A 144,179-nucleotide genomic window follows, 5' to 3' on the forward strand; every position below is an offset into this window, starting at 1 on the left:
TAATTCCCAATCTCTCTCAGTATCTATCACAGTGATTGTATATCTCCATGATTCCCATTCCCACTCAGTAGCTGTCACAGTGATATTATCTCTCAGTCATTCCCAAACGCTCTCCCTATTTGTTACAGTGATTATATTAAACTAAGTGATTCTCCAATTCTCTCCGTATGTCTCACAGTGATTGTATATCCCAGTGTTTCCCAATCTCTCTCAATATCTGTCACAGTTATTGTATATCTCTCTGTGGTTCCCAATCTCCCTCAGCATCTGTTACAGTTATGGTACATGTCTCGGTGACTCTCAATCTCTCTCATTATCTTTCACGGTGATTATATTTGTCTCAGTGATTCCCAATCTCTCTCAGTATCTGTCACAGAGATGGTATAATTCTCAGTGATTCCCAATCTCTGGCAGTATCAGTCACGGTGATTGTATATTTTTCAGTGATTCCCAATCTCTCTCAGTATCTATCACAGTGATTGTATATCCCTCATTGATTCCCAATCTCTCTCAGTATCTGTCAGAGTGATTTTATATATATCAGTGATTCCCAATCACTCTCATTATCTGTCACAGTGATTGTATATATCTCAGTGATTCACAATCTCTCTCGGCATCTGTCACAGTGATTGTATATATATATCAGTGATTCCCAATCACTCTCATTATCTGTCACAGTGATTGTATATATCTCAGTGATTCCCAATCTCTCTCAGTATCAGTCACAGTGATTGTATATTTTTCAGTGATTCCCAATCTCTCTCAGTATCTATCACAGTGATTGTATATCCCTCATTGATTCCCAATCTCTCTCAGTATATGTCACAGTGATTGTACATATATCAGTGATTCCCAATCACTCTCAATATCTGTCACAGTGATTGCATATATAACAGTGATTCCCAATCTCTCTCGGTATCTGTCACAGTCATTCGATACCCCTCAGTGATTCCCAATCTCTCTCATTATCGGTCATGGTGATTTCATATCTCTCAGTGAGTCCCAATCTTTCTCAGTACCTGTAACAATGATTGTATATCTCTCTGTGATTCCCACTCTCTCTCAGTATCTGTCACAGTGTTTATGTATCTCTCAGTAATTCCCACTCTCTCAGTATCTGTCGCAGTGATTGTATATCACTCAATGATTCCCTATCTCTCTCAGTATCTGTCACACTGATTGTATATATCTCAGTGATTCCCAATCACTCTCATTATCTGTCACAGTGATTGTATATATCTCAGTGATTCACAATCTCTCTCGGCATCTGTCACAGTGATTGTATATATATATCAGTGATTCCCAATCACTCTCATTATCTGTCACAGTGATTGTATATATCTCAGTGATTCCCAATCTCTCTCGGTATCAGTCACAGTGATTGTATATTTTTCAGTGATTCCCAATCTCTCTCAGTATCTATCACAGTGATTGTATATCCCTCATTGATTCCCAATCTCTCTCAGTATATGTCAAAGTGATTGTATATATATCAGTGATTCCCAATCACTCTCAATATCTGTCACAGTGATTGTATATATCTCAGTGATTCCCAATCTCTCTCGGTATCTGTCACAGTCATTCGATACCCCTCAGTGATTCCCAATCTCTCTCATTATCGGTCATGGTGATTTCATATCTCTCAGTGAGTCCCAATCTTTCTCAGTACCTGTAACAATGATTGTATATCTCTCTGTGATTCCCACTCTCTCTCAGTATCTGTCACAGTGTTTATGTATCTCTCAGTAATTCCCACTCTCTCAGTATCTGTCGCAGTGATTGTATATCACTCAATGATTCCCTATCTCTCTCAGTATCTGTCACACTGATTGTATATATCTCAGTGATTCCCAATCACTCTCATTATCTGTCAAAGTGATTTTATATATCTCAGTGATTCCAATCTCACTCGGTATCTGTCACAATGATTGAATATATACCAGTGATTCCCAATCACTCTCATTATCTTTCACAGTGATTGTATATATCTCAGTGATTCCCAATCTCTCTCAGTATCAGTCACAGTGATTGTATATTTTTCAGTGATTCCCAATCTCTCTCAGTATCTATCACAGTGATTGTATATCCCTCATTGTTCCCATTCTCTCTCAGTATCTGTCACAGTGATTGTATATATCTCAGTGATTCCCAAACTCTCTCATTATCTGTCATACCTATTGTATTTAATGAAGTGCTTCGCATTCTTTCTCAGTATCTGTCACTGTGATTTTATATCTCTCAGAGATTCCCAATCCCCCTCCGTTACTGTCAGTGTTTGTGTATCTCTCAGTAATTCCCAATCTCTCTCAGCATCCATTGCATTGGTTTTATATCGGTCATTGATTCCCAATCTCTCTCAGTATCAGTCACAGTGATTGTATATTTTTCAGTGATTCCCAATCTCTCTCAGTATCTATCACAGTGATTGTATATCCCTCATTGATTCCCAATCTCTCTCAGTATCAGTCACAGTGATTGTATATATCTCAGTGATTCCCAATCTCTCTCTGTATCTGTCACAGTGATTGTATATATCTCAGTCCTTCCCAAACTCTGTAAGTATCTGTCACAGTGTTTGTATATCTCTCAGTCATTCCCAATTTCTCTCAGTATCTGTCATAGTGATTGTACATCTCACAATAATTCCCAATCTCTCTCAGTATCTATCACAGTGATTGTATATCTCCATGATTCCCATTCCCACTCAGTAGCTGTCACAGTGATATTATCTCTCAGTCATTCCCAAACGCTCTCCCTATTTGTTACAGTGATTATATTAAACTAAGTGATTCTCCAATTCTCTCCGTATGTCTCACAGTGATTGTATATCCCAGTGTTTCCCAATCTCTCTCAATATCTGTCACAGTTATTGTATATCTCTCAGTGGTTCCCAATCTCCCTCAGCATCTGTTACAGTTATTGTACATGTCTCGGTGACTCTCAATCTCTCTCATTATCTTTCACGGTGATTATATTTGTCTCAGTGATTCCCAATCTCTCTCAGTATCTGTCACAGAGATGGTATATTTCTCAGTGATTCCTAATCTCTGCCAGTATCAGTCATGGTGATTGTGTATCTCTCAGTGATTACCAATTTCTCTCAGTATATCTAAAAATGGTTGTTTATCTGTCATTGATTCCCAAACTCTCTCAGTATCTGTAACAGTAATTGTATATCTCTCAGTGATTCCCAATCACTCTCAGTATCTGTCACAGTGATTGTATATCTCTCAATGATTCCCAATTTCTGTCAATATCTTTCACAGTGATTGTATGTCCCACCGTGATTCCCAATCTCCCTCAGTATCTGTCACAGTGATTGTATATATCTCAGTGATTCCCAATCTCTCTCAGTATCTGTCACAGAGATGGTATATTTCTCAGTGATTCCTAATCTCTGGCAGTATCAGTCATGGTGATTGTATATCTCTCAGTGATTACCAATTTCTCTCAATATATCTAAAAATGGTTGTTTATCTGTCATTGATTCCCAAACTCTCTCAGTATCTGTAACAGTAATTGTATATCTCTCAGTGATTCCCAATCACTCTCAGTATCTGTCACAGTGATTGTATGTCCCACTGTGATTCCCAATCTCTCTCAGTATCTGTCACAGTGATTGTATATATCTCAGTGATTCCCAATCTCTCTCAGTATCTGTCAATGTGATTTTATATCTCTCAGAGATTCCCAATCCCCCTCCATTACTGTCACAGTGTTTGTGTATCTCTCAGTATTTCCCAAAATCTCCCAGCATCCGTTGCATTGATTGTTTATCGGTCATTGATTCCCAATCTCTCTCAGTATCAGTCACAGTGATTGTATATTTTTCAGTGATACCCAATCTCTCTCAGTATCTATCACAGTGATTGTATATCCCTCATTGATTCCCAATCTCTCTCAGTATCTGTCACAGTGATTGTATATATCTCAGTGATGCCCAATCACTCTCATTATATGTCACAGTGATTGTATATATCTCAGTGATTCCCAATCTCTCTCAGTATCAGTCACAGTGATTGTATATTTTTCAGTGATTCCCAATCTCTCTCAGTATCTATCACAGTGATTGTATATCCCTCATTGATTCCCAATCTCTCTCAATATATGTCACAGTGATTGTACATATATCAGTGATTCCCAATCACTCTCAATATCTGTCACAGTGATTGTATATATATCAGTGATTCCCAATCTCTCTCGGTATCTGTCACAGTCATTCGATACCCCTCAGTGATTCCCAATCTCTCTCATTATCGGTCATGGTGATTTCATATCTCTCAGTGAGTCCCAATCTTTCTCAGTACCTGTAACAATGATTGTATATCTCTCTGTGATTCCCACTCTCTCTCAGTATCTGTCACAGTGTTTATGTATCTCTCAGTAATTCCCACTCTCTCAGTATCTTTCGCAGTGATTGTATATCACTCAATGATTCCCTATCTCTCTCAGTATCTGTCACACTGATTGTATATATCTCAGTGATTCCCAATCACTCTCATTATCTGTCACAGTGATTGTATATATCTCAGTGATTCACAATCTCTCTCGGCATCTGTCACAGTGATTGTATATATATATCAGTGATTCCCAATCACTCTCATTATCTGTCACAGTGATTGTATATATCTCAGTGATTCCCAATCTCTCTCGGTATCAGTCACAGTGATTGTATATTTTTCAGTGATTCCCAATCTCTCTCAGTATCTATCACAGTGATTGTATATCCCTCATTGATTCCCAATCTCTCTCAGTATATGTCAAAGTGATTGTATATATATCAGTGATTCCCAATCACTCTCAATATCTGTCACAGTGATTGTATATATCTCAGTGATTCCCAATCTCTCTCGGTATCTGTCACAGTCATTCGATACCCCTCAGTGATTCCCAATCTCTCTCATTATCGGTCATGGTGATTTCATATCTCTCAGTGAGTCCCAATCTTTCTCAGTACCTGTAACAATGATTGTATATCTCTCTGTGATTCCCACTCTCTCTCAGTATCTGTCACAGTGTTTATGTATCTCTCAGTAATTCCCACTCTCTCAGTATCTGTCGCAGTGATTGTATATCACTCAATGATTCCCTATCTCTCTCAGTATCTGTCACACTGATTGTATATATCTCAGTGATTCCCAATCACTCTCATTATCTGTCAAAGTGATTTTATATATCTCAGTGATTCCAATCTCACTCGGTATCTGTCACAATGATTGAATATATACCAGTGATTCCCAATCACTCTCATTATCTTTCACAGTGATTGTATATATCTCAGTGATTCCCAATCTCTCTCAGTATCAGTCACAGTGATTGTATATTTTTCAGTGATTCCCAATCTCTCTCAGTATCTATCACAGTGATTGTATATCCCTCATTGTTCCCATTCTCTCTCAGTATCTGTCACAGTGATTGTATATATCTCAGTGATTCCCAAACTCTCTCATTATCTGTCATACCTATTGTATTTAAGGAAGTGCTTCGCATTCTTTCTCAGTATCTGTCACTGTGATTTTATATCTCTCAGAGATTCCCAATCCCCCTCCGTTACTGTCAGTGTTTGTGTATCTCTCAGTAATTCCCAATCTCTCTCAGCATCCATTGCATTGGTTTTATATCGGTCATTGATTCCCAATCTCTCTCAGTATCAGTCACAGTGATTGTATATTTTTCAGTGATTCCCAATCTCTCTCAGTATCTATCACAGTGATTGTATATCCCTCATTGATTCCCAATCACTCTCAGTATCTGTCACAGTGATTGTATATATCTCAGTGATTCCCAATCTCCCTCTGTATCTGTCACAGTGATTGTATATATCTCAGTCCTTCCCAAACTCTGTAAGTATCTGTCACAGTGTTTGTATATCTCTCAGTCATTCCCAATTTCTCTCAGTATCTGTCATAGTGATTGTACATCTCACAATAATTCCCAATCTCTCTCAGTATCTATCACAGTGATTGTATATCTCCATGATTCCCATTCCCACTCAGTAGCTGTCACAGTGATATTATCTCTCAGTCATTCCCAAACGCTCTCCCTATTTGTTACAGTGATTATATTAAACTAAGTGATTCTCCAATTCTCTCCGTATGTCTCACAGTGATTGTATATCCCAGTGTTTCCCAATCTCTCTCAATATCTGTCACAGTTATTGTATATCTCTCAGTGGTTCCCAATCTCCCTCAGCATCTGTTACAGTTATTGTACATGTCTCGGTGACTCTCAATCTCTCTCATTATCTTTCACGGTGATTATATTTGTCTCAGTGATTCCCAATCTCTCTCAGTATCTGTCACAGAGATGGTATATTTCTCAGTGATTCCTAATCTCTGCCAGTATCAGTCATGGTGATTGTATATCTCTCAGTGATTACCAATTTCTCTCAGTATATCTAAAAATGGTTGTTTATCTGTCATTGATTCCCAAACTCTCTCAGTATCTGTAACAGTAATTGTATATCTCTCAGTGATTCCCAATCACTCTCAGTATCTGTCACAGTGATTGTATATCTCTCAATGATTCCCAATTTCTGTCAATATCTTTCACAGTGATTGTATGTCCCACTGTGATTCCCAATCTCTCTCAGTATCTGTCACAGTGATTGTATATATCTCAGTGATTCCCAATCTCTCTCAGTATCTGTCACAGAGATGGTATATTTCTCAGTGATTCCTAATCTCTGGCAGTATCAGTCATGGTGATTGTATATCTCTCAGTGATTACCAATTTCTCTCAGTATATCTCAAAATGGTTGTATATCTGTCATTGATTCCCAAACTCTCTCAGTATCTGTAACAGTAATTGTATATCTCTCAGTGATTCCCAATCACTCTCAGTATCTGTCACAGTGATTGTATATCTCTCAATGATTCCCAATTTCTGTCAATATCTTTCACAGTGATTGTATGTCCCACTGTGATTCCCAATCTCTCTCAGTATCTGTCACAGTGATTGTATATATCTCAGTGATTCCCAATCTCTCTCAGTATCTGTCAATGTGATTTTATATCTCTCAGAGATTCCCAATCCCCCTCCATTACTGTCACAGTGTTTGTGTATCTCTCAGTATTTCCCAAAATCTCCCAGCATCCGTTGCATTGATTGTTTATCGGTCATTGATTCCCAATCTCTCTCAGTATCAGTCACAGTGATTGTATATTTTTCAGTGATACCCAATCTCTCTCAGTATCTATCACAGTGATTGTATATCCCTCATTGATTCCCAATCTCTCTCAGTATCTGTCACAGTGATTGTATATATCTCAGTGATGCCCAATCACTCTCATTATATGTCACAGTGATTGTATATATCTCAGTGATTCCCAATCTCTCTCGGCATCTGTCACAGTGATTGTATATATATATCAGTGATTCCCAATCACTCTCATTATCTGTCACAGTGATTGTATATATCTCAGTGATTCCCAATCTCTCTCAGTATCAGTCACAGTGATTGTATATTTTTCAGTGATTCCTAATCTCTCTCAGTATCTATCACAGTGATTGTATATCCCTCATTGATTCCCAATCTCTCTCAGTATATGTCACAGTGATTGTATATATATCAGTGATTCCCAATCACTCTCAATATCTGTCACAGTGATTGTATATATCTCAGTGATTCCCAATCTCTCTCGGTATCTATCACAGTGATTGTATATCCCTCATTGATTCCCAATCACTCTCAGTATCTGTCACAGTGATTGTATATATCTCAGTGATTCCCAATCTCCCTCTGTATCTGTCACAGTGATTGTATATATCTCAGTCATTCCCAAACTCTGTAAGTATCTGTCACAGTGTTTGTATATCTCTCAGTCATTCCCAATTTCTCTCAGTATCTGTCATAGTGATTGTACATCTCACAATAATTCCCAATCTCTCTCAGTATCTATCACAGTGATTGTATATCTCCATGATTCCCATTCCCACTCAGTAGCTGTCACAGTGATATTATCTCTCAGTCATTCCCAAACGCTCTCCCTATTTGTTACAGTGATTATATTAAACTAAGTGATTCTCCAATTCTCTCCGTATGTCTCACAGTGATTGTATATCCCAGTGTTTCCCAATCTCTCTCAATATCTGTCACAGTTATTGTATATCTCTCAGTGGTTCCCAATCTCCCTCAGCATCTGTTACAGTTATTGTACATGTCTCGGTGACTCTCAATCTCTCTCATTATCTTTCACGGTGATTATATTTGTCTCAGTGATTCCCAATCTCTCTCAGTATCTGTCACAGAGATGGTATATTTCTCAGTGATTCCTAATCTCTGCCAGTATCAGTCATGGTGATTGTATATCTCTCAGTGATTACCAATTTCTCTCAGTATATCTAAAAATGGTTGTTTATCTGTCATTGATTCCCAAACTCTCTCAGTATCTGTAACAGTAATTGTATATCTCTCAGTGATTCCCAATCACTCTCAGTATCTGTCACAGTGATTGTATATCTCTCAATGATTCCCAATTTCTGTCAATATCTTTCACAGTGATTGTATGTCCCACTGTGATTCCCAATCTCTCTCAGTATCTGTCACAGTGATTGTATATATCTCAGTGATTCCCAATCTCTCTCAGTATCTGTCACAGAGATGGTATATTTCTCAGTGATTCCTAATCTCTGGCAGTATCAGTCATGGTGATTGTATATCTCTCAGTGATTACCAATTTCTCTTAGTATATCTCAAAATGGTTGTATATCTGTCATTGATTCCCAAACTCTCTCAGTATCTGTAACAGTAATTGTATATCTCTCAGTGATTCCCAATCACTCTCAGTATCTGTCACAGTGATTGTATATCTCTCAATGATTCCCAATTTCTGTCAATATCTTTCACAGTGATTGTATGTCCCACTGTGATTCCCAAATCTCTCTCAGTATCTGTCACAGTGATTGTATATATCTCAGTGATTCCCAATCTCTCTCAGTATCTGTCAATGTGATTTTATATCTCTCAGAGATTCCCAATCCCCCTCCATTACTGTCACAGTGTTTGTGTATCTCTCAGTATTTCCCAAAATCTCCCAGCATCCGTTGCATTGATTGTTTATCGGTCATTGATTCCCAATCTCTCTCAGTATCAGTCACAGTGATTGTATATTTTTCAGTGATACCCAATCTCTCTCAGTATCTATCACAGTGATTGTATATCCCTCATTGATTCCCAATCTCTCTCAGTATCTGTCACAGTGATTGTATATATCTCAGTGATGCCCAATCACTCTCATTATATGTCACAGTGATTGTATATATCTCAGTGATTCCCAATCTCTCTCGGCATCTGTCACAGTGATTGTATATATATATCAGTGATTCCCAATCACTCTCATTATCTGTCACAGTGATTGTATATATCTCAGTGATTCCCAATCTCTCTCAGTATCAGTCACAGTGATTGTATATTTTTCAGTGATTCCTAATCTCTCTCAGTATCTATCACAGTGATTGTATATCCCTCATTGATTCCCAATCTCTCTCAGTATATGTCAAAGTGATTGTATATATATCAGTGATTCCCAATCACTCTCAATATCTGTCACAGTGATTGTATATATCTCAGTGATTCCCAATCTCTCTCGGTATCTGTCACAGTCATTCGATACCCCACAGTGATTCCCAATCTCTCTCATTATCGGTCATGGTGATTTCATATCTCTCAGTGAGTCCCAATCTTTCTCAGTACCTGTAACAATGATTGTATATCTCTCTGTGATTCCCACTCTCTCTCAGTATCTGTCACAGTGTTTATGTATCTCTCAGTAATTCCCACTCTCTCAGTATCTGTCGCAGTGATTGTATATCACTCAATGATTCCCTATCTCTCTCAGTATCTGTCACACTGATTGTATATATCTCAGTGATTCCCAATCACTCTCATTATCTGTCAAAGTGATTTTATATATCTCAGTGATTCCAATCTCGCTCGGTATCTGTCACAGTGATGGTATATATACCAGTGATTCCCAATCACTCTCATTATCTTTCACAGTGATTGTATATATCTCAGTGATTCCCAATCTCTCTCAGTATCAGTCACAGTGATTGTATATTTTTCAGTGATTCCCAATCTCTCTCAGTATCTATCACAGTGATTGTATATCCCTCATTGTTCCCAATCTCTCTCAGTATCTGTCACAGTGATTGTATATATCTCAGTGATTCCCAAACTCTCTCATTATCTGTCATACCTATTGTATTTAATTAAGTGCTTCGCATTCTCACTCAGTATCTGTCACTGTGATTTTATATCTCTCAGAGATTCCCAATCCCCCTCCGTTACTGTCAGTGTTTGTGTATCTCTCAGTAATTCCCAATCTCTCTCAGCATCCGTTGCATTGGTTTTATAACGGTCATTGATTCCCAATCTCTCTCAGTATCAGTCACAGTGATTGTATATTTTTCAGTGATTCCCAATCTCTCTCAGTATCTATCACAGTGATTGTATATCCCTCATTGATTCCCAATCTCTGTCAGTATCTGTCACAGTGATTGTATATATATCAGTGATTCCCAATCACTCTCATTATTTGTCACAGTGATTTTATATATCTCAGTGATTCCCAATCTCTCTCGGTATCTGTCACAGAGATAGTATATTTCTCAGTGATTCCCAATCTCTCTCAGTATCTGTCATGGTGATTGCATATCTCTCAGTAATTCCCAATCTTTCTCAGTATCTGTAACAATGATGGTATATATCTCAGTGGTTCCCAATCGCTCTCCTTATCTGTCACAGTGTTTGTATATCTCTCAGGGATTCCCAATCTCTCTCAGTATCTGTCACAGCGATTGTATATCTCTCGGTCATTCCCAATTTCTCTCAGTATCTGTCATAGTGATTGTAGATCTCTCAGTATTTCCCCATCTCTCTCAGTATCTGTCACAGTGATTATATTTATCTCACTGATTCCCAATCTCCCTCAGTAGCTGTCACACTAATAGTATCTCTCTCAGTCATTCCCAAACACTCTCCCTATTTGTCACAGTCATTATATTTCACTAAGTGTTTCCAAAATTCTCTCAGTGTGTCTCACTGTGATTGTATATGCCATTGTGTTTTCCAATCTCTCTCAATATCTATCACAGTGATTGTAAATGTCTCAGTGGTTCCCAATCTCTCTCTGCATCTGTCACAGTTATAGTACATGTCTCAGTGACACCCTATCTCTCTCATTATCTGTCACAGTGATTATATAAGTCTCAGTGATTCCCAATCTCTCTCAGTATCAGTCACACAGATAATATATTTTTCAGTGATTACCAATCTCTGGCAGTATCAGTCACGGTGATTGCATATTTCTCAGAGATACCCAATCTCTCTCAGTAACTCTCACAATGATTGTATATCTCTCACTGATTCCCCATCTCTCTCAGTACCTGTCACAGAGATTGTATATCTCTCAGTGATTCCCATTTTCTCTCAGTAAATCTCAAAGTGGTTGTATATCTCTCATTGATTCCCAATCTCTCTCTGTATCTGTCAAAGTAATTGTATATCTCTCAATGATTCCCAATTTCTGTCAATATCTTTCACAGTGATTGTATGTCCCACTGTGATTCCCAATCTCTCTCAATATCTGTCACAGTGATTGTATATATCTCAGTGATTCCCAAACTCTCTCATTATCTGTCATACTTATTGTATTTAATTAAGTGCTTCGCATTCTCTCTCAGTATCTGTCACTGTGATTTTATATCTCTCAGAGATTCCCAATCCCCCTCCGTTACTGTCACAGTGTTTGTGTACCTCTCAGTATTTCCCAAAATCTCCCAGCATCCGTTGCATTGATTGTATATCAGTCATTGATTCCCAATCTCTCTCTGTATCTATCACAGTGATTGTATATCCCTCACTGATTCCCAATCTCTCTCAGTATCTGTCACAGAAATTGTATATATATCAGTGATTCCCAATCACTCTCATTATCTGTCACAGTGATTGTATATATCTCAGTGATTCCCAATCTCTCTCGGCATCTGTCACAGTGATTGTATATCTATATCAGTGATTCCCAATCACTCTCATTATCTGTCACAGTGATTGTATATATCTCAGTGATTCCCAATCTCTCTCGGTATCTGTCACAGTCATTCGATACCCCTCAGTGATTCCCAATCTCTCTCATTATCGGTCATGGTGAGTTCATATCTCTCAGTGAGTCCCAATCTTTCTCAGTACCTGTAACAATGATTGTATATCTCTCTGTGATTCCCACTCTCTCTCAGTATCTGTCACAGTGTTTATGTATCTCTCAGTAATTCCCACTCTCTCAGTATCTGTCGCAGTGATTGTATATCACTCAATGATTCCCTATCTCTCTCAGTATCTGTCACACTGATTGTATATATCTCAGTGATTCCCAATCACTCTCATTATCTGTCAAAGTGATTTTATATATCTCAGTGATTCCAATCTCGCTCGGTATCTGTCACAGTGATTGAATATATACCAGTGATTCCCAATCACTCTCATTATCTTTCACAGTGATTGTATATATCTCAGTGAATCCCAATCTCTCTCAGTATCAGTCACAGTGATTGTATATTTTTCAGTGATTCCCAATCTCTCTCAGTATCTATCACAGTGATTGTATATCCCTCATTGATTCCCAATCTCTCTCAGTATCTGTCACAGTGATTGTATATATATCAGTGATTCCCAATCACTCTCATTATCTGTCACAGTGATTGTATATATCTCAGTGATTCCCAAACTCTCTCATTATCTGTCATACCCCTATTGTATTTAATTAAGTGCTTCGCATTCTCTCTCAGTATCTGTCACTGTGATTTTATATCTCTCAGAGATTCCCAATCCCCCTCCGTTATTGTCAGTGTTTGTGTATCTCTCAGTAATTCCCAATCTCTCTCAGCATCCGTTGCATTGGTTTTATATCGGTCATTGATTCCCAATCTCTCTCAGTATCAGTCACAGTGATTGTATATTTTTCAGTGATTCCCAATCTCTCTCAGTATCTATCACAGTGATTGTATATCCCTCATTGATTCCCAATCTCTGTCAGTATCTGTCACAGTGATTGTATATATATCAGTGATTTTCAATCACTCTCATTATTTGTCACAGTGATTTTATATATCTCAGTGATTCCCAATCTCTCTCGGTATCTGTCACAGAGATAGTATATTTCTCAGTGATTCCCAATCTCTCTCAGTATCTGTCATGGTGATTGCATATCTCTCAGTAATTCCCAATCTTTCTCAGTATCTGTAACAATGATGGTATATATCTCAGTGGTTCCCAATCGCTCTCCTTATCTGTCACAGTGTTTGTATATCTCTCAGGGATTCCCAATCTCTCTCAGTATCTGTCACAGCGATTGTATATCTCTCGGTCATTCCCAATTTCTCTCAGTATCTGTCATAGTGATTGTAGATCTCTCTGTATTTCCCCATCTCTCTCAGTATCTGTCACAGTGATTACATTTATCTCACTGATTCCCAATCTCCCTCAGTAGCAGTCACATTAATAGTATCTCTCTCAGTCATTCCCAAACACTCTCCCTATTTGTCACAGTCATTATATTTCACTAAGTGATTCCAAAATTCTCTCAGTGTGTCTCACTGTGATTGTATATGCCATTGTGTTTCCCAATCTCTCTCAATATCTATCACAGTGATTGTAAATGTCTCAGTGGTTCCCAATCTCTCTCTGCATCTGTCACAGTTATAGTACATGTCTCAGTGACTCCCTATCTCTCTCATTATCTGTCACAGTGATTATATAAGTCTCAGTGATTCCCAATCTCTCTCAGTATCAGTCACACAGATAGTATATTTTTCAGTGATTCCCAATCTCTGGCAGTATCAGTCACGGTGATTGCATATTTCTCAGAGATACCCAATCTCTCTCAGTAACTGTCACAATGATTGTATATCTCTCACTGATTCCCCATCTCTCTCAGTACCTGTCACAGAGATTGTATATCTCTCAGTGATTCCCATTTTCTCTCAGTAAATCTCAAAGTGGTTGTATATCTCTCATTGATTCCCAATCACTCTCAGTATCTGTCAAAGTAATTGTATATCTCTCAATGATTCCCAATTTCTGTCAATATCTTTCACAGTGATTGTATGTCCCACTGTGATTCCCAATCTCTCTCAGTATCTGTCACAGTGATTGTATATATCTCAGTGATTCCCAAACTCTCTCAATATCTGTCTTACTTATTGTATTTAATTAAGTGCTTCGCATTCTCTGTCACTGTGATTTTATATCTCTCAGAGATTCCCAATCCCCCTCCGTTACGGTCACAGTGTTTGTGTATCTCTCAGTATTTCCCAATATCTCCCAGCATCCGTTGCATTGATTGTATATTGGTCATTGATTCCCAATCTCTCTCAGTATCACTCACAGTGATTGTATATTTTTCAGTGATTCCCAATCTCTCTCAGTATCTATCACAGTGATTGTATATCCCTCAGTGATTCCCAATCTCTCTCAGTATCTGTCACAGTGATTGTATATATCTCAGTGATTCCCAATCTCTCTCAGTTCAGTCACAGTGATTGTATATATCTCAGTGATTCCCAATCTCTCTCAGTATCTGTCACAGTAATTGTATATATCTCAGTGATTCCCAATCTCTCTCAGTATCTGTCACAGTGAATCTGCATCCCTCAGTGATCCCCAATCTCTCTCAATATCTGTCACAGTGTTTGTATATCACTAAGTGCTTCCCAGTCTCTCTCAGTATCTGTCACAGTGATTGTATATCTCTCAGTGATTCCTAATCTCTCTCACTATCTGTCACAGTGATTATATATATCTCAGTGTTTCCCAATCTCTCTATGTATCTGTCACAATGATTGTATATATCTCTCTATCTCTCAATAATTCTGAATTTCTCTCAGTATCTGTCACTGTGATTGTATATCCCAGGATGATTCCCTATCTCTCTCAGTATCTGTCGCACCCATTGTACACCTCTCAATGATTCCCTATCTCTGTCTGCCTGCAGTGATTGTTTCTCTCTCAGTGATTCCCAATCTCTCTCAGTATCTGTCAGAGTAATTGTATATCTCCCAGTGATTCCTAATCGCTCTCAGTATCTGTCACAGTAATTGTACATGTCTCCGTAATTCCCCATCTCTCTCAGTATCAGTAACAGAGATAGAATATTTCTCAGTGATTCCCAATCTCTCTCAGTATCGGTCATGGTGATTGCATATCTCTCAGTGATTCCCAATCTTTCTCAGTATCTGTTACAGTGATTGTATGTCCCACTGTGATTATCAATCTCTCTCAGTATCTGTCGCATCAATTGTATATCTCTCAGTGATTCCCAATCTCTCTCAGTATCTGTCACAGTGATTGCATATCTCTCCGTGGTTCCCAATCTCTCTCAGTATCTGCCACAGTGATTTTACATGTCTCAATAATTATCCATCTCTCTCAGTATCTGTCACAGTGATTGTATATATCTCAGTGATTCCCAATCTGTCTCTATATCTGTCACAGTGATTGTATATATCTCAGTCATTCCCAAACTCTCTAAGCATCTGTCACAGTGTTTGTATATCTCTCAGTCATTCCCAATTTCTCTCAGTATCTGTCATAGTGATTGTACATCTCACAGTAATTCAGCATCTCTCTCAGTATCTGTCATAGTGATTATATATATCTCAATGATTCCCAATCTCTCTCAGTATCTATCACAGTGATTGTATATCTCCATGATTCCCATTCCCACTCAGTAGCTGTCACAGTGATAGTATCTCTCAGTCATTCCCAAACGCTCTCCCTATTTGTTACAGTGATTATATTAAACTAAGTGATTCTCCAATTCTCTCCATATGTCTCACAGTGATTGTATATCCCAGTGGTTCCCAATCTCTCTCAATATCTGTCACAGTTATTGTATATCTCTCAGTGGTTCCCAATCTCCCTCAGCATCTGTCACAGTTATTGTACATGTCTCGGTGACTCTCAATCTCTCTCATTATCTTTCACGGTGATTATATTTGTCTCAGTGATTCCCAGTCTCTCTCAGTATCTGTCACAGAGATGGTATATTTCTCAGTGATTCCTAATCTCTGGCAGTATCAGTCATGGTGATTGTATATCTCTCAGTGATTACCAATTTCTCTCAGTATATCTCAAAATGGTTGTATATCTGTCATTGATTCCCAAACTCTCTCAGTATCTGTAACAGTAATTGTATATCTCTCAGTGATTCCCAATCACTCTCAGTATCTGTCACAGTGATTGTATATCTCTGAATGATTCCCAATTTCTGTCAATATCTTTCACAGTAATTGTATGTCCCACTGTGATTCCCAATCTCTCTCAGTATCTGTCACAGTGATTGTATATATCTCAGTGATTCCCAAACTCTCTCATTATCTGTCATACTTATTGTATTTAATTAAGTGCTTCGCATTCTCTCTCAGTATCTGTCACTGTGATTTTATATCTCTCAGAGATTCCCAATCCCCCTCCGTTACTGTCACAGTGTTTGTGTATCTCTCAGTATTTCCCAAAATCTCCCAGCATCCGTTGCATTGATTGTATATCGGTCAAAAATTCCCAATCTCTCTCAGTATCAGTCACAGTGATTGTATATTTTTCAGTGATTCCCAATCTCTCTCAGTATCTATCACAGTGATTGTATAACCCTCATTGATTCCCAATCTCTCTCAGTATCTGTCACAGTGATTGTATATATATCAGTGATTCCCAATCAATCTCATTATCTGTCACAGTGATTGTATATATCTCAGTGATTCCCAATCTCTCTCGGTATCTGTCACAGTCATTCGATACCCCTCAGTGATTCCCAATCTCTCTCATTATCGGTCATGGTGATTTCATATCTCTCAGTGAGTCCCAATCTTTCTCAGTACCTGTAACAATGATTGTATATCTCTCTATGATTCCCACTCTCTCTCAGTATCTGTCACAGTGTTTATGTATCTCTCAGTAATTCCCACTCTCTCAGTATCTGTCACAGTGATTGTATATCTCTCAATGATTCCCTATCTCTCTCAGTATCTGTCACAGTGATTGTATATATCTCATTGATTCCCAATCTCTCTCAGTATCTGTCACAGTGATTGTATATATCTCAGTAATTCCCAATCTCTCTCAGTATCTGTCACAGTGATTGTATATCTCTCAGTCATTCCCAATTTCTCTCAGTATCTGTCATAGTGAATGTACATCTCACAGTAATTTACCATCTCTCTTAGTATCTGTCACAGTGATTATATATATCTCACTGATTCCCAATCTCTCTCAGTATCTATCACAGTGATTTTATATCTCCGTGATTCCCAATCCCTCTAAGTAGCTGTCACAGTGATAGTATCTCTCTCAGTATTTCCCAAACTTTCTCCCTATTTGTCACAGTGATTATATAAAACTAAGTGATTCCAAAATTCTCTCAGTATGTCTCACAGTGATTGTATATCCCACAATGTTTCCCAATCTCTCTCAATATCTGTCACAGTGATTGTATATCTCTCAGTGGTTCCCAATCTCTCTCAGCATCTGTCACAGTTATTGTACATGTCTCGGTGACTCCCAATCTCACTCATTATCTGTCACAGTGATTATATTTGTCTCAGTGATTCCCAATCTCTCTGAGTATCTGTCACAGTGATTGTATATCCCTCATTGATTCCTAATCTCTCTCAGTATCTGTCGCATTGCTTGTATCACTCTCAGTCATTCCCAATCTCTCTCCCAATTTGTCAGAGTGATTGTATTTCACTAAGTAATTCCCAATTTCTCTCAGCATGTCTCACAGTGATTGTGTATCATTCTGTGTTTCCCACTCTCTCTCAGATTTGTCACAGTGATTGCATATCTCTCCGTGGTTCTCAATCTCTCTGAGTATCTGTCACAGTGATTTTACATGTCTCAGTAATTATCCATCCCTCTCAGTATCTGTCACAGAGATAGTATATTTCTCAGTTATTCCCAATCTCTCTCAGTATCTGTCATGGTGATTGCATATCTCTCAGAGATTCCGAATCTTTCTCAGTATCTGTAACAATGATTGCATAACTCTCTGTGGTTCCCAATCTCTCTCAGTATCTGTTACATTGAATGTCTATCTCTCACTGATTCCCAATCTCTCTCAATATCTGTCACAGTGATTGTATATCTCTTAGTGATTCCCAATCTCTCTAAGTAACGGTCACAGAGATAGCATATTTCTCATTGATTCCCAATCTCTTTCAGTATATGTCACAGTGATTGCATATCTCTCAGTGATTCCCAAACTTTCTCAGTATCTGTAACTATGATGGTATATCTCTCAGTGGTTCCCAATCTCTCTCCTTATCTGTCACAGTGTTTGTATATCACTCAGGGATTCCCAATCTCTCTCAGTATCTGTCACAGCGATTGTATATCTCTCGTTCCTTCCCAATTTCTCTCAGTATCTGTCATAGTGACTGTAGATCTCTCAGTATTTCCCCATCTCTCTCAGTATCTGTCACAGTGATTATATTTATCTCACTGATTCCCAATCTCTCTCAGTAGCTGTCACACTGATAGTATCTCTCTCAGTCATTCCCAAACACTCTCCCTATTTGTCACAGTCATTATATTTCACTAAGTGATTCCAAAATTCTCTGTGTGTCTCACTGTGATTGTATATGCCATTGTGTTTCCCAACCTCTCTCAATATCTATCACAGTGATTGTAAATGTCTCAGTGGTTCCCAATCTCTCTCTGCATCTGTCACAGTTATTGTACATGTCTCAGTGACTCCCTATCTCTCTCATTATCTGTCACAGTGATGATATATGTCTCAGTGATTCCCATCTCTCTCAGTATCTGTCACACAGATAGTATATTTCTCAATGATTCCCAATCTCTGGCAGTATCAGTCACGGTGATTGCATATTTCTCAGGGATACCCAATCTCTCTCAGTATCTGTCACAATGATTGTATATCTCTCACTGATTCCCAATCTCTCTCAGTATCTGTCACAGTGATTGTATATCTCTCAGTGATACCCAATTTCTCTCAGTATATCTCACAGTGATTGTATATCTCTCATTGATTCCCAATCTCTCTCAGTATCTTTCACAATAATTGTATATATCTCAGTGATTCCCAATCTCTCGCAGTATCTGTCACAGTGATTCTACATCCCTCAGTGATTCCCAGTCTCTCTCAGTATCTGTCACAGTGTTTGTATATCACTAAGTGCTTCCCAATCTCTCTCAGTATCTGTCACAGTGATTGTATATATCTCTCTATCTCTCAATGATTCCGCATTTCTCTCAGTATCTGTCACAGTGATTGTATATCCCAGTGTGATTCCCAATCTCTCTCAGTATCTGTCGCAGCCATTGAACATTTCTCAATGATTCCCAATTTCTGTCTGTATCTGCCTTCAGTGATTGTATATCTCTCAGTGATTCCCAATCTCTGTCAGTATCTGTCAGAGTAATTGTATATCTCTCAGTGATTCCTAATCTCTCTCATTATCTGTCACAGTGATTCTACATCCCTCAGTGATTCCCAGTCTCTCTCAGTATCTGTCACAGTGTTTGTATATCACTAAGTGCTTCCCAATCTCTCTCAGTATCTGTCACAGTGATTGTATATATCTCAGTGATTCCCAATCTCTCTATGTATCTGTCACAATGATTGTATATATCTCTCTATCTCTCAATGATTCCGCATTTCTCTCAGTATCTGTCACAGTGATTGTATATCCCAGTGTGATTCCCAATCTCTCTCAATATCTGTCGCAGCCATTGAACATTTCTCAATGATTCCCAATTTCTGTCTGTATCTGCCTTCAGTGATTGTATATCTCTCAGTGATTCCCAATCTCTGTCAGTATCTGTCAGAGTAATTGTATATCTCTCAGTGATTCCTAATCTCTCTCATTATCTGTCACAGGGATTGTACATCTCTCAGTGGTTCCCAATCTCTCTCAGTATCTGTCACAGTAATTGTACATGTCTCCGTAATTCCCCATTTCTCTCAGTATCAGTCACAGAGATAGAATATTACTCAGTGATTCCGAATCTCTCTCAGTATCTGTCATGGTGATTGCATATCTCTCAGTGATTCCCAATCTTTCTCAGTATCTGTAACAATGATTGTATAACTCTCTGTGATTCCCAATCTATCTCAGTATCTGTCACTCTGTCTATGTATCTCTCAATAATTCCCACTCTCTCACTATCTGTCGCAGTGATTGTACATCTCTGTGATTCCCAATCTCTCTCAGTATCTGTCACAGTGATTGTATCTCCCTCATTGATTCCCAATCTTTCGCAGTATCAGTCATAGTGATTTTATATCTCTCAGTGATTCCCAATCTCTCTCAGTATCCGTCACAGTGATTGTATCGCTCTCAGTCATTCCCAATCTCCCTCCCTATTTGTCACAGTGATTGTATTTCACTAAGTAATTCCCAATTTCTCTCAGTATGTCTCACAGTGATTGTGTTTCACACTGTGTTTCCCAATCTCTCTCAATATCTGTCACAGTGATTGTATATCTCTCACTGATCCCCAGTCTCTCTCAATATCTGTCACAGTGATTGTATATCTCTTAGTGATTCCCAATCTCTCTCAGTATATGTCACAGTGATTGTATATCTTTCTGTATCTCTCAGTGATTCACAGTCTCCGCCTCCCACTGTGTTGCCGTAAATTAAATTGTGGCCGCTCCGAGTTTATTGGCGATCTCAGAATTCGGGCTTCTTCGTCTTTTCAGCTGTGAATGAAAGTTTGGCGGGTGAGTCTGAGCTGCACAGAAAAACCGATATCCAGCCGTGAGTCCGGGGCCGGGGCCTGGGCCTGGCGCCTGGAGCTGAGGTGAGTGCGGGGCCCTGCCGCTTGGAGCTTGTTTGAGAGCGGGGGCCTGGAGCTGGAGTGAGATCGGGAGCCTGGCGCCTGGAGCTTGGGTGTGAGCGGGGGCCTGACGCCTGGAGCTGGGGTGAGAGCGGGGGGCCTGGCGCCTGGAGCTGGGGTGAGAGCGGGGGCCCTGGCGCCTGGAGCTGGGGTGAGAGCGGGGGCCTGGCGCCTGGAGCTGCGGTGAGAGCGGGGGCCTGGCGCCTGGAGCTGGGGTGAGAGCGGGGGCCTGGCGCCTGGAGCTGGGGTGAGAGCGGGGGGCCTGGCGCCTGGAGCTGGGGTGAGAGTGGGGGCCTGGCGCCTGGAGCTGGGGTGAGAGCGGGGGCCTGGCGCCTGGAGCTGGATTGAGAGCGGGGGCCTGGCGCCTGGAGCTGGAGTGAGAGCGGGGCCCTGCCGCTTGGAGCTTGGGTGAGAGCGGGGGCCTGGCGCCTGGAGCTGGGGTGAGAGCGGGAGCCTGGCGCCTGGAGCTGGGGTGAGAGTGGGGGCCTGGAGCTGGGGTGAGAGCGGGAGCCTGGCGCCTGGAGCTGGATTGAGAGCGGGGGCCTGGCGCCTGGAGCTGGAGTGAGAGCGGGAGCCTGGCGCCTGGAGCTGGGGTGAGAGCGGGGGCCTGGCGCCTGGAGCTGGGGTGAGAGCGGGGGCCTGGCGCCTGGAGCTGGGGTGAGAGCGGGGGCCTGGCGCCTGGAGCTGGATTGAGAGCGGGGGCCTGGCGCCTGGAGCTGGAGTGAGAGCGGGAGCCTGGCGCCTGGAGCTGGAGTGAGAGCGGGAGCCTGGCGCCTGGAGCTGGGGTGAGAGCGGGGGCCTGGCGCCTGGAGCTGGGGTGAGAGCGGGAGCCTGGCGCCTGGAGCTGGGCTGAGAGCGGGGGCATGGCACCTGGAGCTGGGGTCAGAGCGGGGGCCTGGCGCCTGGAGCTGGGCTGAGAGTGGGGGCCTGGAGCTGGGGTGAGGACCCAGTCCGGGTTAGAGTCGGTCAGAGACGGTCCGAAGGATGGACGGGCTGGAGGGATATTAAAAGGTGTTGTTGACTCTACTCCCAAATCTTCCTGTTTTCCCCCAGTTATAGAGACTTTGTAAACATTTCTCATATTGAGCCATTACTTGTCAGAGCGTCGGGGCTAGTTTATTAGCACGCATTTGTAGATTTAATTTGGAGGACATTTTTTATTAACACATTAAGATATGTTTGGTTTTAACTCCCCCAAAAAGTCTATTAGTGTCTGTTAAACCATTAGTGAATCACTTTCAGAACTTCAACAGAACAGGAATTGGGGAAGAGTAGAGGGCATTTGAAAAGCAATTCTCCCACAAGCTGCAATACATCCAGCTTGAAGCTGGAAAGTTGTGTCGTGGGCAGCATTGGAAGTATCTTTAATGATGGGATTGGTTTGGACACAGTATTTCATGGTTGAAGTGTACAAAATGAAAGAAGACATGCCAGAAAGATCAGTAAACAGTTACGTTGCATTTGCCATTGTGCCACCAAATGTCTTGGCACACCTACCTGCCAATAATTAATGGCCTTCACACACTCCCTGACAGCAGCGGTCAGTTTCTGAGTGATGTCATTTGCTGCAAGGGCACCTACAGGAATGGTACCAACTATAGCTGTGACGAGCTTGCATCTTGGGTTTGTTGACGATAGGTGACACTTCTGTTCTATTGACAGAGTGCCAAAAAAGGCACCTCTTCTTGTACCCATCTTTTACAGCATAAGGGCTAGATACTGAGCCATTTGCCTTCAAACTATGGTTGCCAGCTGTGATTGAATGTATTCCTGGAAGTTTCAGCACATAATTTTCCCACATGCTGCACCCATTAGTTGGCCAACACATCCATTTTTGTGATGTACTAACTTCCTACACCAATTGGAAAGCAAAAAGACTCATTGCCCAATTGGATGATGCTTTACTGTCAGCCCAACAGCCTCCTTTTTCCCATTTTCAATATCTTTATGTCCAATAAAGAGAAATGTTCAAAGAAATTAACAAACAATTGTTTTTAATATCCTAATGATTTTTCTCCGGGGTTGCACACAGCAGTGACCTGGAAATTGATCTTAAGTTCCTGGAGACTCCAGGCCAATCCTGGAAGGTTGGTTATCCTACTTCAGACTCCATAACATATTGAGTTTCCTTTAATTTCATTTTTGCCAAGCACATGTTTTCTGCCTGTTTCCTTTTACTCTTGGCAAAGTTTGGCAGTTGATTGAAATGTCATTTAAGCCTTTCCAAAGGTTGTTTGATTTTTTTTGACCCCTCCAAGCAGCCACTTTAATTTTCCCCTCCAGAATGATTTGTTGATTTGTTCATTGGGTTAGCTCCTTGCACAAGGCCAAAGTTGCATTGGAAACTGTGAATAATTATGGAAATGAGATAACCCAGGAAAATTGTGTGCAATCAGTATACTATCTTTCAGTCTAGGATTTATCTATTTTTGATCAAGCAGCCATAAAACATATCTGATTTGTATATATCTTAACTTGCCAAACTAAGACCTTGGTGTTCTGATTTAGGACTTATCCATTAAAGAGCCAATGGTATTGATAAGGGATTATTCTAACTTGTAGGCTCGTGAAATTCAAACAGTACAAATCAGTGAGTAAGAAATTAAAGTACATCAGAAATTGGGTTGCTGAATTTTTGTGTTGGATTTCACACAGCCCATAGTTTAGACACCTCAAGGTTGAACAGATATTCTGAAATGTTGCTTCATTTACTTGCTGAGATACTTAAAAGCTTCTCACTGCAGATAAAGGAAGTGGGTAAAGTGTGTTATAGTGGGTATTGTATGTGGTCTATAGAAGCAATAGGTTTGTTACTGCTATTATACAGTGGGTGGAGCCAACTGAATTGAGCCCCCAATGTGTCAGATTGATATAAATATATTTTAGTTTGCAAAATGTAAACTTTTGTGCAAATACAAGTAGCTACACTTGTGATGGTGTCCAGCAAATTCATCAAGAAAAACCAATAGAGCAAACACCCTAACCTACTAAATGTCAATACAAAAGTAATTCACAGTACTTCATTGGTCTTGCAATGGTTCACCATGGATTCTTCAGAAAAGCGAATCTAAGTGCCTAGTGCAATTAAAGTAATTTCCAGGAAAGTCATACTTCAAGCAGTAAATTGCCATATTTCTCTATTATTGATGGGTTTGATTTCAGTCCTTTTGTACAGTGAAGCAATTTGTTGACCCTATGGTATGAATAAAAGTATGAAACCATTCATGGTAACATAGTTTTACTGTTCAACTGAGCTTTTTTATTTTAAAAAAATATTATTGTATTTTTTCCTTATTACATCTCTGTGAAATGCCGTAAGATGTTTTTCTATGTTAAATGCATTATATACCATAGATTGTGGGGTATAAGTTGGCCCAATGTATAAGACTACCCCATTTTTCCAGCTCCAAATATCGTGTTTATGCACATACTTGCCAAATGAGCTGATCCCCAAACCCCACCCCGGTGTCCCACATCAGCCATACTCACATTAGTAGTCAGCCTCAATTTTTCACCCCACAAATACTTACCTTATCACTGGGCACAAAGGATCGAGTGGGTGACATGGGCTATGTTGCAAAGATTCACAGAGCAGACCTTACATGGCAAACAAAGAAGAGAAATGAGTCTTCCAACAAAACAACAAGTATAAAGCTGTTTTCGAGCTAAAAATCATAACGTTTGCTAACTCATCAGATAACTGCTGCAGCAAGAGAATTCGGTGTTAGTGAAACACTGGGGTGAGAATGGAATCTGCCATGAAGGAGATGCCCAAAATCAAATGCGCTATGAGAACAGGGATGGGGCAGGAAAGCTATGGCATAGTGGTATTGTCGCTGGACTAGTAACCCAGCCACCAGGGTAGTGCTCTGGGGACTCGGGTTTGAAGCCAGCCAGGGCAAATGGTGGAATCTGAATTCAATAAAAATCTGGACTTACATATCTAATGATAATAAAACACTAGTGCCCTTTAGAGAAGGGAATCTGTCATCCTTATCTGGTCTAGCCTACATGTGACTCCAGACCCACAGCAATGTGGTCTTAAATAGCAAGCCACTCAATCACAAAAACGGAATGAACCGCTTGGCATCGAACTAGGCACCGGAGAGGCAATCTCAGCCATGTTGACCCTGCAAAGCCCTCCTTACTAACATCTGGGCTAGTGCCAAAATTGGGAGAGTCAAGCAACAGCTCGACGCATAATGCCTCAGACACCACCATCACCCACTAGCAGGACAGGCCCAGCAGAGAAGTGGCAGTACAGTGGTATACAGTCGGGAGTAAGTTGCCCTGGGACTCCTCAACATTGACTGCAGACCCCATGAAGTCTTATGGCATCAGACCAAACATGGGCAATGAAACCGCCTGCTGATTACCACGTACATCACTTGGAGGAAGGACTGAGGGTAGCAAGGGCTCAATGTACTCTGGGTGGGGGGACTTCGATGTCCACTACGCCATTACCAAGAGTGGCTCAGTAGTACCACTGCTGACCAAGCTGGTTGAGTTCTAAATGACATAGCTGCTAGACTGGTGGTGAGGGAACCAACAAGGGGGAAAAAGATTCTTGACCTCATCCTCACCAAGCTGCCTGCCGCAGATGCATCTGTCAATGACAGTATCGATAGGAGTGGCTATCGCACAGTCATTGTGGAGACAAAGTCCCGACTTCACGTTGAGGAGACCCTCCATTGTGTTGTGTGCTAAATGGGATAGATTTTGGACAGATGTAGCAACTCAAGACTGGGCATCCATGAGGTGCTGTGGGCCATCATCAGCAGCAGAATTGTAGCTCTTGAGGCAACTCAGGTTGGGGGGCACCAGCTCCCATAAGAGGGTTCAGGGCTTGGGGCCAATGTGGAATTCCATCTGAACAGGGGTACACTCAGACGGAAGACCACTGCGCACCTGCGCCACCTTGAGACCCAGTATGACGGCAGGGCCGAGCACGACTGTCCTAAGGTCTTGAATGGTATTGGCCGCAAGCCAGATGTCCATGGATGCACAATGCGCCAACTCCTGTGGTAGCATGCAGTTCACTCCGCTGCCACCCAGCACGTCCTCGATCCTGGTCACCCCGGCAGCCACAGCCTTCCTCTCCGCCAGCCACTGAAAAGGGCGGAGGGGTGGATTCCTGAGTTCTCTGACAATAGCTGCTATTCCTGACGGTGAAGAGTTGCATCGCAAGGTGACCATGTTTCAGATTTTGATTTGGTCCTGGTAAAAGACGGGCAACGCCTGCAAGGAGCCACGAAGACCCCTACAAACAGGAGCTGCATGTCATAATTCAGGCTGTGCACCTGGCGGAAGAAATACGTTGCCAGGGCACACCATCTTGGAGCGGGCTCAATGTAAAGGTATCGTGCAGGGCCTGAAGATGGAAGGTTGCCACCTGAGTGCGTAGGCACACCAGCGTCTGACCGCCTTCCCTAAGTGGGAGACTCAGAATCTCAGCAGCGACCCAGTGCAATCTTTTGTCCCAGAAGAAGTCGATGAGCATTCTCTGGATTTTTGTGACAAAGTCCGGGGGAGGGTCAAAGTGACCAGCCGGTACCACAACATGGCGGCAATCAGCTGGTTTATGACTGGTAAGACAGCACTCTGAGCAGTCCTGTCTAGTGCCGCAGACGAGTGTTGACATTGGTCTCCAGCTCCTGCCAGTTCACTGGCCAGGATTCCTCAGCAGGGCAGAGGTGGACCCCCAGGTAGAGGAGGCTGGTCCTGCTGCAGGTGAAAGGTCTGAGCTTCTCGGGTGGGTGGTCCACCTGCCACTAACTGACCAGGAGTCCAAAACACTTGTCCCAGTTGATCCTGGTAGACGACACGGCAGAGTAGTCCTAGGACTCACGTATCCCCACGTTGGTGAACATGAGCGCGTCATCAGCGTAAGCTGAGAGGACCACCCTGATGCCTGGCCCACGCAGAACCAATCCCAACAACCTCCTCCACAAGAGGCGCAGGAAAGGCTCCACACAGATAGAATACAATTGGCCAGGCAGGGGGCAGCCCTGACACGTTCCTCTCCCAAAACGAAGGGGCGCCATCAGGGACCTGTTAACCTTAACCAGACACTCTGTGACAGCGAACACAAGTTGGATCCGGCCGACGAAGTGTGTCCCGAACCCGAATGCTTGCAGAGTCCCAAATAAATATTTGTGATCCACCCAGTCAAATACCTTCTCCTGGTCAAGAGACAGGAAGGTGCTTGACAGGGGAAAGTGGATAATGCCCCGGACCAGATGGATGTTGTCAAAGATGGTGTGGCCTGGGACCATGTAGGACTGGTCCGGGTGGACCATGTGATCCAGCACGGTGCCAAGGCGAGAAAACTTTGTCCTAGCAAAGATCTTATCCGTGCTGAGGAGGGAAACCGTGTGCCAGCTCCTGAGGTGGCGGAAATCCCCCTTGTGGCACTGGGCTGTGATTGCCCTGCTGCCAAAGAGGGACATCTCATGGGTAGCGATCCTCTCCCCCAGGACCTCCTTGTAGTCGTTCCCTAGGATGTCCCAGAATGTCAGGCAGTCCAGCCTCGGGGATTTGCCCCTGAAGAGGTTGTCAAGGGCACCGGTCGGTCAGCTCTCCCAAACTTATAGTCAAACTTTCCGGCGCCCTCCAGGCCAACCTGCGGCAGGTTCCCCCTCAAAACTCTGAGCATCCCCGCTGGATGGATCCGAAGAGAACAAGAGAATAAGGAGCTGCTAATGGACCCCGTGCCTTTTTTCCAGTGAGTAGAAGGGGGAGCCGTGGTCCAGGTCCTGGAGGAACCGGATCCACGACCTCACATACGTGCCGCGGCATGCGACGAGTTGCAGGTCCCACAGTGCGCCCTTCTCTTTTGTACCACACGGCCGGCTCCACATTGGGCTGACAGAGACATGCCTCCAGGTCAAGCACCTCCTTCCCCAACTCCTCGACCCTGGATTTCTGCCTCCTTGTCAACCCCCACGCATACTCCTGACAGGACGCAGACGCAAGCTTTGTGCACATCGCACCATAGTCTCGAGGAGGGGAAGCCTCCCCGCTTCCTTCTCCAGCTGGCCCAGAAATGACAGAACGAGTCCAGGCACCGCTTGTCCTCCAGCAGTAGGTTGTTAAAGTGCCAGTAACTCTTTCTGAGTCAAACAATTAAACTAAATTAACAAAATGAGAGATAAAATAAACACAGCCCCTAAGTCAGGTCAGCTGTAAAACTAAAATCAAAGTTTTTAAAGACAACTTACAAACATCAAACCAAAATGTGATTAAAGGGGTCGATAAAACATCCCCGAGCCCACGGTGCCCACCGGGCACAGAAGGCCTTGAGGATGCCGGCAGACACCGTGTGCTCCCTCTCCAGGGACACCTGGCCGCGAACGTAACCGTGGAAGAGGGCCAAAAAGTCGGGTGGGACAACCCCCTTGATCGCCCGCTGCCTAGACCTGTTAATGGCCAACTTGGCCAGGCCCAGGAGCAGGTTCACATGGAGGTCCTCCTCCCTCCCGGCCCCCCTCCGTACCGGGTGTCCATAGATCAGCAGCGTGGGACTGAAGTGCAAACAAAACAGTAATAAAAGGTTTTTTAAGTAACTGAAAAGGGAGTGCAGCCTACAACACCCTATGTAAACGTGGTCCACGGACTCCACAAGACCACAAAATGGGCAGGTATCCTAGGCGTCCGGGAACCTACACATTCTGCGATTATAGGGAACTGCTGCATCCAGCACATCCCCAATTCTGGTCACCCCGGCAGCCACAGCCCTCCTCTCCGCTAGCTACTGAAAAATACGGAGGGGTGGATTCCTGAGCAGTGGCTCTCTGACGATAGCCGCTACTCCTGACGGGGGAGTGCTGCGTCATGAGGCAGCCATGTTCCAGACTCTGATCAGGTCCTGGTAAAAGACAGGCAATGCCTGCAAGGAGCCACTAAGGCCCCTCTGCTCTATAAATAGGGGCTGCACGTCATAATTTAGGTCGTGCACCTGATGGAAGAAATAGTCGTCAGGGCACACCATCTCAGAGGAGGCTCAACGTAAAGGTATCGTTGCAGGGCCTGAAGGCGGAAGGTCGCCACACTAGCGCCTGACCGCCCTCCCTAAGCAGGAGACTCAGAACCTCAGCAGCGACCCAGTGCAAACATTTGTCCCAGAAGAAGTCGATGAGCATTCTCTGGATTTTTGTGACCAAGTCCAGAGGAGGGGTCAAGTGTCCAGCTGGTACCACAACATGGCGGCCATCAGCTGATTTATGACCAGAGCTCGACCCCAGTAAGACAGCACTCGGAGCAGTCCTGTCCAGCACCGCAGGCGAGCGGTGACTTTCGTCTCCAGTTCCTGCCAGTTCGCCGGCCAGGATTCCTCAGCAGGTCAGAGATGGACCCCCAGGTAGAGGAGGCTGGTCCTGCTCTAGGTGAAAGGCCTGAGCTCCTCGGGTAGGGGATCCATCTGCCACTGACCAACCAGGAGTCCAGAACATTTATCCCAGTTGATCCAGGCAGAAGATGCGGCAGAGTAGACCTCCTGGCACTTGCATATCATCCGCAGGTCAGCCGGGTCGGTGAACATGAGGAGCACGTCATCGGTGTAAGCTGAAAGGATCACCCCGAGGCCCGGCCCGTGCAGAACCAATCCCGACAACCTCCTCCACGAGGTGCAGGAAAGACTCCACGCAAATAGAATATAATTGGCCAGACAGGGGCCAGCCCTGATGTACCCCTCTCCCAAAGCGAAGGGGCGCCATCAGGGACCCGTTAACCTTCACTAGACACTCTGCGGCACTGTACAGAAGTCGGATCCAGGCGACAAAATGCATCCCGAACCCAAATGCTCGCAGAGTTCCAAATAAATATTTGTGATCCACCCTGTCGAACGCCTACTCCTGATCAAGGGACAGGAAGGCGCTCGACAGACCAGCCCTCTGGGAATAATGAATAATGTCCCGGACCAGATGGATATTATCAAATATGGTGCGGTCCGGGATGGTGTAAGACTGGTCAGGGTGGATCATGTGGTCCAGCATGGTGCCAGGCCGAGAAGACATGGGTCTGGCAAAGATTTTATAATCCGTGCTGAGGCGGGAGACCGGGTGCCAGTTTTTAAGAAGGTGGAGATCCCCCTTCTTAGGCAGCAGGGCAATCACCGCCCTGCACCACGAGAGGGGCATCTCCCCAGTTGCAGTACTCTGCTCCAGGGCCCCGCGATGTCACTCCCCAGGACATCCCAGAATGCCCTGAAGAACTCCACGGTCAACCCGTCCAGCCCCGGGGCGTTGCCCCTGGAGATGCTGTCCAAGGCGCTGGTCACCTCTCCCAGACTTATAGGAGTCAGGCTTTCCGGCGCTCTCCGGGCCGACCTGCAGCAGGTCCTTCCACAAAACTCTGCAAGCATCCTCGCTGGACAGATCCGGAGAGAACAGGGCAGTGTAATAGTCTTGGGCGATGGCCCTGATACCCTCCGGATCCGAGACAAGGGATCCATCGTCGGCCAGCAGCGTAAGGAGCTGCTGACGGACCCCGTGCCTTTTTTCCAACGAGTAGAAGAAGGGGGAGCCGCGGTCCAGGTCCCAGAGGAACTGGATCCACAATCTCACGTACCCACCGCAGGACCCGACCAGTTGCAGGTCCTGCAGCGTGCCCTTCTTCTCATCGTACACCAACCGCAGGGCCGGGTCCACATCGGGCTGACGATGACATGCCTCCAGGTCAAGCACCTTCTTCTCCAACTCCTCGACCCTGGATTTCCGCCTCTTTGTCGAGCCCCTTGGGTACCCCTGACAGAAAACGCGAACGTGAGTCTTGCCCATGTCCCACCAGAGCCCCAAGGAGGGGAAGCCTCCCCGCTTCCTTCTCCAGCTGGCCCAGAAATGACGGAACGAGTCCAGGGACCGCTCATCCTCCAGCAGCAGGTTGTTAAAGTGCCAGTACGCGGACCCCGTCTGAGCGCAGAATGGAACAAGTTCCGCCCACACCAGACTGTGGTCCATACACGGCACCTGCCGCACAGAAGCCGACGGAACACAGGATATGAACGCCTTGGAAACGTAAAGGCGGTCGAGTCTTGACACTCCACCTCCAGGTGACACAAAACCAAAAACGCTGGAATCAAGATGGAGATGTCGCCAAACGTCCACCAAGTCGAAGGACCCGACCAGGTCCCTCAACTTACTCACACCTAGCGAGCACTGCTGGGCACTGTAACAGCCCCTGGTCCCGAGGGTAAAGAATTGTACTCAAACACAATCTATAACCTCATGGTCTGGCATATCTCCCACTGTACCATTACCATCAAACCAGGGGATCAACCCTGGTTCGATGAATAGTGCAGGAGGGCATGCCAAGAGCAGCACCAGGCATACCTAAAAATGAGGTGTCAACATGGTGAAGCTATGACATAGGACTACTTACGTGCAGCATAAGCACAAAAGTGATAGACAAGTCTAAGCAATCCCACAACCAACGGATCACATCTAAGCTCTGCAGTCCTGCCACATTCAGTTGTTAATGGTGGTGGACAATTAAACAACTCACTGGAGGAAGAGTCTCCACAAATTTCCCCATCCTCAATGATGGAGGAGCCCAGCACATCAGTGCAAAAGATAATGCTGAAGCATTTGCCAGAGGTGCCGAGTGGATGATCCATTTTGGCCTCCTCCAGAGGTCCCCAGCATCACAGACCCCAGTCTTCAGCCAATTCGATTCACTCCACGTGATATCAAGAAACAGCTGAAAGCACTGGATACTGCAAAGGCAATGGGCCTGACAATATTCCGACATTAGTACCAAAGACTTATGCTCCAGAACTTGCCGCACCCCTAACTAAGCTGTTCCAGTACAGCTACAACACTGGCATCTACCCGGCTGTGTGGAAAATTGTGTACACACAAAGCAGGACAAATCCAACCCGGCTAATTACTGCCCCATTCATTCTCAATCATCAGTAAAGAAATGGAAGGGGTCATCAACAGTGCTATCAAATGGCACTTGCTTAGCAATGACCTGTTCACTGATGCCCAGTTTGGGTTCCTCCAGGGCCACTCAGCACCTGACATCATTACAGCCTTGGTTCAAACATGGAGAAAAGAGTTGAACTCCCAAGTTGAGATGAGAATGACTGTCCTTGACATCAAGGCAGCATTTGACTGAGTGTGGCATCAAGGAGCCCTAGCAAAACTGGAGTCAATGGGAACTGTGGGGGAAACTCTGCACTGGTTGGAGTCATACCTAGCACAAAGGAAGATGTTTGTAGTTGTTGGAGGTCAGTCATCTCAGCTCCAGGACATCACTGTAGGAGTTTCTCAGGGTAGCGTCTTCTGCCCAACCACCTTCAGCTGCTTCATCAATGACCTTTCTTCCATCATAAGTGGGGATGTTTGCTGATCATTGTGCAGTGTTCAGCACCATTTGCGACTCCTCAGGTACTGAAGCAGCCCATGCCCAAATGCATCAAGACCTGGACAATATCCAGGCTTGGGCTGACAAGTGGCAAGTAACATTTGCACCACACAAATGTCAGGCAATGGCTATCTCCAACAAGAGAGAATCCAACCATCGCCCCTTGATGTTCAATGGCATTACCATCACTGAATCCTCCACTATCAACATCCTGGGGGTTACCATTGACCAGAAACTGAACTGGACTAGTCATATAAATACTGTGGCTACAAGAGCAGCTCAGAGGCTAGGAATTGTACAATGAGTAACTCACTGCCTGACTGCCCAAAGTCTGTCCACCATCTACAAGGCACAAGTCAGGAGTGTGATGGAATATTCCCCACTTGCCTGGATGAGTGCAGTTCCCACAACACTCAAGAGGCTTGACACCATCCAGGACAAAGCAGCCTGCTTGATTGGCAACAAATCCACAAACATTCACTCCCTCCACCACAGACGCACAGTAACAGTAGTGTGTACCATCTAAAGATGCGCTGCAGGAATTCACCAAGGCTCCTTCAACAGCACCTTCCAAACCCATAACCACTACCATCTAGAAGGAGAAGGGCAGCAGATATATGGGAACATCACCACCTGGAAGTTCCCCTCCACGTCACTCACTATCCTGACTTGGAATATATCACCGTTCCTTCACTGTCACTGAGTCAAAATCCTGGAACACTCTAACAGCACTGTGGGTATACCTACACAACATGTACTACAGCAGTTCAAGAAGGCAGCTCACCACTGTCTTCTCAAGGGCAGCCAGGGATGGGCAATAAATGTTGGCCCATCCAGCGAAGCCCACACCCCGTAAATGAATTTTAAAAAACAACCTTGAGAAACTTTTTTTTTAATTCTTTCACGGGGTCTGGGAGTCACTGGCAAGGCCAGCATTTGTTGCCCATCCCTAAATGCCCTTGAACCTACCAGCTTCTTAGGCCATTTCAGAGGGCAGTTAAGAGCCAACCACATTGCTTTGGGCCTGGAGTCACGTGTAGGCCAGATCAGATAAGGATGGCAGCTTTCCTTTCCTAAAGGACAGATGGGGTTTTACAACAATGGAAGATATTTCATGGTCACCATTACTGAGCCTAGTTTTATAATCCAGATTTGTTAACTGAATTCAAATTTCAACAGCTGCCGTGGTGGGATTTGAATCCATGTCCTCGGGTCATTAGTCTGGGTCTCTGGATTACTAGTCAAGAGGCATTACCACTATGCCACTATCTTGCCCGCTGTACCGGAATGGGTCCTTGATAATCATCACAATGATTACATCGTCAACAGAAATGAAATGCATATATACACACTTAAGTGGGCCGAATCAAACCCTGAGTCCAGCAAGGATTTTAGAGCAACAGTTAACTGGTGCAGCTGCTTTGTGGTACAAAAATGTCTGGTGTTGCAGCAGAAGAACAAGATCACTCAGAGACTACCAAAAGATCTCGATGCCAAAATGACCAGTTTGCAGTGATTCACCAACAGACAGCGGCAAAAGCACGAGTCCCCATTATCCCACGTCAGCAACATGTATGGAACACCCATGAATTTCAATATACCTAGTAACTGAACTGTGGAGAGGAAGGGTTCAAAATAGTTCTAATGTAAACCACAGGACATGAGAAGAGACGACATGATTCACAGTGATATGAGCCTGCATTGCTGACAGAACAAAATTAAAGCCTATGGTAATTTTCAAATGTAAAAAATGCTGAAAATCAAGCTCAGTAAAACAGTAAGTTCCCTGCAGGAATACTTGTGCATGTCCATAACAACAGCTGGATGATTGAGGATGGGGTAAAGTTATGGATCAATAATGTTGTGGAATAGGCCTATGTAAAGAATGCAACTAATTATTGTGGGAAACAAAAACAGAATTACCTGGAAAAACTCAGCAGGTCTGGCAGCATCGGCGGAGAAGAAAAGAGTTGACGTTTCGAGTCCTCATGACCCTTCGACAGACTCGAAACGTCAACTCTTTTCTTCTCCGCCGATGCTGCCAGACCTGCTGAGTTTTTCCAGGTAATTCTGTTTTTGTTTTGGATTTCCAGCATCCGCAGTTTTTTTGTTTTTATAATTATTGTGGGACATGTTCAGATATCATATAACTGATGAGATCAAAAGGTGCCTGCGAAGAAATAACACCCCGATTGAATTATACCATGGGGTCCAACATCCATAGCTCAACCTTTGGTGTGTGCCTCAACAACAATCACAGTTGCACTGAATGGAATAGATGGATGATTGTTAGAGACAAAACCTACACAAAGAGTAGAAATACGCATGTTGCCCCACTTGATGGTTTGTGTTATTTCATCACCAGATCTTGGGATGCTATTAGTGCAAAAACCGTCATCAGATCACTCAAAAAATGCAGAATATCCAATTCAATGGATGGAGATGGGATGATTCTGAAACCTAGAACACTACATCCGATCCAGAGTGGGATCGTTATGATGATGCCATAGCCAAAGTGACTCGGAACGAATTTGATGAATTTTTTGCATCAGATGCCGAAGACAATGAACTTGATGTTTTAAAATGCTTTCAGTGTGGTTAAAGGTATCTTTGTTCAATTCATTTATTCAATAAACTGTGACACATTAATGTGAATTACAGGTGTTTCGTTGTTTCCACTCACACCTACGTTGGCGGTTCACATTTTATACTTCGCATATAAGTCGATCCCCATTTTTGGAATGATTTTTGGAGGCTTCAACGGTCGACTTATGCACTGACATGTACAGTAACTTCAAATTATTATTGTGTTGTCTTGATGTATTTGTACAAAGTTCTTTCTTTTAGTTGGTTTATGCTAAGATTGAATGTTACAATAGGAACTTAATTTGAGTCCAAATGCTGTGGTAATCCTTAAATGATTCATTCTGTAAATTGAGGATCTAGACTAATAACCCTACCAATCATAATGAGAGCTGTTGCTTTGTTAAAGAAAGAATGAGCTTATATTTATATAATGTCTTTTACACATTCAGGACATCCCATTGTTCTTTCCAACAACAGCAACTGGTATTTATGTAGTATTATAGTAAAATATCCCAAGGTGCTTCAGAGAATGTTATCAAACAAAGATTTGACACTGAGCCACGTAAGGAGATATTAGGATGGATGACCAAAAGCTTGGTCAAAGAGGTAGATTTTAAGGACCATCTTGAAGGAGGAGAGCAACATAGGGGCAGAGAAGTTTAGGGTGGAAATTGCAGACCTTATGACTTGGGCAGCTGATGACACACCAGTGCAGCAAATAAAATTGGGGGTGTGCAAGTGGCCAAAATTAAAGGAGTACACAGATCTTGGAGGGTTGTAGTGCTGGAAGAAATTAGAGATAGGGAGGGACAAGGCCATAGAGGGATCTGGAAACAAGAATAACAGTTTTAAAAGTGAGGTATTGCCTATTGCCGATGTGGGACAGAGAGCACTGAAGTGATGGATAAATGTGACTTGATTTGAGTTACCACTGCATTTAGAATACAAGCAATAAAGTTTGAATGAGTTCAGGTTTATGGAGGGGAGGCTGACCAGGAACTATTGGAATATTCAATTCCAGAGGTAAGAGGCATGGATGAGGGTTTCAGTAGCAGATGAGCCAAAGCAGGTGTGGAGAAGGGAAATGTTATGGAGATGAAAGTAGGCTGTCTTGGTGATGGCCCAATCTGCTGAGCCACGTAAGGAGCTATTAGGAAAGATGACCAAAATCTGTTACTGTTTAAAGTGCGGTAACTGTGCAGTAACTGCTGTTATCCAGACATTTATATCAGCTAATTTGTGCACAGCAAGGTCCTACAGACAGCAAATGACCAATTAATCTATTTTTGGTGGTGTTGGTTGAGGGATAAATGTTAGCCATTTAGATTTTAATAAGAGTGATTTGAGCATCTGCTCTTACACATTATTACTATTAACTGCTGTCCACTGCCAGCATGCAAGGTTCTTCCCTCTTCACAAGCTGTTTTAATGAAATGCTGTAAAATAACCTATAACACCTATAGTGAGTTTAGTGTAACAAAACGCCCCAAGGCGTTTTACTAAAGTGTCAAACAAATTTGGTGCTTAGCCACATAAGGAGCTATTTGGGAAAGATGACCAAAAGCTTGGCAAAAGGCTTGCAGGACTGTCTTAAAGGAAGAAAGAGAAGGAGAGAGCAAGAGAGGTGATTCCTGAGCTTGGGGCTTAGGTAGCAGAAGAGACGACTACCAATGATGAAGCAATTAGTATCGAGATCCACAAGATGCCTGATTTGGAGGAGGCTTGAAGGAGTAGAGGAGGTTACGGAGATAGTGAGGGACAAGAACTTGGTATTTGAAAATTGTGATGAAAATGTTAAAATTGAGCTGTATGCTAACAAAGACTTTATGACATCTAGTGAGGGAAAATTTGTAGATTATATGAGTTAATGTGAAAACCAAAAATTGTAATCAATTGAAACTAATTGACTTACTATGTGTCTTGTAGGCATGATACTGAGCTAGCTTGAGCACTGAAGACTAATATTTTAGATCTGTTCTACAGAAGTCTTAAGAGGTATGAGAACATTTTTATTTATCAGCTGGGACATTCATGGATAGATTGGCTGGAAGCCTTTACCAGCTACAGTTCATTTAAGAAACAGTTAAAGGACAGCAACTGATTTTAACCAAAATTATTTTCAGAGCATTATTACTAAGCAACCTTGAATTATGCAGTCACTTGAAGTGCTTACAGCTTAGACAAAATAGACCTGCTTAGTATAGGCTCAGAGCTCAGTTCAGTAGCTGATAAAAATTCAAAAGCAGTCTGTGGGATTTCACTAAACATTAATTTTAAATGTATTAAGTTGGCTTTGCAGATACCAGAGCGATATGAGATTATAGGTACCTTCTCTAAGAACTCTTGCATCTGACACCAAATTCTGAACAGAAAGCAAAGATGCCTGTGGATTTTAAAAATTCTTTTCATAGGTGTAAACATTGCTGGCTAGGCAAGTATTTTTATTGCCCATCCCTAATTGCCCTTGAGAAGATGGTGATGAGCCACTGCCTTGAACTGCTGCAGCCCATATGGTGTAGGTACACCCACAGTGCTGTTAGGATATACTGCATGTTTTGCATTCTTGTGACACTGATGCTGTTTTGCAACATCACTATATGATCAGTATACTATTTTATTACTGGAAAGGAGTCAAAGCAGCTTTAAAATCTTGTTAAATGTCTTTTGAAGCCAAGGTGTATGTTGTAAGGCTTACTACAGTTCACATAGGTACCAGCTGCTCACGATCTTTATCAATGATTTGGATGTGGGGACTAAATGTAATATTTCCAAGTCTGTGGGTGAGACAGAACTACCTGGGAATGTGTGTTGTGAGGATGATGCTAAGAGATTTCGAAGGGATTTGTATAGGCTTAGTGAATGGGCAAAAACGTGGCAGATGGAATATAATTTGGATGTGTGTGAGGTTAGCCGCTTTGGTAGCGGGAACCGAGGTGCAGGGTATTTCTTAAATGGTGATGATTGGGAAGTCATCCAAAGGGACTTGGTGTCCTTGTTCAAAGTCATTTAAAGGTAACATGCAGGTGTAGCAAGCAATTAGGAAGGCAAATGGTATATTGGCCTTTATCGCAAGAGGATTTGAGTGCAGGAGGAAAGTTGTCTTGCTGCAATTGTGTAGAGCTTTGGTTTGACCACACCTGGAATATTGTATACAGTTTTGGTCTTTTTACCTTAGGAAGAGATATACTTGCCATAGAGGGAGTGCAGCAGATGTTCACCAGACTAATTCCTGGGATGGCAGGATTGTGCTAGGAGGAGACTGGGCCTGTATTCTCTGGAGTTTAGAAGAATGGGAGGGCTTTAAACTAACTTGGCAGGGGTGTGGGAACCAGAAGAGAATATTAGAGAGGAATACCAGGGTGCACAAAATACTGGGAGAGACAGATAACACTAGTATAGAGAATAATAAGTTAATAGGTGGAGGCAGAGTAAGGGAGAAAGTAATGAAGTCTAAATCAGAGCCACTGTGTGCGTATGTGAATGCATGGAGTATAGTAAATAAGATTGGGGAGTTACAGGTGCAGATTGTCATGTGGAACTATGATATTGTGGCAATAACAGAGACCTGGCTCAAGGAACGGAAGAACTGGGTGTTAAAATATTCCTGGGTGAAAGGTGTTCAGAAAAGATAGGAAAGGAGGAGGGATGGTAGTATTGTTAAGGAGAGCATGGCAGTGCTGGAGAAAGAGGATGTCCCAGAGGGTTCAAGGACAGAATCAATTTGGCCTGGAGCTGAGGAACAAAAAGGGTGTAATTACATTGCTCAGTGTAGGCTATAGACCACCAACTAGTGGGAAGGATGTAGAGAAACAAATCTGCAGGGAAATTACAGAGTGATGCAAACATTATAGAGTAGTGATAATGGGAAACTTTACTTACCCGAATGTAGACTGGGACAGTGGTAGTGTAAAGAGCAGAGAGGGGCAGGATTGTGTTCAGGAGAATTTTCTACAGCAGTATGTGCCCAGTCCAACAAGAAAGGATGCATGTTTGGACCTGGTTCTTGGAAATGTGGTGGGCCAAGTAGATGACTTAGTGGGGGAACATTTAGGAGATAGTGATCATTGTATCGTAAGGCATAGAATGATGGTAGAAAAGGACAATAGGCATTCCAGAGTAAGTATAATTAACTGAATTAGAAGCAACTTCAATGAGGCAAGAATGGAGCTGGCCCAGACAGGTTGGAACCAAAGGTTGGTGGGAAAAGCTGTAGCTGAACAATGGGCTACCTTCAAAAAAGAAATGGCTTGGGCACAGCCAAGGTACATTCCCTCAAAAGGGAAAGGTAGGGCAAACACGTCCAGAACTGTCTAGATGAAATTGGAGGTAGAAACTAAGATAAAGAAGTAAAAGTGTGCTTATGACTGGTGTCAGGTAGAAAATACAATTGGGAACCAAGTGGGGTACAGAAGGTTTAGAGGGGATGTAGAGAAGCAAAGAGGGATTATGAGAAAAGGCTAGCAGCCAACATAAAAGGGAATACAGTCTTCCATAGGCACATAAATAGTAAAATGATGGTAAAAGGAGTAGGGCCGATTAGGGACCAAAAAGGGGGTTTACACATGGAGACAGGGGGTATAGCTGATGTGTTAAATGAATACTTTGCATCTCTCTTTACTAAGGAAGCAGGTGCTACTCGAGCCACGGTGACAGAGGAGGAAACTGTCACTAGAAGGGTTCAAAATTGATAAGGAAGAAGTGTTGGATAAACTGTCAGTACTTAAAGTTGACAAGACACTAGGATCGGATGAGATGCATCCAAGGATATTGGAGGAAGTGAGAGTGGAAATTGCAGGGGCACTGGCCATAATCTTTAAGGGGAGATAGCAGAGGACTGGAGAATTGCAAACATTACGCTCTTCACTCTTGTTAAAAAAAAGGTTGTCAGGATAAGCCCAGCAATTACAGACTAGTCAGTTTAACTTCAGTGGTGGGAAGCTTCTAGAAACAAGTATTCGGGATAGAATTAATAGTCACATGGAAAAATGTGGGTTGATTAGGAAGACCAGCATGGATTTCTAAAGGGAAAATTGTGTTTAACTAACTAGTTGGAGTTTTTTGAAGAGGTAACAGCGAGGGTTGATGAGGGTAATATTGTTGATGTGGTGTATGCGGACTTTCAAAAGGCATTCGATACAGTGCCACACAACAGACTTGTGAGATAAGTTATAGCCCGTGGAATGAAAGGGACAGTAGCAACATTGGTACAAAATTGGTTGAATAATAGGAAACAGAGAATAATGGTCAATAGATATTTTTCGGGCTGGAGGAAGGTTTGTGGTGGAGTTCCCCAGGGATCAGTATTGGGACCCTCGCTTTTCCTGATATATATTAATGATCTAGATCTTGGTATGCAGGAGACAATTTCAAAGTTTGCGGATGATACGAACCTTGGAAGCATTGTAAACTGTGAGGAGGACAGATTAGAACTTCAAAGGATATAGACAAGTTGGTGGAATGGGCAGATAAGTGGCAGATGAAGTTCAGTGTGGAGAAATGTGAGGTGATGCATTGTGTTAAGAACGTGGAGAGACAGTGTAAAATAAGGGGTATAATTTAAGGGGGTGCAGGAGCAGAGGAACCTGGGTGTACATGTGCATAGATCATTGAAAGTTGCAGGACAGTTGGAGAGAGCAGTTAATAAAGCATACAGTATCCTGGGCTTTATTAATAGGGCATCGAGGACAAGAGCAAGGAGGTTATGCTGAACTTATATAAGACACTAGTCAGACCTCAGCTGGAGTATTGTGTACAGTTCTGGGCACCACACTATAGAAAGAAATTGAACACATTGCAGAAGAAGTTAACAAGAATGGTTCCAGGAATGAGAAACTTCAGCAATGAGGATAGATTGGAAAGTTGGGACTGGTCTCCTTGGAGAGGAGGAGGCTACGCGGAGACTTGATACAGGTATTCAAAATCGTGAAGGGACTGGATATAGTAGATGGGGAGAAACTGTTCCCGCTTGTAAAAGGATCAAGAACGAGAGGGCACAGAGTTAAAGTGATTTGCAAAAGAAGCAAATGTGACGCAAGATAAAACTTTTCACACAAGTGGTTCGGGTCTGGAATGCGCTGCCTGGAAGTGTGGTGGAGGCTGGTTCAATTAAGGCATTCAAGAGGGCATTAGATGATTATTTGAATAGAAACAATGGGCAAGGGCACAGGGGAAAAGGCAGGAGATTGGCACTAAGTCATGATGCTTATTTAGAGAGCCGGTGCAGACATTATGGGCTGAATGGCCTCCTTCTGCGCCATAACAATCCTGTGATTGTGTGATCTCATTAAAACTTAAGGGACTAAAGAAGGATGTTTCCCTGGTTTTTGGTGGTGGTGGGGAGGGGGGGTCTAGACCAGGGAACACAGTCTCAGAATAAGGGGCAAGCCATTTTGGACTGAAACGCGGAGGAATTTCTTCACTTAAAGGGTAGTGAATCTTTGCAATTCCTGACCTCAGAGGGCTGTGGAAGCTGAATCATTGAGTAAGGCAGAGATTGATAGATTTCTAGATACCAATGACATTAAAACTAATGACATTAAGAGACATAGGGATGGTGCAGGAAAATGGCAAAATGGCATTGAGGTAGATGATCAGCCATGATCTAGCTGAATGGCGGAGGTGGCTCAAGGGGCCGTTTGCGGCTCAAGGGGCCGTTTGCGGAGGTTATGTTCTCGTAAAACTTCACCAGCAGCTAAATCGTGAACGAGGAACATGCTTTTCAATGGGACTCAATTAGATACGTTCCAGCAATGCAAGGATAGCATTAGTTTGGGCAGTTACTCTACAACAAATTGTGGTATAGTACTTCTATATGACAGATGGAGGAGCCTGAGCAATACATTGGTGAAGATTTAAAAATTTAACAGAGCCATTATTGCAGCTCTGAACCAAGAGATTCGGATATTTCCAGGTTAATCCCTTCATTTGTGCTGCACTGCAGCTGCAATCATTCCAGTTTCTGCTCCGTCATGGCTGCCATCACCCTAGGGAAAGAGAGGGAGAAGAAAACATAGATAAGCGAACATTGCCTATGCGGTGGGCGATGCAATGTACAAAATACAGGTCAGTGAAAATGCAAACAAGGAAGTTGCGAAAGGTGGGACTTTACTATAATTTATTCTTCCATGGGATGTGGATGTCACTGGCAAGGACAGCATTTGTTGCCCATCCCTAATTGCCCTTGAACTGAGCAGCCTTCTGGGCCGTTTAAGAGTTAACCACATTACTCTGGATTTGGAGTTGCGTGTAGGCCAGACTGAGTAAAGATGGCAGATTTCCTTCCTTAAAAGATATTAGTGAATCAGATGGGTTTTCACAACAATCGATAATAGTTTCATGGCCACCATTACTGAGACTAGTTTTCAATTCTAGATTGAATTTAAATTCCATCAGCTATCATGATGGGATTTGAACCCACGGCCCCATTAGCTTGGGCTCCTGACTCCTGTTCCTATGTTCCAATTACTTTGTCAGAGAAGTCAAGAAGATAGGTCAGCCAGGATACATCTCGGAATCCATACTGACCCTTAGGTATATAATCCAGATAATTTACAAGTTTACACCTAACCATTGATTTTTTTAATTTTATGTCTGGGATGGCACTAAAACAAAGTGATCTGTAGTTGCCTGAGTTTTGATTTGCACTCCTCCCCTCCCCACCCCTACCCTCTCTGCTTTATTAATAATGGCACCATATTGACCTGTTTCCAATCTACTGCCACTTCTCCTCTCAATTAGCAATTAAACACTACCACATTAGATAAAATATTAGATAAAAAGACCAAACATTTATGCAATATCTTTTGCATTCTCAAGTTATATCAAACAGCTGAAAAGCCAATGAAATATTTTGACATGCAGTCACAGTTATATGGATAGGCAAATGCAGTAGCCAATTTCTGCACAGCAAGCGCATTGCTAGGACACAATCAGAACAATCCTGCTTTTCTTTGGACAGTGCCAAAAGATTTCTACATCAGCTTAAGCAAGCATAGGGCGCCTTGCTCCCAAATATTCCACTGCATTTTTCTTGTGATCATGTAATTTTTCCTCCTGAAGTTTTTATTTTTTAGAATTCTGGTGAAATGTATACAAGTTTAGAAAATCAAAACATTTATGGTTGGAAGTTTTGAGTGGTTTTAAAAGGAAGCTCTTCAAGTTTCTGGCATTAATTTAACTTTGCAAATAATGTGACATATTAGATATTTCAAAAGAAAAATAAAATGAAGATAAGGTAACCCAGCAACACACATCCATTATATAACTTCATTCCAAATATGAAAGATTATCATAGGATGATAAATTAGTTTTTGTGGAAGAATTGTTAATTTAAAATTGTTACTGAAGGTGAAGAGAGGTTAGGAGAAATTTCTTTACACAGAGTGTTGGGAGTATGTATGCTTTACCTTAGGAAATGGTGAGGCAGACAGGATTGCATCTTTTGAGGGACAGGTGAATAAATATTTAAAGCAGGGGAATATAAGGTGCTATGGGGAAAGAGGTCAGTGGGTTTAGTTTTGGATTGTTGTAACAAAGAACTATGGGCTGAATGGCCTGCATTTGTACTACGAACTTATGTACTATGGTTGTATGTCCTTATGATATAAATAATAATTGGAAAAATTACTGCTTTGATTTCTTATTCCTGCCAATGCAGTTTCATTTTTCACTTCTGACCCAGTCTCAACCAGACAGCAAGCTGCAGTTTCCTACCTCATTGGACCTGATAAATTGCAAAATATTACTTTTAGGTCAAGTTATGTAGTGACAATAAGTCATAACACAACCAAAGTGGCAAAAAAACTCAGCCATTCAAATCATCCATTAATCCACAAACACAGTATTAATTCTTTGTCTGTCTGTTTGTATTTTCTTTCAGGATGGCTGCACGTTGCATAAGGAAACTTGCCCTCCAAACACTGCAAACTAAAATAGGTCATTCTAATTGGTATTCTTGTATTGAAAGTACAAGGCATTTTAATACTTTGATGGGACAAACCATGATGAAAGTAATGATACCCCAATCTAGATACATCCTACCCTATTGGAAACTGGGCCTTTGGATAAAGCCTGTAAAAACTTTTGTAACAGCTGATGAGGGTGAGGGGGAGCCTGCGATAGTGCAGCACCGAGAGAAAAAGGATCCAAGAGCACGAAGAACAGTAGGGAGCATTGGCAGAAAGATTCACCACCGCATCATTCACGTGATAGATGAAAATGGAGAGAACCTGGGAAATTTGCATAGAGCTGAAGTTATTCGGATCATGGATGAGCGTGGAGTCAAAGCTGTACCTGTCAGAGAAAATATAGACCCTCCAGTGTACAAACTAATGACAGGAAAACAGATCCATGAACAACAAATGAAACTCAGAGAAAAACAAAAAAACAATCCTAACACAGGTGAGTGGATGGATAGGCGAGATATTTATCATAAGACATAGGAGCAGAAATTAGGCCATTCAGCCCATCGAGTCTGCTCCGCCATTCAATCATGGCTGCTAAGTTTCTCAACCCCATTCTCCCGCCTTCTCCCCGTAACCTTTGATTCACTTACCAATCAAGAACCTTTGATCCGCCTACCAATCAAGTATCTCGGTCTTAAATACGCTCAATGACCTGGCCTCCACAGTCTTCTGTGGCAATGAATTCCATAGATTCACCACTCTCTGGCTAAAGAAGTTTCTCCTCATCTCTGTTCTAAAAGGTCTTCTCTTTACTCTGAGGCTGTGCCCTCAGGTCCTAGTCTCTCCTACTAATGGAAACATCTTCCCCACGTCCACTCCATCCAGGCCTTTCAGTATTCTGTAAGTTTCAATCAGATCCCCCCTCATCCTTCTAAACTCCATCGAGTATAGACCCAGAGTCCTCAAACATTCCTCATATGTTAAGCCTTTCATTCCTGGGATCATTCTCGTGAACCTCCTCTGGACCCTCTCCAGGGCCAGCACATCCTTCCTGAGATACGGGGCCGAAAATTGCTCACAATATTCTAAATGTAGTCTGACCAGAGCCTTATAAAGCCTCAGCAGCACATTCCTGCTTTTATATTCTAGTCCTCTCGAAATAAATGCCAACATTGCATTTGCCTTCCTATCTACCGACTCAACCTGCAAGTTAACCTTAAGAGAATGCTGGACTAGGACTCCCAAGTCCCTTTGCACTCCAGGCTTCTGAATTCTCTCCCCATTTAGCAAATAGTCTAAGCCTCTATTCTTCCTACCAAAGTGCATGACCTTACACTTCCCCACGTTGTATTCCATCTGCCACTTCTTCTTTGCCCGTTCTCCTAACCTGTCCAAATCCTTCTGCAGCCTCCCTGCCTCCTCAATACTACCTGTCCCTCCACCTATCTTTGTATCATCTGCAAACTTAACCAGGATGCCCTCAGTTCCTTCATCTAGATCATTAATGTATAAAATGAAAAGTTGTGGTCCCAACACTGACCCCTGCGGAACTCCACTAGTCACCGGCCACCATCCTAAGAAGGACCCCCTTATCCCCACTCTCTGCCTCCTGCCAGACAGCCAATCTTCTATCCATGCTAGTACCTTGCCTCTAACACCATGGGCTGTTACCTTACTGAGCAGCGTCCTGTGCGGCACATTGTCAAAGGCCTTCTGGAAGTCCATGTAGATAATATCCATTGGCTCTCCTTTGTCTAACTTACTCGTTACCTCCTCAAAGAATTCTAACAGATTTGTCAGGCATGACCTCCCCTTGATGAAACCATGCTGACTTTGCCCGATTTTACCATGCACTTCCAAGTATTCTGAAATCCCATCCTTAATAATGGACTCTAAAATCTTACCAACGACTGAGGTCAGGCTAATCGGCCCTGTAATTTCCAGTCTTTTGCCTCACTCCCTTCTTAAACAGGGGAGTTGCATTAGCGATTTTCCAATCCTCTGAGACCCTCCCTGACTCCAGTGATTCCTGAAAGATCACCACTAACACCTCCACTATCTCTTCAGCTATCTCCTTCAGAACTCTGGGGTGTAATCCATCTGGTCCAGGTGATTTATCCACCTTCAGACCTTTCAGTTTTCCTAATACCTTTTCCTTGGTAATGGCCACCATACTTACCTATGCCCCCCGACTCTCTTGAACTTTGGGGATGTCACTTGTGTCTTCCACTGTGAAGACTGATGCAAAGTACCTATTCAGTTCCTCCGCCATTTCTTTGTTCCCCACTACTACTTCTCCAGTGTCATTTTCCAGCGGCCCAATGTCCACTTTTGCCTCTCTCTTACCCTTTATATATCTAAAAAAAAACTCTTGCAATCTTCTTTTATATTACTGGCTGTTAATTGGCCAACCAGCATGAAATTGCAGTCGGTGGCCAATCACGGGCAGCAGGTCATTTCCTGGCCACTCCCGAGCCCGCCTGCCGCACCCGCCTGCCTGACGGTCTTAAAATCTTATATCCTTTTTTAATGAAATCTTTTCCTGCTGTCCCTCACCCACCAGACAGAGAGAACATTCAAAATATGGTGATTGATTTTTTTAAAACTAGGACCACGTAGTATATAGCTACCCAACGGATGAGGCATTAAGAACTTTGGGTTTTCTAGTGATTGTGTTGGGCATTTGGGGGAGATGGGGGCATAGTGGTAATGTCACTGGACTAGTAATCCAGAGGCCCAGGCTAATACTTTGGGGACACAAGTTCAAATTCCACTGTGGCAACTGGTAGAATTTAAATTCAATTAATAAAAAATAAAATCTGTTAGTCTTGGTGATGGTAACCATGAAACTACCATTGATTGCTGTAAAAACCCATCTGGTTCACTAATGTCCTTTAGGGAAGGAAATCTGCCATTCCTACCTGATCTGGCCTACATGTGACTGCAGACCCACAGCAATGTAGTTGACTCTTAACTGCCCTCTGAATTGGCCTAGGAAGCCACTCAGTTCAAGGGCATTTGGGGATGGGTAACAAATGCTGGCCTCGCCAGTGACGTCCACATCTCATGAAAAATTAAGCTTAAAAAAAATTAAAGGTCCAATGGAACTATTCAAAGAAGTGTAGAGTGTAGCCCTTCTCAAACATCTCTCAATCGGCACCATCGAAAACAGACTGACTGGGTGTTTGTCTAATTACTGTGTATGGAACATTGCTAAAACAGAATATCTCTTACGTTTATCTACATAATGATCATTACACCTCAAGTGCTTTGAGATATCCCCATGTAATAAAATGCCATATAAATGCAAGTTTTGGGGGAATGTTTTCAGCAGATACTTCATGGGCATGATTTTGAGACCGTCAGGCAGGTGTGTGCGGCAAGCGGGCTCGGGAGTGGCCAGGAAACAACCTGCTGCCCTTGATTTCATGCTGGTTGGCCAATTAACAGCCAGCCAGCGTGAAATATGCACTGAAAGGGGACGGGAGGAGGGTGAGCGCTAAAGTCAGCGCAGGCACAGTGGAGTGTGCGATGAAAGCTCCCTGAAGGCAGAGAGCTGCCTCAGGGAGCTGAAGAATTTTAAAACCTTTAATAAAGATTTTATAGTCCCAGAAAAAAACTCCACCCATAAGAATCACTCACCTAAACATGTTGATGATAAAAATTCTGCCCAAACATCTTTATTTTTTAAAAATTAATATTGGAAACCTCATCACACCCTTGGATGAGGTTTCCTCAAAAATCCAAAGGCCACCTGGCTGATTCGCCTGCCTGCCAATCATAACTTTGGATGTGCAGTGAAAAATTGCAGTTAATTAATTGACTAATAGCCTTAATAGGCCTCTTAATTGTTGATGGGCGTGCTGCTGCCAACTCTTGCAAGCACCCGCCCACCAAAATATTGCGAGTGCACGATGATGCCCGGACGCTTGCCCGACATCATCACGTGCTATTTCACACTCGGGCATGTCAGGCACGTGCCCGCACACCTAGCAGAAAATCCAGCCCATGTGATTTTTGTCAAAAAGATCATAAATTCCAAAGAAATAGCGCTGGCAATTTATGTGCTTTTTGGTTGTACTCTAGTACGAGCATGAACACTTTAAAGGGGAGACAATTGCTGCTTTGGCATATTCAGCAATCCTGGTACAGATTCAGTCCAAAGTTGCACCTTTTTTTTGCCAATTTTTCATTTGCATTTTGCTGAACAATCTGCTGTGAACCAGTACAATTGGGCAGCATTTCAAAATGCAATTTGTAAAAAAATTACACTGATCCTGGAGGAATTGCACCAAAAACACAGTGCAATCGAGCAGAAACACAAGGTCAGAATATTCATAAAGCTAATTTATATTGCTGCGATAAAACACCTCAAATGGCTAATCTGACTTAGCTCTGGATTCTTACAATGGCACTTATAACAAAATTGATTTGGTAAAATGAGCCTGGTGAGGGATAGTAGGCATTTTTTTTAACAACAAAATGCTGGATTACTTTTACTAGCAACTTGATCTTCATGAGAGTTCTTCATGCCTGTTGCAGTTGTCCATTTTGATAACTGTTTGGTTGATGCTAGTTGTCAACCAAGATTTCCACCACTGCCTCTTTAAATGAAGTTACGTAGCAGTTCATTAGAAATTTCGTAAAGCTATTATTCTGTGGGCTTCATGCATCAATTAGAACAATAGGTTTTGCAATGTAAGCACATGGGCAGCAGGGGGAAAATGTTGCATTAGTTTGTGAATCTTTTTTAAAACATTTGTATTAAGAGCCTTGAAAGCTGAAGGAGAATAAATATTTGGTGGATATTCTTTCTTTTAATGGTTTGAAGTTGTCTATTTCGTTACTAATTATGCTAATACATAGCTCTCCCCACCAGCTCAAAATGATCCTGAGTCACTCGCAGATCCCTGCAGTCTTCCAGGGTCCACAGAGGCTGCAGCGTTGGCTCCTTGGGGACAAGGGCTACTCACAGAGGCCGTGGCTGATGACACCCATGTGGTGGCCTCAGACTGCTGCAGAGCAACACTATAATGAGGCTCATGTAGCAGCTCGCAACTTGGTGGAGCAGACCATAGGGATGCTGAAAGTGCGTTTCTGGACCAGTCAGGTGGATCCCTGCAATACAGTCTGCGGAGGGTGTCAAGCATTGTCTTCGTCTGCTGGGCCTTTTACAACTTGGCGCTGTAATGGGGAGACAAGCTGGCTGAGGTGGAGATGGGGGAGCTGGAGGTCTCCTTTGATGAGGGCGCTGACGGGGTGAGGGTGAGGGGTTCCTCGGTGGTGGTAACGGGGATGAGGCTCTCGCACTGGCTAGACAAGGCAGGTGTACTCGGGAGGCCCTCATAGCTGCTGGATTTATGGAGGATGCTGACAACATGCAATAGATCCTCACATCGCACTTGTGAATGTTTGACTGCAGCCTGACTTATGGCAGCGCCAGTACCCTCTGTGAGAATGCTCCTGTCATGGAGATGCAGCGGAGGCCCTATTGGTCACTCAGTCACAGAAGGATGATGACAACATGCATTGAGGACACTCCATAGATCTTCACGTAGCCTCTGTGAATGTCTGACTCCTGTCTGGCCGAGGCAGCTTGCTTGCGCTCCATGATCAGAGCCACCTCAGAGAAGCAGCCATGAAACTTTAGACGCATCTGATGCTGTGTCCGCCTTCAGCACCTCAGCCCTTCAGGAGCAGGTGCACAGCATCATTGGTCGCAGATGCTTGTGTGATGGGGGCCAGTCCCACCTTAAATGTGCTGAGATCACGCACACATAATATAAAAGTACTCTAGGCGCCTGCCCTCTACATTCTGGCAGCAATGACCAGCACCAGCAAGGTGCAGGCGTCAGTAATGTTTCCAGGGATTGTGAGCAGTCGCTCGAGGATCCCGTTGTTGAAGTGGGGGGGCTGCAGTCTTTTTTCCTTTGCTGGCCATGTCTCCCAGGTGGCTGTGGTGAGCTGGTGGTGAAGAGTGCTTTGCTAGTGGCTGCCTTTTAAAGATGGTGGCTGGCGTGATGCAACTGCTGGGTGATGGTGGGTGGACAAATGAGAGCCTGCTCATCATGGAAACGGCATGTTTTGCAGGAATTAATAAATAATGAGACGGGCTCGGTACGATACGGCGTGAAAATCCATCATTTTCGTCAGCGGGTAGGACTCCATTTTAACCATCGCTACCACACCTAGTGCAATTTTGGGAAAATACCGCCCTTAATGTTAAACATGGGCCTAATGGATAGAATGAATATAGTGATGATAGTTTATCAAGTGAAAATTAATGTAAAAAAGGCAAGTGATGAAAATTGGAAGAAATTACAGTGAAAAAGCAGAAGTCAAGATAAACGTTCAACACCTAGAACAGGTATCACAAGTCATGTACAGTAGCATCTCAAATTTGGCAGTCCAGAAACTGGAATTGTCTGAAATCTGGACGTTTTTAAAATATGCCATGCATCAAATTTAATTGAATAAAATAAACTTAGCTGGATAATTCAGTTAGGTGCTGCATTGGTGTCGTGAGGTGCCTGACTAGTTTGCCACTTGCACGCTGCTCTGTTCCCACACTCTGAGCGACCCTTGACCCCACCTGACCCGGCTTGATCCAAACTGCCCATGGCCTGAACCCAAAACCTGGCAAGATCTGAAATCCAGCACAGCCTCAGTTCCAAGGTTGCCAGTTTTGAAACACTGTACCGGTACCTGGGAAGCATTTTGTGAGAAGGTTAAAGAAATCAGAGCTAGAATAGCAATGGCAAAGATACATTCTCTAAGCATAAAGAATTGCTCAACATAGAAATGAGTGGAGATCTTAAGAATTATCAAAGCTGTGTTTTCTTGTATGGGGCTGAAACATGGACTTTGAGTAAAAGCGGACACCCAAGGCTAGAAGATTGTGAAATGTATTTATGGAAAAGGATAAAGCAGATTAGTTAGAGAGAATACAAGAGCAATGAAGAAATTCTGAGGATGGTGTAGGAGGAAAGATTGTTAGTGAATAGCATCAAGAAGAGCCAACAAGGTTGGATAGGCTATATTCAGAGGCATGAGAACTTGCTGAAGGATGTGATTGAAGAAAGGTGCGAGGGAAAAAGAGAATAATAATGTTAGACAAAAACAAAAATTGCTGAAAAAACTCAGCAGGTCTGACAGCATCGGTGGAGAGGAAGACAGAGTTAACGTTTCGAGTCCATATGACTTCTTCAGAACTAAAGAGAAATAGAAATGTGGTGAAATATAAGCTGTTTAAGGGGGGTGAGACAGATGGAGCTGGATAGAGGGCCAGTGATAGGTGGAGGCAAAGGAGAGATGTCCTAAACAAAAGGTCAAAGGGATGTTGACAGTGGTGATATTAGCTAAAGGATGTGTTAATGGTGACATTAAGGGTAAAAAACAGGATAAGCAAATGACAGATGGCCCTAGCGGGGGTGGCATGGGGGGGAAGGGATTGAAATGGTCTAAAAGGTGGAGATAAAACAATGGATGGAAATAATTTTTTTAAATAATAATAGAAATAGGTGGGAAAAGAAAAAAATATATATAAAAAATATATAATTATTAGAAAAAAGGGGATGAAAAAGGGGATGAGGATGGAGGAGAGAGTTCATGATCTGAAGTTGTTGAACTCAATGTTAAATCTGGAAGGCTGTAAAGTGCCTAATGTTTGACAACTTGAAACTGAAAATGGGAGGCTCCTGTAAGCAAATGAAGAGGAAAGCAAAAGACTGCAAGGTGTGGAGAAATGAGTAAATGACCTGCCCTTAGTGCATCATTGAGGTGAATTTGAATTAGAGAGTCGGGATAATTTGAACCTTGAGTTAGGAGGAGAAAGGCTTAAGGAAGAGTGAGTTGTGGGTGGGAGGGGTTGCAGGGGTACTGGTGGAAGGTTGGAGACCAAAGTAAGATGGCAGAGGCAGGTTGGAAGATACAGCACAGTCGCAGGATTGGGGATAAAGGGGAATATGAAGCAGAGCTAGAGGCCAAATTGTACAAGGCAGAGGAGGACTAAAGCTCGATGGGAGGGGTGGGACCATGGGGTACGAAGATAGGCTTGGTAGAGTAAGATTAGAGGCCGGGGAAGGAGGGATGATAGGATGCAAGGGGAATGGGGAAGAGAGCGTGTGAAAGAGAGTAGGGAGCGGGAAGGAAGCTTGGCTAAGAACAAGACTTCAATTTAAGAAATAAATATTGGGAATCTCACCTGAAAATTAATTAAGTTCTGGCAGTAGGCCAGGAAGGACTTGATAACTGGATAACAACAAAAAGTCCTTTGATTTTTTTTTAAGAAGCTTTAAAAGTAGTTAATATTTAACTTGACTTCAGTTAAAGAAAATCTAAATGATGTCAAAAACGGAAGCCAAAGCTGAGCAATCCATTTCCACATGGCAATTGAGTCCCTGGAGCTTTTGTAAAGCCACCCAGTGGCCAGAGAGGAGAAATGTAACATCAAGGCTGTCACACTAATGAGAAAATCCTATCGAAAACATGACAAGGCAGGTACTGTCAAATATGGATAAGATTAATTAGCTCATGCCCACGGTTGACAGACCATTTGAACAGAAAGATAACAATATACGACCATAATATTATTTAGATGAGTAAACAAATCTAAAGTATCACCTCAAAGTAAACAAGGAAAGAACTCGAGGACAGCAATAGAAATTATTGAAAAACAAACTTAAATATGTTCACAAAAGAATACCTTTATCCAATGAGAAATATTTAAAGCCATTTTCTAAGTAGAACAACATAAGTGGAAAAATTGATGTCTAAAAAACAGCTATGTGCCACAGTAGAAGAATTGATACACTGGAGGTGAGTTTTGTTGGGCTGAAAACATTCTTGTCTGATTTGTTCTAAATAAGCAAATATTCGGATAGTTGAGAAGTTAAGTTAAAACAAATCTGTACAAATAAGTTTGCATTTTTACAATGCCTTTAACGTAGTAGAAGTCCTTAAGTGTAAGAGGTTTAACCAAAAAATGAACATTAAGGCAAGGTAGGAGATACTAGGTATATACAAAAGCTTGTTTTAAAGAGGTTAGTTTTAAGGAAAGACTAGGAGGTAGAGAGGCAAAGGGTTTAGAGACGGATTTTAAGCATGAGGATGAGGTCTAGTCTGTGGCTGAAGGCACAAATTTTAATGGGAAGTAACCAATAAAATTTATAATAAAATTATACTGTTTTATCTGTCCTGAATGCAGGACCTTGTCAAATCAAGGAGCAGACTTTCTCAGCAGACATTGCAAAGCATGACCTACAAACAAAAATTAAGCAGATCCAGCAGTGGATTGAGAAGAAGCACCATGTTCGGATTACTGTTAGAAAAGGAGCTGTTGTGAACAAAGCAGATAAAATGGTAAGGCATAACAAAGACTAAACATGCATTGGGTAAATCGATGTCTACGTCTACGCTCTTCACAAAACATCATTAGATGATGAAATATAGTCCTAAAGTCATTTAGATGGAAGCATCCTTCTTTTATTACAATAAACCCAGTGGCAAAGACTTGCATAAATGCAATCATTTAAAATATTTTGATAACAGCAGTACCATGCATTTGACCCTTCTTTCCTTGTGTTCTCTTTCGTATGATTCTTTAGTTATTGGAAAAAAAATTTTGGAATGTCCGTTCTGATCAGTTATGTTACTTGCCTATTTTCTTGACATTTTTGTAATTCAAATGTAGATAAGACACTACCAAATGTTCTGCAGCAATGGTGTGCAAGACATGAACATCTGTCTTGAGTCTTAGTGTATCTTATTTCATTGATATTAAAGTCTCTCATGATATGAAGGGATCAAAGGGGTGTGTGATTTGAGGATATATGCTTTCAGAAATGGCATATCAAGGTAGGCAACTTTATTCCCATCTTCCATACACAACTGGGAAGACAGCAAAGTGGCACTCTTAATCAACCAAGTAGCTAACACACTAGTCCAGAATGCAAATAGACCTTTATGGAGAGGCCCATATTTGGTGACTTTTGCCATGTGCTGTAGGGTAATTTTACATATATTTTCAAAATTTTACACTTGGAGCATCACCTGACTCCACTTCTGCCTGAGCTCTTCTGCTGTTGGTCTGCAGGCCAAAGATGAATGAGGGTGTGATGGGGATCGTGGGTTGGGTGCTGGCGGGTGGAGTCAGAGCTGAGGGCAGTGGGGTGGCTTTGAGCAGACCTCCATCCTGATGCCAGGTTCCTCTATCGGAGACACAGCACCTGATAATGAGAAACCACCTCTGGGAGGCTGTGCAGCTCCCATTTAATTCCTCAGCCACCACTTAATTGAGGTGGGCTCAAGGATAATGGGGATCCTGTATTAGTCACTTCCGCCCTCCTACTTAATCAGGGTAGGTTTAGCTGCTACTGAGGCTCTCCTGCAATTAAGTGAGCTCAGCTGTAACCTGCTTGATTAAATTATGCCCAATGTCTCCTTATGAGGCTGTCATATCTTGTTTTATAATGCTCCTGTGAAGCACCTGGGATGTCCTCTTACCATAAAGGTATCCTACAAATGTACATTATCATCCTCGTTTTTCTTTAAATTCAAATAGTAATAATAGAGCATGTTATAGCAACCCTCATTGCTGAGCTATAGGTGAAATTACAAGGGCTTTGAAAAGCTATGGTGACTGCCAATATAGCAGGCTACAGAATTTATCATGTTGGTGCCTATCCAGTGAGGAAGTTATTTCTGCTTTCCCTTGTAAAACTAAATGTAGTTGAATTCAGTTTTGAAGCTGGAACTCGAAATTGCAGCAGTGATTTTTAACTGGTTCGCTGGGAACTTCTTCGGGGGTTCTCCCAATCAGCCACAGAAAACTGCTTATTTCTGAGGTCTTCACAGCTAATTTGGCTGACCAGGAGGAAATACCCACCCCTTTTTCTTGAAGAAGTCAAGTGTTTGATTTGATCACAAATGCAACTTGAGCTTTTAAGTCAATTCTCCATGTAACATTATGCAGCGTAAAGGGGAGCGGGGCGAGGTTACCATTGACCAGAAACTGAACTGGACCAGCCACATCATTACTGTGGCTACAAGAGCAGGTCAGAGGCTAAGAATCCTATGGCGAGTAACTCACCTCCTGATTCCCCAAAGCCTGTCCACCATCTACAAGGCACAAGCCAGGAATGTGATTGAATACGCTCCACTTGCTGGATGGGTGCAGCTCCAAAAACACAAGAAGTTTGACACTGTTCAGGATAAAGCAGCCCACTTGGTTGGCACCCCAACCACAAACATTCACTCCCTCCAGCACCGGTGAACAGTGGCAGCAGCGTGTACCATCTACAAGATGCACTTCACCTTCCAAACCCACTATCATCGAGAAGGACAGGGCAGCAGATAGATGGGAACACCACCACCTGGAAGTTCTCATCCAAGCCACTCACCATCGTGACTTGGAAATATATCACCGTTCCTTCAGGGGTAAAACGCTGGAACTCCTTCCCCAACACCACAGGGACTTCAGCAGTTCAAGGCAGCAGCTCACCACCTTCTCAAGGGCAGTTAGGAATGATGAATAAATACTGGCCTAGCCAGTGCTGCCCATATCCCATAAATGAATTAAAAAAAGTTACCTTTAGATTCAGCTAGAATAGTAATTTACACTTTATTATTTGAATCAGCTTGTACTATTAGGTAGAACAGTTTTAAGCTTTCTTCTAATCAATTAATCTTTTATCTAAGGAAATACTGCTGGAACAAATCATTCAGTCCATGCCTGACAAAGCTACCTACGTGTTTAGGCCGAAGGTCATTAAAGAAGGGAAAGCAGCTATGTGCATTCTACGGCATCTGTCTGAAAAAGAACTCAAAGAACACAAACAAAAGGTGAAAAGCTAAAGCAAACTGTCGAAAGGTGCATGCACTGATTCCAAAGCAATGTTAATTGAACTCTGTTAAATGCACTCTATTTTGTTCACAGAACATTTTTTGAATATTTTATTTAAAAGAAATTACATTGCTGAGACAATACATGTCTGACCCATGATCAACAAAGAAAGTTGACTTGGAGTAATCAATTGCCTATGTCCTCTTGGAAAAGTGTAGTCGACCGAATAAGGATCAGACTGCCTCTCATAAATTAAGGTCACTTGGATAAATGGCAGCAATACAGTCAAGAAAATAATTTAAAATAACCTGATGAATCTTTTGCCAAATAACAAAACTATACTGATAGCAAGTTTCACCATAGAACAGTAATAGGAATAGACTATTTTGTATAAACAGACAAGAAAGAACTTGAAGTATAAAAATAAACCATTACACAAAGAGCAGCTCTATTTTACTTCCTAACACAGTAACAGGAAGTAAAAGTATGGCGAGATAGATTTGAGCTCCTCACAAGCTCAAACAATAGTAGGCTATAGCATTGAAAAAGCTCTGCTGTATCCATGGAAAATCTTGATTGAAGCCTGTACAAAATCTCATTACACTTTTGAGGCAAGTTAAATAATTTACAAATACCCCATAGCAATGTAACACTCCTTCAGAATTCAAGATTTCAGTCTTGTTAATACTATAATTGACATTAATTGGCTACTACTGGTTCAGTCAGCTCAGCTTTTTCCTCCAATACAGACATTGTGGTCTTTTCAAGCATTTCAGTTAAAGTACTCGAGACAGCAGCTGGCTGTTTCTTGGAAGGGATGTATCCAGCAAGATGAGATGCAAGACCACGCTTAGGACGAGGTCGTTTTCCCTGTAGGAAACAAGATGTAAAATGTATAACATGCTAATGTTAATTAATAACTTGACTCGACAGAGCAAATGCTTCCCCTTTATTGGGCAGACTAGGATGGGGGGGCGGGGGGAAGAGAGAGAAACAGTTCAAAAATAGGGGCTGAATGGTCTACTCCTACTTCCAAGTTTTTATGTTCATACATCAGAACTAAAAGCTTTTTTTTAAAATCAGGCATGTTATTACTTACTACAGAGACCGGTGGGCCATATACAAAGACAGAATAATTCACATTAAAAATAAATCTGATTTCATCAGTGACAAATGAAATCCCCAGAACAGCAAGCACTAAATGCAATTTTGCAGCTCCAAGATCATTTTACCAGTTATACACTTCTTGTACCTTTGCTGTTTCATCTTTCTTTTTGAACTTTTGGGTTTAGCATTCCTTTTCCACCAGCAAGTAGTGGTTTCAAAAAAAGTGGAGAAATTGTTTTAGTGCCAATGGATTGCATCTGGGATAAGCCTTTCATGGACCAGAAAATGAGCTTGCACATTTATAATGCCAACCTTACAAACCATGGATTAGTCGACAGCTAGGCAAGAAAGATGGGTTAACTTTGCAAATGGAACCCTTGTGGTCCACATCAATACAAATGACATAGGTAGAAAGAGGAATGAGGTCCTGAAAGCAGATTTGAGAGAGCTGGAAAAGAGATTTAAAAACAGGAAAATAGGAAGTTAGACAAAAGAATGCGTGGCTGGAGAGATGGTGCAAGAGGGAAGACTTTAGATTTCTGAGGCACTGGGATCAGTTCTGGGGCAGACTGGTTACATCTTAGCAGTACTAGGACTAATATCCTCACCAGGAGATTTGCTAGTGCTGTTGGGAAGGGTTTAAACTCACTTGGCAAGAGGATGGGAACCAGAGAGGAAATTCAGATGGAGGGAAATAAAGGTGGAAATGGTAAGAAAAGAAATTGGAAGGCAGAAGAAACAAAAGCCAGCATCAAATAGTGTCAAAATACTGGAAAATGTTAAAAAGGCAAAATTAAAGGCACTATCTGTATGCATGCAGCATTTGCGACAAGGTAGATGAATTGATGGCACAAATAAAAAATAAAATGGTATGATCTATCTGCCATTACAGACATGGCTGCAGGGTGACCAAGGCTTGGAACTGAATGTTGAAGGGTATTCACCATTTAGGAAGGATAGGCAAAAAGGAAAAGGTGGGGTAGCACTGTTAATAAAGGGTGAGATAAGTACATTAGCGAAAGACAATCTTAGATCTGAAGATCAAGACATAGAATCAGTTTGGGTAGACCTAAGAAACAGCAAATTGCAGCAAACACTGGTAAGAGTTAATTATAGGCCACCAAAAAGTAGTGATAATGTCAGGCATGGTATAAATCAGGAAATTAGAGGCAATCAGTAATCACGGCAGTCTTCAATTTACATATAGAATGGGTAAACCAAATTAGCACTAATGCTGTAATGGATGAATTCCATGTATAAGAGGTAGTTTTCTAGAACAGTTTGTTGAGGAACCAACTAAGGAATGGGCTATTTTAGAACTAGTATTATGCAATGAGAAAGGGCTAATTAATAATTTTGTTGTAAATGAGCCTTTAGGAAATAGTGACCATAATATGATAGAATTGCATAATAAATTTGAAAGTGATGTAGTTCAATCCAGAACTAGGGTCTTACATTTAAACAAAGGAAATGATAAAAGTAGGAGGGGCAAATTGACTATGGTAGATGGAGAAAGTACATTAAAAGGCACATTTAAAGAATTAATAAATGGTTTACAACACATTTACATTCCTTTGAGGCACAAAAACCCAACAGGAAAAGTGATCCAACCATGGTGAACAAGAGAAGTTCAAGATTGTAAACCTCGTTCTTTGATCTAATACAAAGTTGCCCAACAAAGTATTAAGCCTGAGGATTGGGAGCTTTTTGGAATTTAGCAAAGGAGGACCAAGAAACTGATAATGAAAGAGGAAATAGAATAGGAGAGGAAATAGGAAAGTAAATTAGTGAGAAACGTAAGAATGGACTGTAAAAACTTCTAAAGGTACGTTTAAAAAAAAATTACCAAAGACAAACATGGGCCCACTACAGGTGGAGACAGGAGAATTCATAATGGGGAATAAGTAAACGGCAGAGCAATTAAACAAATACTTTATGTCTGTCTTCATCGAGGAAAATACAAAAAAACCTCCTAGAAATACTAGAGAACCAAGGGACTAGCGGGAATAAAGAACTTAAAGATTAGTAACTAGTAGTAGTACTAGAGAGAATACTATTATTACTAAAAAATAATACTGGAGAAATTAATGGGACTGAAAGTTGATAAATCCCCTAGACCTGATGATCTACGTCCCAGAATGTTGAAAGAAGTGACTGGAGAGATAGTGAATGCATTGGTGGTCATCTTCCAAAATTCTAGATTCTGAAAATATTCCTGAAGATTGGAAGGTAGCAAATTTAACCCCTCTCTTTAAGAAATGGAGAGAGAAAATAAGGAACTGCAGAACTGTTAGTCTGACATCAGTAGTAGGGAAAATCCTAGAATCTGTTATAAACAATGTGATAACTGGACATTAGAAAATAACAGTAGGATTGGGCAGATTTAACATGGATTTATGAAAGGGAAATCATGTTCGACAAACCAGCTGGAGTTTTCTGAGGATGTAAATAGCAGAATAGATAAGGGAGAACGAGTGGATGGAGTATATTTGGGAGGCTTTCGATAAGGTCCCACACGAGTTTGGTAAACAAAATTAGACACATGGGACTGGGGGTAATTTACTGGCATGGATTGAAAATTGTTTAACAGACAGAAAATGAAGAGAAGGAACAAGCGGGTCATTCTCAGAGGTAGGCAGGCTGTGACTAGTGGGGTAACACAAGGATCAGTGGTTGGGCCCTAACTATTCACAATCTATATCAATGATTTGGATACGGAAACCAAATGTAATATTTCCAAGTTTGCTCATGACGCAAAACTAGGTGGGAATGAGAGTTGAGAAGAGGATGTAAAGTGGCTTCAAGGGTTTTTAGACAGACTGAGTGAGCCAAGAACATGACACATGGGATATAATGTGAAAAGTGTAAAGTTATCTACTTTGGTAGGAAAAACAGGAATGCAGAGTATTTTTTAAAAGAGCGAGAGATTGGGAAGTGTTGATGTCCAAAGGGAACTGGGTATCCTTGTTCATGAGTCACTGAAAGCTAACATGTAGGTGCAGCAAGAAATTAGGAAGGCAAATTGTATGTTGCTCTTTATTGCATGAGGATTTGAGTACAAGAATAAGGATGTCTTGATGTGATTGTATACAGCCTTGGTGAGGCTGCACTTGGAGTATTGTATACGGTTTTGATCTCCTTACCTAAGGAAGGATATACTTGCCACGGAGAGAGTGCAATGAAGATTCACCAGACTGATTCCTGGGATGGCAGGATTGTGCTATGCGATAACTTTTGGGTAGGTGGGCCTATATTCTCTAGCGTTTAGAAGAATGAGAGGTGATCTCATTGAAACAGACAAAATTCTTAAAGAGCTCAACAAGTTGGATGTAGGAAGGATATGCCTGGCGTGGCATTGGGGGGGAGCTAGATCCAGGGGACACAGTCTCAGAATAAGAGGTAAGCCATTTAGGATTGAGATGAGGAGGAATTTCTTCACTGAGAGTGGTAAATCTTCAAAGTTCTCCCTTCAGAGGGCTGTTGATGCTCAGTCTTTGAGTATGTCAAGACAAATCGATAGATTTCTACATAGTAAAGACATCAAGGGAAAATGGCATTGAGGTAGATCAGCCATGATCTAGCTGAATGACAGAGCAGGTGCAAAGGGAAGAATGACCTACTCCTTCTCCTATTTCCCATGTTCCTTTAGCTATTTTGATGAAGAACATCATTTGAAACGTTTAAAGCAAATAGTGGAGATACTGGAAATCTGAAATAGTAACAGAAAATGTCGGAAGCATTATACAGATCATGCCATGTCTGTGAAGAGAGAAACAAAGTTTGCACCACTGGTTAATGACTCTTCATGTGAAATGTTAATTCTGTTTCTCTCTTTACAGACATGGCATGATCTGTATAATGTTTCCAGCATTTTCTGTTGTTACACTTGAAATATAAACCTGTCTTTCTGTTCCATTACTGTCTTATCTGCTGTATATTTCCAGACTTCGCAGCTTTAGTTTTGAATAGCTATCCATGAAAAATAGCATTTCCAAGTATCTGCCTGTGCCAAGATTAGAGAATTTTGGAAAACTACATTCTAAACACACTAACTGTAGAAGTAAAACAAAGGAGATCAAGCACACTCAATAAAATCATCCGTTCTTAAGTCAAGAATGTGTGCCCTCAGCAGGATAGTTGCTGCACTGTTACTTAGTTACTTTTTGGCATACAATATATTCACATTAAACACAAGAAAAATAAACTTATTTTATGAGATACCTTTAATTTCTGTTTTTTAGGATCATGAACAACGGAGTGGCGTTCCAAGCTTTGCTACAACACAAACAAATGGTAATATTTTAAGAATCTTATAACATTAGTCTATTTAGAGCACACTTGTCTACATCTTCAGAATAATGATTTTGTCCATTAATCAGTACATGCACAATAAATTTATCCCAAACAATCATTCTATGTCACTATTTGTAACATTCTGCAGATATAGGGAGCTAGACCTCAAAGTTATAACACTGTTTATCTTGTTTTAATTCAATTTTAAAATGTTCATACTAAAAGTAGCTAGGCAATGTGGAATTGTTAGGTTTTCAATAAAAGACTTCTTACTATAACTTTCTAATTTGGAGCAAAATAAAACTTACTTTCATGGAAAACTCTTTCCCACAGCCAGGATGTCCACAAACAAAATTTCGTTGTCCCTCGTGAAATGATAGAATGTGGCTATGCAGATTAAATGAGGTCGTGTAAGTTCTCTCACAGTCCTTTCTGGGACATCGGTAGACTTCCCTTTCTTGAGCATGAGTTTTAAGGTGCGCTTGTAAAAAGGCTTTGCGTTTGAATTTCTTATTGCATTGGTTACAAACAAAGGCTTCTAAATAAAAATTCAAAAATATATTAAAATTAGATTCCAATCATATTTAATACAATTTCTAAACTATCAAACTCTTTTTAAACTTGTAAGCACTTCTCTCATTTTCTGTAAATAATCACTGAATTGCCACTCTAGTGAGCTAAATGAAATCTACCAAGTACAACTAAGTTAACAGCTTAACAAAATTTTTAACTATGCCACAACCAGTCTTCTGCAGGAGGGGATATGGATCAGGACGTTTGACTTCTGAAACTGCAGATATTCTTTTTCTTGAATCTTAAGATAATTTGATAATCATCTCATCAACTTTTAAAATTGGTTTAAAATCTCACATTATTTTTGGTTAGGTGCTGGCATATGTAAAATGCATGGAATAATTATTAAATGAACATGCATAAAGTATTAATAAAAAGGAAACTTGGCTCAGTTGCTTAAACCCAGGACTATAAAGAAAAGCAAAAGTTGCAACGTACATTTTTGTTGGAAAGTTAAGGGGTTTGTAGGGGCAAACATGATCCAGCCTTTTAGAGTAAAGCAAAGAAATACATTATGGGTTATGGGTGCATTTTATTCAATAAATGATCAAACTAAATTAAGGATACTAATCAGCTTAAGCAGAGGGGTAAATACAAGTAACTTAATGTTATAGAATAGACACTCTATCTGGGGCAGTTTCCTTAAAATACTCCAAAGGAAATATTAGAATTTTCCACTATTCATGTGTCGACACTAGTCAATTACTTTACAGCTGATTCTCATTTCTGTGATTACCTCTGTGTTGCTCGTGTGTGTGGCAAAGAAATTCTGTCCAGGTTTTTCCAATAAACGAACAGCATTCCGCTTTGCATACATAACCTGCAGAACAACACGGCATGTCAATTATGGCATGTTAAAACTTCACCACTGTTTATTTTCTGTACAGAACTGCCACTGGGGAATACAACAGAAGAAAAGAAAGATACAACAAGTCTGAAGGGCAAGTAGGTTACGTGCCTGATGTAAGAAGTTGATTTTTTTTTTCAAAATTCAAGCCAACATTTCCATTAATATGTGCTGTCTATGTGGAATAACAGATTTTGATTTACAATTAATGTTAATTAATCATGGAGAAAGAACATTTCCCTGTATAAAGATACAAAATAGCCACAGAAATCAATAAAATATGGTTGTGCAATTATATGCATAAAGGAAACGATTCTTGACGAAGCACTTGTAATTTAAATACTTTCATTTACCAGCATTTCAACATACTAGTTTAACACCAGATCTGTCAAGAAACCAATAGGTCTACTACCAGTTGGGTAATGTGATACTTTAACAAGCTAATCACATTTAGGTGATCAATTACTGATGGTACTTAATTAGCCAGTATATGCAAAGTTCTGAAAATGGGAGACTTTTTCTGATCCACTTTCAAATTTTCAAAGCACCCACTAGATTTTTGGATTATTTTATAATCTTAGCCCAGATTATTTCAGTTCTTGCATTTTGAAGCACTAATGGATAAGTCCCAACTCTCAATACTTTTGAATGCATCAATCATTGCACTAAAATTTAAGTAAGTTTTTAATAACGTAACTGGGAAATGAACAGCAAACCCCATTTGCTTTTACATACTCTCTGCCTTCCCAGGATTTCAATCCAGTCTTTGAAAGCATTACATGAGACCTCGTTCTAAAATTTAAATGATCAAGCAAATTTACTTTATAAAAGGCATGTTGGCAAGTCAAGAGCCATTCTTCTACCCAATTCATAAAATGAAAATAATAAAAAAAATTCCCAAGTCTTAAGAACTAATGCTCGTAAATCATTTTTTTTTAAATTGAGGAAAAGAAAGTCTAAATAACACTGTGGTTAAGTAGTAAATCATTCCAGGTAACTTTTCGTCTTTCCAGAAGTTTTGAACATATTAAAAATGCCATGGATCAAATTTATTTACGTAGCTTGCTAAGATTGGCCCAGGGATTATTACCCTTTTCATTTTTAGATATTTTAAACTTTATAACCATCTATTCTGATGTATGAGATAATCATGTTAAACAAATAGTACTTTTTGATAAACAAAAACAGAATTACCTGGAAAATCTCAGCAGGTCTGGCAGCATCGGCGGAGAAGAAAAAAGTTGACGTTTCGAGTCCTCATGACCTTTCAACAGAACTAAGTAAAATTAGGAGAGGGGTGAAATATAAGCTGGTTTAATGTGGGGGGAGAGAAGGCCGTGGGGCGGGGGGGGGGGCTTGTCCCTACAACACCCCCCCCCCCCCCCACCCCACCTTAAACCAGCTTATATTTCACCCCTCTCCTAATTTTACTCAGTTCTGTTGAAGGATCATGAGGACTCAAAACATCAACTTTTTTCTTCTCCGCTGATGCTGTCAGACCTGCTGAGTTTTTCCAGGTAATTCTGTTTTTGTTTTGGATTTCCAGCATCCGCAGTTTTTTGTTTTTAGTACTTTTTATATCCTAGACAATTGTTACTGAAATTTCCTATATTTTGGATTATTCAGATTTACTGTCATATACAAACAAGACACACCCTCCAGCTTGTAACTAACAAACTTGAAAAATTTTATTAGAATGAGTTTGCATCAGGATTTGAACTACAGTAAACTACTTATGTAATGTGACTGAATTTAAAAGAATTAATAACACAGATCTTCCAATCTCTGGATCATCAGAGATCAGATGTACAACTCAAGATGCGCGTTGGGACCACACACAAATTCTGATGTGCATCTGACCTCCGTTGGAATTGCCTAGGAAGTTAGAACTTCCAAATTCTCCTATTCCCCGAGACTCTCCGCAAAAGCATCCAATTCTGAGTTAGAATTGGAAACTGTGGACGGTTCCGATTTGCTTACCCAAATAGTTACCCAGGGAACATTAGACAGAAAAATCCTAGTCTAACTCCTGGGTAACTACAGAACTGACCATCCCCCACCCCCCCAACACACACACACACACACACACACACACACACACACACACACAATTACTCACACTGATACCTCCCCCCTCAAACCGTCCCAACTACCCCTCCTGACCATGCTACACCTCTCCCCTCCCGACCAGACCTGACTACTCCCCCCAAACCCACTACTATATTACCACCCGCCCCCCCCAACCTGACTAGCCCCAACCCGACTACCCACCTGCAATGATTGCTGCTTCGCAGAAAATCCAGGATATTAAATCAAAATTGTACAAGTAACTGTGTTACATCCACCTATATTTAAATCCACTTGCAGATATGGGAACCTTGCATTTTAAAGAGCAACAGTCCTACACATTCTTTTGAAGGGGTAGGTAGAGCGAAATAGAGAAAAAATTATTGGTGAGAGGTACTAAAAATAACATTGTTATAACAATTTCTTCAGTCAGATTGTACACCTGTACCATAAGGCTCTGGCAAAAGCAATCCCTGACTCGTTACAACCAATCGAATAAAACCCTACACAACAGTTTTTCTCATACATAGTAATTAACAGGTTAGAAACACTTCAGCAGACTGGTCAGCCCAATTTGCATTACTTAGAAGCAGGTTTTACGTCAGCAAAGGTGACAAGATATTTCGAAGAGTAAGAGATGACTTGATTGAAACATATAAGATATTGAGGGGTCTTGACAGAGTGGATGTGGAAAAGATGTTTCCTCTTGTGCGAGGATCTAGAACTAGGGGTCACTGTTTTAAAATAAGGGGTCACCCATTAAGACAGAGATGAGAACTTTTTCCTCTGAGGATAGTGAATCTTTGGAACTCTTCCTCAAAAGGCAGTGGAAGCAGAGTCTTTGAATACTTTTAAGGCAGAGCTAGATAGATTCTTGATAAGCAAGGGGTGAAAGGTTATTAGGAAAGGTGGGAATGCAGAGTTGAGGTTACAATCAGATCAGCCATGATCTTATTGAATGGCGGAGCAGGCTCAAGGAGCCAAGTGGTCTATGTTCTTCTGAATAGTTAACCATTCCATTCTCCTCATTCAATATCAATTTGAAGAAAGGTTGGTATGTAGGACATACCTGCATGTATCTTTTCATGACGTTTCAACTTGCTTGGTAGACAGAAACCTTTCTCACAGCCCTTATAATTACACCTAGCAAAAAATTGCAATGCAATGAAATTATTTTAATATTTCCCTATGATAAAAAGTGGAATTAAAGCAGAGTTTGCTACCTACTTGAATGGCGGCACTTTTGTGTGTTCATACTGATGCACTTTGAGTTGCTGATGCTTCTTAAATGATTTACCACATCCTTCAAAATCACACTACATGGTTAAATACAGAATTTGTCAATAATCAGGTATCAAATTTAACACAACAAACCAATATGTCCTTAGTCATATTTAATACATTTGATCTTGTACAGGTTTCAGCCCAAGCAGGACTTATATTCAAGCTGTAGCTTTAATAATTAACACAAGCAGTTGCTGAATATGGTTAATGTTTCAGTGACTTTTGTCAGCTTTAACACAATAGTAGCATTTTCACGAACCAAAAGATCATGGGTTAAAACTCTGCTCCAGAGGTGCAAACACAATCTAGGCTGACACTGCAGCACGCTGAGGGAATGCTGCATTGTTGGAGGTCATAACTTCTAAGTGGTTTCTTAGGTCATTGTAAAAGAGAAACAAAAACAGAAAATGCTGGAAAAACTCAGCAGGTCTAACAGTACCTGTGGAGAGAAAAACAGAGTTAATGTTTCGAGTCCATATAACTCTTCTTCAGAGAAGAGACAGGCAGAGAGGGAATTCCAAAGTCCAGGGCCCAGACAGTTAAAGGCATGGCTGCCAATGTGGAACAAATAGAATCAGGAATGCACAACAGGCCAGAATTGGAGGAATGCAGAGATCTGATGCTTGGGGGTGAAGGGCAGACTACAAAGATAAAGGAAGCCTTGGAGAGTTCTAAAATCAAAATGTTGCCTGACTCAAAATGTAGATTGGCAAGCACAGAGATAATGGGTGAACGAGATTTGGTGCAAGTTAGGATATGGGTAGCAGAGTTTTGGATAATTCCAAGTTTATGGAGGGTTGGGTGGAAGTTGAGGACTAGCCACAAGAATTTGGAGAGATATAGGGATGGATGAGGGTTTCAGCAGCAGATGAGCTGAGGCAGGGGCAGAGATGAGTAATGTTAGGTGTAAGTAGGCAGTCTTGGGGATAGAGAGAATGTGGCTGGAATCTCATTTCAATCAAAAAGATGCAATCTTGTAAACAGTCTAGTTCAGCTTCAGACAGTGACCGGGAAGAGGGTTGGAGTCAGTGGCTAGGGAACAGTGTGTGGGACAGGGATTCAACAACATTACCAGATCGTCCATCAACAATATCCTGTGGTCACCGTTTACCTGAAAATTAACTGGACGATTCAGATAAATACCGTGGCTACGATAGCAGGTCACAGACTGGTAATTCTGCAACAGTTGAATCATCTCTTGACTCTCCAAACTCTTTGCACCATTCATAAGACACAAGTTAGGAGTATGATGGGACATACTCTTCATTTACCCAGATGGGTGCAGCTCCAACAACACTCAAGAAGTTTGACACCATCTAGGACAAAGCATCCCATCGACCACTTTAAACATTTGCTCCCTCGCCACCAGTGCACCATGGCTGCAATGTGTACCATCCAAGAGCTGCACTGAAGCCAGGGTTTCTTTGACAGCACTAGAAGGTCAAGAGCGGCAAGCAGATAGGAAGACCACATGCAAGTTCTCTTCCAGTCACACACCATCCTGACTTAGAAATACATCACTGTTCCTTCATAGTCGCTGAGTCAAAAATTACCCCTCCCCAACAGCACTGTGGGAATACCTTCACCACAAGGATTGCAGCAGTTGAAGAACTGGGCTCACCGCAAACTATTCATGATCAATTAAGGATGGACAATAAATCCTGGCCTTGCCAATGGCAATACCCCATGAATAAATTTAAAAAAGCTATAAGATTAATTACCAAATAAAACTTTTCTGCATTGTCATGCTTTCTTGAGATATGCTTCTTCAAATTGTCCTTTGTAGTGAAAGTTTTATTGCATCTTTCATCTGTACATCTGCAAGGCATAAAAAGTTAAAGAACAATCTATTGCAATGCTTCAAAGTGCAAACAAAACTAAAAGAAACCTCGGAGTTACTTCATTCTATGGTGCTTTCATGGTTGAGAAAGGAACATTTTTCCCCAATAGTATCTGAAGCAACCTTTGTTCAGCACAAGTTAGAGACCAATGTGCCTTATCAGCTCCTGGCATGACTCTTAAAACAGCCTCAGCCTTCATTAACCACACCTCATTCATTCATCTCATACTAAACCTCGTTTGCTCAGTGCACCATCCTTCCTGTCTCCAAATCTCCCAATGCATTGATTTTGAGATCTTGGAATGAAACTCCTCCGTGGACTTGTCCACCCTATCTTTGCAATCTCTCCCAGCCTCATCTTCTATTTTGCATATTCTGACTTTCCAACTCTGGTTCATTATGCACACCATTCTTTCCACTCCATCAACCATCATTGTCCTGCACTCTGGGATTCTCTTCCTAAACCCTTATCCCAGTTCCCCACATTCAAAAGACTCTCAAAACTCTCTCTTCAGTCACCTCTTAATTCCTGCTCATGTACATTTTCTCATAAGACTCTTGCAGTGCCCCAATAATATGCTTAAATCGCAACTTCAAATGATGGAACAATCCTCTCCACAACCATGAGTAATTGTTGTGCCAAGGTTCATGTTCTTGGGCATGATTTTCTAGCACTACAATCTTAGACATTTGATTTCCTCTTTCCCTTTCCATAACAATGTGATTCATTGAAACACTTTATAAATACATCCAAGAATAAAACATCACAAACTAGGTCTGATCTTAATTTTGCAGTAAGGAGGAAATCTCAGTTTATAGTTACTCATATCATTTGGAAAAACTGGGAAATGAACAAAGAACAGGATAGCCGAGTGACATACTTCATTATTTGAAAAAAGAACCAGTTCTTCAGTAAGACTTATCACTGCTTGAGTGACGAGGAGTTAATTTTTTTGAGGTGATTATGGACGAGGTGGATGAGGAGTGTCTATGTATGTTGCGAATATGGACTTTCAAAGGCATCTGATTAGGTATCGCAGAAGCAATTATCAAAAAACAAAGCACAAAGAATTTCAGACAACCTTGTGACATGGCTTAGGAATTGGTTGGGATGTAGGAGAAAGTTTTTTTATCATGTACAATCAATGGTTTGGGGGACAAAATAGAGAATTGTATATCTAAGTTTGCAGATGACAAAGTTGGTATGGTAAGTTGTGTAGATGACAAGTTACAAAGGTACATAGACTAAATGCACTCCATCTGCCACAGTTTTGCACTCAGATGTTGAGAAGCACTTTTAATCCAAGAAAAAGCTGAACATTTTCTTTATGGTGACTGACCAGGAACTGTAGAGAAGTAAAGGGATTTAAATGTCTGTATTTAAAATCACTAAAAACTGGTCCACCAAAAAAGCTAAAAGGATGCTAGCTTCATCTCAAGGGGATTGGAATATAAAAGTTAGAAAGTGATGCCTCAATTGTATAAAGCTTCCATCAGATCCCACTTGGAATACTGACATCAGTTTTGAGCACCACGTCTCAGGTAAGATACACTGACCCTCGAGGACGTACAATGCAGATTCACCAGAATGATAACCAGACTTAAAAAGGGTTAAATTGTGAAAAACAGGTTCTAGCTTAGCTTGCATCCTGTTGAGTTTAGAAGGCTGATCTGTACACATGTTTAAAACGATAAAAGGATTCAATAGTTTAGATACAGGGAAATTATTTCCTTCCTGGGGTAATCTAGAACGTGGGAGGCACACACTTAAAATTAAAGCTAGGTCATGTAAAATAAGAAAGTTACCACCCCACTCCCCCACACGCACAAGAGTGGTATGAAATCCCCTCCACCAAGAGGCTGTGGATACTGGGCCATTTGAAATTTTCAAGACTTAGATCAATAGACCTTTGTCTGGTGAGGGTATCAAGGGATACAAAGCAAAGACAGGCTAGAGGGGCTGAATGACCATCTGGTGTAATTGCACCCACCTCTCTTCATCCCCTCAAGTGTCCTTCAGAAATGATGAGGTATAATTTTGTTTTTCAAAGATCCAGTTCAAATTAGGACATTCATCGCATATGCCATTTAGCTCAGGGTGCTTGAAAAGAGAGTAATCTATGCTTTGTGTGTACATTCAATTACAACAATACTGAAATCTTCTTCTGTGGGGGGAATTAGGAGCTGAATAAGGGAAAAGCTGCTTAAAGTGATCACCACTTCTCTTTAGCTAATAAAGTTGGAGTTGAAGACCACTTCATCCACCTAATGCTTTAATCAATTCTTCTTGGAGGAAAGTTTTATTTATAAACTCAAGCCTTCTATTAATTCAAAAATGTATTGCTTTTACTGCGACAATTTAATTTCAGCAAATAAATTACATTTTATATTTAAATTTTATCTTCCATTCTTCATTCAAATGAAATTTCAGAATACAGTACTGGTATATTGCCAATGGGAATAATTAATGATATTGAAGAAAGAACTAAAGATTGGCTAAAAACATGGATTAATTATCTGAAATGGACTGTTCAAGGCTGTATGCTGGGAAGATTGGCCCCATTTGAAAAGCCATTCAGCAGACTGTCTTGGAGGCTAAAGACAGTTGTGTGGCCTTGAATATCTGTGAGATGCTGTTGTAATTATCAGATGTTGTCATACTAACTATTATCAAAGTATAGAAAAGTATCAGATGCTTGTTTTGTTCCAGCAAGAGGGGTATAAACCAGCCATTGATGCAAGTTCAGTGACAGTCCACAAGACCAACAAGAGACAGTCCAAAAGAACACCATGCAGGATGTCGATGGATTACTAACCACTTAGTCTCCTGGAGCAGAGTGGCTAATCTGAGATTCATGTTGTACTACTAATTTTAAAAGTTATATTAATCTTCTCCATAAAACTTGTATTTTAACATGAATAAAACCAATAGTTAGAAAAGTAGTAAACTTTACTTGACCCTTAGCTACAGAGCCAAGCGAATATAAAATTATAAACAACTTAAGACTTTATGATAAAAGTAAAATACTGCGGATGCTGGAAATCTGAAACAAAAAAAGTGCTGGAAAAACTCAGCAGGTCTGACAGCATCTGTGGAGAGAAAGGTAGAGTTAACGTTTCGAGTCTGTATGACTTCTTCAGAGTTCTGAAGTCATATGGAGTCGAAACGTTAACTCTGTCCTTCTCGCCACAGATGCTGTCAGACCGGCTGAGTTTTTCCAGCATTTTTTGTTTTTGTTTAAGAATTTATGATGTGCACTGACCTGAATGGCTTTTCTCCTTTATGAGTTAGGATGTGTCTTGCAAGATGACCTTTTCTGGAGAAACCTTTGCCACATCCCTCATAGTCACAAGAAAATAGTTTCTAGGGGGATAAAAGCACATCATCAAGATTATTCTTTTAAGTTATCTTTGTGGAAATTATTCATTACAAAGGACGGTGCCAGCCAGCCCGGCCCAGCCTCTCTCACCTCCCCCGTGTGCCTGCACAGATGAGCCAGCAGCCGCCAGTTTTTGGAGAAAGTGGCTCCGCAGCCGAAGGAGCAAATGAAGAGATTCCCCGAGAGTCTGTGCGGCGCCTTGCCTGGATCCGAGGATCGATCCTCTGTCACCGCTCCTTCCCCCTCTCCGGCCGCTCTCTTCTCCTCCTGCTGCCCCCCTCCGGCCGCTCTCTTCTCCTCCTGCTGCCCCCCTCCGGCCGCTCTCTTCTCCTCCTGCTGCCCCCCTCCGGCCGCTCTCTTCTCCTCCTGCTGCCCCCCTCCGGCCGCTCTCTCCTCCTCCTGCCCCCCTCCGGCTGCTTCCCTCTTCTCCTCTTCCTCCTCCTCCTCCACTCCGGCCGCTCTCCCCTTTTCCTCCCCTCTATCCATCTGATCTCAGTGCGCAGGAGCAGCGGTTCTTCTATCTGGAGTCAAGTGGGGGAAGTCACCTTTTCTGTTAATAAATATGAAACACAACGGTACAACCGTAGATGTGTTTCCGTACTTCAGTTATAATTAAAATAGAATATAAGCATGGAAGCGTCAGAAACAGGTGTCAGTACAGAGCTGCGGCGCTGTAAAATCTCTTCCCTCTGCTCACAAATCCCCCCCCCCCCCGCCATCTCTTGGACTTGTCTTTGTACGTCATGTCGCTGCGACATCGCACCCGGGAACTGAGAGTAACGGTGAGCAGCGTGTGGGGCTCAGATTACCAGTTTACCGTATCCTGTCTGTAATTTGTCCAACTCCATGTTTTAGCATGTACGTCATTCACTTGTTTGTAATCCTTCACTTTGTACTTCCCTTTTAACCTTCAAAATCCTCAAAAGCTACCACTGTGGCTTTGAAGTTTGTCTGGAGTTGCCAACTGTGATTAAATGTATTGTTGGCAGTTTCGTCACCCCCACACTCTAACCATTAACTGACCAGCACATCCATCCTTGTGATGTACTGCCTTCCTACATCAATAGGAAAGCAAAATGACATTACCCAATTGGATGATGCTTGGCCTTCAGCCAAACAGCCTTCTTTCCTCATTTTCAATATTCTCATATCTGGGAAACAGAAATGTTCAAAGAGAATAACAAAAAAATAATTTTTAATGTCCCGATGATTTTTCTCCTGGGATGCCCACAACAGTGTATTGGAGATTGGTCTTCAATTCCACGAGACATCAGGCCAATCCTGGAGGATTGGCAACCCTAATTCCAGATTATAACAACCTGCTGAGTTAAAGAATTTCTCCGTTCCCCTCTACTTTGTCAATTATCTTAAATTAATGCTCTCTGGCCATCTACCCACATGCCAGTGGAAACAGATTCTCCTTAGTTACTCGTATCAAAACCCTTTTCAATGTTTCCTTAACCCTCTCTATAAGGAGAACAATCCTAGTGACTAGTTTCGAAGAAGGGTCATATTGGACTTGAAACATAAACTCTGTTTCTCTCTCAATAGATGCAATCAGGCCGTCTGAGTTTTTTCAGCACTTCTTATTCCAGCTTCCCTAGTCTCTCCAGGTTTATTGCATCAGACATGCTATACAAATGCAAGTCTATAAAACAGTCGCAATGTACAACCTTTAAAAGGTGTGTTGTAAAATTATTGATCCATCCATCAGCATACTTTAGCAACTATGTATCTTATTTGCAATGTTCAGGAAACATGAACTAATAAATTACAAGAGACAAAAACAGCTGAGATTTTATACTAAGAATCATGTAAACAGTCCCACATGTTCAACCACCTTTTAATTCATACAGAATTGCAGTACTGAAAGCAGTTTTAGTGAAGAAAATCTTGGTCTTGAACTAGTGTAAGCATTTCCAAACAAGGACAGGGATTTTTAAATGGCCCAGGGTCAGGATTAGAGGTGGCAATTTGGCGCTACCAGTCTTCAAAAAAGGGAAGTGAGTGGAACTTGGTGTAAGACCAGAAGGAGATTAATTTGAACAGCCCTGATTGCTCCTCTCACTACCCGTCCATAAACAGAAAGGTATTTTTGATTTTTGATTTCCCCCTTTATAAGTGGTGGCATCTTTTCCCCAACCCATCAGGTTTGGGGTTATCCAATCCTCTATTAATAATCCCAAAGCAAACCCAAGATAAGGTAAAATAAGAGGGTTGGTTTATTTTACACACACAAAACATGGGAAAGGGGTTTCGCAATGTCCACCCCTTTTTGCATTCATACAATAAAAGGGATAAGGGAAAGGAAGGGGTACAGGGCAAGACCACAATAAAAATAAGAGTTACAGTTTTACGGGAATCCAGAATCTAAAGTCCAGTGGTGTACTCCTTCAGAAGTTAGCAGGCTGAAACTGTTTCAGGGTGACCGACTTTCCAGAAGTGAAGACTTCCATGATGGGAGAAGGCACGTACAGGTGAATTAGTCTTGAAAGCACAGATACAGGGAGTTCCAATGCTCCAATAGTTCACAGTTTAGATAAGGGCCAGGGATTTCACCTGAACAGAGCTCTTTCTGCTGCCACCTGTTAGATGATAAAATGGTAGGCTATCTGGGTTCAGTTCCACACGGCAATATTACAAGTTCTACAAGTTCTAGCATCTTGGTGCAGGTCATGTGACATACCTCCCACTTCTTCCCCTGGGTGCTGGACAAAGGATGAATTTTCCCAGGTCTGGAATCTTGTGGTGTTTAATAGAGGAGCCAGGGTCCCTTTTGTCCTCTGCAGACATGTTGTCTCCAACGGCTCGAACTCTGCCCTAGAAATGCAAAAGGGATGGTGCTTTTCTTTGGAATTTGATTGTCGACAGTCACAGAAGATATTAACAACTTTTTAAAGATTACGAAGTCCCTGCTGGTTTCTGAAGGTTAGAAATTCCTTTGATATGAGTCATAGCTAGTCAGGGTTAGTCAGCCTTGTCCATTTCTTAAAATAAAAGTAATAATTTTATAAAGTAGCCTGGTTGACATATATATTTTCCTTCCTGGCTTCTGGCCAACACATAGAATAAGAGTGGCAGAATATTGGATAACAAGTTATGGAAGATGAGGGGCTGACCATGAAAGTATTAGATTTGCTGAGTCTGGAAGTAACAAAAAAATGGATGAAGGTTTCAACAGCAGATGGAATCAAGTAGCGACACAGTATCCTTAATAAACAGACATCACTCAGAAGCACATTTCTACTGAAGCAGTTTACAGAATAACTAAAAGAGAAAGAAAAATATTTTCTTATATTTAACGCCTTTCACAACTACAAGACGTCCAAAAGTGTTTTACAGCCAATGAGGTACTTAGATATCACTGTTGTAATAAAGGAGTCACAACATGCAATTTGCACACAGCAAGCTCCTATAAACATCAATGTGACAATGACCAGGTAATCATTTTATTTAATGATGCTGTTTGAGGAATAAATATTGAACACAATAATTCCCTGCTCTTTTTCAAAATAGTGTTATTGGTATCTTATACATACATCTGAGAAGACAGAGAGGACTTCAGTTTAACATCTTGTCCCAAAGACAGCACCTCCAACAGTATCGCACTAACTGTCTGCCTTGATTTTTATGCTCAAGTCCTGAAGTGGAACTTGCACTCATAAATCTCTGACCCAGAGGCAATACTGTTACCAACTGAGCCACGGCTGACAAATAAAGCTCATAAAATGTACGTTTACTTTTCTAGCTACACACTCACCAACCTTACTCCAAATCTGTCCCACTAAATGGGGAATCTAGGACATGGCATCATGTATGTATTAAAGCAGAACCATAAATAGTGCAGGTTAGTGAAGCATATAGAAAAAGTATATTTCAAATGGGATGTTGGTTGTACCACTGATTTTTTATATGATTCACTGTGGTGGCAGCCTTTAGTCTCAAGACAATGATATGTGCCGTGGTGGTCAACGCTGAGTTAAGCATCGCCTGATGTGACTCAGGAGCCCCACTCTTGCATGGTAGTCTCTGATGTATTTGCTGCAGAGGAAGACTGTGGGCTGAGAAGGTGCATGATTCACTGGCATGTTTTTTCTGGGCCCTCTTCTTGGCCAGCTTAGTTTTTCATTTCTGCTTACTTCTTCCAATGCCCTTCCAAACAGTCAGCCTCCAGAGATCAAGGCCATCAGCAACTGTTGTCAATGACCAGTCGTCAGTGTCAATGTCTGCCATCCTCATCTTGTTTGCAGATGTCCTTGTAGCAGACCCTGGAGGTCGTGACCCAGTTCACCATACAGGTCTTTGGGTATACGTCCATCATCCATCCAATGAACATGGCTTAGCAATGAGTGTATGGTGATGGAATTAGTCCTCCCCAAGACCCCTGAGTTGGTGACCTTGTGCTGCCAAGAGATGCTTAGTATACACCTCAGACAGCGAAGGTGGAAACTGTTCAGCCTTTTCTCATCCCTAGCATATGTTGCCCAGCCTCAATCACTGTAGAGGAGTGCACTGAGGACATAGGCTTGGTAGACTGACAGTCTGGTGTTCTCAGTCAGGTTGTTGTTCCACTCTCCCTCTCCCACTCAATTTGGGCACAACAGCGTTTAATGTTTGTGATGTGTGTGTTGATTCCAGCATCAAGCTATCAACAGTGTCACATTGTTAGTGCAGGTAACTGGAGGGTATGGTAACGTCCTGGACCATGACATTCATCTTCCTGATACTGATCGTCAAACCAAACTCTTCACAGTTGTGAGAAAGTCTGTCCATTTGCTGCTGAAGGTGTTCCTTGGTATGGAATGTTAGTGCAACATCGTCAGCATAGAGCAACTCTGATGAGGACTTGGTGCACTTTTGTCTTGAATCTCAGATGAGCAAGGCTGAACAGCTCTCCATCAGTCCTGGTATGTAAACAGACACCCTCTGTAGATGACCTGAAGGCAAATGGCAGCAGTATAGAGAAGAATATGCCAAAGAGTGTCGGTGCCAGACACAGCCCTGTTTGACCCCACTGTGGATCTCAAAGGGTTCCAATGTTGCCCCCATCATATCTGACCTTACTCATCATTGCTGCCATGGGAAGTGGAGATCACAGTGAGCAGTTTTGGCGGGTAGCCAATTTTCTTCGGCAGTTTTGAATAGACTGTCTCTGCCCACATGGTCGATTGCCTTGGTGAGATCGATGAAGGCAGTTTATAGTGGTCTCCTTTGATCACAGCATTTCTCTTGCAGCTGCTGGACTGAGATGATCAAGTCAATTGTGAATCTTCCAGTTCTGAAAGTACACTGGGGTTTGGGGAGATGGTGAAGCATCCAGCCAGGCTCTGCAATTTGACAAGGGCAACACAAATAAATACATTTCCCATGATCAGCAGTGAGATGCCTCAATAGTTGTTGCAATTGCTATGGTTATCCTTGATCTTGTAGAGGATCACAATCTTTGCATCCTGGGGCAAAGCAGAGACTGAAAAATTGATGCAGATGCTGCAGGAGTGCTGGTGCTTGATGAGTTCAGACTATATAACACCTGGAGCTTTGCCAATGATAGGCGAGTCAATAACTTTGCTAAGCTCCCCCATTGTGTGTTTGATATCCAACACTGCCATAAGGGCAGGCTTTCTATGGTGTCTAGAGCTTCCTCAGTGACAGTGTTCTTCATAGAGTGCAGCTCAAGGTAGTATTCCACTTATCCCTCTAACTGATAATTGCAGTTGATGATGACCTCCCCTGCCTTTGTTTTCAATGGAGCCATTTTCTTTGCTGATGGACCTGTTGCCTTTTTGATCCCTTCATACATAACCCTAGCATTCCCTGTGTCAAAGGAGATATAGATATTCTGGCAGAGTTGTTACCAGTTGCCTGTTGGAATTTACTTCGAGCAGCCCCTAGTGCATTCGGAGTCTTCTCATTTGGATCTCTTTTGTAATTAATGAGAACAGATCACTTCCATCACAGTGATGTTAGCCTGAAACCAGTCAGTATTTTCTGCTCTTGCTTCTCATATGTTGAGCATGTGATATTGTAGATGGTGCTTTGAAATGTGTTTCTTTTTGCCTCTGCATTGTGTGGGAATTCCAGAGGTCACCTGGGGAGGTGCTGGCTTAGTGGTATTGTAATCCAGAGACTCAGGGTAATGCTCCGGGGATCCATATTCAAATCCTGCCAGGGCAGATGGTGGAATTTGAACTCACTAAAAATCTGGAATTGAAAGTCTAATGATGACCATGAAACCATTGTCGATTCTCGTAAAAACGCATCTGGTTCACTAATGGCCTTCCTTTAGGGGAGGAATCTGTCATCCTTACCAGGTCTGGCTACATGTGACTCCAGATCCACAGCAATGAGGTTGACTCTTATGGCCTAGCAAGCCACTCAGTTGTATCAAACTGCTACAAAGTCACAAGAAAGGAATGAAACCGGACAGACCACCTGGCAACAACCCAGGCACCAGAAATGACAATGGCAATCTCAGCCCTCTCGACCATGCAAAGTCCTCCTTACTAGCATCTGGGGGCTAGTGCCAAAATTGGGAGAGCTGTCTCACAGACTAGTCAAGCAACAGCCTGACATAGTCATCCTCATGGAATCATATCTTACAGATAATGTCCCAGATACCACCATCACCATCCCTGGGTATGTCCTGTCCCACCGGCAGGACAGATCCAGCACAGCAGAGGTGGTGGCACAGTGGTATATATCTGGGAGGGAGTTGCCCTGGTGCTCAACATTGATTCCGGACCCCATGAGGTCTTATGGCATCGGGTCAAACATGGGCATGGAAACCTCCTGCTGATTACTGCATACTGCCTCCCTTCAGCTGATGAATTAGTGCTCCTCCATGTTGAACACAACTTGAAGGAAGCATTGAGGGTGGCAAGGGCGCAGAATGTTCTCTGGTGAGGGACTTCAATGTCCATCACCAAGAATAGCTCATTTGCACCAATTCTGGCTGAGTCCTAAATGACATAGCTGCTAGATTAGATCTGCAGCAAATGGTGAGGGAACCAAAAAGAGGCAAAAACACACTTGACCTTATCCTCACCAACCTGCCTACCGCAGATGTATCTGTGCATGACAGTATCAGTAGGAGTGAGCACTGCACAATCGTTGTGGAGATGAAGTCCCACCTTCACATTGAGGATACCCTCCATCGTGTTCTGTGGCACTACCACTGTGCTAAATGGGATAGATTTCAAACAGATCTAGCAACTCAAGACTGGGCATCCATGAGGTTCTGTGGGCCATTAACAACAGCAGAATTGTAACTCAAACACAACCTGTAACCTCATGGTATATCCCCCACTCTACCATTACCATTAAGCTAGGGGATCAACCCTGGTTCAATGAAGAGTGCAGGAGGGCATGCCAGGAGCAGCACCAGGCATACCTAACAATGAGGTGTGAACCTGGTGAAGCTATAACACAGGACTACTTGCATGCCAAACATAAGCAGCAAGTGATAGACAGGGCTAAGCAATCCCACAACCAATGGATCAGATCTAAGCTCTGCAGTCCTTTCACATCCAGTAGTGGATGGTAGTGGACAATTAACTCACTGGAGGAAAAGGATCCACAAATATCCCCACCCTCAATGATGGGGGAGCCCAGCACATTGGTGCAAAAGATAAAAGCCTGAAGCATTTGCAACAATCTGCAGCCAGAAGTGCCGAGTTGATGATCCATCTCGGCCTCCTCCCGAGGTCCGCAGCATCACAGATGCCAGTCTTCAGCCAATTTGATTTTGCTCCACTTGATATCAAGAAATGGCTGAAGGTACTGGATATTGCAAAGGCTGTGGGCCCTGACAATATTCTGGCAATAGTACTGAAGACTTGTGCTCCAGAACTTGCCACGCCCCTAGCCAAGCTGTTCCAGTACAGCTACAACACTGGCATCTACCCAGCTATGAGGAAAATTGCCCAGGTATGTCCTGTATATAAAAAGCAGGACAAATCCAACCCGTCCAATTACCACCCCATCAGTCCACCCTCGATCATCAGTAAAGTAATGGAAGGGGTCATCAACAGTGCTAAATGCTTAGCAATAACCTGCTCACTGAGACCCAGTTAGGGTTCCACCAGGGCCACTCAGCTCCTGACCACATTACAGCCTTGGTTCAAACATGGACAAAAGAGCTGAACTCCTGAGGGGAGGTGAGAGTGACTGCCCTTGACATCAAGGCCACATTTGACCAAGTGTGGCATCAAGGACCCCTAGCAAAACTGGAGTCAATGGGAATCGGGGGGAAATTCTCAGATGGTTGGAGTCATACCTAGCACAAAGGGATTTGGTACATTTTCTGGTGTTTTTAAATACAGTTAGTACAACAACAACAACTTTTATTTTTTGGCACCTTTATCATAGGAAAACATCCCAAGCCACTTCACAGGAGTATTATCAAACAAATTTAATGCCCAGCCCCATAAGGAGACATTAGGGCAGATGACAAGAAGCTTGGTCAAAGGCATAGATTTTAAGGAGTGTATTAAAAAAGGAGAGAGAGGTGGAGAGGTTTAGGGAAGGAATTCCAAACATATGTGCAAAACAAGCTTCCCACAGACCTTTCATTCTCTCTAATTTCTCTTTCCTTTCCATGATTCTTAAATGCAATGCCATTCCCAATTCCATATCCAGATCTCTCAATATTTTCTGTTCCTATCTCTCCAAACTGGTTTCTGCCCAGCTCACAATATTAAGATGACTCTAACCAAAACCATGAATTACATCCTCTCTGAGTATGGTGAAATATTTCTCCTCTTCTTTGGTCTGACAGAGAATGCTGCTCTCTTTCATCATCCCACCTTCATTGTTCTGCTCTGTTGGACTTATTTGAGTGTTTCACTGTCACCTAAGGAATTCTTCAAGGAGATAAACTCAACCTCCACCCTTATTTAGAAGTTGCTTCTCAATAATATCATCCAGCCTGAGGAATTTTCTTCCCCACAGGGCAGTGAAGGCTGGATCATTGAATGTTGTTCCATTGTTTAAGAAGGATAGCATGAATAATCCATGAAATTACAGGCCGGTGAGCCTTATGTCAGTGGTAGGGAAATTATTGGAGAAGATTCTTCGTGACAGGATTTACTACCACTTGAAAGCAAATGGGCGTATTAGTGAGAGGCAGCATGGTTTTGTGAAGGGGAGGTCGTGTCTCACTAACTTGATCGAGTTTTTTCGAGGAAGTGACAAAGATGATCGACGATGGAAGGGCAGTGGATGTTATCTACATGGATTTCAGTAAGGCCTTTGACAAGGTCCCTCATGGCAGACTGGTATAGAAGGTAAAGTCACACGGGATCAGAGGTGAGCTGGCAAGATGGATACAGAATTGGCTTGGTCATAGAAGACAGAGGGTAGCAGTGGAAGGGTGCTTTTCTGAATGGAGAGGTGTGACTAGTGGTGTTCCGCAGGGATCAGTGCTGGGACCTTTGCTGTTTGTAGTATACGTAAATGATTTAGAGGAAAATGGAACTGGGCTAATTAGTAAGTTTGTAGATGACACTACGGTTGAAGGAGTTGCAAATAGTGAAGAGGATTGTCAAAGGATACAACGGGATGTAGATCGGTTGGAGACTTGGGCGGAGAAATGGCAGATGGAGTTTAATCTGGACAAATGCGAGGTAATGCATCTTAGAAGGTCTAATACAGATAGGAATTATTCAGTAAATGGCAGAACCCTTAAGTGCATTGACGGGCGGAGGGATCTGGGTGTACAGGTCCATAGGTCACTGAAAGTGGCAATGCAGATGGATAAGGTAGTCAGGAAGGCATATGGCATGACAAAAACAATTACCTGGAAAAACTCAGCAGGTCTGGCAGCATCGGCGGAGAAGAAAAGAGTTGACGTTTCGAGTCCTCATGACCCTTCGACAGAACTGAGTGAATCCAAGAAACGGGTGAAATATAAGCTGGTTTAAGGTGTGTGGGGGGGAGGTTTGGGTGGGGGGAGAGAAGTGGAGGGGGTTGGTGTGGTTGTAGGGACAAACAAGCAGTGATAGAAGCAGATCATCAAAAGATGTCACAGACATATGGCATGCTTGCCTTCATTGGCAGGGCTATTGAGTATAAAAGCTGGGAAGTCATGCTGCAGCCGTATAGAACTTTGGTTAGGCCACACTTGGAATATTGCATGGAGTTCTGGTCACCACATTACCAGAAGGAAATGGAGGCGTTGGAAGGGTGCAGAGGAGGTTTACCAGAATGCTGCCTGGTCTGGAGGTTATTAGCTATGAGGAGAGGTTGGAGAAACTCGGATTGTTCTCACTAGAGCAGCAGAGATTGAGGGGTGACTTGATAGAAGTTTACAAAATTATGAGTGGCATGGACAGAGTAGATAGTCAGAAGCTTTTTCCCAGGGTGGAAGAGTCAATTACTAGGGGACATAGATCTAAGGTGAGAAGAGAAAACTTTAGAGGAGATGTGCGGGGCAAGTTTTTTACGCAGAGGATAGTGAGTATCTGGAATTCGCTGCCAGAGGAGGTGGTGGAAGCAGGTACGATAGTGGTGTTTAAGAGGCAGCTTGACAAATACATGAATAGGATGGGAATAGAGGGATACGGACCCCGGAAGTGCAAAATGTTTTAGTTCGACAGGCAATATGATCGGCGCAGGCTTGGAGGGTTGAAGGGCCTGTTCCTGTGCTGTATTTTTCTTTGTTCTTCATTCTTTGTTCTATATTCAAGGCTGAGTTAAATTTTTGATTGGCAAGAGAGTTAAGGCTATGGGGGCAGACAGTTTGCTTGTGTATATTCTTGATGTTCAGGTTGATCTCTGCACTACCTAAATGTCAGTAGTAGCAACTCTTACCTCTGAGGTAGAGGCCAGGATTTTCAGATTGTCAGGTGGGCTCAGCATGGGCGAGCAGGAGCGGCTGTGAATCAGACCACCATCTGCGATTGGGCCGCATCCGCCATTTCACGCTGGCTGGCCAATTAATGGCTGCAACGCTCAGTGCTGCCTGTATGAGGGGAGGGGGGTGGGGGGAGGAGGGCAAGCATGGAACCTCGCCCATGCGCATGAGTGTGCACAGTAAAAGCTCCCTGTGGCACAGAGTTGCCTCAGGGAGCTGAAACTTTTTGAACATAAAAAATAAAGAATTTAAAAATGTTAATAATGTGTCCTCCCATGTGACCCTGTCACTTGAGCAGGGACATGTTACAAATTAGTTTGAAAAGTTTTTACTTTTTTTAAAATCACTGATTGAAGCCTCATCCCGCCTGTGAATAAGATTTCGCAAAAAATCCAAACGCCATTTGGCCTTTTTGCCCACCCACCAACTGTAAGGTTGGACAGACAGTGAAAAATTTCATTTAATTAGAACTTTAAAGGTCTTAATAGGCCTGTTAATTGTCAGCAGACGCGCTGCCAAATCCCGCGCATGCCCTCCAATATCATGCAAGTGCGCGATGATGTCGGGACGCTCGGCCAATGTCATCGCATGTCATTTTATGCTTATTTGGGTCAGGCATGCGCCCACCCGACGAGTGCAATATTCTGTCCAGAAGGACATGGGTTCAAACCCTACTCTAAAGAAACTGTAACTGTTTCCACTGTCTGCACACAACTCATGTTTATAGTTAAGATTTATTACAGTAGGTGAAAACAAATTATCGTTACATATTGAGAACACTGATATGCAGCAATTGCATTACCAGTTACAGCCAGGGGATTAAAATTACATAAAACCTGCATGATTCATACAGTATCACATTGTAAAGGGTTTCTTCATACTGCTTGAAAAATCTTAGCCAGAGTTTGTCTGGTATGGGAATTTTTTGTATTTGTCTGGGATAGCGGTGATGTTCCAGTCTGTGTTTCAATAGTGCCATCTGGTGTTTACATTGATAATTGCAGTGGGCTAGTGCTTGCCTCAGGGGACATGGTTACCACGGCATCTTAGCTTGGGAAGTACGTGCAGCAGACTTTGAAAAAAATGTTGATGATGTTTTTCACCAAACTGTGGAGTCAGCTTGACTTCAAGGCTCTGTGCTATTTATTCTTTATTTATAATTTCAGTACAAATAATAAAGAGGGAATATCTTTCACTAAAATGCAGAATTAATATTTATAAAGTTTCCTCGTGAGATTTAAGTATATATAAACCTAAAATATATAATCTCCACAATGCTTAATGTATTACTAAAAAAGAGACAAGCTGTTGAAGCTTTTTATCTTGCACTCATCAGGACAGATTCACAAGAGTACAAAATCTCAAAGGGATCACCAACTTATACTGCATGAAAAGAGGGTACTGATTGGTTGACAAGTTGGCTCTGATTGCTAGAGGCATTGCCATGGAGAATGCACCTGGGAACAGTTAAATGCCTATCTTTTGTTTAAATCCAAATCAGGCAGATTGACTCCGATTGGTCAAGGCGTTGCCATGGGGAATGGTCCAGGGAATGGCTGCCCCCCAAGCTTTTGTTTAGTTGAAAAGGATGCAGTGTCTGGACACATTCCCTATGTGTGAATATATGTGGCTTCTAGCAAACTTAAATGAGCCATACTGTCACAACTCACTGGGGATAGTGCACTGCAGTATCAAGCCCCATTGTCCCCTGAGCCACAACAAATGTGAGAAATTTGGCCAAACAACCAGATTGCCCCAATCCTACCTAACTGTTTAATTTAGGTTAACAGAATATGAGCATCAGGTTTGTAAACTTAACAAGCAAATAACTGTTTATTGAACAAACTGTCATTAACCAGTGACAAAAGAAAGAAATATGAAGTGCTAACTTCTAACACTATAACTTAAACTCTGCCACCTTCTTAAATCTCTATACACACACGACACATAAGACACACAAAACATGGATTTTTAAGGGTGGGATAAAACAGTTCAATAGCACCAATCTGGAGTCCAGGATTTGATGGGCTGATTTTGATCAATGTCTTCCAAATTCCTTTCAGTTCTTGTTGATGACACAAGATGGTCTTCCAGTACTTTCAGTATTTAGTTCACTGGTTGACAGCTTGTTTTTCAATGTCTCTAACAGTGGTTTTCCCCTTTTCCTTTTTACAGGGGTTTCCTCAGAGAGAGAACAGGTTATAATGATATGAGGAACAGGGATTTTAGATATTTTCTCTTTGCAGGCCAGGAGCTTTCTGTTGTAGGATTACTGGAATCTTACACACACAGGAGAGAGAGATTTTAAGTCCTGTTCCTTTCAGGCTAGGCACTATTTCACTCTGCTGTCACACAAAACCTAATCACCTGATCAGGAGCCAATTAAAATGCTGTTGTCAGGCAGCTCCCTTGGTCCAGGACTCCTTTCTGACACCATCCTGTATTTCATGGCACACTCTGTTCCAGGACTGCAACATTGTATATATCTCTCAACCTGCTCCAGCAGACATGTCTCTCAAACTGCAGCTATTGCAATTGGAATTCCCAGTCCAACAGAAAATAAAAAGATATGTTCTTTACAACAGTCCAACAGAAATAAAAAGGTATGTTCCTTATAATATTGAGCCCAGCTAATAATATTAAATTGATTGTTAGTGTAATTCTTAGCACAATTGCTTTGATTGTATTACCTCAGTAACTTTATTTCAAATAAAAGTACTTCATTGGCTGTAAAGTGCTGTGGGATGTCTGATGATGGTAAAGGTGCTATATGAACGAAAGTTCTTTTTAAAAATGCATACCAGTGTGGAGAAATCATTATACACACAAATATAGAGCAATCACATGCACATTGGCAAAGGAGGTGATCATTTAACCTATGTTAAATGATCACCTATGTTTTAGAGGATTTGGTGCAATACAATGGCACAGCTTTAACCCATCACCACAGCTTTCACCCATCACCACAGCTTTCACTTTGAAGATGTGATTCTATAATCTATTAATGTAAATTACCTTCTTATAGAATCAATTTTAGAAATGTTCTATAACATATATCAATCCTGCCAATTAATTAATTTCTAATTCAAATTTAGAACCTGTAGTAGGAACGAATATTTAAAATCATTAGCGACAAAAATACAAGATTTCAAAAAGAAGATTATAAAATTTACTCTTTAACTAATACCAATGGGTAGCATACACTAAAGAAATTATGCCAGACTTAGACTGATGTGTACAGTACCTGCTCCACAGGATTTTGGGTACAGCTATGGCCCCGACTGTTACAAAATAATTCACAAGAAAAACTAGCAAACAGAGCCATCTGCTGGCCAGTAACAGCAATGTTTTATTGCAGGTTCTGTGGTTTGGGGTGATCTATAAGCATTATTAACAAGCTATTTATAATTGTGAGTTATATCACTATAATATCACTTAGCCTAACAGTAGAAATATGCATTAGATTGTTTTTTCATAAGTCTCACTCAAAACCCATACAGCAGGGCAACATGAAAGGGGGCATCGAGTGTTGCAACGATTGTCAACACTTGTTTTATTAGCAGATTTACTGGATGTAATTAACTTAACTGCCTGATAACACAGACTTTGATTGAAGTCATGGTTGATTCTCACACTGATCTGTGTGGCTGCTTTCACTTATTATGTTAAAATAATGGAAGGTACAGTTTAGCTAGAGATCCATGTGGCCTTACAATAAACCTTAAACTGCTTAAGAGCAGTGCACTCACGAACTGTAAACAAACAGAATGAGTGGAAGGTAACAGGTGCCCTGTTGGATATGGATGTGCATTTTTGGTACTGACATCAGCCAGTGACTACAACACATGTGGAAATTCGTGGTGCAGGTAAATTGCGCAGCAACTCAGAAACATTGGAAACCTTCACAATCTCTAGTAATTCTGGCAACCTGTGGGTCAGTGTAACCTTTTCAACGCAATGGCAGGCTGGTATGATGAGTTCACACTGACTCACATGCTAAATTGTTCAATGTTCAGTTTGGATGATACTCTTCATCAAGATTTTAGTCGGGGAATACTGTCCTTAATAAACAGTTTAGGGTTCCACATGTTCTCAGTTTCTGATGTTTCATATTCCGTGTTAGAAATTTGAGGTCCTCACATGGTGCTTTCAGAGACCGTGAATATAGACACAAAACAAAAACAGAATTACCTGGAAAAACTCAGCAGGTCTGGCAGCATCGGCGGAGAAGAAAAGAGTTGACATTTCGAGTCCTCATGACCCTTCGACAGAACTTGAGTTCGAGTCCAAGAAAGAGTTGAAATATAAGCTGGTTTAAAGTGTGTGTGTGGGGGGCGGAGAGATAGAGAGACAGAGAGGTGGGGGGGGGTGGTTGTAGGGACAAACAAGCAGTGATAGAAGCAGATCATCAAAAGATGTCAACGACAATAGTACAATAGAACACATAGGTGTTAAAGTTAAAGTTGGTGATATTATCTAAACGAATGTGCTAATTAAGAATGGATGGTAGGGCACTCAAGGTATAGCTCTAGTGGGGTTTTTTTTTATTTTTTTATAATGGAAATAGGTGGGAAAAGGAAAATCTTTATAATTTATTGGAAAAAAAAGGGAAGGGGGAAACAGAAAGGGGGTGGGGATGGGGGAGGGAGCTCACGACCTAAAGTTGTTGAATTCAATATTCAGTCCGGATGGCTGTAAAGTGCCTAGTTGGAAGATGAGGTGTTGTTCCTCCATTTTGCGTTGGGCTTCACTGGAACAATGCAGCAAGCCAAGGACAGACATGTGGGCAAGAGAGTAGGGTGGAGTGTTAAAATGGCAAGCGACAGGGAAGTTTGGGTCATTCTTGCGGACAGACCGCAGATGTTCTGCAAAGCGGTCGCCCAGTTTACGTTTGGTCTCTCCAATGTAGAGGAGACCACATTGGGAGCAACGAATGCAGTAGACTAAGTTGGGGGAAATGCTCTTTCACTAGGAGGGAAGGAAAGTTAAGGGATTGGATTTTACAGGAGGTGGAGGGCGGGGGGAAGCATACTGCTCATCCACCTCTCCTCTCCCCTCCCCTGGAAGGAAACTGACCGACTTTAAAAAAGGTAACCTCGCAGCGATAACATGCTACAGGCGCCCTAAATAAGCTGAGGGTCGGACTTCCACCCCACAGCTGGATGACATCCTGCCCTCCAGAGTTGTCAGCCAATCTGATTGGCCGGCAGCTCTAGCACCGACAGGATTTTATGTCCCCGTCGAAGTCAATGGACTTTTGAAAGTCTCGCCCCATTTTATGGCCCCGCCCCCGCCACGGTGCGGCCGTAAAATTCCACCTCATGTCTTTTATATTCCTCTAAAGTTCACTCAGCAGAACTTTAGACAGGTTTACAGTAATCTGGGTGTAATTTATATTCGTATCTGCGTCATAAAAGCGACAGCCTGGGACAGTCAACTCTTAAAAATAGCTACGTAGAGTGTGACTCAGCTGAGTGAGATATCAGAATCAGCAGAAATGGGCTTCTTGTGGTTCAGGTGTGGTCTGTGTTTACTGCAGGAGGTGTCTCGCTAATCGGCAGCACCGCTAGGCGCACATTACAGGATTCCATAGATAAAAACAGAAAACTGCGAATGCTGGAAATCCAAAACAAAAACAGAATTACCTGGAAAAACTCAGCAGGTCTGGCAGCATCGGCGGAGAAGAAAAGAGTTGACGTTCTGTTGAAGGGTCATGAGGACTCGAAACGTCAACTTTTTTCTTCTCCGCCGATGCTGCCAGACCTGAGTTTTTCCAGGTAATTCTGTTTTTGTACAGGATTCCATAGTTGCTCGCATCGTTCTGTTGATGAACTAACAAGGGCTAAGCAAAACTCAGTTAAAGGTCGAAGTTGCCTGCAAGTTGATCTTTATAAATTCCCCCTCAAAGTGACTGTGTATCAATTTCAATAATCTTGTGAGATTCTATGAGTTTTAATATCAAATCTATATTTAGCTCTTTCTGTTCTTTCAAAGTTAAGGCCAAGTGACGCACCCCTCAAGAGATTAGAAATTACAGTTGATAATAATAATGGATGAATTTTTAACCTAATTGTTTGATATTTTTCTGTCCGCTGTTTTAATATGTAAGATAAGTCAGTAAATACCCTTATTAAAGATGCAGACAGGGAAAAGCAAATTATTAAATGTCTATCTGCTCTTAGCAGTGCTTTATTCTTTTACCATTCTATAACACCTGGTTGGGCAGTGGTTTCTGTTATGAATATTCTGTTTGTGCTCTTAAATATGAATATTTTTGCTACATACTCATTAATATCTATATTCTGTGATATTGTGCTCTTCAATATTAATACTTAGTTGCAGCTTGTTCTATAATACTGTCATGCAATGCTCATTAATATTAAAATTCTGTAACATGTTTTATGATATGGATACTCATTCGTAGCATGTTCTGCAGTATGAATACTCTTAGATCATGTTCTTGAATGAATACAATTGTTTATCCCGAAATAGAACAAGAAGAATGCTAACTCTATTATTGCAAATTTTTTGTTAAGCTCTATTTTCAATGTATTTCACAGTTAAATCCCTTTTTCTCTGTTACAACTTTTCATGTATTTTCTCTCCTTTCATGAAGATGCTGTTTCTGAATACAGTTCCACACTCATTGACAGCCAACCAAATTTGTGATCCAACTGGTCCTTTTTTCTGTCTGAACCTAGATCATGTTGACAGGTTTTTGAGTGGCTGGGGAAGTAGTTATCACAATTAGTCCTGCCACAACATAATGTCAATACACACCCTCACCTTCCAACAGCAATGTGAAGGAGAATAGGACAAACCACGCCCCCCCTCCCCCCCACAACCCTCACAAATGCAACCCCTCCACCTCATCCCATCTCAAGATGTCTTCAGTACTGTCTATCTCCAATGCCCTCAGGCCAAGGCATGAACCTGCACTCCCTGAAAATAGTGTGTAAATGCACTGCAGAAATTGAATCATGGAAACCAAAAATGTCCCAGGTCCTAACCCTAGTCTGCATTGGATTAATTGATCTGGTGAGGAAGGGGATTTTGCTACACCACAGGTACCTTTTCTTTGCAGCACCAATTTTAGGAAAATGGTACTATATTCACCTCCTTGTATTGTGCTTTCTCGTTTACACTCACACTGAGCCGTTCTTCAAATCCTAAAATGTGGGAGCATTTGACAAGGCCCATGAATGAGTGGGTCAGTGCTGCCACTCGTAAAGAGTACGTGAGCACTGGTAGCTTTTGTATGTCAGACAATTGTGGGAGAACTTTTGTTTCCCATCAGCCATTGCTTTATAACCTGAACAGACCTTACATAAGGTCTTGGCTTCACCATTTTTAAAAATCTTTTTGGTTGCAGAGTGCCTTTTGCTCTATAATTGCTTCTCCATGGCCGTACGTCCATTTAGACAACAGCAATGTCCCTATATGTATCCACAAAACTGAGCCAAAAATATTAGGAAAGGCTGAAAAGGCTATTGGATTTAGAGTAAACCATCTGCAGATATCCTAATATGTTGTCTCCCTCACACTACATGAAGTCAACACAGCAGGTCCTCAATAGCTGATAACCTGCATGAGACCCCTTATATTTAAGGTTTTGCTAAAATGACGTCTACAATGTGTTTTATCACTACATATCAGCTGCTCTAGCAATAACACTGGTGTTTTTAGCATCTTGGCCGATCAAAAGGTTTCCTTACAGCAGGGAGCAGTTGGAGACAACATTGAGGATGCTCTTGTGTGAGCTGTGGCTCAGTGGGTAGCACTCTCTTGCCTCTGAGTCACAGATTGTGGGTCCAATTACAACAATCCAGTGGCCTGAGCACAAAAATCTGAGCTTAAATAGATAGGCCCTGCTGTCCTGAGGGAGCACTGCACTTTCAGAGATGCTGTCTTTCAGATGGGATATTAAACTGATACTCCTCCTGCCCTCTTAGATGAATGTAAAAGATCCCATGGCACTGTTTCAAAGAATTTTTTTCCCTGATCTCCTGGCCAATATTTATCCCGCAATAAGTAACAGTAAAACAAATTATCTGGTCTCTATCTTTGCTTTTGCAACATAAATGTACACAAATGGGCTGCAGTATTTCCTACAGAAACTACAGAACTACTACATTAGCTGTAAAACACTTTGGGAACTCACAAAAAGCTCCATATAAATCCAAACCTTTTTTTCTTTTTCTCTAGCGAATCCTGTTTGCATATCATTTCCCATTTCACTTTTAGCTCAGGTCGATTTTTACCATTGAACTTCTTTCCTAAACCTTCTTATCCTTAAATTGCTTTTGATCTCCTTTAGACACTCCTCCGCAAAGTTGCACATCATTTCTTGGCTCTGTTTTGGCAGATGACTTTTTCTATTTATTCATTCATGGGGATGTTGGCATCACTGGCTAGGCCAGCATTCATTGCCCATGCCTAATATCCCTTGTCAAAGTGGTGGTGAGCTGCCTTCTTGAACTGCTGCAGTCCCTGTGGTGTAGATGCACCCAGAGTTCTGTTAGGACCCCGGGACAGTGAAGGAATGGTGATATATTTCCAAATTAGGATGGTGAGTGACTTGGAGGAGAACTTCCAGGTGGTGGTGTTCCCATCTATCTGCTGCCCTTGTCTTTCTAGCTGGTAGTGGTTGTGAGTTTGAAAGGTGCTGTGTAGGGGGCCTTGGTGAGTTCCTGCAGTGCATCTTGTAGATGGCACACACTGATGCTACTGGTGGAGGGAGTGAATGTTTGTAGATGTGGTGCCAATCAAGCTGTCTGCTATGTTCTGGGTGGTGTCTAGCTTCTTGAGTGTTGTTGGAGTTGAACTCATCCAGGCAAGTGGAGAGTATTCTATCACACTCCTGACTTGTAGATGCTGGACAGGCTTTGGAGAGTCAGGGAGTGAGTTATTCACCTTAAATTTCCCAGCCTCTGACCTGCTCTTGTAGCCATAATATTTATCTGGCGAGTCTAGTTCCGTGTCTGGTCATTGGTAACCCCCAGGATGTTGATAGTGGGGGATTCAGCGATGGTAGCTTTATGACTTATTCTTTGCACTTTTCTTCATGAGGTTCCGTATTTAAAATTATTAAATAGATAGGCCCTGAAAATCCAAACCTATTCCAGTGTAATTCCGCACTGACTCCAGCAACAACTTGCTGCACTGACTATCAATTTGCTGGAACAATTGAGAATTAGGTCGGGACCTGGTTACATTAGGTTCTGATGTAGCAATGACCTTTCCAAAATGGTCATGTGTGGATGTCCAATGTGGTATGGCGGGATGGGGCTGAGAGTGGTGGGAACTACCTAGATCAGGAGCTTCCATATCCCACACCTTCAGAAGGACCCAGTGCATGTTTGATACAAATATTCCTGTGAACCTTGGCAGCATCAATAGTGAAGACCTGGGACACGTGTGTTTTGGCACATGTCAAGATGCCCCACCCTGGAATCCTTGGAGATTCCAAAAGATATTTATATTTTAATTTCAGTAGAAAACAAACGCCCCCCCCCCCCCCCCCCCCCCCCGACCCCACCCCAAACAAATAAGAAACCTTTTGGGATAGTCAGTGCAGTGGAAGAATGCAATATGCTGCTCTTAAACCTCATAGTGGGAGCATGATCACACTTATTGACCCAACTGCCTGCCATCCTTCCCACAGAGCTCCAGCTAAGTCACTTCGACAATCCAGGATGCTGAAGTGCACACAGCCTGTCAATACATGTAATGCAAACCTGTAAGGTGCCTGTGCAAAAGCAAAATACTGCTGATGCTGGAAGTCTGAAATGAAAACAGAAAATGTTATAACAAGAGGTCATCAACCTGAAATGTTAACTCTGTTTCTCTCTCCACAAATGCTGCCAGACATGCTGAGTATTTCTAGCATTTTCTGTTTTTATTATGCAAGAACTATGTGAACACAAGGCAGATTTAACCTCATATCTGAATACATGTTAAGAATTAGAATTGTTTTTAAAAAGTGAGGTATTCACTCCTACTGGTATACAATGTGAACATTGCCAGAGCTGATTTCTGCCTATTAATTCCTGTGTGAATACTTGTGCTCATTAAATGGAAACTTCATGATCAAACATTTTTTATAATTAGTCTGTTATTATAACCAGCCATTTCCTTAGTTCCTCCTGTTGTCACTCAAAATGCTCAAGCTCCTATAAGTTGAACATTGATAAGATGGATTTCGTGCACCCCTACCCCCCTGCACAGTTCCTAGTAGTACTGATAGTTGATGGTCGGTGTAAAACAGTTTCTTGATAAGTTATGCAGTGCACCCTTGATTCCATGGGATTTGCTCTTTGTGCTCTTTCTTTTTACATCCCATGAACACATACAATAACTAACGGCACCGTGCCAACACAGTCTCTGTTTTTAACCCGCAGACACTGGTAAGAAACAATGGAATATCGTCATGTGCATATGATAAAAAGTGTTCACTGAGGAATGGAAACATCTGTTTTCTGTCCAATTCTGATGACGGCTGCAAACCTGAATTGTTAACTTGCTTGTTGTTTCCACAGCTGCTGCCTAAACTGCTGAGTGTTTTTAGTATTTTCTGTTTTTTATTTTAGGTTTTCAGCATTTGCAGTACGCTGCTTAATGTTTTCTGTCTACGCTGTCCTGAATGTCTGGCTGTCACTACTTTTATAGAGGATTATAAACACCCTTTTCTATTTGAGTCCTTAGCTAACAATACCCCCTCCAGCCATAAACACATTGTTCAATTCAGGAAAGACCATTTTAATGCCCAGAGATCTCAGGGACAAATGATAAATCACAGCGGGAATAGTAATCTCATCAGGCTGAGGGAGAGAGCAGTAGGAAAAAGAGAGCAATGAAGCAAAAGTACAACACATTGATGTTCCCACATGCTGTGCTACATATGGCTGCAATGAAGGTTACTGCCTATGATCCATTGCATAACAAGGTTTCAATCTTTTCTGCACTGCTTACTGAAAGCAGGTGGTCATGGAAGTGGGCAATTCAGCCAAGATTCCTGATTCTAATAGTTATTCTGTAAGACTACTTGCAAAGTGCATGTGTGGAGACTATTAACTGGGGACTGGATCAGGCTTGACTGCACTTGTCCACTGAACTGGCCTAAAAGCAATTGCCACCTTCAAGAGAAGCGGAGAAAATTGAGGAGGAGAATTGGAAAACAATGAGAGAAAACAGCTGATTGGAGGTGTGTATGCAGTAACGTGAAGAACTGATCCTAAGTATTTTCACCAATCCCAGAAACATCTTACCTCACATCCTGAGGAAGAACTAATGAGAACCCCTTCAAATAGATGCAGGTGGGTATAAAGGCTCTGTGTTTGCGTTTGATATTTAAGAAAATGGTCCTATGCAGTTTTAAGCATCTTTCTGTATATATAACCAAAAACTAAGCAGCCTAAAAATAGGGAAACAGTGCAGTCATTGTGCAATAAATAATAATCACCGATTCATAGCTAGTTAATTCATACAGGAAACAGTCCCTTTCAGGTCAAATCTCCCAAGCTGGGGTGCTCACATCTGTTAAGAGAAGTCACATCCGCACTGCAGTTGTACTGGAATGGAGCAAGTCTCAGCAAGAATTTTCCTGTTCTCTCTGGAAACCTTTGACCATCTGGTGCCGAGGCAACCATCTTGTTACCTTTACCATTGGCTGCTTTTATTGATATTAGGGTATTCTATTCCGCAACCACACCCCCCCCCCCCCCCCCCCCACCCCCCACCATCTCCCGTTGAATTATAGAGAAGGCTTTTAAGTCAATTCTTATAAGATTCCTTTTTCCTTAGTTTGGAGACAGGAAATATCTTAACAGTTGTGGAGCCTTGTGATAGTTTTTTTTATTAAAACCTGCAAAGTGCATCATCTTCTTTAAGGACTGCCAGAGAAATGTATGAATAGATTCAGTGATTGTATTCAAAGAGTGTAGAGCTAGATAGAGCTATAACTGTAGGCCAGCAGTTCCCTGCTGAGAGAATGAATTTGCTGAACTTACCCTTTGATTTAGAGCCCACCCATAGAGAAAGGCCACCTGTCCAGAAAATGCCTGTCTGAAGTAATCATTGACTGACAATGTCAATGACATAGTAATCATTGAGACTTTAACCAGCATTAACACACCTGTGTATAAGATTACCTGAAGTCAATCTCAAAGTGTTTTTTTTACATACCACAGTATAATGATCTCCCTTTGATCATTTTTGTCAAAAGGTAATCTAACATACAACAAGTTCTTTATGAGCTTGCTGTTAAAAGAGAAAAAGCATTAACAGTAAAAAGGGAAAACATAGATTCTGGAAATTGAAATCAAAATTGAAAACGATGGTAATGGTCAGCAAGTCAATCAACATCTCAAAGAGAAACCTTTGAATGTAACTTCATCAGAGCATCGAGATTTACTGTTTAATTAAACCTGAAATCATGAATGGAGTACAAACTTATGCGTTATATTGAATACTGTCGCATTACTGATATTCAAGAAATAAAATGTTTCAAATACCACTTCAATCATTACTTATATGGAAAAATATTAGTGTTTAGGCAGGTCTCAATTATAGGACAAAAATCTGAGTAAATCCAAGTCCATTTGGGCATTTGTTGTATAATACCAACATTACCTAAAACCCTAACATTTTGGAGAAGATATGTTATTTTAAAATCGCACTCATTTTATGGCTTTACATTCTGATTCTATCCCTTCCTCTTATATGCTCCACACACATCTTCTTTCAGCTTCTCCCATTTTACTTGGGGCCTGCACAATGCTGGTTGATTATCCTTCTCCATCTCCTCCTGTCACTCACCCATTTCCCTTCCAATCCTGCTGCATCTAAGAGGCAGCTTGACAAATAAATGAATAGGATGGGAATAGAGGGATACGGACCCCGGAAGTGCTAAATGTTTTAGTTTGACAGGCAATATGATTGGAGAGCCAAAGGGCCTGTTCCTGTGCTGTACTTTTCTTTGTTCTTTATATTTAAATCTCTCTCCATCACATAGTTCCATCTCCTCTTCTCCTTCTTCCTGGCAGCCCCACCTCCACCACTCACCTCAACATATGTTCTCTCTCTCTCCACAACAGATGACCATACCATTTCAATCTCTTCTCAGCTACTTTCATCAATGCTCCTCCAGTCTTCACTGACCCCCTGATGTACTTATCCCTGATCTTGTCCTTTTTCATCACTCCACCCATCCATCTCAGCATCTGTATCTCAGTATCCAGACTTTGTTCCTCTCTTCTTGATATTGCCCAAGTTTCTGCACTATGTAACAAGGCCACTCTCACAACTGTCTTGTGGATTCTTCCTTTCAGTTTCAGTGATACTTTTCTTGTTCACAACATTCCACTGAATTTATTCCAATTACTTCTCCCAGAGCTAACCTGTTGCTTAATTTCCATTTTCATACTTCCATCTTCTGCCACCACTGACCCCAGGTACTTGGGACAACTCACTTTCTCCAAGTCTTCACCCATAATCTTTATGCCTTTACTTCAATCCACTTCCCTAGGTTCAAACTGACAGTCCATATATTGGATCTTTGGTCTACTGATCTTCCATACCCCTGTCTTCCAGGGCTTTTCTCCAGATCCTCTGTCATGTTCTCATCATCCTCAACCTAGCTCAATGTCATCTGCAAACATCATTGACCGTAGCACTTCCTCATTTGCTCAGTTAGGACATCCATGACAATCAGGAAGAGGAAGGGGCTCAGTACCGATTCTTGGTGTAATTCAATTTTGACTTGAAAACTCTCACTCTCCCCGTTCTACTTTTTAATTTTGTCGGACCCTCCTTGAACAAGACCTGTAATAGTCTGTATGCTCCATATAGCTTACCTATATTGAATCCACAATCTGAAAATGCCATATAAAAGAATGGGATCCTTTAGATCCACCAATTTTTTTAATTGATTGATTAGCTTCGGCTTGATACACCTCTTCCATCTTCTCTTATCAGCATCTCTGTGTCTCACACTATACTAATGCTGCACAATAAGCAATCAACCATCTCCTTTCCCTTGCTTTGTAACCAGCTGCTAGGAAGGGCATAAAAATGGTCCACAGTGATATTCAGGGTTTTTCTTCTCAGTCTATGTAAGATTGGGAACTGGTACAGGTCTAACATAGTGGATCCCCACATTACCAGAATAGTGTGCCTTAAAGAGAGAAGGGGAGTTCCTTTCTTTTCACGCAATACTTGTATCAAGCATGTGCACCCCCAGTTATAATATGGCCAGATGCAGAGTAAACGTCCTTCTACCCTATTCTCACAGTGTATCTTAACTTGAGCGACAGCACCAATATGACAGCACCATTTCCTCATATTTCAAGTGAGGCTCTCAATTTAATTTCAAACATTTCTGGCTCAGTGGATCCATATTTCTGTGAAATAGCTTGCTGCAGTTCAAACCCATTTCATGTAACATCCTTAAACTTTGTAGCAAAAGCAATGTGTTCAAAGTGTATATTCAAAGCTAGAGTTTCATAGCAGAAAGATGATATTGTAACCCAGTGCTATCCAGTCTCTCAGTTGATTTCTACCTTTCTGTTGTTCAAGGTCTGTTGGTAAACATGGCTTGGCTACATGAAAAGCTTAAGGCAAATATCAGACTGCTCACTCATAAGGACATAATATGAACTACAATGCCTGACTTATCTCTATCAAATTTATGGCTCAGTCTCCTTTGTACAGTGCAAGTTGGAACATTATTACAATATTACAATGCAAAGGATGAACTTTCATTATGTTCTATATATATGATTTGACATTTAACAGTTACATCAAAATACCTGTTTTATTAAAAGCAGAACAAAATCCCTTTAACCGTTAACAATAATAGTTTCTTTATTATCTTTAAGCATTTTCACTACTAAAGTACTGTATTACTTGCTGTTTACAGCCATCTAAGAGAAGGGAATATAATTTATTTTCAATCAGCAGAGACCTTACAAAATATTTACATTGAAATTAGTATCTTAAGTGTCAAACAGAGGAAACAGCAAGTGATAGACAGAGCTGAACAATCCACAACCAATGGACCAGATCTAAGCTCTGTAGTCCTGCCACATTCAGTTGTGAATGGTGGTGGACAATTAAACAACTCACTGGAGGAAGAGGCTCCACAAATATCCCCATCCTCAATGATGGCGGAGCCCAGTATGTCAGTGCAAAAGACAAAACTAAAGCATTTGCAATGATCTTCAGCCAGAATTGCTGAGTGGATGATCCATCTTGGCGTCCTCCTGATATCTCCAGCATCACAGATGCCAGTCTTCAGCCAATTTGATTCACTCCACATGATATCAAGAAACGGCTGAAGGCACTGGAAACTGCAAAGGCCATGGGCCTTGACAACATTCCTGCAATAGTACTGAAGACTTCTGTTCCAGAAGTGGCCGTGCCCCTAACCAAGCTGCCCCAGTACAGCTACAACACTGGCATCTACCCGTCTATGTGAAAAATTACCCAGGTATGTCCTCTACACAAAAAAGAGGATAAATTCAAACCAGACAATTACCACCTCATAGGTCTATATTCAATCATCAGCAAAGTAATGGAACGTGTTGTCAACAGTGCTATTAAGCAGCACTTACTCAGCAATAACCTGCTCACTGATGCTCAGTTTGGGTTCCACTAGGGCCACTCAGCTCCTGACCTCATTACATCCTTGATCCAAATATGGACAAAAGAGCTGAACTCCAGAGGTGAGATGAGAGCAGGCAGCATTTTTGAGACATCAAAGCAGCGTTTGACTGAGTGTGGCATCAAGGAGCCCTAGCAAAACTGGAGTCAATGGGAATCGGGGGGGGGAAATCTCCTCTGATTGGAGTCATACTTCGCACAAAGGAAGATGGTTGTGATTGTTGGAGGTCAATCATTCCAGTCCCAGGGCATCACTGCAGGATTCCTCAGGGTAGTGTCCTAGACCCAACCAGCTTCAGCTGCTTCATCAATAATCTTCCTTCCATCATAAGTTCAGAAGTGGGGATGTTCACTGATGATTGTCCAATTTTCAGCATTATTTGAAACTTCTCAGATGCTGAAGCAGCCCATGTCCATAGGCAGCAAGACCTGGGCCAGGATTTTAGATTCGGCGTGCGGGATCGGGCCCGACATGCCGGAACATAAAATGACATGCGATGACATTGCACATGCATCTTATGAGGCAATGCTGTCCTGCAGTTTTAGGTGTAAGATTTGTCAGTTGGCTGTCAGATTGATGACAGTCCTATGTGAACACCAAGCCCAGCACAAGCGTGTCAGTGGAACATTTCTAGCTTCATGAATTTAGAGGTGAGGAGCTCCTGAGTGGATCCTGCTGGGTCAGCAAATCTCACCCCTAAGTATAGGAATTATAGTGCCATGTACTCCACATTGACACAACTGAAAGACAATAAGAATTGGCATTAATAAACCCTAAGCTAACTGGGCTTAATTTTTATGACTAATCAGTGAGTGTTAAAGCAATGATAGAACCCTAATGATGAGAAATTCTTCCTTTCCAGGGCTAAAGAAAATCTGAATACGACTGAAATCAGAAGCTAGCTCGAGGTTTTCATTAACGCCATTCGCATTAATAATTCACCGGTGTTAACAGCGGCAGTCACACCTGCACCAAGGACAGAAAGTGATACACCCTGTGTAACAATTGTTACTGTGCTTTGACAATGATTCAGTGCGAGGTAATACAAATGCATTTTGGTGGTATTTCAGAAAGAATGTACAAGAGGGTGAATTTCCAATCCAAATTATATTATTAACAACAACTTGCATTAATATAGTGACTTTGAAGTAGAAAAATATTCCAAGGCACTTCACAGAGGGTTAATCAACAACTGATAAGTTCCTTAAACACAAATCAATGCTCAATCCAGCTACGAAAATAAGATGTTCATAATTTTCTTTCCTAAAGGTAGTGATTTATGTTGATTATGATCCCACGAGTTCAACACCCTCTGGTTCCTCATTTAAAAGCTCACAGACATGCTCACTAGAAGGAGGTTAGACAATAGTGATCAAGAATGGGAATCAAGGATGACTTCTCCCATCCCATTTCCATCAGTGATGCTAGGGCCAAGTTCCCCAGATAGAAAATGTGGCCTAGAAATAGGATCACACCTGAATGAGGTCTCAATCCCAGTGCAGCCAAAGCTGCACATGCCTAATCAGGCAGGTGGCAAGAGCACACTAAAAATTAGGACAGTTCTAGTGATCTGCCATCGCCAGTTGTGGCCCCAGGGCAGCTGGCCAGCGGTGAAGGGACAACAAATTCCGCCGAAGGATCTCGGAAGAGTCTGGGAGGATTGAGGCAATTGTGGTAGGGACTAGTAGTGACCAGCAGAAACCTACGGTATTAATTTGGAGTGTGCTCTTCCTAGCTCCACGATAAAATAAGTTAAAAAGTTGGAATTTACTTTTTGACTGGTAGTCTCCAACCTGGCTGCTGTACACCTGAAAAAATTGACTGCAGTATGTACAGCTGATGTGATTTTATTTAGATATTAGATTGCACAACAGAAGGCAGTTGTAACATTCGAAAAATGTACAATGAACAGTTTTATTTATTCAAGGTATAACCTAAACTTTGCTCCTCTCTTCACCTCTCTTTCCCCCTTTAAGAGCCTCCTTAAAGATGCATGACAGAAACACACCAAGGCTCCTTAGACAGCACCTTTCAAATCCACAACCACTACCGTCTAGAAGGACAAGAGAATGGGAAGAAACATGGGAACACCACCACCTGGAAATTCCCGTCCAAGCCACACACTATCCTGACTTGGAAATATATTGCTGTTCCTTCACTGACACTGGGTCAAAATCCTAGAACTCCCTCCCTAAGAGCACTGTGGGTCTACCTACACCACATGGACTACAGTGGTTCAAGAAGGCAGCTCACCACCACCTTTTCAATGGGAATTAGGGATGGGCAATAAATGCTGGCCCAGCCAGCGATGCCCACATCTTGTGAATGAATAAAAAACACCACATGCATTTAGTTACCCGCCCTGATAGCTCCTTCTTTGGTTTGATGGCGATTTTAATTTTATCACACTTCTGTGAAGCATCTTGGGATGTCTTCCTATGTTTAGGTGCAATATAAATGTACATTGTTGTTGTTGTTGAATTACAGGGGAAGAGTATATTATACACATGGACCTGAAATTTATGCTCACTGGGCGCATGCAATTGGTGGGCCCAAGAACGGACGGGAAATGGGCTCCCGTCCGTGATTGGCCTCTGACGCCGATTTCAGGACAGCTGGCCAATTAACAGCGTGAAACGCGTGCTCAGGAAGGCTCAGCAGTGCCGGGGTGGGGGCGGGAAGAGAACGGGCGCTGAAATCACTGCGGGTGCTGGCGAGGGCTTCCAGTGAACCCCCTGAAGGCTGACAACTGCCTCAGGGAGCTGCAGACCTCCACAGGATAAACAAAACAACAAAAATGCTGCAAAATGTGTTCATGCAGCACAATCAAGCATCTGAAAGCATACCTCATAAAAAAGCAGTCCCCAGATATCTCTTTTTATATTATTTCCCCACAGAGATTTCATCCCGCCCCGGATCGAAGTTTGAGCAAAAATGTAAAGGCCGCCTGGCCGATTGGCCCATCCGCCAACCGTAAAAGTGGACGTGCCATGAAAAATTGCTTTCAATTGCCAACTTAATGGGCTTAATTGTCGGCAGGCGCGCATCTGACTGCCGCTAACCTGAAGATTGCTCATGTGCGGGATGACGTCGGGATACTCGCCCGTGAGGTGTAAAATTCTGCCCATGGTAGGCAAAGGAAAGAATGAGTTCGACCATGGGAGCTGATCTATTGAGACTATCCCATTTTAATTGGGGCAGTTCCATTGATCTGCCTATACCGCATACAGTTCGAATAAACTGAAAGCTGATTACAATTTTGGGACTTACCTACCTAACACCATCAGCACAAGGACTGCAGTAGTTCAATAAGAAGACTTACTGCATCCTTCTTAGGGTAACTAGGGATGAGCAATAATGTAGCTGCCAGTGTGGCCACATCCTGAGAACAAGTAAGATAAAGTTCTTGGTCTCAGTATAACCAGAGTATAACAATCCATATATTACAGCAGATTACCACTGCTTTTATATGTTGGTTGGCATGATCAAACCTGTGAATTGTGCTAATCTGTAGAACCTGGCTAAAATATAAACCCTACCAAGATCCAGTCATCAGATTGAAAACTGACCAACTGATTCTTTGATGGTTTGTGTATTTAAAATAAGGATTGTCCATTTAACATGCTGATTTCTCATGAGCAAAATAACATTTTGTCTTTATCGTCAGAATTTCTGACCCTCCAGTGACCTTTGCCACTCATGCTGTGTCTGTAATTTTTAAGTGTTTGTTTGGTGACTTCTGCCTCTTTCTCAGGCAGCTCCTTCCTAATACTGTTGTTTTCACCTCATTGTATTCCTGCCGCTGTGACATTCTACATCCAAATGCAAAGCATCCTGCTTTTGTTTTTAACCACTGATTAACCCAACTCCTCACTTTGTTCATGAGGCGCTAGCTTGAGTCTATAACCAATGTGACAGAAAAAGCACCTTGAAATTTTTCTGAATGGGTGCTTGGAAAAGCACTGATTAATAGTACGAGGGCCTCTCAACTGCTTCAAACAATGAAACAAACAGTGCTATATTTTGTCTATATCTAACAGTGCTAACTAAAGATGGTCTGGGCACTGAAAGAAAACTAAAGTTGGCTCAATTACATAAAACCTCTAAGCCACCTTGATGTCTTCCTATTCCCTCAGGTCTCTTTAAATTAGCCTGCCCATTCCTTGTAGCCTTTTCTTATTCTTTAGTGGCCTAAACAAGCAAGCAGATCAAAGTGAATCACATCAGATAAAAGAATCACCAAAGTGGGAATAACATGGTAATCAGGTTGAGGGTCTCTTTAGTAGTGTTTGTATTAATCGATCTGTCTATAAAGCTCTTTGTGTAGGTTCTTAGTCATTTGCAGGTTAATTTGGATATCAAACAGAATTCATGCTTTCTATTCAGACACTAATAGTAAACATTGTAGGTTGTCATCATTAAAGGCTTCAGTGTAAAGCAACATGTAAAATCAAACCAGTCAGACTTTTTGATCTGTTTGTAGGGCCACCAGTCCAAGGACTAGAGCTCTGTTTACACTGCATCACTCACTGATGGTGCATCCTTTATACTGCCCTCTATCCATCCATGCTTTGCAAATTACAACAATTTTTGGTGTTACTCTCAGCACTGGTGGCTTAACAAGGGAAAATTAGTCAAGGCTACTGCTCCTGATAACCCTCCTGGAAGTGCATCAGTGTGAACATTTGCTGAGCCAGGATTCTAATGCCCCACACCTCCCTCCCCTACAGTCAAATAGCCTGCCAACTCACCTTGTCTAGGTTCACCCATGGAGTTAAGATACCAAAAAATAACTGGCAGCCAGAGGAACAGGAGTAGGCCATTCAGCCCCTTGAGCCTGTTCTGTCATTCAGTTAGATCATTGCTCCTCTGTAACTCAACTCCATTTACTGACCTTTGATCACTTGATGCCCTTACCCACGGAAAATCTATGGATCTCAGGCTTGAACATTTCAATTGGCTCAGGATCGATAGCCTTTTCAAGAGAGCTCTAGATCTCCGCTACCCTTTGTGTGTAAAAGTGCTCTGGGAGAGTGATTTGCCCCATGGGTGGACCTTGGGTGGCTAGCTCCAGGGGGAGGACCAAGCCTCAGTTGCATTGGGACCAGGAGCTGTGGCTGGAAATTTAGTGCCCCAGGGCAGGCAACTGACTTCAGTCTGGAAGAAGGTGGGCCCATAAAGTGGATGGAGCCTGGAGGAGCATCCATTCTCTTCCCACCCCATAAGGATTAAGAGAAACTTATCTTTAGGATCCCCTTTGGCTAGGCTGCTCACTGCCTGAATGATACTGATGTGTCCTACTCAGGCTGCACAATCCAAATTCAACTTACAGGGTCATAACACTGAGCAAAAAATATCATGGCCAAATGAATGCATTTTGTAGAGACAAGGACTGTGCTCGAGGTGCATGTCACTTCTGGATTGAACATATTCTGTTGTGGCTGTAGAGGTCACCTTGTGATCCCTGCCACTGCTGGCACAGATGAATAGTGCTGCACAAGGTCAACGATGGTTTTTCCTTCTGCTGTGTTCTCTTTTCCACCATCTTGACATTTCTTTTGTCCTCTGCTTTTCCCACGCCCTTCCTGACTGCTTGTCTCCAGGCACTCTGGTCAGCAGCATGAACTTCCCATTCATCGACACCGATCCCGGTCAACTTGAGGTCTTACTCGCAGATCTCTTTGAATTGCAGATGTGAGCAATCCATTGGTCTCATGCGATCGCAAGCTCACAATAGAGCATGTCTTTGGGAATGTGGCTGTTGTTCATTTAGCTCAAATGACCCAGCCAATGGAATTGTCACTGACTCAAGAGGGCAAACATGCTGGGGTTCCCTGCACGCTGGTGTATTTCTGCATTAAAAGACACTAAAGGCAATTCATTGGATAAATGTAATAATGTTATAATGAAGTATTTGAATTTGGATTTTTTTTTTGTTTCATTTAATCCCTTGCTTAAGGAACTGAAATTTCAGTTACTAAGAAAATGTCAAGATGGGAAAAATTTCAGAAAGCATTTTGAGGGATTTATGGACACCAGTAGCCAAATAAAACAACATAGGATAATAAAAGCAGAAAATGCTGGAAAAACTCAGCAGGTCCAGCAGTATCTGTGGAGAGAGAAACAGAATTAATGTTTCGAGCCCGTTTGACTCTTCTTCAGAGCTAAAGGTAAGTAGAAATGTGATGGATTTTATACTGTTTAAGAGGGGGTGGAGCAAGTGGAGCAAGATAGAAGGTCAGGGATAGGTGGGAGCTCAGGCGAGATTGACAAAGATGTCATGGACACAAGACAAAGGGAACGTTAATGGTAGTGTTAAAGACTAAAGAAGGTGCTGATGGTGACTACATAAACTGTATAAAATCCATCACATTTCTACTTCTCTTTAACCCTAAGGGTCATACGAACTTGAAACGTTAACTCTATTTCTTTCTCCATAGATGCTGCCAGTCCTGCTGAGTTTTTCTAGCATTTTCTGGTTTTATTTAAGATTTCCAGCATCCGCAGTATTTTTCTTTTATCTTAACATAGGATAATATACTTACTACAAAATAGGAGCTATTGTGTATCACATTTTCAACAATTTTAGCATTCAAAAGATGTATTCAGAACACCATCTACAGGAGCATCAGTAATATTTTGCTTTATAACACTGCTGTGAAGCACTTTGGGATGTTTTATTACACTAAATTATTTTTATTTTTATTATAAATGTTATTGTTTTTATAAACAGTTTTCAAAATCAAATATAACTTATAATAAGTATGGATGGAATTTAATGCCCCCCCCCCCCCCCCCCCCCTCCAGAGGCAGACAGGGGCTGTGTGATCAGGCAGAAAGGTGAAAGATCCCACTGCCTTCCCATCTCCCTATGATTTAGTCCAGGGGGAGAAAACTTGAGGATGGCCTTCCTGCCTAAAGGCCTACTGAATGTCAATTAAGGGCCTCATCCCGCCACCGCTGGTATTTAAACAGTGGCAGGTGGGGGCCATGCCACATGGGCCTACCACCAGGAAAACCCTGGCAGGTAGACCTGAGGACTGGTAGTGGGTCCCTCCTTGTTGGGCACCTGTCGACAGGAATGAAGGGACCCAGAATGAGACCCCCTCCTGCCCTTTAAATTGGATCCCCTTTCCCCCTCACCTGGGCCTCCCTGCCTGGCCCCACCGAACCCAACCCACTCACCTTTTTCCTGCGGTTCCATTGATGATCATGTAGGCAACCCAGCAGTACCAACAGTGACCAAGTAGGTTGCCAGCACTGGACAGCTCTGATTGACAGACAGTTCTCGAAGGTAGAACATTCGCCCATTTCTTGGGGGAGGTTCCGCTCACAGGAGAAGGAAACACAACGCTGACCAGATTGGTGCCTGATTGGGATTAAATCCCATCGGAATGGTCCAATTACTTCTTAAATCCCTTGATTGAACCTCTCTCCACCATAGTGCATTCCAGATTCCAACCACTCACTGTGTGAATTACCCTAAATATGTGCCATCTTCTTCTCGATCCTTCCACCAATGGAAACAACAGTTTCCTATCTACTCTGTCCAGACCCCTCATGATTTTGTCTCCCTCTATCAAATCTCCTCCCAACCTTCTCTTCTCCATGGTCACAACCTCTCCAATCTATCCACATAACTGAAGTTCCTCATCTCTGGAGTCATTTTTGTGAATCTTTTTTGCAATCTCTCTAATGCCTTCACATATTTCCTGAAGCATGGAGCGCAGGGCAAGACACAACATTCCAGCTGAACCTTAAGTCATAAATGGTGAAGGATTCCAAGTGTTGATATCCAAGGCCCCTGGGTGTCCTTGATCATAAGTCACTGAAAGCTAACATGCAGGTGCAGCAAGAAATCATGTAAAGAAATCATGCTGCAATTGTTGGAGCCTTGTGTACAGTTTTGGTCTCCTTACCTCAGGAAGGATACACTTGCCATCGAGGGAGTGCAAGGAAGGTTCACCAGACTGATCCCTGGGATCGCAGAATTGTCCTATGAGGAGAGATTGAGGAGACTGAGTGTATTCTCTAGAGTTTAGAAGAATGAAAGGTGATCTCATTGAAGCATACAAAATTCTTACAGGGCTCGACAGGGTAGATACAGGAATGACACTTCCCCTCTCTGGGAGATGTCGAGAACCAGGTGACACAGCCTCAGAATAATAGGTAGGTCATTTAGGACCGAGATGAAGAGGAATTTCTTCACTCAGAGGGCAGTGAATCTTTGGAATTCTCTGTCTCAAAGGGCTGTGGAGGCTCAGTCATTGAGTATATTCAAGATAGAGATTGATAGATTTCTAGATATTAAAGATATCAAGGTGTATGGGGATTGTGTGGGAAAATGGCATTGAGGTAGAAGATTAGCCATGATCTAGTTGAATAGTGGAGCAGGCTTGAGGGGTTGAATGGCCTACTCCTATTTCCTATATTCCTATGAACCACTGTTCTATACATGTTTAACATAACCTTCTTGTTTTGTACTCTTCTATGCACATATTAATAAAGTCTAGGATGTGGTATGCTTTATTAACCGCGCTCTCAATCTGTCCTGCCACTTTGAATGACTTATGTACATATACAGCCAGGTCCCCCTGCTCCTGCACCCCCTTTAGAATTGTATTTTTTCCTTGTCTCTCGTGTTCTTCCTACCAAAATGAATCACTTCACGCTTCTCCGCATTAAATTTCTTCTGCCATTTGTCCACCCATTCCAGCAATGTCTATGTTCTTCTGAAGTTCTATGCTATTTCCTCTCTGTTCACAATGCTTCCAAGTTTTACATCATTTGCAAATTATGAATTTGTGCCATGTGCACGAAGGTCTAGGTCATTAATATACATCAGGAAGAGCAAATTCCAACACCAAACCCTGGAGAATTCCTCTACTAGCCTTCCTCCATTCCTAAAACAACCATTAACCACTACTCTCTGTTACCTGTCACTCAGCCAATTTCATATCCATGTCACTATTGTCCCTTTTATTCCATGTGTTGTAACTTTTCCCACAAGTCTGTTGTGTGGCACTTTCTTAAATGTCTTTTGGAAGTCCATGTACACCACATCAACAGATTTGTCATCAACTCCTTCTATTATCTCATCAAAAAGTTCCAGCAAGTTAGTTAAACATGATTTTCCCTTAACAAGTGCTGGCTTTCCTTAATTAACCCACATTCACCCAAGTGACTATTGATTCTGTCTTGAATTATTGTTCCTGGAAGCTTTCCCACCATTGAGATTAAACTGACTGCCTTGTAGTTGTTGAGCTTATCTTTATACCCTTTTTTGAACAAAGATGTAATATTTGCATTTCTCCAGTCTGGGAGGATTTCAAATATTCATATATACATGCAAGTTGTTATTGTTTTGTGCTATAATCATTTTATCTAATTAAGCACGTTTATGAATGAATATAAACATGTCCGAATACACATTTTGTACAGCTTCACGTTTGAAATGCAAGAAGATGGCTACCACCACAGATTACAGGTGAAATGAGGTGAAAGTAGCTAATGATACAAGGGAAGGATTTGGTGGTGCCAAAACAGGTGACTGTGAAGTCATATTTATTAGAATTCACTGGAATTTGTGCAGCTCCCATGAGCAACAAACATAAGGTATGGGACAAGTTACTTCCGAGCTACATAACCAAAACATTTACCGCAATTAGAATTACTCCTAAATCTTTGGCAATCTTTTCTGCAACCCCATGTTTGAATGCGGAGCTTGGATAAAATAGTTGCTTGAGGAAAGAAAACAGTGTGTCGTGTAAATGGTTATTTTTCAGACTGGAAGATAGTAGACAGTGGTGTTCCCCATGATTCAGTGCTAGGACCACTGCTTTTTTGATATGTACATCATAATGTTATTCAGAGAGATTTAGGAGTCCTTGTACACAAATTAGTTAACAGGTAGGCACAGTTAATAATTAGGAAGGCAAATGGTCTGTTAGTCTTTATTGCAAACAGTTTGGAGTATAAGGATAAGAACATCTTGCTACAATTATATAGGGTTTTATGATTACACCCGGAGTATTGTTGAAGTTTTGATCTTTACCTAAGGAAGCAAACACTTGCCTTAGAGGTGGTGCAATGAAGGTTTGTGAGATTGATTCCTGGAATGACAGGACTTTCCTATGCAGAGAGAATAAGTAGAATGCACCTATATTCCATGGAGTTTAGAAGAAGAGATAATCTCATTGAAATACATAAAATCCTAGTGGGCTTAATAGGATAAATGCTGAGAGGCTGTTTCCATGGCTGGAGAAGCTGGAACTCGAGATCACAGTCTCAGAATAAGGGTTCGGCCATTTAGGACTGAAATGAGGAGAAATGTTTTCACTCAGAGGGTTGTGAATCTCCATAATTCTCTACCCAGAATGTGGATGCTCAATTAGTTGAGTATATTCAAGACTGAGACTGATAGGTATTTGGGCACTAAGGGAATCAAAGAATTTGAGGATAGGGTAGGAAAGTGAGCATGAGGTAAAAGTTCAGCCATGATCCTATTAATTGAGCCACATGACTTTGTCTTTCTCCTATTTCTAATGCTCTTGCAACATTTTGAGAATGATCCATGTGAATGCCTTCCCAACAACATCAGAGAGAAAATCTTTCCTATCGCAACAGACTTAAATAATAACAGACACCAAAAGGTTAAAATAGAATTTACATTATAAAAATATAAGGTTTTGATGAAAATATGCAGTGATTGGCAGATTCCAGAAAAAGCACCCCTCCCCCACCCACAACGAGGCAAATCACCTGGTTAGGAAGCTGCTGTTGTAACTATTAAGGTTGTGGAAAACAATCAGTTCTGTAATTATGGGTTAGGTCAGTTAAATCCTGTGGTAAAGTTTCCAGGAATTTGACAGTTCTCCCTTAACTCTACTTAACCTCAAGCCACAGTATAATGCATGGGAGAGGAGGAGTCAACCATTTCTTGTGTAAGAATTCCCCGCCAATTCAAAAAATCTAATCTTACAAGCAATGCAGAAATAACATCTTAAAAATTGCTCAAGAATAATCATTGTTAGGTGCAAGGTTTATTTATGTATTTAGTACCATTTTAAAGGTCTAAGAATTGGCCATAAATTTACAGATGAAAACTTACGGCACACAACACAGAAACTATTTGTGCTTTACATCATAGAAGCTAAGTGCTGTAATTAATGAAATACATTTCACTATAGCATGCATATTTGTTTTTGGGAATAAAAATGTGAACAGAGAAGACTTTATATAATTTCCCCAGGTTACTTGATGCTGTGTGAGATGTTAGTGAAGCACAGATTCAGCAGATGCACTGAGTTAACTGCTATTAGCTGCAGTGACAATGTCTCACTGTCCTGAGGCTGGAGAGGGAAAAAATAGTCAGAATCCCAACCTTTAGTTACAATTCAGTGTGGTCTGCTGGAAAGCCAGGTAAGCTTACTGATCCACCTGTTATGCATTAGATGGAGGGGACATGCTCACTTGCTGACCCTCGGTTTTAACCCTCTCTGATTTTCTGGTGTCAGCATGATTGATAATGATATGAGCAAACTCCCAGCCCTTTGGGTCTGCTTTTAGGGGGTAGGGGTGGGGGAGGGGGAGGAGAGAGGGGTTATGGTGGTGGGGAGTGTGGCTAGAATGGGAGGGGTGAGGCGGGGGATGGGAGGGGTGAGGCGGGGGATGGGAGGAATACGGAAATTTCGTGTGAACAGCAAAGGGCTGCTTAAAAGTTGAGTACAATTAAAAAGTATGTGGTCACTTAAAGTTGAATCGCTTCTTATGGAGACAAAAATGTTTGTAGCTTTTACAAAGTCTTCTCATTTTTAAAGTCAATATTTCAGTTTTGCTTGAGTAATAAAAACACAAAAATGTGAAGGAGAGAAACCAAGTCTTTGGTTTAGGGATGGTGCAGTGAAACACTTGAATTACCTGTTTTGTGCTGGCAGAGTGTTGGAGATGGTGCTGTGTAAACTGATGGGAAGTAGGAAAGCATTTAATGCCATTCTCAGGTACCTTCCCCATAAGGCAGCATTGCAATAAGGAGGTGAAGCTACTGAATCTGAGGGCACAGTGGCCTGTTGCTGCCAATGACACTACCAGCAGCCCCAGGCAAGGTACAGGTGGCCTTGAAGCAGATAGCACAGCTCTGTTAATGCCTCCCCGGAACCCCTAGAGGCAGATTCTTTTTTTATTCATTCATGGGATGTGGGCTGCCCATCCCTAGTTACCCTTGAGAAGGTGGTGGTGAGCTGCCTTCTTGAACCGCTGCAGCCCATGTGGTGTAGATACACCCATAGTGCTGTTAGGAAGGGAGTTCCAGGATTTTGACCAACCCAAGTGTGTGTCCCTTGCAAAATGTAAGTATGAGGACATTGTATGATGGGTACAATCTGCTTGACATGCAGTCTAATATGGCTGATATTCCTCGGTCTCTCCCAAAAACATTGTTAAAAGATGTTTACTAAGGGGCATCCTATTGTGTCTAAAACATGGAGACTTCATAATAATAGGAATGTCAAAACATTTGGCACAAAGTCTTCCAAGCAAATAAGTGCTGAAAAAATCCCAGCAAAACCAATTTCAATATCCAGCAGTCAGTCTCCTAATGGCCTCTTCAAATCTTCATCCTTGTTCAACACAATCCCCAGTAGCCACAGTGCTCATTTTAAAAGGGCAGATTTATGCCTCAGCACCATCCCATACAAACTCTGGGGGATTGGTGGATAGCTAATATTACATTCTCATGGTTTCATTCCATATCGCACTTGAGGACCTGGCAGGTGCTTTCAGTGTCACTCGAGAACCTGACCGGAAAATTAAGTGGGGCTTTAAATCGACAGAGCTTCAGCTTATCCAGTCTCCAAATCATTCACTTTACATCCATTTATTGGTCTGAATTGATAAGAAAACCTATCCCCATTTTATGTGTGCATAGCATTAGTAGAAGATTGGATTTATCTGTGATGATTTCATTGCTGAATAGTTCACTTACAATCATTTATCAGACTAAAATATAAAAGTGACCATTTGAAGCTAACAGGCAGCTGCTAGTGTCTATAGGCCTGCACCCAACTTGAGTTAACTTGAATTTAACTTAACAGAGCAGAGGAAACCTGGGCACAGATCAGGAGGGAAAATGGGAAAAAGAGGAATAGAGTTCTGAGAAGGCTTTAGAAAACAGAGAATGAGATGCCATAGCATTTAGGACTTAAAGAGTGAGTTACAGAGCCAGGAGTGTGCTAATCAGAGGACTTTGGAGGATGCTTTGGAGGATGAGAAGACCAGTATCGGAGAAGTGGAGGGCATGTCCAGCTCAAGGGTATTGCTAAGGTGGGATTCTGCAAAGCATTAAAAACATTAAGGAAATGGTGGGATCCTAAGAAAGTACACGCATTTATGACACACCTCATCAATTCTTTTAAAGTGCACACTGTTTCAGAGGTAAGCGCTACAGCCAATTTGAACATAGCAAGGTCCAACAAGCATTTATGAGATTAGTGACCTTTTTTAGTGGTGATGATTGAGGGATGAATACTAGTTTAAATCACAATGAAAACTCCTTGCTCTTCTTTGAATTAACGGCATGCTATTTTTATATCCACCCGAACAGATAGAAAGGACCTTGGCTAAATGTCTTCGGCATCTTTCCATCTAAAATGCTGATGGACACACAGCAAACAATCCATTTCAGATGGGGTGTTTTCATATGGCTCACCTTTCCTGATGGCTGAAGAGGCCAGTCCTTGAGAGGCAGGTTCTGCCACGAGTGCTGCACATAAAGCTACCAAGCATTATTGTGGGTTGTTGTTTTCAGCATTGGCATCTGTTGCCAAGCCGCTGTAATGACGGTCATCATGGTGGTGCATGCCAGCCCACAGGATCTATCATCATTTTTCTCTGATGTCAGTTAGTGACTCCCAGGTGTGATAATTTATATCTAGGGTGTTCATGTCACGCTTGCACGGATCATTGAAGTAGAGCTTTACAATCTATCAAGACTGAAAGCGAAGACAAAAACACACCACATCCTGATCACGTGGTGTGTTTTTCCACGCGCCCATATGGAAACTCAGCTACAAAGACTCATGGGTCGACTCTCCCATGCCTATAACTTGTTGTTCCTGACTATGAGCGTCAAGAAAACTGTGGTCATGGGACAAGGTGATGCATCTCAGCTAAATGCAGCATTCCTTCAATATCAGCCTAGATTATGTACTCAAATTCTGAAGTGAAGTTCAAACCTACAACCTTTTGACCCAGAGTTATCTCAGTGAGCCAGCATGACACAAATTCAATTTGCTGGACACAGTGAGCAATGGAATTTGGCCAGAACATGAGTGATGAGATTACAGGGACTAGAGGCACGTAGATGCTCACAAGAACTGAAGAAGTTTGCTTAGGTTTTGCCAACATCGAGCTGGAGGCAATTTCAGCTAAACAATGATTTCAAGTCCAGGCATAAAGTAGCTTAGCAAATTCATGTTATCAGGATTCAACTGTATCTCTGAAGTGCTTTGGTTTCCCAGCTTATGTAGCTGTCAAATAAAACACCAGAAAGTATCATTTATATCATTTTGAGGTACTTTGAATAATATTTATCTAAATTAAGCTTAGTGCACTGTGTAAACTAGCTTTGTGTTGTAAAGATGCACTAAGGATAGGGCAGCCGTTCCTGTTATATTCTGGAAAACCTTGTGTTTGCACATTTCTTTGTCAGTAAATATCACACCCAGTTGCCGGCCACTCACTGCTACTTTTCAGGCTCCTGGATCCCTGTCAAACAATTCATCTTTTTCTCATTATAACAAGCCACTACCCAAAATGGCGCCAGTCTACGTTATAATCATAGCCATTAATCATGCTGCAGAAATTGATTTTTTTTTAGTCATAAATAAATGTGATTATTTCTGACATCTGTACAAGCAATAGGATCATGTAATCCATTTCTGTATTAAAATCTGACTTTGTTCCTTTATACACTTTGTTTCCCACAAAATCTAGGAGGTGTGGGGTGGGGTGCTGTGTGCAAGGCATTTAGGAAAATGTCTGACTTCCAAATAGCCAACCTGCCTCTGTCTATTCATACCTCACCTCTGTGACTATTCTTTATATATAAACCTAACCAGCGAGCGTTGTCAACTCAGTCAGTAGATGTTTCAAACAGATACAGCCATTATCTTGAAGTCTTTTCTCTATCTAATTTTTCCATTTCTTCTGAAGGTACTGACTCTTCCAAGGGTGCTTTCCCCAAGTGGTCATCCATCAAGCATAAGCCAATGGGGCATCAGAGATGAGGCCAAAGCTGTTCTCACTCATCCAACACTTACAAGCATTTACTTAACTGCTTTTTTAAATGTATTCATTCATGGGATGTGGGCATTGCTGGCTAGGCCAGCATTTACTGCCCATCCCTAATTGCCCTTGAGAAGGTGGTGGTGAGCTGCTTTCTTGAGCCACTGCAGTCCATGTGGTGTAGGTACACCCACAGTGCTGTTAGGAAGGGAGTTCCAGGACTTTGACCCAGCAATAGTGAAGGACAGTGAAAGATATAGTTCAAAGTCAGGATGGTGTGTGGCTTAGAGGGACACTTGCAGGTGGTGGTGTTCCCATGCATCTGCTGACCTTGTCCTTCCATGTGTTAAAGGTCGTGAGTTTGGAAGGTGGTGCCAAAGGACCCTTGGGGAGATACTGCAGCGTGTTTTATAGATGGTACACACTGCTGCTATTGTGCATCAGTGGTGGAGGGAGCGAATTTTTAAGGTAGTAGATGGGGTGCCAATCAAGCGGGCTGCTTTGTCCTGGATTGTTTTGAATTTCTTGATTGTTGTTGGAACTGCAGTCATTTGGCAAGTGAACAGTATTCCATCACATTCCTGACTTGTGCCTTATAGATGGTGGACAGCCTTTGGAGAGTCAGGGGATAAGTTACCCATTGCAGAATTCCTAGTCTCTGAACCGATCTTGTACCAACAGGTCAATGGTAACCCCTAGGATGGTGGGGGATTCAGTGATGGTCATTCCATTGGCTGTCAAAGGGAGATGATTAGATTCTGTCTTGTTGGAGATGGGTCATTGTCTGGTACTTGTGTGGCACAAATATTACTTGCCACATCAGCACAAGCCTGAATGTTGTCCAGGTCTTGCTGCATATGGATATGGACTTCTTCAGTATCTGGGGAGTCGCGAAAGGTGCTGAACATTGTACAATCCAGCAAACATCCCCACTTCTGCAATTGGAAGCAAGACTCCTGATTAATTCTCTCCTTTCCCTAGCCCAAATAGCATCTCTAAAAGTCACCTAGACTGGAATAAGTTAAATCAAAACAGACAGGAGCTTGAACCTGGTACCTTCCTGGTTCTTAATACATATCTCTCCAACCAAGCATTGACTAACTAGGCAATTGGAGCACAAAATCTTTTTCAGATGATAATTGTGTGCTTTATTGCCCTTGCTGGGTATTCCTACAACCAAACCACTTCTGTGATCTACAAAGAGAGAAGTGGAGTAGTTTCATTTCAGCTGTTGGGTTTAATCATTAATGCTGAGGGGCAAAGATATGTGAGAAAACTATTGTAATGTCAGATAGTGAAATAGTGCTTCCTCTTATCAGCTAATGTCTGGTGACTGAAAGGATACAGTTGCAACAAATCAGCGTTCTTTCCCCCTCCCCGGCATTTAAATGTGGGTGCTGCTAGTCAGATCTTTGCATTTCAAACACCTGTCATTTCCTGTAAAAGGTCAAGGAGAGGTGAGGTACTGACAATTAAAATCAAGATTACTTTCATCTTTACCTAATCTCTATGCAATCAGTCAAAAATCACATGGATCTCTGACAAATAATTCTCAAATCTCTTTGATGTAGTTGTGACATATTCTAAACAGGACCTTATAGTAGGATGCTATGAATACTGATTAATATTATAGTTTTGCTCTGAGACCAGTAGATACAGGGTACAAGTCACAGCTGGCAACACCTGAGAAAAATCGCAAACTGCAAATTGCACACTGCCCATAGGAGCCATGTGCCGCACTCGCACGCATATTCAGAACTCTAGCCCATTAAATATTTTTGTTCGCTCAGGTGGTACCATCTGTTATCTCAGAACATTAAGGGTTACTCTGCAGCCAATTGACAAAATAACCAGCAGGTTTGTCCGAACTCCACATAAAACCAAATTAAAGTTGAAATTGACATGGTATCAAATCTAAACCATGTAAACTGAGCTCCTTGAGGCAATACTGCACCACTTAGTACTTTCAGAAGTGAGATATGGATGTTCTTGATGCACAGTCAATATCTGAACTGGGGATGAGGTTAAAGCCTTGAAATCAAATATTTGTGTTTTTCAGGAGACTGGGAATTAGTTTTAGTGAGCGCTGCTGGTAAGGCCAGCAGTTGTTGCCCATCCCTTATTGCCCTTGGTGGTAGAGAGCTGTCTTTGCAGCCTGTCTGATGTGGGCACACCCACAGTCCTGTTAGGGAGGCTAAGAAAAATGTAAAATCCAGACCCATGACTCCATGACATTCTCCTATGATGTTTCCGTCACTGCTACAGCACCGAAAATGCAATAACCAAAGTCACAAGTTACACCCTCTGTGACTCTGACCATGATGTGCTATTCCTCCTCGTCCTCATTACCTCTCTGCAGTCTTTGACACAGATGACGATGCCATCCTCCTCCAAAGCCTCTCCTTCATTGTTTCATACATACACTGCCACACTCCACGCAATAGAAAATCTGTTTCATCCATGAACTGGAGGCAGTGTATGATAAAATTATTTGCCTCAACAACATATTATGCAGGACACGCTGAGCACATTTAAAGGAAATTCTGAAAGGACACACTTTTAAATTTGGTGTTAAAATATATTTCTATATAACTCACCTCCTGACTCCCCAAAGATTGCCCACCATCTACAAGGCACAAGTCAGGAGCATGATGGAATACTCTCAACTTGCCTGGGTGAGAGCTCCAATAACACTCAAGAAGCTTGGCACCATTCAGTTTTCCTCCAAGTCACATATCATCTGACTTGGAAAAATATCACTATTCCTTTGCTGTTGCTGGGTCAACATCCTGGAATCCCCTCCCTCTGCCTACAGCACATGGATTGCAGTGGTTCAAGGAGACATCACGCCCCCTTCTGAAAGGCAATTAAGGATGGACAACAACTGCTCGCCTTGTCAGCAACACTCACATCCCATGAACGAATATAAAAAAGTATTCTCTCTTTTAAAAGACATTCTGCTTTTTCATTCTTCCTACCAATGTGGATAATTTCACACCTCCCCACATACGAACATATGAATTAGGAGCAGGAGTAAGCCACTTGGCCCCTAGAGCCTGCTCCGTCATTCAGTGAGATCATGGCTGGTCCGATTGTAACCTCAACTCCACATTCCTGCCCTACCCCCTTTAACCTTTCACCCCCTTGCTAATCAAGGACCTATTTAGTCCTGCCTGGAAAATATTCAAAGAGTGGAATTGTCCCAGGTTTGCACTAAGTGTGGTAGAGGGAGGGAAAAAGGGTGTTTTACCTGCTGGCTGCAATGGCGGGTTTTCACGCCATATTGTCCCAATCCCCTCATGAACCATGCATTCCCAGGAAACATGCTGGTTTGCTGGCAGGTGGTCTCCGATTCACCCGCCAGGCTGTCACCTCTTTGCTTCCTCACGCCAGGTGCCATATTTAAAGTCCAGCCGCATGCACACCTCTTAGCGCTTCCAGCCCAGGACATGGAAGGCATGGCCCCAAAACGCAGGAAGACTGCAGCCACTTGATTCAGTGACTCATCCTTAGGATGCCTTCTGGACACCGTTGGAGCCTGCCAGAATGTCCTATACTCCAGCTCTGCCACGGGAGGCCCATCAGTGTCACTACTATGGCTTGGGATGTGGTGGCAGTGATGGTCAGTGCCAACACTGCACAGATGAGATTCACCATCCAGTGCAGAAAGGGGATGAGTGATCTCATCCATGCCTCCAGGGTAAGGCAACCATCTCATCACTCTAAACTCAAACACTCACAAGCCCATTACACATTCGCTGGCACCTCACTCACTACCAGCTCAAGAGACATCACCACTCACTCTCTCACACACACCCTCACATCTCCATCTGGAGGCTGCCTCCTCAGCCTCACCCTCTTGAGGCCACTTGCACAGGTCAACATGTGTCCCCACACACACCCTGTGATACCCCCTTTCCCCAGTAATGTCCTAGCCCTGCAACCTCTTCCCTTGCCTGTAGCCACGTCTCCCCCTTCCCGAAGCAAGTCATAGCTATGTAGCCGTTGAAAAGCCACCCCTGCCTTATGGCTGGTCTCGTAAGTAGACCAGCCGTAAGTGGTGTGGGGCTGTCTGCAAAGCCTGGTGCTAATGACCATGAGTGCTGCCCAAAGCAAGGTTGGTAAACAAGCCTCAAAGTCCCAAACGAAGTGCAGCTCGCCAGTTTTGGAACACGTCGGCATGCAATCATTGATGGGCAGAAAGGATGATTGTCACCTGGTTTCACGACGTCATGAAACCAATTTTTGGCCCTCCTGCCATATTGTCCACTCACGCCAGCCATGATGCCCATCGCTGGCAGGCACGGAAAATTCTGCCCAAAAGGTTCAGCCTCCATCGCCTTTTGAGGAAGAGAGTGCCAAAGATTCTCAACTCTCTTGAGAGAAAAGATTTCTCCTCATCTCTGTCTTAAATGGGCAACCCCTTATTTTTAAACAATGACCCAATAAGGGGAAACATCCTTTCCACATCCACCCTGTCAAGACCCCTCAGGATCTTATGTGTTTCAATCAACTCACCTCTTACTCTTCTAAACTCCAGTGGATACAAGCCTAGCCTGTCCAACCTTTCCTCATAAGACAACCCACCCAATCCAGATATTAGTCTAGTAAACCTTCTCTGAATTGCTTCCTATGCATTTACTTCCTTCCTTAAATAAGGAGACCAATACTGTACACAATACCTCAGATGTGGATAAAAACATAAAACTGCGGATTCTGGAAATCCAAAACAAAAACAGAATTACCTGGAAAAACTCAGCAGGTCTGGCAGCATCGGCGGAAAAGAACAAAGTTGATGTTTCGAGTACTCATGACCCTTCAACAGAATGTCACCAATGCCCTGTATAACTGAAGCATAACCTCCCTACTTTTGTATTCAATTCCCTCACAATAAATGATAACATTCTATTAGCTTTCCTAATTACTTGCTGTACCTGAGCACCAGCATTTGGCGAACGATACACTAGGAAGTGTAGATCCCTCTGCATCTCAGCACTCTGCAATCTCTCACCATTTAGATAATATGCTTCTTTTTATTTTTCTTGCCAAAATGGACAATTTCACACTTTCCCACATTATACTCCATTTGCCAGTTTTTTGCCCACTCATTTAACCTATCTATATCTTTTTGTAGCCTCCTTGAGCCCTCTTCACATCTTGCTATCCCACCTCTATCTTGCCCAATCACTTAACCTGCTTCTATCCCTTTGTAGCCTCTTTTTTCACCCACTTCACAGCTTACTTACCCACCTAGCTTTGTATCATCAGCAAATTTGAACACTTTGACCTAGATGAAGGTCTAGGTGTATTGATATAGATTGTTAATAGTTGAGGCCTAAGCTGATCCTGCAGCATGCTAATAGTTACACCCTGTCAACCTAAAAATGACCCATTTATTCCTACTCACTGTTTTCTGTCTCTTAACCATTTCTAATCCATACTAATATATTGCCCTGAATCTTATGAGCCCTAACCTTGTTTAATAACCTCTTGCATGGCACTTAGCGCATGGCTCCTGAAAATCCAAATATACTGAATCTACAGGCTCCCCTGTATCTGCACTGATAGTTACCCACTCAAAAGCTCTAATGGATTTGTCCATCATGATTTCCCTTTCTTAAAACTGTGCTTGCACTGCCTAATCATATTGTGACTTTCCAAGTGCCCTGTTACTACATCCTTAATAACAGTATTTTCCCTACCACTGATGTCAGGTAACTGCCCTATAGTCCCCTACATTCTCTCTCCCTCCTTGCTTGAACAGCATGGTTAAATTGGCTACTCTGCAGTTCACATGGACCATTCTAGGATCGAGGAAATTCTGTAAGATCAAAGCCAATGCATCCATATATCTGCAGACACCTCTTTTAAAATCCTAGGATGTAGGCCATCAGTTCCGAGGGATTTGTTGGTTTTTAGTCCCATTAATTTCTCCAATATGTTTGCTTCACTAATCTTATTTGTTTTAAATGCCTCACTCTCACTCTCATTAGACCCTGGGTTCCCCACAATTTCTCATATCTGTCCCTCATAATTTCTCGTATGGCATTATATTGGTGTCAGTGCTTGCTGATCATGTCTGTCTAAACATATTCATCCAGAGAGTCAATATGGGTGCTCACGGATCAACTGTCAACATGGTCTTTGCACTGAGGCAGCTGCAGCAAGAGTGTTAAGTGAGGGAAATCCTCTTCACATGGTTTTTATAGATATTATAAAGGTTTTTGATCTGGTCAGCAGAAAAAGTTTTTCCAACTGCTGAGGAGAGTTTGTTGCCCCCTGCCTCACCATACAACCAGCCCCTTCTCAACCCCACCCCAGTCTCAATAGTCCAAAGAACTAAACATGTTCCAGCATCCCTATTAAAGCTATAGCTCCTGTGGGATTAATAGAACTACTCATCCTATAGATTTTGATCCATGTGCTGGATACCCTTTCTTCACTGGCAGCTGCCCACACTGACAGAAACCAGAATCCTATTATCTGGAAAATCATGGTCACAACAATCTTCAGCCAGAATTACTGAGTGGATGATCCATCTCAGCCTCCTCTGGAGGTCCCTGGCATCACAGTTGCCAGCCTTCAGCCAATTCAATTCGCTCCATGTAATATCAAGGAATGGTTGAAGGCACTGGATACTGCAAAGGCCATGGACCCTGACAATATTCCAGCAATAGTACTGGCTATGTGGAAAATTGCCCAGGTTCGTACTGTGCACAAAAAGCAGGACAAATCCAACCCGGCCAATTACCTCCACATCAGTTTACTCTTCATCATCAGTAAAATGATGGAAGAGGTCATCAACAGTGCTATCAAGCAACACTTGCTTAGCAATAACCTGCTCACTGATGCTCAATTTGGGTTCGGCCAGGGCCACTCAGCTCCTGACCTCATTACAGCCTTGGTTCAAACATGGACAAAAGAGCTTAACTCCAAAAGTGATGTGAGAGTGACTGCCCTTGACATCAAGGCAGCATTTGACTGAGTGTGGCATCAAGGAGCCCTAACAAAACTGGAGTCAATGGGAATCAGGGGAAAACACTCCTTAGGTTGGAATCATACCTAGCACAAAGGAATATGGTCGTGGTTGTTGGAGGCCAATCATCACAGTTCCAGGGCATCACTGCTGGAGTTCCTCAGGGTAGTATCCTCGGCCCAACCATCTTCAGCTGTTTCATCAATGACCTTCCTTCCATCATGCACAATGTTCAGCACCAATCGTGACTTCACAGATACTGAAGCAGTCCATGTCCAAATGCAGCAAGACCTGGACAATATCCAGGCTTGGGCTGACAAGTGGCAAGTATCTTTCATGCCACACAAGTGTCAGGCAATGACCATCTCCAACAAGAGAGAATCTAACCATCGCCCCTTGACATTCAATAGCATTACTATTGCTGAATCCCCCACTATCAACTTCCTGGTGGTTACTATTGACCCATTGTCTAGAAACTGAACTGGACCAGCCATATAAATACTGTGGCTACAAGAGCAGGTAAGAGACTAGGAATCCTGTGGTGAGTAACTCACTTCCTGACTCCCAAAAGCCTGTCCACAATCTACAAGCACAAGTCAGGAATGTGATGAAATACTCCCCACTTGCCTGGATGAGTGGAAGCTCGACACCATCCAGGACAAAGCAGCCCGCTTGATTAGCACCCCTTCCACAAACATTCACTCCCTTCACCGCTGACGCACAGTGGCAGCAGTGTGTACCATTTATAAGATGCAGTGCAGGAACTCATCAAGACTCCTTAGACAGCACCTTCCAAACCCACAACTGTTACCATCTAGAAGGACAAAAGCAGCACCTACATGGGAACACCACCGCCTGGCAGTTCCCCTCCAAGCCACTCACCATCCTGACTTGGAAATATGTCGTTATTCTTTCACTGTTGTGGGTCAAAATTCTGGAACTCCCTCCCTGACAACACTGTGGGTGAATCAACACCACAGGGACAGCAGCAGTTCTAGAAGGCAGCTCACCACCACCTTCTCAAGGGGCAATGAGGGATGGACAATAAATGCTGGCCTAGCCAGTGAAAACTCCATCCCATGAATGAATAAAAGAAAACTGATACGCACCATCTAGCACTCTGTGTTCCATCCAGGAAACTTCCTTGGGAAAAATTAAAATAAATTTTCAACCTGCTACCTGGACTTAAAATTGTTTTTTGATTTCAAGGTTAAAATTAGATAGTTTCAATAATGGGTGGCCAATCATTAACTCCAGTTTTACACCTGTTTGGCAAATTGAAACCTACTCCAGAGGGGGTAAAGTTCACCGTCAGTGGTGGTGGATTGATCACCTGTTTTCCAACAGGCCCAACTTTCCTTTCCAACAAAGACGCAGGTACATTTTATTCTCTTTTGCTCTTGGTGCATGTAAATTGGATGCCAAGCTATAAATACAAGGGTTTGCTCTCCCTTGTGTTGCAGTTCAGATATTTGAGAATTATGATAACCGTCTTGTTGCAACTTTTTATAAAAACTCTTTCTCACAATGAGCATGGTTTGCGTGTATTTTCCTTCAGTAGATGGTGGTGGGCCTTCTCCCACTCCCAGCAGCGTTTCTTTTAGTCACCTCTCTGATGAATTTTTCTAGCTTTGTTTCAACACCTTATTCTAAAGTTCGAATGAAGCAGGACTTCTAAAGCCCACAGGAAGATATTGTTCGCAAACCATTCCATAATCGGACCAACTTTTTCATGACAGAGCTCCACTGAAGGTCAACCTACCATCAAGCATACGAGGCCAGAACACTGTTTTACTGTTTTACTGTTTAGTTATGTCTGCTATTCACTTAGCCAATGCTTGTGTTTGGCTGAATGTTATTGGATGACAGAGTATTCAGCATTGAGTACCAGGTCAAACTGTACATGTTATCATAACAATTATTGAAAATTATTAAGTAAGCACATTGCTACAGATTTAATAATTCACAGTTCACAGCTATGAATTCAAGGTGAAACCAGAATTTATGTCATATTTGTGTAAACAGCCATCTTACCTTATCGTAGCAGAATACTTTCCCAAACTTTGATAACTGCTGAAGTTGCCCCACATAAGCTTAAGAAATAGGAGCAGGATAAGGGCATACAGCCCCTCGAACCTGCCCTGTCTTTCAGTTAAGATCATGGCTGATCCACACCTCAATACTGCTTTCCCCTTCAACCCCACATCCTTTGATTCCTTTAGTGTCCAAAAATTTATTGATCTGAGTTGTGAATACACTCAGCTGACTGAGCATCCCTCTGGGATAGAGAATTCTAAAGATTCCCAACCCTCTGAGCAAAGTAATTTCTCCTTATCTCAACCTAAATGGCTGATCCCTTATTCTGAGACTATTACCGTTAGTTCTAGACTTGGTAGCCAGGGGAAACCACCTCTTAGAGCTCTAGAATGTTATACATTTCAGTAAGAGTATCACTCATTCTCCTAAACTCCAGTCTTACCTGTAGAGTTATGATAAGGTGCATATGCAGGGAGTGGTACAGAGAAGGGTATGAAGCTCCCCACTTTAAGGTTGCTCATCAAAGTTCACCTTATCAATTTTGCTTCCAATTTCCACTTGTCCATCACTTTCACATGGTTCACCTCTGACACTTCCCTTCCCTTACTTGACCTCTTTGTCTCAATTTCTGGTGATAGACTGTCCACCAATATTTATTACAAGCCCACCAACTTCTGTAGCTACCTTGACTACAGCAACTCACACCCTGACTCCTGTAAGGACTCCATCCCATTCTCCCAGCTCCTTCTTCAGTTCCTTCGCCTCCATCGAATCTGTTGCGATGATGCCATTTTCCAAAACGGTGCTTCTGACATGTCTTCCTTCTTCCTTAACTGAGGTTTCCCACCCACAGTGGTTGACAGGGCCCTCAACGGTGACCGACCAATCTCCCGCACCTCTGCCCTCACACCTCCCTCTCCCTCCCAGAGCCATGATAGGGTCCCCCTTGTCTTCATTTTCACCCCACCATCCTCCACATTCAAAGGATCATCCTCTGTCATCTCTGCTAACTCCAGCGTGATGCCACCACCAAACACATCTTCCCTTCACAACTCCTACCCCCCACTGACAATCTGTAGGGACCATTCCCTTGGGACACCCTGGTCCACTCCTCCATCACCCCCAACACCTCAACCCCCTTCCACTGCACCTTCCCATGCAACCGCAGAAGGTGCAACACTTGCCCCTTTACTTCCCCCCTCCTCACCATCCAAGGGCCCAAACACTCCTTTCAAATGAAGCAGCATTTCACTTGCACTTCCCTCAATTTGGTCTATTGCATTCGCTGCTCCCTATGCGGTTTCCTCTACATTGGAGAGACCAAACGCAGACTGGGTGACCGTTTTGCGGAACACCTTCAGTTTGTCCGCAAGCATGACCCAGACCTCCCTGTCGCTTGCCATTTCAACACACCATCCTGCTCTCATGCCCACATGTCCACCCTTGGCCTGCTGGAATGTCCCAGTGAAACCCAACGTAAACGGGAGGAACAGCACCTCATCTTCCGATTAGGCACTTTACAGCCTTCCAGACTGAATATTGAGTTCAACAACTTCAGACCATGAACTCTCTCCTCCATCCTCACCCCTTTTTGATCCCCTTTTTTCGATATTCTATTTTTTTTGTTTTCTTTCTATTTATATTTTCTTCTTCCTTTTTATTATTATTATTTTAAAAATTTATTTCCATTTTCATTCATTGTTTTACCCCCAGCTTTTAGCCTACTTTTGATCTTTTTTCCTACCACTGTCCCCTCCCCCCACCCCTACCAGGACCATCTGTTACCTGCTCATGCTGTTCTTTCCAGAGTGCTTACCCTGGTCCGGCTATTATCACATCCTGCTTTCTACTCTTAATGTCACCATCAGCACCTCCTTTAGCCAGTATCACCACCATTAACACCCGTTTGACCTTTTGCTTATGACATCTTTTGCAATCTTTCCTTTGCCTCCACCTATCGCTGGCCTTCTATCCAGCTTCACCTGTTCCACCCCCCTTAAACAGTATATATTTCATCACATTTCTACTTCTCTTTAGCTTGAAGAAGAGTCATATGGACTGGAAACGTTAACTCTGTCTTTCTCTCCATAAATGCAATCAGATCTGCTGAGTTTTTCCAGCATTTTTTGTTTTTGTATCAGATTTCCAGCATCTGCAGTATTTTATCTGTCCCCTCATCTTCCTCCTGTTTTAAAGTGTAGCCAAGTTGCTGATTGAATGTCCTTAGTTATCAAAAAAAAATATGGATAACAGAAAGATAAAGAGCTGGATTTTAATGTGTAGAAGCGTGTGTGTTTGGGAGCTTGTGGTTAAAACAGATTAAAGCAACAGAGAGTCAGGAAGCCAGCTCATAACCAACTAATTTCCAAGTTTCACTGCAGTGCATTAGGCTGCATGCTAGCCGCCCTCTCGGGAGAGGTGGGTTGTCACTTAATATATGTTAATTTTTCAATTAGAATGATATTTGGCATGGATTTTTAACTTCAACTTTTGGCCATGTGTTTCCTGGGCTTCCTGAGAACACAAAGGCAATTGAGGGCGCTGAAGCCAGGTTAGGAAAAAATGCCAAAGGGTAGTCAGCACTGACAGCTGCTTTTTGTCTGAACGAGAGGTGATCTTGTTGAAACACATAAGATTCTGAAGGGGATTGACCGGGTAGATTCTGAGAGGATCTTTCCCCTTGGGAACTGGGGAGTGGGGGGGTCACAATTTCAAAATAAGGGGTCTCCCATTTAGGATAGAGTTGAAGAGGAATTTCTTCTCTCAGAGGGTTGTTAGTGATTTGAATTCTCTTTCACACAGCAGTGGAGGCTGGGTCATTGAGTATATTCAAGGCTGAGTGAGACAATTGTGAACAACAAGGGAGTCAAGGATTATGGGGGACTGGCAGGAAAGCACTTAAGGTCACAATCAAATCAGCCATTATCATATTGAATGAGCATGTTTGAGGGGCCTAATGGCCTATTCCTATTTCTTATGTTCTTATGTTAGGCAACACGGGGAATTGGTGCCAAATAATAATATTTATGTGGGTAAATGGACAAACATGAGCATTTGCAAATTGTACCTACACCACATGGACTGCAGAGGTTCAGGGAGGCAGTCACCACCATCTTCTCAAGGGCAATTAGGGATGGGCAATAAATGCTGGCCTAGCCAGTGGCGCCAACATCCTCTGAATGAATAAATAAAAAAAGGTAAGTTGGTGTGAGGAGTGATATGCCAAGGCAGGCTTTAGAAGACCGAGTGAGGGGTTTGGAATGTTATGTCCATCAGGATGTAGGGAAATGTGGCATCACTCACCTTTCCTACCCTGATTAAGTCATTGAAGCGCTTCTTGCATTGGGTGCAAGAGAGTGGCACTTCTTCCTCCTGTTGCTAGGAAAGAGGATCTCCCTCTGGCCCATCATAACCTCCAGTAGCACATTCAGGGAGGTAACAATGAAGTCAGGCACATCCTCTGCCTGTCTCGACCCCATTGCAACTGCTGCCCAGCTCCAACTCTTCCATTTGCATGCTTAGATTGCTAATTTAAATAATGAAGTTGAGATTGCACCACAAAAACCGTCAAGACACTATGGAGCTAATTAGAAGAGAAACTCAGAAATCAGATGTTGATGAAGTGGCTGCATTAAAAAGCCACTGCAGAATTAAGGTTGTAAGAGTTAATGTGTGGGACTGTGTAAGTAGCTCTCCCATAATGATGATATAAGAGAACACATGACCAAGAGTCGAGAGGGAGAATGGTTCTAGCTTCAGCAGTGTAATACCTAGTCATGTATATCTGTGCATAGTTCAGTTGTATCTAATAAACCAGTGATTGTTTGGACATACCTATGTCTCAGCAATCATTCCTCAGCTAAACCAACCAACATACAACATGGTGGCAGCAGTAATGGACCCCAAAATCCTGAAAATTCAACTTTAAAGAAAATTATATGTCAGACTTGTAAAAGTGGTGCCCTTGATGGACGGGCACCTAGCAGAGAGACTAGATGCCTCATCCATCTCTCACATTGATTCTGTTCCAGGAGCTGCCTCTCCATAAGAGTCACCATCTCTCAATGGGATAGGCTGTGTGCTCGGTGCTCAGGGTCAACGTAGTGCTCAAGCTCCGCATGGATTCCTCTATGATAGATACCATGACTCGCAGACCCTCAGGGACCTTCGCCAGGTCCTCCCGCACATCCCGCTTGACATCCAGCATCTGCTGCTTGATGGACGACTCCAGAGACTCATCATCTGCCTCGGGCTCAGCATGGTCCTGGTCTCTAGCAATCCTCTGACTGCCAGCGCCCTGGGCACTCTCTGCCTCCGCCAGTTCCTCATGCGAATGTGATGTGCCCTCACCACAGTGCCGTCGATGCGCCATAGTCCACCGATGTGCCTGTATCTGCGCTGGTGCTTGTTGCAGAAAGCGGATGTGACATGGGTGCATCGCTCGGCATTTCCTCCTCGGGTATCAAGGCGGGGGCAGGGTCGGCGGTCTTCGGGGTTCGCTGCTCATCGTGAGGATGGTCCTTCTGAGGGAGAAACAGAATACGTCAGTTAGGAACATCATCACTTAGTGTTTGTGCAGGCTTGTGAGTGGCCAAGCAATGGGTACTCTGGATTTGAACTTCTCATTGGAGATGCCATGACCCTGCCCTTCTTACACACTGCCCTAGCCTCTCACCTGCCCACTACACTCTTACCATCCTCCGAAACCCCTGCCTCTCTGAGACCTGTGGACCTTGTTCCTCGCTCACATTCCATGCCCAGGCGTCATTCACAAACCTGGACAGGATCACGATGTTGGGCACCCCGCCTGGGCACTCCAGCACATTATGGCTTCTCTTCTCCTGAATGTAAACGAGTGCATTAATTGGTCCATCCTCTACCTGCAACACCATTCCAGCCTTACAACCCAACCCCCCCACCGGAGAACCAGCTTGAGATGCCCATCGGATTGGCACTCCTCACCCTTCTGCACAAACAAGTTGTGTGGCAAAATCACCCACCCTTGGTAGGTGCAGGGATATGTGTCATTTGGCACTGTGCATCTCACACTCGAGTGCTGTGAGTTAGGGTCACTTCCCAAGACATCTACACTCACTCCCATGCCAAGTTGGTGCTCACCCTTATGGAGCGCAGAAGATCATTGAATAGTTTCTGGCACTGGATCAATGTGCAGTGCACCACATCATACCCACTCATCTGAGCACGTCTAGGCCTTGTTCATCTGGTGGAGTAGCCTCCCCTTGCTATCCCGCAGCATGAATATTTCACTCCAGGCAATCACTGCCTCCACTACTGTGCACAGGCAGTCACCTGAGAATTATGGAGCAGAGAGCTCACCAGCATTGGCATCCCGACTGCTGTGCCCACTGGGTGCTGAAGCCATCACTTATGCCAAATTTTTCAGCCTTTCATTGGCTCCTCCTCAGCTCCTGGCAGCCTTCAGGCAGGTGCCTGGGCTCATTTAAACCCCACTCCTGGCCAAGATTCCACCTGGTGCCCACCCACTCCCACTGACAGCACTGCAGCAATGTTTGGGCATGCTTCACACTGGCCAGCCTGAATTGGCCAGCGACTGTGAAATTGATGTCAAGGGCAGTCACTCTCACCTCACCTTGAGTGTTCAGCTCTTTTGTCCATGTTTGAACCAAGGCCGTAATGAGGTCAGTAGCTGAGTGGCCCTGGCGGAACCCAAACTGGGCGTCGGTGAGCAGGTTATTGCTAAGTAAGTACCACTTGATAGCACTGTTGATGACCCCTTCTATTACTTTACAGATGATGGAGAGTAGACTGATGGAGTGGTAACTGGCCGGGTTGGATTTGTCCTGCTTTGTTCTGTTCAGGACGTACCAGGGAAATTTTCCACATAGCCGGGTAAATACCAGTGCTGTAGCTGTACCGGAACAGCTTGGCTAGGGGTGTGGCAAGTTCTGGAGCACAAGTCTTCAGTACTTTTGCCAGAATATTGTCAGGGCCCATAGCCTTTACAGTATCCAGTGCCTTCAGCCATTTCTTGATATCACGTAGAATGAATCAAATTGGCTGAAGACTGGCATCTGTGATGCTGGGGACCTCCAGAGGAGGCCAGGATGAATCATCCACTTGGCACTTCTGTCTCAAGATTGTTGCAAATGTTTTAGCCTTATCTTTAGCACTAATGTGCAGGGCTCCTCCATCATTGAGGGTGAGGATATTTCTGGAGCCTCCTCCTCCAATGAGTTGTTTAATTGCCCACCACCATTTATGGCTGGATGTGGAAGGACTGCAGGGCTTAGATCTGACCCATTGGTTGTGGGATCGCTTAGCTCTGTCTATCACTTGCTGCTTATGCTGTTTGGCAGGTGTTAAAGCTTCACCAGGTTGACACTTCATTTTTAGGTATGCCTGGTGTTGGCCCTGGCATGCTTTCCTGCATTCTTCATTGAACCAACGTTGATCCCCTGGCTTGATGGCAATGGTAGAGTGGGGGATAGGCCGGGCCACGAGGTTACAGATTGTGTTCGAGTACAATTCTGCTGCTGCTGATGGCCCACAGTGCATCATGGATGCCCAGTCTTGAGTTGCTAGATCTGTTTGAAATCTATCCCATTTAGCATGGTGGTCGTGCCACACAACACGATGGAGGGTATCCTCAATGTGAAGGTGGGACTTTGTCTCCACAGTAACTGTGCAGTTGTGACACCTACTGATACTGTCATAGACAGATGCATCTGTGGCAGGCAGGTTGGTGAGGATGAGGTCCACTATGTTTTTCCCTCTTGTTGATTCCCTCAACACCTGTCACAGATCCAGTCTAGCAGTTATATCATTTGGGACTCGGCCAGCTTGGTCAGTAGTGGTGCTACTGAGCCGATGAATATTGAAGTCCCCCACCCAAAGTACATCTGTGTCTTTGCCACCCTCTGTTCCATGCGGTGTTCAACATGGAGGAGCACTAAGTCATCAGCTGACGGAAGGCAGTACCTGGTAATCAGCAAGAGGTTTCCTTGCCCATGTTTGACTGATACCATGAGACTTCATGGGATCCAGAGCCGATGTTGAGGACTCCAAGGGCAACTCCGTCCCGACTGTATACCACTGTGCTGCCACCTCTGCTGGGCCTGTCCTGTCAGTGGGACAGGACATGCCCAGGGATGGTGATGGTGGTATCTGGGACATTATTTGTAAGGTATGATTCCATAAGGATGACTATGTCAGGCTGTTGCTTGATTAGCCTGTGAGACAGCTTTCCCAATTTTGGCACTAGCCTCCAGAGGTTAGTAAGGAGGACTTTGCAAGGTTAACAGGGCTTAGTTTGCCATTGTCAATTCAGGTGACTAGTTCGATGCCAGGTGGTCCGTTCGGCTTCATTCATTTTTTGTGAGACTTTGTTACTGAGTGGCTATTTCAGGGGGCATTTTAAGAGTCAATGTGTAGGCCAGTTCTGCCGTAGGCCATTTCCCTAAAGGACATTAGTGAACCCCAGATGGGTTGTTACAACAATCAACAATGGTTTCATGGTCATCATTAGACTTTTAATTCCAGATTTTTATTGAATTCAAACTCCACCATCCACTTTGTGGGATCTGAACATTACTAGAGCATTACACTGGGTCTCTGGATTACTAGTCCAGTGACAATGCCACTACACCATTACCTCCCCCTCAGTAATGCACAGTAAACAATTAGACTCGAAAAAACATGAGAATGAAAGTGATCACTCATCACTTTATAATATTGCTTCAAAAGTGGAAGATGAAAATCTGTTGTAGAATACTCTGCTCAAATATCACATTCATCCAACAGTGGTGACCTTCTAGAAAGTACACCTGCACCGAGCCATCCACCAAAAATGGTCATCAAGGATGCTAGTAGTCAAAGAAGTCAACAATTGGACCCCGAGCCAAGCCATGTAATGTCCACCTTTTCTATGTGGGAAGAAAGTGAACTTATTGATAAATCAGGCCTGTGGATTCTGAGAGAAATCAAGACATTGATCAGATGGATTCCTCCCAGCTTCCCATCCTACCCAAGGAACTACTTCCAGGACTAGAAATCCAGGGCTTCCCAAGAGTCTAAGAACAAGAGACTGCAAAGAGGCATCACTCCTGAAGTAAGGAAGGACTGAAAAAGCCAAACACAGGAAAAAGGGAAAACTCAAGATGCAAGGATAGAGAGCATGCGAAATGCAAGGAGAGGGATGAACCTGAAAAGTCAAATCAAGATAGAAGGGCAGGTGACTGAGAAAACTCTAACAACAAAGATAGGGAGAAAATAATTAAGTCCAGATCCAGAAGCCAGACCAAGACAAAGAAGGAGTAATTGTCCAAAGAGATGACAATCAACAGGGATCTTATTTAGTACATACTTTAGAAAATACTACATGTAGAAGCTGAAGGAATTTTATTTCTAGTCATCAAAGATGACCATCAGTCATACATTTGGTAGAACCAGATGTTGAATCAGAAATTAACAAAGAACCAGGTACTACAACCCTCAATGAAGACCATCCAAGTCAAGGAAAAGAAGTTCAAAGAGAGACTACTGATCTTCCAAATCTGACAAGAACACAATCAGGGAGGTTGTGAAGCCTCCTGACAGGTCAAGTCTGTGAAATCATAGGTCTGGGGAGATAGGGAAGTGTGTAAATATGAATGCAAAAAAAAATGGATGAAGACTTGGTGGGGAGGTGTAGTATTAGGGTTTTAAGAGTTAATATGTCGGACTGTGTAAATAGCTCTCCCATAAAAACAGTTTAAGAGAACACATGACCAAAGTTTGAGAAGGAGAGTGTTCCTAGCTTCAGCACTGTAATACCTAGCCATGTATATCTGTACATAGTTCAACTGTATCTAATAAACCAGTTATTGTTTAGGCATACCTATGACTCAGCAATCATTCCTCAGCTAGACCAACCAGCATACAAGAAGATGGACTGAACATATTTCTGGGTTTCCCACATGCTATCAGCACCTCCCTGCTACTTCACCCCATTAACAGCGAACCTGCACATTAAAATCCAGCCTTAACTAACAGAAAAATTACTTTTATTAAAGTCACCTCTGTAAGGTGTATCATCATTTCAGTATTAGTCTTTGGTCAGTAAGAGGTGTAGGTCAGTTTTATTCAACAGATGGGTCCAGCAGTCTGTGCTGTGCAGGTCCAGTTCCGCTATTACTTCCAATGTTTATTTTATTTGCTATACCAGCATTCCATTAAGGAGTCATTACATTACATCTGGCTGGAATGTATTACATTTATTCTGAGAATTAAGCATAATCACAGATAACATCACGCATTCTTTGTTTAAACGGGTGAAGTGGTCTTATGATATAAAAGTTAATTACCTCCTAGTATGATTTTTTAAATCAAAAATTGTCTTAGCCGTGCTGTAATTATTTTGCACTTTTTTGCCACATTATTGGGAACGTGAGATTTTTTGCATATTTACAAGATGAGATGCAGGACATTGAGTACAACAATGAGCCAATCAGGATATGCCTGTAATAACACTGTTGGGCTAATTGTTATTGAGCTAACAAGGCTCTGAACAGCACTAAGACATAAGGGAGGAGATAGCAGAGAGGGTCAATGTGCATGCCAAGTTGGTGGGCCTGCAGCTGGACACAAAATGCACTTCCACTCGCGATCAGCCCCGGGAAGCAATTTCATGCTGGCTGGCCAATTAACGGGCAGCCAGCATGAAACGTACGTTGAGAAAGCCTCAGCGCTGCCGAGGGGGGCAAGAAGAATGGGGGTGTCAACGAAAGTGAGGGTGAGAGTGTGGGTATCACTTCTAGTGAGCTCCCTGAAGGCAGACAGCTGCTGCAGAGCTGCCTTAGGAAGTTGCAGACCTGGATGGATTAAATGACAAGAAAAAAAATGCACCAAACTGTGTCTTGTGCAAAAACAAAAATTCCTGGAAAAACTCAGCAGTTCTGACAGCATCTGCGGAGAGGAATACAGTTGACATTTCGAGTCCATATGACCCTTCATCAGAACTAAGACATATAGAAATGAGATGAACTATAAGCTGGTAGAAGGGGGTGAGACAGGAGAGTTCGATAGGGGGCCAGTGATAGGTGGAGGCCAAGAAGTGATTGCCAAAGCAGCACATTCAAGAACCTGACAGCAGAACTCAAAAAACATCAGTCCCCAGGTACCTTTTTTTATTATATTTCACTCCAGACATTTCATCCCGCCCTTGGATGAGGTTTAGTCAAAAACCGGCTGCTCGCCTGCCTGTTTTGCCCATGCGACAAGCGCAAAATCGCATAGGCAACGTAAATAGAGTTTTTAATGGCATTAATTGGCCCTTTAATTGTTGGTGGGTGCAGCTCTGACTCCCGTGTGTGCCCGCCAACCTCAATATTGCTCGTGCGTGTGATGACGTTGGGACACACGTCTGACATAATTTCACGCAATTTGGTGTATGTTCGGATCGGGCTCATGCCCGCCCGGTCAATGTAAAGTTCTTGATGTGCTTGGGATAAAAGAAGGCAGCTGATTGGAACAGAACTGTAAGGGTCAACAAGCAATTTTACAGTGAATTGTTTTCTACAAGATCAGAATATGGATGAGGAAGGTTGAGCCATACAGAAAGTCCTTATCAGAGCATCCAATTATTCCATAAATGCTTCCAGCAGCTTTTGCCTCCACAGCTATAACCCAGAGTCGATTCCATGCACTGATCACTGACTGAATGAAGAAAGATAGCCAGACATCAGTCCTAACTTTATTTTTTACTGCAGACCTACAATCCCAACAATACTTGACATACATTCGGCATCATTTTATAATAAGTCTCATACCTAAATTCCAACAATCTTTCCTAACAACTTTACATTTGAAATGTTCCTTATGAAATTCCAAGAGAAGCAAAGAACATTGATAAGATATTAAGATAAGCCACATATGTGAGCATATTCTTGGCGATTTCTATATGGACCCAAATGAAAAGTTAAATGATATAATTAGCTTTTACCACACCAAGTACTGGTGAAAAAATAAGAACTGGCATGTTACAATTACTGCAGCATCTGGCATTAAATATGTGAAGGCAACGCAATGGGGGTTAGTGCATACTTTGTCTTTGAGGAATATGTTGGAATTCAGTAATTATCGGTAGGTGAGGCTGTACATGGGGATCTGCCCCCAAAATGCAAGACCAAAACCTCCTCAAAAAGGTGTACAGAGCATGGGGAAAGGTGGAGGATGTCACTGAGCTGCAGTACGTCAGTGCCAGCAATGTTTGTGCACAGAGACTTACTGCTGGTGTTGGTAGTGCTGCAAGATTTTACATAACCTAATAATAACCACGTGGCATGTTTCCTTCATAGAAAGATGGCAAGCAGTGACTGAAGAAGGAGAAGTTATCTTTGGCTGTCCTATGATTCAAGGATGTTGTCTACTTAGGATCATGAGTTTCTGCCATAGAAGACGTGTGACTGAACAGGCCGATTCTCAACACACAGATCTTTGGACACATGAGGCAGGATGCCCCGCAGAGTAGTTGGATTCAGAGTGCAGGATTTGCTTCCTTTTCTTTCTTTCACTGCCGCCACTCTGCCTCATTATTAAGACATTGGAACTCAAATTGTGATGCAGCTTGATGAACATATTGTCAGAATTCTGAATGATTGGCAGCAAGCTCCTCCCAGCCATTAATGTCAGTGTTGCCATGCTTCAAGGAAGCTCCAGAGTGTCTTTGTAGCATTTCCTTTCTCTTGCCCTGACTTACCCCCACCTCCCCCCCACCACACTGCCCACCCTTCTGCACTGACCCCCAACCGCACCAGTTTTGGCCATTTTGGAATTGAGAAAACAGGATCTGGCAGGTGAGATGGTTTTTGGCCATCTGGACAGTGTCCAGTCCATTTAAGTTGATTTTGCAGTTTTGCCTGAATGTTTGTGGAGATGGTTTCAAGAAGGACACCAGTGTTTGTTCAATGGTCCTCCCATTGAATCTGGAGGATATGGCAGAGTCATTGCTGGTGGAATTTCTCCAGCGATCTTATGTGTCGCTGATACACTGTCCAGGAATGCAGTGATGACAACTGCTCTACACACAAGGATTTTTGTCGACTTGCAGATGTCTTTGTTACTGTAGTTTGCAGAAGGCTGAGCTGGTGCAGCTGATCTGGTGTTGGATCTCCTTGTCAATGGTGGCCTTTTGAGAGACGGGGCTGCCAAGGTATGGGAAGTGCTCAACATATTCCAGATTCTCTCTTTCAACATGTGCGGGAGGTGGAATATTTGGCTGACCAGGTGTGGGTCAATATTTGAGTTTTGCTATGGCAACACTCAAGGGCAGGCTGAGTTTCTTGTATGCAGAATTTAAGAGATGGAGGCTGGTTTGCAAATCTGGTGCAGTCATCCACAAATTGTAGATCATGTATCTCTAATTAATACTGACACCAGAAGGCAGTTGATCTTGCATAGAAAGGGCACACTCAGACTGAAGAGCCACAAACAGCAAACTGCAGGTCTTATAAAATGTTCTTGGTCCTCACATTTTCCTTTGCAAAATCTCTGTCCATGGAAATGTCTTGCAGCATGCAGCACAACATTTTCATTTTAGACAGCCTACTGGGACTTTAGCAACATCCAGCTGTCAGAAGCCTTGGTTGAACAGGTCTAATATCTGTTTAATGATTGGTCTGACATACCTGGTGTCTCAATGTAGCTGCATTTAGGTGGTGTATGGTGTTGTTGCAAATATGTGAAAAACACAATTCCAATATATAGCCACAATCTCTAAGCAGACAACCTTACAATCTTTTTTTTTTCTCTTAGAAGGGTTAAAATATTAATGCTGTTTGGAAAATGCATAATTTTCATTCCAAGATCACAGGCCACTGTTGGGGTTAAGGCTAATCCTGTTAATAGAATCATACAGTCAAAAACTATTACACCACAGAACAAAACCTTTGTCTCTGTACCAGCTCTTTAAAAGAACCATCCAATTAGTCTCACTCCTTTTCCATTCTCCATATCCTTACAAATTCCACCTCCTTTAAGTATTTATCCTTTCCCTTTTGAAAGTTATGATTGAATCTTCTATCACCATCCTTTTAGGCACAGCATAGATGATAAGATAAAAGCAGAATACTGCAGATGCTGGAAATTTGAAATAAAAACAGAAAATGCTGGAAAACTCAGCAGGACTGGCAGCACCTGTGGAGAGAGAAACAGAGTTAATGTTTTGAGTCGGTATGACTCTTCCTCAGAAGAAGAGTCATACGGATTCAAAACATTAACTCTGTTTCTCTCTCCACAGATGATAACAACTTGCTGCGTAAACATTTTTCCCTTCATGTTATTTGATTGCTTTTGCAGGTTATCTTCAATCTGTGCCATCTAGTTGTCAACCTTGCTGTGACTGGAAACACTTCCTCCTTACTTACTTCCCCAAACCCTTCACAATTTTGAACACACCTTTGAATCTCCCATTAACCTTCATTGCTCTAAGAAATACGCTCCTAATGTAGGGCAGAGTATGACATTAAACTATACTTAATTTGTATTGTTGTCAATAATTCCATGCAGTGTAGCACTTTTTAATCCCCTGCAGTCACTCTGTTAAATGGTTATCAATCATGGCTTGTTTTTATTAAGCCTTTTAAGATTCAAGACAGCAATGATGTGTTCAGTGAAATTAAGTATTATTATTGTTAAGCTGAAAAGTGACAGACAGACAATGAAAAGCCACTGTTCTTCACATTTCAAATATATATAACATCAAGCATTCCCAGCTGAAGCATGTTACAGGTCAACAACAATGAAACAACACTGGCTATGCTGTGGAGCTGTTGCACCAATGGGAAATAGCGCCACCAAGTGGACTCAATGCAAGCCTTCAATCGTGGTTCGCATGAGCAACATCGCTGAATGATTGTTCTGTTGAAGGGTCATGAGGACTCGAAACATCAACTCTTTTCTTCTCCGCCGATGTTGCCAGACCTGCTGAGTTTTTCCAGGTAATTCTGTTTTTGTTTTGGATTTCCAGCGTCCGCAGTTTTTTGTTTTTATCGCTGAATGATTGCTTATTAATGCTGAAAGTTAAAGAATGTTTTGCACTGTGTACTCACATCCACTGTGAACAGAGTTGAGGCTCTACAGTGTTATTTTGTTATTAGCCACAAGTGTTCTGACAGTTGTGAAAATAAAAATCATCCATCTGCCAGTGTTTTAAGTGATTTTAAATGTGCAACTCCCATCTCAGTAATGTGAGGAAACACATGTCTGATTCTGTTAAATTATATTGTATTTTATTTTTCTGATTTAAAACTAGGAATTCTATGGGCATGTTATAAAGTTGTAATAACAGATAATGCTGGGTGTGCGAAGTAACATCGCTTCGGTAGCTGCAAGACATTTCTGCAACTACTGAACTGCTCGACCACATCCTCAACTCTATCTTTGATGCTCTAATCCCCACTAAAAGCTCTCTCTCACACTGGCCTAGTCCACCTGGTGCGGTCCTCAACTCGACTCACTTAATTCTAAGGGGCACATTCTTGAATGGATATGGTGGGCAATTGGTTTAGCCATTTACCCCCAGATCTTGCTGGACCACACAAAGGACTATTCAGCCTTGGTCTCATCTGCTTAAACTGCACACGGTACCAAGATCATTCTGGAATGCAAAGGTAACTCTTAGCTGCTTTTTTTTACTGCAATCCATCTTCTTAAATTCTTTTCCCCTGTTTCCTCCACCTTCAAGTGTGTGGAGCTCATGGAATTCTTTGAAACTAAAACTTGAGACCATTGGCTCACTGCCTCTGCTTTCCCCTCCTTCCTGTAGCCCACGGGATCACACATCCTTGAAGGTTCTCCTGCCGCATTCATGAACTTGTATCTTTCTCTAGTTTCTCTTCTATCCCCCGCCTCCTCCGAGCTCATCTTGCCCTTGAGAACCTCCTCCTACTTCCTCGACCCTATAAGATCATAAGACATAGGAGCAGAAGTAGGCCATTCAACTCATCGAGTCTGCTCCGCCATTCAGTGAAATCATGGCTGATCTGATAATCTTCAACTCCACTTTCCTGCCTTTTCCCCATAACCCTTGATTCCCTTACTGATTAAAAATCTGTCTATCTCAGCCCTGAATATATTTAACGACCCAGGCTCTACAGCCCTCTGTGGTAAAGAATTCCACAGATTGACGACCTTCTGAGAGAAGAAATTCCTCCTCATCTCTGTTTTAATTGGGCAACCCCTTACTCTGAGATTATGCCCTCTGATCCTAGACCCTCCACAAAAGGCAAGCAACGTCTCAGCATCTACCCTGTCAAACCCCCTAAGAATCTTATATGTTTCAATAAGGTCTCTCATTCTTCTAAACTCCAATGAGTACAGGCTCAACCAATTCAACCTCTCCTCATAAGAAAATCCCTCCATACCTGGGATCAACCTAGTGAACCTTCTCCGGACTGCCTCCAAAGCCAGTATATCTTTCCTTAGATAAGGGGACCAAAACTGTTCACAGTATTCTAGATGTGGTCTAACTAGTGCCTTGTGTAGTTTTAGCAAGGCTTCCCTATTTTTACATTCCATTCCCTTTGAGCTGAAGGCCAACATTCCATTTGCCTTCCCTCTTACCTATTGAACTGGTATGTTAACTTTTTGTGATTCATGCATGAGGATCCCCAAATCCCCCTGTGTTGCAGCTTTCTGAAGTCTTTCTCCATTTAAATAATATTTAGCTCCTCTATTCTTTCTGCTGAAGTGCATAACCTCACAGTTTCCCACCTCGTATCCCATCTGCCAAGTTTTTGCCCACTCACTTAACCTTTCTCTATTCCTTTGTATCATCCTCACCACTTGCCTTCCCACCTATTTTTGTGTCATCCACAAACTTGGTGATAGTACATTCACTTCCCTCATCTAAGTCATTAATATATATTGTAAAATGTTGTGGCCCCAGCAATGATCCCTGTGGCATTCCACTAGTTACAGGTTGCCACCCTGAAAATGCCCCCCTTATCCCAGCTCTCTGTCTTCTAGAAGTTAGCCAATCATCTATCCACGCTAATATACTACCCCCAACACCATGGGCTCTTATCTTATTAAGTAGCCTTACGTGTGGTAACTTACTGAGTGCTTTTTGGAAATATATTACATCTATTGGTTTGCCTTTATCAATCCTGCTTGTTATATCCTCAAAGAATTCTAATAAATTAGTCAGGCATGATTTTCCCTTCATGAAGCCATACTGACCCTGCTTGTTTATATTATGCATTTCTAAATGCTCTGCTATTACATCCATGTTAATATACTCTAATGTTTTCCCAATGGCTGATGTTAAGCTATCTGTAGTTACCTGTTTTTTGTCTCCCTCTCTCTTGAATAAGATGGTTACATTGGCAGTTTTTCAATCCTCTGGGACTTTTCCAGAATCTAAAGATTCTTGGAAGATTATGACCAGTGCATCCACTATCCCTGTAGCTACTTCCTTTAATATCCTAGGATTCAACCCACCAGGTCCAGGGAACTTATTGACCTTTGGCCCCATTAGTTTCCCTAGTACTTTTTCTCTAGTGATAGTTATTGTATTTATTTCCTCCCCACCTTTTTCCCCTTGATTATTTAGTTGTTTTGAAATGCTATTAGTGTCTTCTACCATGAAGACTGATGCAAAGTCTTTATTCAACTTCTCTGCCTTTTCCCAGTTCCCCATTATTATTTCCCCAGCCTCATTCTCTAAGGGGCTGATTTTTACTTTGGTCTCTCTCTTCCTTTTTATATATTTAAAGAAGCTCTTACTATCTGTTTTTATATTACTTGCTAGTTTACCCTCAAAGTTTTTCGCCCCCTTTATTTTTTGGTCATCTTTTGTTGGTTTTTTAAAACTCTCTCAATCCTTTGGCTTACCACTAATCTTTGCCACATTGCATTTTTTCGCTGACACAAAAATAAGTGGGAAGGAAAGTGGTGAGGATGGCACAAGGAGTCTGCAGGAGATAGACAGGTTAAGTGAGTGGGCAAGAACTTGGCAGATGGAATATAATGTGGGAAAATGTGAGGTTATGCACTTTGGCACAAGAATGGAGGAGCTGAATATTATTTAAATGGAGAAAGACTGCAGAAGGCTGCAGCACAGAAGGATTTGGGGAGTCCTTGTGCATGAATCCCAAAAAGCTAACATACAAGTTCAACAGGTAATAGGGAAGGGAAATGGAATGTTGGCCTTTATTTCAAAGGGAATGGAGTATAAAGATAGGGAAGTCTTGCTAAAACTACACAAGGCACTAATTAGACCACATTGAACAACTTTGGCCCCCTTATCTAAGGAAAGATATATTGGCATTGAAGGCAGTCCAGAGAAGGTTCACTGGTTGATCCCAGGTATGGAGGGATTTTCTTATGAGGAGAGGTTGAGTAGGTTGGGTCTGTACTCATTGGAGTTTAGAAGAATGAGAGATGAACTTATTGAAATATATAAGATTTTTAGGGGGCTTGACAGGGTAGATGCTGAGAAGTTGTTTCTCCTTGTGGGAGAGTCTAGAACCAGAGGGCATAATCTCAGAGAAAGGGGAAGCCCATTTAAAACAGAGATGAGGAGGAATTGCTTCTCTCAGAGGGTAGTCAATCTGTGGAATTCTTTACCGCAGAGGGCTGTAGAGGCTGGGTCGTTAAGCATATTCAAGGCTGAGATAGACAGATTTTTAATCAATAAGGGAATCAAGGGTTATGGGGAAAAGGCAGGAATGTGAAGTTGAGGGTTATCAGGTCAGCCATGATCTCCTTGAATAGGGGAACAGACTCGATGGGCTGAATGGCCTACTTCTGCTCCTAAATCTTATGGTCTTTCAGTTTGATACTGTCCTTAACTTCCTTGGTTAACCATGGTTGGTTTATCCCCTTCCTAGAATCCTTATTCCTCACTGGGATATATCTTTGTTGTGAGTCATGAACTATTTTTTTAACATCAGCCATTGCTCATCAATAGTCTTTTCTGCTAAATTCCTTTCTCAGTCCACTCCAACTTGTGCTCATTCCTTTGTAATTACCCTCGTTTAGTTTAGCACAGTTGTTTCCGACCAAAGTTTCTCACTCTCAAACTGAATGCTAAATTCTACCATATTATGGTCACTGTTTCCTAGGGGACCTTTTACTCTGAGATCATTTATTAAACCTGCCTCGTTACACATTACCAGATCCAAAATAGCCTGATCCCTGATTGGATCCACAACATATTGTTCTAGGAAACTGTTCTGAATATACCCTATGAATTCTTGCTCGTGCCTATCTCTGCCAATTTGATTTTCCCAATCTACATGAAGATTGTCACCCACGATTAATGTACCACCTTTTTTATATACCCTTATTATCTCCTGATTTATTCTCTGTCCTACAGTATAGCTACTGTTAGGAGGCCTATAGACTATTCCCATCAGTGTCATCTTCCCCTTGTTATTTCTTACCTCCACCCATATGGAATCTACATCTTCCAATTCAAGATCATTTCTTGCCATTGTGCTTATTCCATCTCCTGCTAACAAAGCTACCCCACCATCCTGTCTTTTCTGTCTGTCCTTTCAGAAGATTACATACCCCTGAATATTTAGTTCCCAGCTCTGATCTCCTTGTATCCATGTCTCTGTAATGACTATTAGATCATACCCACTAACCTCTATTTGTGCTATTAATTAATTTATTTTGTTCCAAATGCTACAAACCTGCTTCACCTGCAGCCATACCTTCCTGCCCCTGATCACAGACCAAATTTGAATGACCTAATCTGAGAGGTGTTACCGCCTCCTGCAGCAGTGTCCAGGTAACTTTCCCCCTCCCTGATACGGTGCAATGTCTGTAGCTCAGACTCCACCCCATCAACTCGGATCCAAATTTCCTCAAGCTGCAAACGCTTACTACAGATGTGTTCGTTCTGAATCACCTTGGTGTCCAGCAGTTCCCACATACTGCAGCAGCAACACATCACCTATTCTGCCATCACTATTGTATTTTACTTAATTTATTAACTAATTACCGTAGTATCCCTGCTGTTTAGCAGGTACAAAGGACTTAGCGGTTGATTTGTCTAGGGAAGAGTGTGTAGATAGCCTGGATCATGTTGAGATCAAAAAAGAGGAGGTGTTAGAATATTCAGGTGGATAAGTCTCCAGGGCCAGATAGGATCTACCCTAGAGTACTGAGGGAGGCAAGGGAGGAGATTGCTGGGGCCTTGATAGAAATCTTTGTATCCTCACTGGCTACAGGTGAGGTCCCAGAGGACTGGAGAATGGCCAATGTTGTTCCATTGTTTAAGAAGGGTAGCAGGGATAATCCAGGAAATTACAGGCCGGTGAGCCTTACATCAGCGGTAGGGAAATTAATGGAGAAGATTCTTCGTGACAGGATTTACTACCATTTGGAAGCAAATGGGCGATTCAGTGAGAGGCAGCATGGTTTTGTGAAGGGGAGGTCGTGTCTCATTAACTTGATCGAGTTTTTTGAGGAAGTGACAAAGATGATCGACGATGGAAGGGTAGTGGATGTTATATACATGGATTTCAGTAAGGCCTTTGACAAGGTCCCTCATGGCAGACTGGTACAGAAGGTAAATTTGCATGGGATCAGAGGTGAGCTGGCAAGATGGATACAGAACTGGTTTGGTCATAGAAGAGAGGGTAGCAGTGGAAGGGTGCTTTTCTGAATGGAGAGCTGTGACTAGTGGAATTTCGCAGGGATCAGTGCTAGTCCCTTTGCTGTTTGTGATATACATAAATGATTTGGAGAAAAACTGGGCTAATTAGTAAGTTTGCAGGTGACACTAAGGTTGGAGGATTTGCAGATAGTGAGGAGGATTGTCAAAGGATACAACGGGATATAGATCGGTTGGAGACTTGGGCGGAGAAATGGCAGATGGAGTTTAATCTGGACAAATGCGAGGTAATGCATTTTGGAAGGTCTAATACAGGCAGGAATTATGCAGTAAATGGCAGAACCCTTAAGTGCATCGACGGGCAGAGGGATCTGGGTGTACAGGTCCACAGGTCACTGAAAGTGGCAACACAGGTGGATAAGGTAGTCAGGAAGGCATATGGCATGCTTGCCTTCATTGACAGGGGTATTGAGTATAAAAGCTGGGAAGTCATGCTGCAGCTGTATAGAACCTTGGATAGGCCACACTTGGAATATTGCATGCAATTCTGGTCACCACATTACCAGAAGGATATGGAGGCACTGGAGAGGGTGCAGAGGAGGTTTACCAGGATGCTGTCTGGTCTGGAGGTTATTAGCTATGAGGAGAGGTTGGAGAAACTCGGATTGCTCTCACTAGAGTGATGGAGATTGAGGGGCAACTTGATAGAAGTTTACAAAATTATGAGTGGCATGGACAGAGTAGATAGTCAGAAGCTTTTTCCCAGGATGGAAAAGTCAATTACTAGGGGACATAGATTTAAGGTGAGAGGAGAAAACTATAGAGGAGATGTGCGGGGCAAGTTTTTTATGCAGAGGGTACTGAGTGTCTGGAATTCGCTGGCAGAGGAGGTGGTGAAAGCAGGTACGATAGTGGTGTTTAAGAGGCAGTTTGATAAATACATGAATAGGATGGGAATAGAGGGATACAGACCCCGGAAGTGCAAAATGTTTTAGTTGACGGGCAATATGATCGGCGCAGGCTTGGAGTGGCCAAAGGGCCTGTTCCTGTGCTGTACATTTCTTTGTTCTTCACACTTTATTGAAATTATTTTTTTTACACCGGTATTGATCATATACTTAACAAGCTATTTTTAAGAAAAAAAAGACTAGAGACCTAAACACAAATTAAAAACCTTACTTTTACTTTAAAGACTAGAAATACTCACCAACCCTAATCACCAATCAACTGCTTTCCCTGCACTTGCATCACATTGTGATTCATGACATTACTCCACCGCTGATCTCACTGCAGTCTCACATGAAGTCTCCGCGCTCTTTTTTAAATGAAATCTCCCCGCTCTCTTTAGGTGAAGTCTCCCTGCTCTCTTTTAGGTGAAGTCTCCCTGCTCTCTTTTAGGTGAAGTCTCCCTGCTCTCTTTTAGGTGAAGTCTCCCTGCTCTCTTTTAGGTGAAGTCTCCCTGCTCTCTTTTAGGTGAAGTCTCCCTGCTCTCTTTTAGGTGAAGTCTCCCTGCTCTCTTTTAGGTGAAGTCTCCCTGCTCTCTTTTAGGTGAAGTCTCCCTGCTCTCTTTTTAAAGGAAGTGTCCCCGCTGGCTTTTAAATAAAGTCTCCCCACTCCCATTTAGGTGAAGTCTCCCCACTCTCTTTTAGGTCAAGTCTCCCCGCTCCCTTTTAGGCCAAGTCTCCCCGCTCCCTTTTAGGTCAAGTCTCCCCGCTCCCTTTTAGGCCAAGTCTCCCCGCTCCCTTTTAGGTCAAGTCTCCCCGCTCTCTTTTAGGTCAAGTCTCCCCGCTCCCTTTTAGGCCAAGTCTCCCCGCTCCCTTTTAGGTCAAGTCTCCCCGCTCTCTTTTAAATCAAGTCTCCCCGTTCTCTCTTAAATCAAGTCTCCCCGCTCTCTTTTAGGTGAAGTCTCCCCGCTCCCTTTTAGGTCAAGTCTCCCCGCTCTCTTTTAGGTCAAGTCTCCCCGCTCCCTTTTAGGTCAAGTCTCCCCGCTCTCTTTTAGGTCAAGTCTCCCCGCTCCCTTTTAGGTCAAGTCTCCCCGCTCCCTTTTAGGTCAAGTCTCCCCGCTCTCTTTTAGGTCAAGTCGCCCCGCTCTCTTTTAAATCAAGTCTCCCCGTTCTCTCTTAAATCAAGTCTCCCCGCTCTCTCTTAAATCAAGTCTCCCCGCTCTCTTTTAAATCAAGTCTCCCCGCTCTCTTTTAAATCAAGTCTCCCCGCTCCCTTTTAGGTCAAGTCTCCCCGCTCCCTTTTAGGTCAAGTCTCCCCGCTCTCTTTTAGGTCAAGTCGCCCCGCTCTCTTTTAAATCAAGTCTCCCCGTTCTCTCTTAAATCAAGTCTCCCCGCTCTCTCTTAAATCAAGTCTCCCCGCTCTCTTTTAAATCAAGTCTCCCCGCTCTCTTTTAAATCAAGTCTCCCCGCTCTCTTTTAAATCAAGTCTCCCCGCTCTCTTTTAAATCAAGTCTCCCCGCTCTCTTTTAAATCAAGTCTCCCCGCTCTCTTTTAAATCAAGTCTCCCCGCTCTCTGTGCCCTTTTTTAAATTAAGTCTCCCTGCTCTCTTTTAAATGAAGGTTCCCTGCTTTCTTTTAGATGAAGTGCCCCCGCTCTCCATGCTCTTTTTTAAAATAAAACCCTATTCCTACTAAACTACTGATCAGCCAACTTCCCCTCCTGGACCCCATGTTAGCTAATATTGCTAATTGTTCTCTCTCCTCATGCTCTTTCCTTTTCTCCTTCAATCTGCTGCCATACTCTCTTTGTCAAAAAACCTACCCTTGTCCTCCTGCATTCTTATAAACTATCGCCCATCGCCAGCCTCCCTTTCCTCTGCAACATCCTTGTTCAGC

At 42.4% G+C, this 144,179-nt stretch overlaps 1 protein-coding gene and 1 long non-coding RNA gene across 5 annotated transcripts; one reads left to right on the plus strand and one right to left on the minus strand.

The window, feature by feature from the left end:
- Positions 1–20,578: 20,578 nt before the first annotated feature.
- On the plus strand, positions 20,579–62,670 carry mtif3 (mitochondrial translational initiation factor 3). 4 transcript variants are annotated; one of them, XM_041199765.1, is made up of 7 exons: positions 20,581–20,824; positions 34,590–34,828; positions 43,689–44,209; positions 52,919–53,073; positions 55,411–55,554; positions 60,904–60,955; positions 62,416–62,670. In XM_041199765.1, the coding sequence occupies exons 3-7, from the start codon at positions 43,690–43,692 to the stop codon at positions 62,475–62,477; spliced, it is 933 nt and encodes a 310-aa protein (XP_041055699.1). In that variant the 5' UTR covers positions 20,581–20,824; positions 34,590–34,828; position 43,689; the 3' UTR covers positions 62,478–62,670. The 4 variants fall into 4 exon arrangements, with proteins under 4 accessions (XP_041055696.1, XP_041055699.1, XP_041055697.1 ...); XM_041199763.1 differs by having other exon boundaries at positions 20,581–20,744; XM_041199762.1 differs by lacking the exon at positions 34,590–34,828 and having other exon boundaries at positions 20,579–20,824.
- Positions 62,671–65,558: 2,888 nt separating this feature from the next.
- Positions 65,559–70,927, minus strand: LOC121284351. The gene is made up of 3 exons (XR_005944467.1): positions 70,830–70,927; positions 65,670–65,758; positions 65,559–65,585 (listed from the first exon to the last, which is right to left on the minus strand). It is a non-coding gene; the product is annotated as an uncharacterized LOC121284351 (long non-coding RNA).
- Between the last annotated feature and the right edge of the window lie 73,252 nt (positions 70,928–144,179).

Source organism: Carcharodon carcharias, chromosome 11, assembly GCF_017639515.1.
Source record: "Carcharodon carcharias isolate sCarCar2 chromosome 11, sCarCar2.pri, whole genome shotgun sequence".
Classification (NCBI taxonomy): Eukaryota; Metazoa; Chordata; class Chondrichthyes; order Lamniformes; family Lamnidae; genus Carcharodon; species Carcharodon carcharias.

Coding starts and splice junctions, on each gene's coding strand:
- mtif3 (XM_041199762.1), top strand. CDS start 20,730: ATGAAAGTTTGGCGGGTGAGTCTGAGCTGCACAGAAAAACCGATATCC. Junction 44,210..52,918: donor AAAAAACAATCCTAACACAG/GTGAGTGGATGG, acceptor TCCTGAATGCAG/GACCTTGTCAAATCAAGGAG. Junction 60,956..62,415: donor TGCTACAACACAAACAAATG/GTAATATTTTAA, acceptor TTTTCTGTACAG/AACTGCCACTGGGGAATACA.